This window comes from Peromyscus maniculatus, chromosome 16 (genome assembly GCF_049852395.1).
Source record: "Peromyscus maniculatus bairdii isolate BWxNUB_F1_BW_parent chromosome 16, HU_Pman_BW_mat_3.1, whole genome shotgun sequence".
Lineage (NCBI taxonomy): Eukaryota > Metazoa > Chordata > Mammalia > Rodentia > Cricetidae > Peromyscus > Peromyscus maniculatus.
The window spans coordinates 35,190,876-35,312,771 of NC_134867.1; the positions used below are offsets into that span (position 1 = coordinate 35,190,876).

Sequence of the window (121,896 nt, forward strand, 5' to 3'; positions counted from 1 at the left end):
TCATATGGACATGGCTCTGTTCAGTTCTAAATCCTCAGAATGGGAGATGCTGAAGTGTCAAGGAAATAGAAACACCTTCACACTGTCATAGAGAGAACAAGTGACAAATGCTGAAGAGGATGAGGAGAAAAGGGACTTCCTCTGCAATGCTGGTAGCAATGCAAAGTGGTCCAACTATTATGAAAATCAGTATGGAGGATCCTCAAAAAATTGCATGTATATATGTAAAATTATATGTGAGTGTCTCTGTGTGTGTCTACTTCCGAAGGACTCCAAATCAACGTATCACAGAGATAACTGCACATAGGTGTTCACTGCAACGTCGTTCACAACAGTTAAATTATGGAATCAACCCGAGTTCCTAGCAACAGAAGCTAAAGAAAATGTGCCCCCCTCCTCCTCTTCAGCCGTAAAGAGTAGGTCATGTTGTTGGAAGCCAAATGGAAGCATCTGGAAATGACCAAATGGATCAGACCAGGAAGACCAATGCTATGTTTCTTCTCATTTCTGGTTCTTGGTAGATTTTGTGTAGCTATATAAAATTATATATGTGTATGTGACTTGAAAGTTGAATGGAGCTGCCTCGGGGAACAAAGGGGGCCAGTGGGGGAGGGGTGAGAAAGGATGCTGTGAGAGTGACCGAGGGAACATACTCAACAGATTACATATCCTTGCATGGAAATAGCTTTTATTGCTAAGTCCAAAGCAGGGCCCCAAATGGCAGTGCTACTGACAATGTCCCAAATGTCGCCTTGGTCTTAGCTCAGGCTGGACCCTGACAGAGTAAACAGAAGGACTGCTATCAGGTAAACAAAAGCCTAAACTCAGATTCCTTATAAATGCTTCTCATGAAGCAGGTTTCTGTTTGTCAGGAAAAGCCATTTCTTCCCTTATTTGCCCCCAGTGGTCAATCGCCTCAGGTAAAGGGCTCTAGTTCCTGATTAACATAAATGGTTGGCAACAGATCAAAACCCCTGTGCTAAATCCCAGGCTGCTCTGGCCTGCACCTTCCTCCCACTGCTACCTGTCCCTGTAAAACCGACAAGGTTTTTCCCACCACCCTTTGCTCTTCACCTCCCCCTCCCACCCTGAGACAGCCCAGCAGTTTGATTCCCAAATAAACTTTCTTTCTACCCAGGGAGTGGTCTAGCTTGGCGATTTCACAGTACCTTTGCTGACACTCTTTTAGAAGGACTAGGAGGTGTGGCCTTGTTGGAGGAAGTGTGTCACTGGGGGTGGGCTTTGTGGTTTCAAATGCTCAGGCCAGGCCCAGTGCCTCTCCCTTCCTGCTCCCTCAAATCTAGACGTAGAACTCTCAGCTCCTCCAACACCATGTCTGCCTATGGGCTGCCATGCTTCCTGCCATGCTGATAATGGGTTAGACCTCTGAAACTGTAAGCCAGCTCCAATTAAATGCTTTCTTTATAAGAGTTGCTCTGGCCGTGTTGTCTCTTCCCAGCAATAGAGCAGTGACTCAGACACTTGCCAAGGATGATCTTGAATTTCTGATCCTCCTGCTTTCATTTCCAGACCATCCAAAATGCTAGTTTTGCAGGCATATGTCACTATGCCTGCTTTTATGTGGTACTGGGGATTGAACCCTTCGCTTTGTACATACCAGACAAGCAGTCTACTGAGCTACAACTTCAGATCCCAGATTGGATTCCAACTGATAGCATACTGAATTGTCCTATTTGTTTATGGTTTTTAAAATAAGATGCTCTTGTAGGGAAAAGGGGCTGGCTAAAGAGACCCATCCTGACCCTGGAGCCCAGAACTAGGGAAAGATGGCTCAGATCAGGACAGAAAGAAACACAGTTTGGTGCAGTCAGATCAGAGCCATCTCTGCCTCTGGCCAACTGACTTGTGAAACCAACCAATCACAGAGCAGGATAGTAGAACCCTGGGCCCCCGGGGTTGACTCCGCCCCCTAGACTTCCTATGTAAACTGCCTTGCCTAGTCAGAAAGGAAGGCTGTTCTCTTCACCCTGGTAGAGGCAGCTACTCTCCTAGACTCCTCCTTTCCAAATAAATCTCTTTCTCAAAAGAGTTTTGGGTGAAGACCTTCATTCACTGGTGCACAGAAGAACCTTGCTGGGACATCCCATAGTGGACCGAGCAAGGGGGAGCTAAACAGAAGAACCTTACTAAGACATCCCATAGTGGACTGAGCAAGGGGGAGCTAAACAGAAGAACCTTGCTGGGACGTCCCATTAGTGGACTGAGAAAAAGAGAGCTGGTAACACTGAGCCAGAGATTTCGGCTCTCCAGGAGAGGAGCAGGATTGCTGTGCCCTGCGGGGAGACCATCCCCCATCACACCAGGTATAGCCTGACTTTCCCAAAGAGTCAGGATACCCTGCTAAAGCAGTTCCAGGCCTGACTCTCCTGAGAAATCAGAAAAATTTCCCTTCCAGAGTTGGGCTGTTTCTTTGCAGTTCCAGCCATCAGAGCTGTGCTAAACAGTTCCAGGTGTCCGGGACACCTTCTGGGCAGAGCTGTTGTTCTGAGCAGCTCGAGGTGTCCGGGATACCTCGCCCTCCAGGGCTGAACTGTCTCCTTGCAGTTCAGCCATCAGAGCTGTCCTAAGCAGCTCAAGGTGTTGCCTAACTCCTCAGGTAGTCAGGACACCAAACCCACAGAGTTGCAAAACTCACCTTTTGCAACCAGTTTACTAACATTTTTTGGTGCAATTTATTAACAGCTCTGGTGTTTTTTGTTTTTTGTTTTTTGTTTTTGTCTATATTACTGTGTTCATGTTATATGCTACCAAGTCTTCTATCTACTCAAAAGTACATGGTTAGAAGGATAAACTCTTTTGGCATTGTTGACCCACAAAACTGTGAAATGTAATATAATGGATGGAAAGGCCTAAGGCATGTTACTGCTACTTCCTGTACCTTTTGAGCTTGTAGAGAAGGCTGGGCTTGACTGTTAGAGTGACCACACATGGCTTCTCTTACAGTGGAGCCTCAGGGTCATCACACTTCTTCCCCAGCTGCTCAGGCCATTAAGAGAACACATTCCTGCAAACACATGTCCTGTGAGGCCATCATTACCTAACCTCACAAGGTCTCCTAGACTTTAACATTGGCCAAAGTGTCACAGGACTCAACCAAATTCAAGGGATAAGACATAAACTCAGCCTTTCTACACCAGCAACACTGATGACTATGAGATTACGTTTGAAGATTGTCTTCGTCAGTGTTCTTTTGCTGTGAACAGGCACCATAACCAAGGCAACTCTTTTTTTTTTTTTTTTTTTTTTTTTTCGAGACAGGGTTTCTCTGTGTCGTTTTGGTGCCTGTCCTGGATCTCACTCTGTAGACCAGGCTGGTCTCGAACTCACAGAGATCCGCCTAGCTCTGCCTCCCGAGTGCTGGGATTAAAGGCGTGCACCACCACCACCACCACCACCACCACCACCACCACCACCACCTGGCAAATAGGAAATTTTTTTTTTTAAGATTTATTTATTATGTATACCGAAGAGGGCACCAGATCTCATTACAGATGGTTGTGAGCCACCACGTGGGTGCTGGGAATTGAACTCAGGACCTCTGGAAGAGCAGTCGGTGCTCTTAACCTCTGAGCCATCCTCTCTAGCCCCCCCCCCCAGGCAACTCTTAAAAAGAAAAGTTTTTTTTTTTTTTTCAGAGGCTTAGTCCTTTATCATCACAGCACATAGGCGGACATGATGCTGGAGGAGCTGAGAGTTCTGCATCTTGATCGGCAGGCAGCAGGAACAGAAAAAAAAACACTGGATCTGGCTTGAGCATTTGAAACCCCAAAGTCTACTCTCGGTGATACACTTCCTCCAACAAGGTCACTGTCAAGTAGTACCTAATCCCTGTCAAGTAGTGCCACTCCCTAATAACTAAGCATTCAAACATATGAGCCCGTGGGGGCCATTCCTATTCAAACCACCACAAAGATTATTACATATGTCTTGAGACACTGAATTTAATTAAAAAGAATTTTTTTTTTTGAGTTTGATGTGCCTTCTTTTGTGTTGGAGTGAGATGGAGATGAGATATGCTGAAGAGTAGAGTCTTGCTTGGTTCCAGTGAAATGCACTGAAAACGCTGCAGTGTTTGCCGTGGGGAAAGGCGAGATAATACCATAAAATGGCAGCATCTAAAATTTGGCCGCTTTTCTGCTTACTCAGCCAGGTCCTGTAGCACGGGTCTCCGGAGAGAGTTTTCATGATTGGCCAATGATCCTATGAAGCCGCCAGCTTGTCCTATCTTTTACATTTCCTTCCAAGAACTGTGTTCTCCCGCTATGTTAGAATTCCTTGTGCAGGTCTCAAAAATAGCCTACCGTCGTTAAGGAGACCCCAGAGGCAAACTATACTCACGATTTACAGTGATGATGTCTATTCTCAAATGCCCTCCAAATATAGCACCTGCTTGCTTGGAAAGAACAAGGCGGGTTTCTGGCTTTCAAGAGTGTGAAGGAAGCCGGGCGGTGGTGGCGCATGCCTTTAATCCCAGCACTCGGGAGGCAGAGGCAGGTGGATCTCTGTGAGTTCGAGGCCAGCCTGGTCTCCAAAGCGAGTTCCAGGAAAGGTGCAAAGCTACACAGAGAAACCCTGTCTCAAAAAACCAAAACCAAAAAAAAAAAAAAAAGAGTGTGAAGGGTTTGCTGAACAGAGAAAAGGTCAATCAAGCTGGCTGTGCCTTGTGGCCACATGCAGGGGTTTGGTGGAGCCATAGAGGAGGGTGCTTACCACGAGCATTCCTTTATTGTTTACAAGCAAGTGTTGCTGGTAGGAGAGCCTCTAGCTTCCCCCACTCTCCAGTTTCCAGACTCTAAAAATTAACAGAAATGTGAAGTGGGAAGGGACAGAGGCATGGCAACCAGGATTCATTCAAATGAGTAAGTGGCATCCTTTTAGCACGAAGGAAATCTAGGTGTTCCTGTCTGAGAAACATCAAATTCATCGGTATCTTCTAACTTCTGGACTTTCATTACTGTCCAGTTCAATTGTCCAGTCACCTAAGATATCTTCAAAGGACAGTGGGGGGGGGGGAGGTAGGGGGGACTGGGTAGATAGCTCAATTGGTAAAGTGTTTGGCTACACAAGTTTGAGGATCTGAGCTCAATCACTAGCACTTGCTTAAAAAGCTGGGCCTGGTGGTCAAGCCTGGCACTTGCTGGCTAGAGAATCTAGCCTGATTTGTTGGCCCTAGATCCCAAATGAGAGAGCCTGTCTCAAAAATAAATAAGTAAATAAATAAACACAATTTAAATTACTTAAGTTAAAAAGTGTATTTGTTAGGTCCAAAACTCCAAAAGGCAGTGCATATGTCCAGGAATGAGTGAAGACTCAGCTCAGGGTGGATGATAGGAGAATTTCTGGTGGCTAGACAAAAGGGAACAGTCAGCTTTCCTCAGGATCCTGTGAAACAGGTTTCTGTCTTTCAAAATTATTCATTCTCATTCTCTTCCCTTGACTCTGGCAAAGGGGACATGTGGCTCTCCATTGACATCTGCCTGTGGGTACAGATGAAAGCCCACAGGCAGGTCTCTGTCATTCTTAATTGATACAGGGGCTATTTGGTTTATACTTCTTGCTCAAATTGATCCTGCTCAGATCTCTCTGATGGCATTGGTGGCATGGATGGTGGGGCCCACCTTGTGCCAGGCCCTAGCTTTCACAGTGTAGAGGCTGCAGCTGCTTGGCCAACCCATTCAGAGCTAGAAAGTCTTTCACCTTAAAAACATTCTGGCTTTAAAGTAACTTTGGGTACCAAAGATGGACCTGCCACTTGCTGAAGACACAGATTTTAAAACTTTGAAGTTTAAATTCCCTTGGTCTCTTAAATGAAGAAGGCTTCTAAAGTGAGACACTAAATTGGTTTCACATGTAAAAACCAGGCTTTGCTGTTCCTTCCTTGCCTCCCACCAAGGAAGGCAAACTCAGACAGGTTTCCTTGCCGACAGGCTCCCAGATGACGAAGCAAGCTCACTAAACTGCTTACAACGATAAAGCAAACTCAAATTACTATGATGTTATTTTAAAAATTTGCTTTTATAATTCCTTTATTTATAAAAACAAATAAACATGCTTTTTGATGACTGCTCTCAGTAACCAAGCACCAGTGTCTAATGGGAAATGATTGGATGTTTCCAAAAGAAAGGAAAAGAAAGTGGTTCCAGTGTATGTAAGTTGCAAAGGTCTAAGGAAGTGACTTAAGGTATGTGAAAAAAAATGAGACAGATAATACATGAGGTTAAGACTTCAAAGGTTCCAAGTTTTAACATATTAATCAACAGAATTCTGATAAGTTATTAGTCTAGCCTTGGTAAAGCACTGGCTACTAAGCCTGTTTTTTAGATTATCATAGTCACAGGCTAAAAATTTTAAATTCCTTTGGTTGTTTTCTAAATAGTGACTTAAAAGTACTCCTCATTGTGCTGAAAACATTGCTATCCAATCTATATCTGTTCAGTCCTCTAGAGAGAGGAAGGATTGTTTGCAGCTTCCTCCCAGAACCATCTTTTGGGTCCTCAAGATCCTACCCTTTCTTCTCTTTCCTGGCAGGGAATTTGTCTTACTACCGATGAACGTTCATACTTCGACCATGTTATCAGCTTTCCAGGCTTTACTTTTGCTGTGGCTCAAAGGTATGACTCTACTCCAGTTGCTTACAGACACTGATTCACTGATTTCTCTACCCTGAGAACCCCAGTGCAGATTATAGACAGTGGTCACATCAATGTATCTAAAACTTTTATCTCTTTTGTCAGCTTTAAAGAGTCACACGAGCTTTAGGAAGTTGTGACTTGGATCCTTCAAATGGTCTCCTTCATCAAATAGTCAAATGGACTTCTTCCTCCCTGACTGTTGGATGTGTGTTCTTTATGTCTTCTGGACCGTCCAGTCAAGAAGACATACCTGGAGTAGCGAGTAAAGATTTCCCCTAAACTCCTTAACTTTACCTTCTGTTCCTAGTCTATATCTGTCCCAGTAGATTTCCACTTAGCTGACAAACACCATCCAGTAATCAAGCTGCAGCCTACAACTGCTCTATGATGAGCTCATCTCTCTAACCTCATGTGACCCTGCAAAACCAGCGAGCCCTGGACTTGCCAAAAACTGATTGGAACCAGTCCCCGATGTGAATTAGTCTGACCAGTGTGACTGCTCCCTGCAGTTTCTTTCAGGCAAAATTACTTAAATTCTCATCTCAGAAAAGAAAAAAGAAAGAAAGAAAGAAAGAAAGAAAGAAAGAAAGAAAGGAAGGAAGGAAGGAAGGAAGGAAGGAAGGAAGGAAGGAAGGAAGGAAGGAAGGAAGGAAGGAAGGAAGGAAGGAAGGACGAAAAAATGTGAAACAAAACCCAAAGTGGGTAGCTCCAGAATGATGTCCAAGGTTGACCTTGACCTTCCTTTCCTACAAGTCATTTCCCACGTTCCAGTCTGAATGGAGCCAAGTCACCCCCTCACACACCTCAGGGACAGGACACAGATATGAGGGAACCTTTTGCCTTGTAATTCACTATCACAACAGCTGTTTAGAGGCCCCAGAATCCACAGGGATGCCTTTGTGCCCACAGCTTTACAAACTGGCCATGGGAATTTAGGCAAACAACCTTAGCTGAAAAGATTAAATTTGGAAAATGAGGATGGCTTGATGCCTAAAATTCTTTTTAAAAAAAAAAATAGTAACTAGGATTCCAATTTCTAAGATTCCCATACTGATGTGGCCTGCTTCGAACCCCTGAGTATGACTGAGTCTGATTTGGCTCAGTTTGTCACATGGGTTCTACTCAGGGAACATGGCAAACTTATTTTTACCATGCCTCATGGGCTAATGTCTCTATTCGTTAGGATGCTGCTGGGTTCTCTGTTGCTGCTGGCTGTGGTTCCCTCTGGCCGCATTTCTGATTTTGTTGGAAGTAGACTTAGCATCCTCCCATTTTGACGGTTCCTTTTATGTAGGGAGAGTGAATTAGATAACTGTCTAGGTTTTCTCTCCTGCACAGCATTCTTGCGATGGAGTGACATCTGCTTCTGTTGTCATAGTGGGTGGAATACACCGCTCTGATTGGTTGACAGTTTGGGTTGATCGTGTAACATTGTGTGGTCATCGGACTATCAACATACATGTTTTAAAAAAAAGTCTTTAGCTTTAAAGAGCACAAAAAGAGCACACCGCAGGTGTCTGGAACCCCTTCATAAAGGACTGGGGAAGAAAATGTGTGTAAAGAAAATGAATCATAGCAGAAATAGATTTACTTAGCAAAGCCAATTCTAAATCAGCAAAACCTCCGAAACATACAGACCTGTGAAGATAGAAAAAAAAAATGTTTACTGCAAGCTGTTCAAATCTTGAATTTGTAACATAACAACAGTAGACTCCTTCAGACAGTGAAGCTAGACGTTGGATACCACTTTCGTGTGTGTACAGATGCACACATGTACACAACCCACACATACTAATAATAAAATAAAAATTGAAATTTAAAAAAACGACCAAGCAGTACATTCTAGAAGACAGAAAGTACGTCAGAGGAACTTTCTGGAATCACACAGATGTCACGGCAGAATACTGGTAGCAGTGAGTGTGTTGCAAGAAAGAAAGAGACTCAGAAAAGAACAGGACAGTTTGCAACACAAAGGAAATGGAGAGAGCTCAGACCGGACAGTCCTGAACAGGGAAGCTGCTCCTTGCTCAATCACAGCTGTGGCCATGTAGAAGAAGGAAAACAGCCACCTCAAAGCTTAGATTTACAGCATCAAGACCTATAGCACCACATAAAAGAAAAAAAAAAAAAACATGAAAAGCTATGGCTGTCAGGACTGCTCAGTGGGGAAACGTACCCACCATTAAGCCTGATGACGTGAGTTTGATTTCAGAGATCCACAGGATGGAAAGAGATAAGCGGCTCCCATTAGTTGTCCCCTGACCTCTACATATTCGCCACGGCAAGCATATGTATACAGGCACATGTGAATGCACACATACACACTCACATACACACACACACACACACACACACACACACACACACACACACACACAGTGTATTTTCTCATTTTTGCCTTTGTTCTTAAGGCTATCGCAATTGCTTGGGGTCTTTTTTTTTTTTTTTTTTGCTATACACATGCTAAAACCTGTTTATCAGTGTCTAGAAGAAGCAACAGCACTTTAGGATTATAATCAACAATTTATCAATATTCAGCACCAATTCGTCTCTCTATTTAAGGCTTCAATTTTTTCATCAGAAATTCTCTCCTTTTTGAGTACAAAAAGACTATTTTCTTTTTTGTAAAATTACTTCTAGGTATTTTCTGGTTTTAAACTGTTGTAGTGGAGTATTTTAAGTTCATTGTATATATACGGAAATGTCATTTACATTTTATATTGATTTATATTTGGTGACTTTGCTAAATTCATTTACTGGTACCAGAAGTACGCAGATTGATTTGAATGTCTTCTGTACACAACCAAATCATCCACAAATGATAGTAGTCATATTTGTATCTTCCCAATATTTTTTAAATATATGGCCTTACTATATTTTCTATGAGTTATGAATGGAAATCCTTGCCTTCCGCTTGATCTTATTTTACAGTATATTAGCTGCAGATATCTTTTGGTAGACGTGTTTTATCAGCTCGGGAAAGCTTCATTCTTGACCTAACCTTTAGAGGGTTTTTGTTTTCACTGCTGAAGTGTTGGGTTTTTTCACTCCCATTTCGATGATTATCCTTGTCTCCTCTTTATTATTGTGGTAAATTACAGGCTTCGATGTTCCCCTGGAGATGTCACCAAATTGATCAATTTTCTAAAGTTAAGCCAATTTTGATTTTTCTGGGGCAAATGCCATTAGGTTATGGTAGAATATTTCTTTTATGAATCACTGCATTCTAAAAATATCTGTTTATGAGAGGTAAGAGCCTAATATTGTTTTCAAATAACATCTTCCCCAGGCTTGGGGAATGGTTTTGTGCTGATTTTATAATTCAAAAGCTTCACGGCATATTCTCCTTCCCTTTGATCTCTGTAAGAGTTTATTTGGAATTGAGGATATTTTTTTCCTTAAACATTGGGCAACTTCTCCGGGGGACCCTCTCAGCTTGGATTATTTTTACTATGGGGGGGGGGGTTGGCAGCTGAACCTCCACTGTTTTAAACAATGTACAACTCCTTAGATGCTTTTTTTGAGTCTTTCAATTTTGGAGAGCTGCTTTTTTCAAGAATGTCTTCCTTTTATCTAAATTTTCAGTAACATTGGCATGAACTTGTGCACAAAACATTACACATCGTCACATTAACATCCGTGTACTATATCCTAGTGTTTGCTGTGGGTAATTCATGTGTTCACATTCTCACATGGGTAATTCATGTGTTCACATTCTCATGTGGATAATTTGTGGTTTTGTTCAATTTTTTTTGATCAAACTTTTTAAAACACAAAGTCCTTGTTGACTTTTTTGCTGTTCTTGATTTTATAGATTTCCTCTATTGATTTTATTTTTCTTCATTTTTTAAAATTTCTTTGAGTTTGTCTTTTTCTAGATTCTGAATATTAACATTTGCATAAGTAGCTTTTTTCCAGTATATATATATAATATATATATAATATATAATATTTATAACTACAAACTTTCTTTTAAGTCTTATTTTAGTTGAAGCTCATAATTTTAAATGGTGTACTTTAATTTCTATTCAATCAAAGATGTTTTCTAAGTTTTGTTTTTATTTTGCTTTTCACATGTGTTATTTGTTTTTTATTAATGTACATTAGAATGTCTTTATTAGTGCATATATAAAACGATGGGTTTCATTCTGACATTCTCTTTCGTGCATATGAAGTACTCCAATTACACTTACCTCCCCCTTTGCTCTGTCTTGCTCCCTACATCCATTCTTCTTCCCCAGCAGTGTCCCTCCTGCTTTGGTGCCCTTTCATACATCTAGATTCCACATATGAGAGATAATGTGATTGTTTTCTTTCTGAGACCAGCTTGTTTATCCTGATGTGATGACCTGCACTTCTGTCCATTTTCCTGCCTTGGGTCAATGTGTGACTAACCAGATTGGGGACCAGTTGATGTCTTTTAAAATATAATGTTTGAATAAGATAAAATGTACATTCTTTAACTCAACTCAGCCATTCTCCACCGCTCAAATCCATCCTAGAAGGTTCTATTGTTATAGCTGAAGGTTTATCACCTAAAAACACCTTTCCTTTCTATTTAGTCTAATAGAAGAGATTAGCTCTTGAGTTACAATGCTAGAAAACCATGTACTCCAACTGTCTTATGTATCTTATCCTCTACTTCCTGGTAAATCTGCTAACATGGATCTGTTTTGAGCACACGGGACAAATTTCTAAATAGCTGTAGTTGGCTGTTATTTCTTTGGCTGCCCGTGTTGATTTCCTGCATTATACGGTAGGGGTACTAGGTCTAGAATGGCTCAAATCGCCTTATACACATTGATAGCTACTTATGATAGCTGTCATCTGGGAGCTTAGCTGGGGTTGCTGACTGGCCACCTTGGTTTCCTTCTCAGTGGACTTCTCCACGTATTCTCTGAGTTTCCTTCCTGTATGGTAGCTGGGGTTCAAGTAGGAGCATTACAATTTAGTCCTAGAATTTCACACCAGCAGAATTCTAGTGACCAAAGTTAGCTCAGCTCTTACTCTGGTTTTGAAATCTGTTAAATATTATAGAAAGCAGAGCAAAAAGCACATGGTAACTTATTATATCACATTCTCAATTCCTCTGTCATTTCAATTTATCAGAGAGTAAGAAGTTAAAAAGAAGCAGACCACAGAGTCCAGTCAGCTTTAAGGAAAGAGCAAACACACTCCACCCTTAAATAGGGTGAGCTCTAAGAGATAGTGTGGGCTGGCCTGGGGGGAGCACACCTGTAATCCTGGTGCTTCGGAGTGGGAAGAAGGAAGATCAGGAGTTCAGCGTTATTGTTGGATGCATAGAGAGTTCAAGGCCTTCTGGTGCTACGTTGAGACTTCAAAACAACAACAACAAAAATCATATGTGATGACAGTTTTTCACCTGTTCAGTGGGCTTTCAAAGTCTGCTTTGCACATTGTAACTCTAACATGATTTGGTGTGTGTGTGTGTGTGTGTGTGTGTGTGTGTGTGTGTGTGTGTGTGTGTTCAGCATATCTGTCAGTCTGCCTGTCTACTACTTGATCAGAGTCTATTGACACTTCTGATCTTGGGGAATTTTCTTCATGAACTTGAAAAATCATCCTGCTTCACATTCGAAGCAATTTTGATCAGTTTCATCAGAGCTTATGCAAATCACATTTTTGGAAAAACGGTTACAAACAGGTTGCATCAGGACCACAGAGCAGTCACTGACTTGACCACTGTGTCATGCTGGCCCAGAGACAGAACTGTCCACAGAGTGAAAACCGTAAATGACCTCCAGTGAACAGTGTTTTGTTCCAAATAGCCAGGTCTCCAGATAACACACTGTACATGAACTGCTTAATCATCTGGGTTGACTCTGTGAGGGAGCTAACATGTTACCGAGTATTTAAGGCGTGGCTGTGGTTATCTGTGCCTTGTTTATTAACATCCCAGAACTCCTTTACAGCTGCAATTTCCCTTTGCCTTACCCTCCCATCCAGTAGTAATTTGAAATGAAGTTCCAAATCCATTTTCTGGTCTTTTGACTTTGCTTCATTCACACTCCAGCATGGGAATATGGAATTTATGAGGACAGCCCAAGGAGCCTGGGCTTATTTGGCATGGCAATTCTGTTTCACGGCTTAAGGAATCACCAAACTCATTGATGAAATCTATGTTTTATTTCTTTCATGCTATCTGTATCTGTTTTGGTGTAAGAAATTTTCAAAAATGAATTGGAGGTGTGAGAAAAAAAATGAATTGAAAATACTTCCCTCTTTTTAGGCTCAGCGATCATCTCAATAGCCCAGGAATCACTGGGCCTTTGAAGGTCAAACAGAAGCCACCTGTGTGTAAAAGCACCTGGGCATGGCAAAATTGTTAGGAGTGGAGATTGGGTAGTTTCCTTAAATGTTTCTTCAGTGATAACTGTCCCATTCAACTTTTCTACTGGAGTTGATTTTTTAAAAATTCCTGTTTCCCAGAAAATCAACAATTTCCCCTCGTTTGGTAAAGTACTAGCCACTCTGAGTGATTCCTCTACAGTGTAATGAATAATTTAATGATGCTTAAAGTAGGTCAGATGTGAAGGACAGGGAGGCTAAAATGAACACACTTTAATGTCACTTGGGCACACAGAACCTGCCCTGACTACTGGACAAATTGTTTTAAAGCGATTTGGAGCTTTCTGACTTCTAGGGAAAATACTTACACAGAAGGTCTTAAAAGTCAAGTTTGTGAAAAGGCGCAAAACTACACAGAGAAACCCTGTCTCGAAAAACCAAAAAAAAAAAAAAAAGTCAAGTTTGTGAAGTATCTTGTTACACAGTGATCCCAGCACTCTGCGCTTCTGCTTTGTGAAATGCAATCTCCTTTGGTCTGAAACAGAGGCTGATTCCTGATGGGCAGAAAGATGGCTTTTGTCCCTGGGGAAGCCACTAGTCTGCAATTGTGTTTACAATTTAGGGAGAATAAGTGGGGTTGAATTTAGGTACCTAGAGTTCCGTCTCAGGCCTCCAGTGTTTTCTTGGTTTCAAATTCCTCTGGGATCGTAACATCTGTCTGAATATGGACTCAGACAAAATAAAACTTTTCTGGTATTTCATGTAAGACAGATAATGATTCATTTGCGGGTATGGCTCTCTGTTTCACTGATCCACACTGCTTACATCATTACCACAAGCTATAATCCCCTGGTCCCATCTTTTCTACTGGAGTTGACCGCGGCGGTCTTGAGTTTATTGATATTATTCTTTGTCACTCTGTCAATGAGTTTCTCGGGGGACAACCCGCTTCCTGGGCAGCCCCAGTTTTGCCCTCTCTGGGCCTCGTGATCTCTGACCAAAAGCAGAAAAACTAGGATTCATAGAGAACAGCCTGTCAGACACCAGCATTCTCCACATGGCTGTTCATGTTAAGATTGTTCATGCTTAGATTGCCTTAATAAAGAACCAGAGATGGGGTGGAGGGTGGGAGGGGTCAGGGGATGCTTACATAGCACATATATGTTCCACTCAGTACTCTGCCGAGGCTGGTTGCTTCTTCCTGCCGTGACAGACTTTGAACTCCTGACTCTTCTGGAAGCAGCGTAGCTTAGCTCCATACCCTTCCCCACTTCCCAGCAATGGCCTCCGTCACGTCACACACCTTGCTGTGATACATGGCTACATCATTCCTGCTCAGGTCTTACTCAGACACTGTTGCATTCCTCACACTGGACTTGAGGTCAGCCTTCCGGGGTTTTCTAAGATGAGGCTTGTAGACACAGGCACGGAAACCACACATCCTGCTTGATGTGTCCGGACCTGCAGTATGTTTCTTCGGTTGGACCAGCACACCCTCTTCCTTGTTATCAGAAGTGGCTCCAAGTGGTCTTCATCTTCCTTTTATGGGAGCACACCTCAGCATCTGCAAGGAATTCTGTGTGTTCTGTTCTAAGGGACACAAAGAGGCATGGCGCCATGAGCTTGTAGTGAGGAAAGGTTGACAAGTTTCTGTAGAGCATCGAGCTCCCCTTAGGCAGTAAGGGTCGGAGCTCTTTCTGGTTAGAATTTCTTGTCTGTAAAGATTTATTCTGGGCTTTTTACTGATCCTGAAGCAGACATAAAAGGGGAAAGTATCCCAGTGCCATTTTTAAGATAGATCAAATGTTAGGCCACCAAAAGTCTCAACAAGAGTCCTCAAAATTTGAAATCATATAATAGATGTCTTTTCAAATGACAATAGAGAAACATTCAAGATTAATAAGAAATGGAACTTCAGAAATTGTACAATTAGGGCCAGCAAGATGGTTCATTAGGTAAACCTGAACTCAATCCCTGGATCACAGATAGTGGGAGGGGAGAACTGACTACTATAAGTTGACCTCTGACCTCCATACACTCAAAATGCACAATAAATAAATAACAAACAAACGTAATTTAAAAATTTTTACAAACAAAGTTGCACGATTACATGTAAATTAAACAACATGCACATAAAAAGTCAAGTGGGTCAATGAAAAAAAAAAGAAAAAAAATTTAAAGTGTCCTGAAACAAATAAAAAAAAATTGAATCATATAAAACTTTGGCATATAACAAATCAGTGCTTAGAAGGTAGTTTATAGCAATAATAGATTACAAATTTCAAATAACCTAATAATGTAATGCAAAGAGATACAAAATCATCTACACATCACACTTTCAGTTGGGAGAAGAAAGTATAAATATCAAAGCAGAAATAAGTGAAGTTGAAACTTAAAAGACTTATAAAAGATCAATGAAATAATAACTTGTTCTTTGGAAAATAAAGTAAACAGATTTCTTCCTAGACCAAGAAAAGTAGAAGACCCAAGCAAAGAATACCAGAGGTGAAAACAGAGTCATTACAGTGGATCCCACAGAAACATTAAGGATCATTTGGGATCATTAAGAGCAACTATTTTCCAATGAATTGGAAACCCTAGAATGAATGGATAGATTTCTGAGCACATATAACCTATCAAAACTTGAACTATTAAGAAAATAGAAAACCTCTGCTGGCCAATAATGAGTAAATAGGTTATAACAGAGTTAAGTTTCTCCCAAAAAGAAAAACCGAGGGCAAGGTGGTGCCGCTGCTGGATTTTAACCAACTTTCAAAGAATACCAATCCCCCTATTCCCAAACTACCATTCAAAAATTAAAGAAAAGACTTCTTCCACATTTATCCTATAAGGCCCGCATTATCCAAATAATCAAAGCTGGTAATGACATAACAAAAAGAGGAGGAGGTGGGGGAGATTGCTACCTCATGTTCCCTATTAAAATGGATTAAAACAGACAAACTTCTCAATAAGAAACAATCTAATCCAATATCAAATCAAAAACTTAGCAATATGCCCCAGTCAACTGAGATTTATCCTATGAGTGCAAGGATGGGTCAAACTATGTAAATCAATAAATGTGATATATTACGTGAGCAGAGTGAAGGACAAAAGTTATGATCATCTCAACAGATGCAGAAGGTGTAGCATGAATCTTAAAAAGTTCTTATTAATAAGAACAAACACAGACCAGGTATTGGAGTGAATTCTAGAAGATCAGAGAGACAGAACAAGCCACAGCTACCTCACCTCTCCAGTTCCTCAGCTGGTCCTGTTTCCTCAGACTGAAAGCCTCTGAGTTCTCATCCAGAATGAATCTCAGCTGAACTGCTGCTTGAAAGCCTGAAAGCTTAACCAGCCAAATGCTTAACCAGTCAAATGCTTCTAGTTTCTGGTCCTCACACCTTATATATCTTTCTGCCTTCTACCCTCACTCCCTGGAATTAAAGACGTGAGTCACCATGCTTGGCTATATCCTTAAACACATGGATTTCTGCCTCTGGAATGCTAGGATTAAAGGCATGTGCTACCACTGCCTATCCTCTATGTTTAAATTGTGGGTGTTCTGTCTCTGACCCCAGATAAGTTTATTAGGGTGCACAATATTTCTGGGAACACAATACCACCACAAGAAAGTATTCAATAGAAGTCAACTCATTCCATGATGAAAACTCTCAATAAAGTAGCTACAGAAGTAATATACTTCAACATGATAAAGGAGGCATATTAAAAGTACAACCACCATTATAATGAATAAGGAACTCTGAAAGCATTTTCTTTAAAATTTGGAACTGATGTAGTCTTCCACAGTTATTGAAGAGAATCCTGGACTCCTAGTCATAGCAATTCAGAAAAATAAATAAATAAATAAATAAGTTAATAAGTTAATAAGTAAACCAAACAAACAAATATCAGTTGACTGTAAGGCACAGGCTTCTAATTCAGGATTCAAGAGGCAAGACCATCCAAGGTTTAAGATCAAGTCTGTTTTACATAGTAAGTGTCAGGCCATCCATCTCTACTTAGTGAGAACTTGTCCAAAATAAAAAAACAAATGAACAAACAATAAATACCACCTAGATCTGAAGGAGGGAAGTCAAATTGTTCTTGTTTACAAATGAATGATTTGTACTTAGAAAAGCTTAGACTCCAATGGACAACCGTTAGATTTGATAATGAATTCACTAAACTGTTAGAACATAAGCCTATATACAAGAAAGTATTGCTGGTCCTCTCCTCTTGCTAGCAGCACAGAGACCCCAGGATGCCTGCAGTTACTGTCAAGACATAGAGCAGCAGGTGTTCATTCAAGCTCTGGCAGCCTTCCTCAAAAATCCAGAGAGCTGCCGGGCGGTGGTGGCGCACGCCTTTAATCCCAGCACTCGGGAGGCAGAGCCAGGCGGATCTCTGCGAGTTCGAGGCCAGCCTGGGCTACCAAGTGAGTCCCAGGAAAGGCGCAAAGCTACACAGAGAAACCCTGTCTTGGAAAACCAAAAAAAAAAAAAAAAAAAAAAAAAAAAAAAAAAATCCAGAGAGCTGAAAGTCTCTGAACAGGTGAACACAGTCAGGCTGGTCAAGCATAAAGACCTTGCTCTTTAGGATGAAAACTGGGTCCCCACAGAAGCTGTTCCCACAGCTCAGCACCTGTACTTCCTAGATTGTGCTAAGGTTGGCTCTATGACCAAGACCTATGAAGGATGTCAGAGAAATAGTCTCAGACTCAGTAGCTTTAGTAGAGGTTCCAAGAATGTTGCCCACCCTCTCCTCCAAGCTCTCTAGGGGCAAAAGTTGGAAAAAATGGTCCATATTGGGGCTGCAAGTTGATACCTCAGGGGTAAGGAAATCTAGATAGAATCATTAGTTGGTAACTACCAACAAGAAGCATTAGAACAAAGAATGTTCTTTAATAAATAAATTATCTCATCTACAAAACACATAAATAAGCATTTCACTTCTGTACCAACAATAGACTTGTTGAAAAAGAAATTTAAAAACACAGCTACAAATTTCATTCATGACAGCTAAGAACTGTTGTGTGATATTTTGATTGTGTTCTGACAAATAAAGCTTGCTTGGAGTCAGAGGGTGGAGCTACCCACTAGCTGACCAAAATTAACCATAGAGGTTTGGAGGAGGACTGTAAACAGATAGGAGACAGGAAGTAGTAAGGCAAGGCTGAGAGAGGATCTCGGCTCATTTTGAAGGAAGGAACGGAAGAGATAGGAAGTCACTAGTGGCTGCTCTCCTGCTTCTGTGATCTTTCAGGTTCTTACCCCAATATCTGACCCTGATTTTATTATTGATAAAGAATAATTAGTTAAGGCTTCACCTGAAGAAGGGAAGAATCAGTGGAGTCACCAGGAGACACAGAAGGAGCAAGACATGCTGGAGGACAGGTAAGACATGAGCCACATGGCAGTACATAGATTCATAGAAATTGGTTAATTTAAGGTGTAAGAGCTAGTTAGTAATAAGCCTGAGCTATCAGCTGAGCATTTATAATTAATAAGACTCTCTTGTAGTTATTTTGGAAGTGGCTACCAGGACAGGAATACTTGCCTACAAAATACACTTATGACTAAACTTAATCAAGTAAGTTCAAGACCTCTACAAAGAAAATCATAAAGCTGTGATGAAAATAATTTTAGTGGACAAGCACACAATGAGAAGACAGCCAATGTCCATAGAGTGGCAGAAGTCATATAACCAATAACACCGAAGCAATCTATAGATTGAATGTAGAAAATAAAGTTATAAAATTCAAATGAAAGTCTCTCTCTTATACCACATTCAACATACCCACTGTGCCAGATCTAGCATCTCCTTTTCCAGAGTCTAGTCCAGCGTGAATAGATGAAACCAGAAAAGATCATATTGAGTGAGATTATCCAGATCCATAAAGACAAACATCATATACGCTTTCTCATCAAAGGTTCCTAGCTCCAGATCTTCATATATATATGTATAGTTCTCACCTCTCATCAAGGAAACTTCTCTTTACCACAGATAGAGATCATTACAGAAAACCACAACTGATCAAAATTGCAGAATTGTAGAGCCCAGTTCCAAAGGATATGTCTACAACACAATTCCTGCGCCTAAGGCTCAGGAAACATGATGGAAGAGGGAGCAGAAATATTGTAAGATCAGGGAGTTTGCAATGAGTTTGTGTCTCCTAGTAATGTCAGAAGCTACACCCATAAAATCTCATCAACATGACTGTCTAAATACAAGCTGAACAAAGATAACATGCAAGAGAGAGCTGAGGAGAGGCCACAAAGCTTCAACTCTATACAAAGAACTACAGGCAGCTAAAGAATTCTGAGAGTGGCAGAAAAAGTTTCCTCCAGGGAAGGAACAAACAAATTGTTCATCCAATTCCAAATAATCAGCCCTGAAACATACATACAAGTAACACTTTACAGACTGAAGAGGCTATATTTAGGAAAACATATGTATGTACATACATCAGGCATGTTACAACAATTAATGAAGGAAGAGGAGATTGATTTGAAAGAGATCAAGGAGGGTATATGGATGGGCTTGAAGGGAGGAAAAGGAAGGGAGAAAAGATGTAATTACCGTTTAATCTCAAAAGCAAAAGAAGCAGTAAAAATTCAAATGAAATAAAAAATCTTTGATTTTTAAATTAATGGAAAAAGAATAAAGCAAGAGGCATAATAGTTTATTTTAAAACATACTGCAAAGCTATAACAAACATCACAGCATGATACTAAAAGCCAACAAATAGAGAAATAGAACATAATAGAGACCCAGAAATAAACCTACAGACTTAGAATCAATTGATTTTTGATAAAGGCATCAAAAATATGTATTGGAGAAAGGACAGGTCTCCAATAGATAGTGTTTAGAAAACTGAATTATTAATAAGCAGAAGAATAAGAGTAGACACTGTGTCTCTTGTCATTTAGGTAGATTTAAAAACAGAATAAAATCCACATGTCAAAGAGGTGTCTGAACTCTCAGATTTATTTCAGCACTAGTCACGGTGGCCAGAATCATCCTAGGTGCTCACAGGGGGCTGAATGGGTGAAAAAAGACATGGTATGTATTTTCCAAGCAGTATTCAGTCATAAAAATGAAGGAAATTTTGTCACTGTCATCACTTGAAGCAACATGAATGGAAGGAATAGAGGAAATTATGTTAAGTAAAATAAGCTAGGCAACGAAAGACAAACACTATGTATCTGTATTTATAAGTGGAAACTAAAAAATAAAAATAAAAATAAATTTAAAAAAAACCCTTGATCTCATAAGGAAAGGAATGGGATAGTAGCCAGTAGAAGATGGGAGGGGTGAAGGGAAAGGAATAGAGATTGGTTGGATAGTGGGTACCCAAACACAGATTAGGCATAAGCCCTTGGGACCTGAGCATATGGATGCTTGAAAAATTATTCAGTATTTCTAGTTAATAAGATGATTAAAAGTTTCTCATTACAATGAAATGTATGAAGAGCTGGAAGTGTTTAGAATCTTGATTTGATTGTTGCATACTATGTGTATGTGTCAATTAATATGCTGTAAACCACATGCACATATAATTCATATGCTTCAATTTGAAATTTAAAAAGTATGCTGTCAGGAAAGATAGAAGCTAGAGCTAAAGATTCAGTGGCCATCATAAAAGTTTCTTTTCATATTTATTTATTTTTACTGTTTTTAATTTTATATGTAAGGATGTTTTGCCAGTATGCATATATGTGTACCACATGTAAGCAGTTTCCATGGAGTCCAGAAGTGAGCATTGGGGACCCTGAAATTGGAGATACATATGGTTGTGAGCTGCCACATGGGTGCTTGGAACCAAACTTCAGCCCTGTGTAAGAGCAGCAAGTGCTTTTAACCACTGAGCCATCTCTCCAGTCCCTTTATTTTTATTTAAGTGCATGTATGTGCATGTGTGTGAGGTGTACATATGGATATCCCCAGAAGTCAGAAGAAGATGTTAGATCCCATGGAGCTTGAGTTTTAGGCAGTTGTGAGGTCTCCTATGGGTGCTGAGTTCTGAACTTGTGTCCTCTGGAAGAGTAGGAAGTGCTGCTGAGCCATTTCTCCAGCTCTAATATTTCAAGTTTTAAGATTGTATAAGATCACTAGAGAGTGCAGATATAATAGAGTCCCCATGGCCATGGTGTCATTCAATCACCATTTGTTTATGTGTCTGCAGTGAAGAAATGAAGTGGATACATGTAAAAGTGCTTTGTAATTGTTGTTTTTTCATAGAATCACAAGTATGGTTGGTAAAATATTTCCTTCAGTGTTGAAAAACGTTGAAGATCTGAGCCTGTAGCTGAAGTTTTCTCCAGTCCTGCCTGGCCCACAGTCAGGACAAATCTTTGTCACCTGCCAGTCCCACAGCCACTCAGACCCAACCAAGTAAACACACAGAGACTTATATTGCTTACAAACTGTATGGCCGTGGCAGGCTTCTTGTTATCTAGTTGTTCTATCTTAAATTAAGCCATTTCTATAAATCTATACCTTGCCACATGGCTCCTGGCTCACCAGTATCTTACATATTGGTACTCATGGCAGCAGCTGGCCGAGTCTCCTGGCTCAGCCTTCCGGTTCCCAGAATTCTCTTCTCTGCTTGCCCCACCTATACTTCCTGCCTGGCTACTGGCCAATCAGCATTTTCTTTGTACAGAGCGATATCCACAGCATGAGCTGATTCATAAAATGAAACAAAATACAAGGGAAGAAGTTGTAAATTTCCAGATCTCACACTGCTGGGGTATTGCTGTCTGTTCACTCCCATGCATCTCATAGGGTCCATCTGACCCAACAGCCACACTCTTCCTCAGCAATAAAGGTTGAACAGGGGTCAGGCATCGGGTATTCTGGTCAAGGAAAAAGGGCTGCCAGCGCTCCTGAACTGCAGAAAGTTCACAGACTGTGGGAGGGAAGTTCGTGCTACTGAAGGTCCTCATAGTCTGAAAGGGATTGTAACCAACCCTGGAATAAGACTAACATCATAGGTGGCACAGACAAAACAATAAACTGGATGGTTTGTGATGTAAGAAAAGAACCAAGACCCATAGGTGGCACAGGAGTAACCTGGGTCCTGTTTGGTGTCCTTGATATGTGGTATTAACTAACACAGAAAACCATGCTCCTGCTGCGGGAGCTAAATAAACACCCTTGTGCTATTCTTGATTCTTGCACTGTTGTGGAATATTATTTTAAGATGCATTACATTTGTTCATGCTGTGGAACATTTGTTTAATGACGCAAAGATGTGCTGCATTCTTTTAACTCTGTGAAGCTGTGTTACTGTGCCTGCCTAAAACACCCAATTGGTCTAATAAAGAGCTGAACAGCCAATAGCCAGGCAGGAGAAAGGATAGGCAGGGCTGGCAGACAGAGAGCACAAATAGGAGAAAAAGAAGATTAAGGAGCAAGAAAGAGGAAGAGAGGAAAGACTCCAGGGTCCAGTCACCCAGCTACACAGCAAGCAATGGAGTCAGAAGTAAAGAAATGTGTACAGAAATAGAGAAAGATAAAAGTCCAGAAGCAAAACATAGACAGGATAATTTAAGTTAAGAAAAGCTGACAAGAAACAAGCCAAGCTAAGACAGGGCATTCATAAAAAAGAATGAGCATCTGTGTATTTATTTGGGAGCTGGGTGGCAGCCCTCCCCCAAAGAGTAAGAGCCAAATGAGAAAAAAAAAAAGAGAGAGAGAAAACTACATTGCACTCAACGGGTGCATCACAAGTATGATGTCCAGTGGGCTGTCCTTGACCTTTTTTGTTTGTTTTATGAGTCAGAGTTTCTCTGTGTAGCCCTGGCTGACCTAGAACTCACTCTGTAGAACAAGCTGGCCTCGAACTCACGGAGATCTACCTGCCTATCCCTCCTGAGTGGTGGGATTAAAGGCGTGTGCCATCATCACTTGGCAGTCCTTGCATTTTAAAGGCATTAGGGGGAGTGTTGCAACTAAGTTTAAACCAATTCCAATATTAGTAACAGGCTGTGACTTCAGAACACATTCATAAACCATCAAATTAGGTTAAATTCAAAGTGGAAAAAGCTGCATGTAATTTTCCAGTAACTCAGATACTCACATATAATAAATAACAAAGGACAAAAAGTAAAAGAAAGTGCTTCCAAAATAAAATAGATGATAAATGCTAGGGAGTAGCTAAGTCAAAATAAATGGCTGTAACATCTGGCCATGACCCTATCAGACTCCTATTGTCCCTAGACTCTGATTGCTCATGCCTGCCTTTCATTTAGCTGGCTTTGTACATTTGAGTATTCAGAATCATATTCATGAAGCCATGTGTGCTTATGAATTCTTACCATGTGTTCCTTCTTAGCACGTGTTCTGTTGTAGGTATAATTATGTGACAGATGAGGAGAATAAGGGTCAAAGAAGCCAGATACTATTCCAGTGTTAACTCTTAGCCTACAACAACAAGAACTTTATATGTAGTAGCTTAGCCTAGCTATTTAGTCCCAAATGTATACAACGTTAGCTTGAATGTGCATTCATCAAGTATTTATTGAGGGGGTAACTAAGTCCTCCTCAGTTCTACTGTAGAGCCACAACATACAGACCCATATTTAAATCCTAGGCCAGTCCAACACGTTGCCATCATCCCGAGATGATGGTTATTAGGACCTGTGTACAAAAGGAGAGGAACAGGATATTTCTCCAAATACTCTCTAATATGCTGTCATTGGCTTTGTGCATAATAACCCTGGATATTGTCACCATGACAACACACTGTCCTTAGTCCTATTCAGACCATTAGGCATATGTTATAAATAGAATATTCAGTCTCGTTCTATCCAATTGTGTCTTTACTTTTATTATAATAAGAGAAATAATAAATGGCATATTAGCTTTTTGCTTCAAAAGTCATGAATTTCATGAAGTTCTTATTTAATAAGTAACATAGCTACAAGAGGCATACATAATTATTCATACTTTTCTTTAACAATTTCAAACATCTATATAATGTGTTTTGATTGCATTTACTATTCATTACCTTCTTTGATCCCCCACCCCTGCCTCCTGCTAAACCCTTTCTCAACAAGTCCCCTACTACTTTCATTAATTTCTTTTGGTGTCCCACTGAGTTTGATCGCAATTCCTTGCATGATTGTGAGTGGAAGTTTATTTAGTGGAACAGAGGTAACTCGCCAGTGGCTATCCTACAGAAGACAATGCCTCCCAGCATCCATTAACCGGCAATAGCTCTTCTGGGAGAGGTATGGCCTCATAAGCCCCTTCCTGTCCCATGGTGGAATGCTGCTGGCCTCAGTCTTTGGCAGGTCTCCTGCAGGGAACCGTGGCTTCTGTGAATCCACATACACAGTTGCTACTTCATGTCCTGATATTTCGCAGCACCCCTCCCCATGTTCTGGCTCTTACATTCTTTCTGTCCCCTCTTATACAATGTTCCTGAGTCTTGGAGGGAGATTATTCCACATTTAAAACTTTTCTTGGTCCCTTAATGAATAGTAAATAACCCATTATCAATTTAGAGAAAAATTATGTGTCAACACCACAAAGATATGCATAAATGCCTTCTAGTCCCAGGAGACTGATAACACACAGGCCTGTGTTCCTATGGATGGAGTGTGAATCTGTAAACTTAAAATTAGAGATCGTGTGGTCACGTAGCATCACCGTCTTTCCCTGTAATGCTCACACAGGCAATTATCCTCATCTCTTTACGTCTGTGGTTTGTTTCAGATCTCACTCAGAGAATCTCAGCCTGTCACAGCAGTGGAGAGTTTGTAATGTATCAAGTGACAAGCTGGCCAAATTAGGTGGGAAGAGCACAGTCTTAGAGTTTCTATTGCTGTGAAGAGACACCGTGACCACAGCAGCTCTTAGCAAGAAAAAACATTTAATTGGGGCTGGCTTACAGTTTCAGAGGTTCAGTCCATTATCATCATGGCGGAGAGCATGATGTGGCATGCAGGCAGACATGGTGTTGGCTACATCTTGATACGCAGGCAACAGGAAGTGAACTGTGACACTGGGAGTAGCTTGAACACAGGAAACCTCAAAGCCCACCTCCACAGCGATGAACTTCCTCCAACATGGCCACACCTACTCCAACAAAGCCACACCTCCTAGTAGTAACATTCCCTTTTGGGACCATTTTCTTTCAAAACACAAGCACATTAATTCTAACCAGCAGATTGTCTTTCTGTCAATTTCAAAAATGAATTTGATAAGGAAGCGTCTTTTTTTATTTAATGAGATGTGCTCCAGGAGAGTGTTTGTGAGATTTGTTTTTAATTTTCACTATGTGTGTGGATGTGTGTCTGTGTTGGGTTTGTGCACATGAGGATACAAGGTGTCAGATACCCTGGAACTGGAGTACTTGTGAATCACCCAATGTGGATGCTGGGAACTAAACTTGTGGTCCTCTGCAAAAACAGTGTGTCTGCTTAACTTTGAGCCATCTCTCCAGACCCTCGGAAACTTTAAGAGCACAAAGAAAATCTGTATTATAAAAAAAAAAAAAAGAAAAAGAAAATCTGTATTATTTAATTATATCTTCTATTTAGTATTGATTATCATCTTTCTGATTTTTCTAGGAACATCAATGGTGAGAGCTGGGTAGAAGTGGAGAATAACAATTATTCTTGATAAATTGGCATGTGTTAGGCATGATTATCTGCCTATTTGCTCATTAATTCTTGCAATAGTCCACTGAGGAATGCATCACCACCCAACCCATCTTGACGGTGAGGAACCCGGAGTTGAAAAAGACCCAGTCACGTGTCACGGGGTGAAGAGGTGAAACAAGAAGTTCTGCACTTTACTGATACTCGTCTTTGTTGATTTAAAAGCCCATTTTTTATTCAATTTCAAGATCCAGACCATTTCCAGAAAAAGGTTTATAGGTAAATATTAAACAAAGACATTTTGAATCCTTTGTTGGATGTCTTGGATTATTTGCTTGTATCTTGGCATGAGTAAAACCTGCTTCCTTTCATTCCATAGAACCAAAATGCCTGGGCCAGCCTCTGCATGGGAGCCAGAGGTCATTGCTATGTCTCGGTTCAGGTTCCCTGGGTCCGCGCTCTGCACATCCCACAGTGCGTGCTAATGGCTCCAGGTGGCAGTGATGCAATCAATGGGCTTTGCTTAATGAGCCCGTTAGCAGTCAGCGCTGCTGTGGTGGATGCAGAAACAAGTCTCAATTTGGGATTAAATCAAGATGCTCACTGTACATGAAGGCAATGGAAAGAATCAAGAATATCACTCTAAAAGGCACCTTTAATACTCCCTTAGAGACTCCCCACCGTAGAAAGCTCATTAAAATGCTCTATTCTCAACTTTCCATGACTATGGAACACCTCTTAATGCCAAAATCCAAGTAAAACAACCCCAAATCTAACCTGACAGCTAATGGAAAGAAACAGGTCTCACTCAGAATTCTGTACGTAGGGAAAGAAGAAAAAAAATCAGTTAAAGATTTAAAAAATTAAAAAGCAGAGGTCTTCAGGATTTCAAAGTGAATGGTGAACTGCCAGAGTCCTGCCCACTGGAGAGTGACTAGGATGACCATTGGGAAGGTCAGCGCTTGGCTGGAGGGAAGGCCAAGTATTCTGACCTGTGATGATGCTGGGAGGGGCAGAGAGCAGGCTGTGCAGCATCAGTCTTATGTTCCAGGGGTGATTAAAATTGATGCTCACTCCAACACATAGCTATACAGCCTAAACCAGGATGTCTCAACCATGGCCCAATGATACTTTGGCCAAATAACTTTTGGGGTGTGTGTTCCTGTTTGTATGTATGTGTGTGTGTGTGTGTGTGTGTGTGTGTGTGTGTGTGTATATGTATATGTATGTGTGTATGTGTACATATGTATGTATATGTACATATGTATATATGTTAGCACATGAATATGGAGGTCAGGGATCAACCTTGGGTATCATTCCTAACAAACACCATCCACCTTGGGTTTTGAGACAGGATCTCTTACTGAGCCTAGAATTTGCCCACTTGGCTAGCCTGGCTGCCCCTGAGCACCAGGGTGAATCTTCTCACCTCCCAGGCACTGGGACTTTTCTACATGGATCCAAAAGATCTAACTTGAGTCCTCACACTTTCAAGGCAAGCAGTTTACCAACTGAGCTCTCTCCCAGTGTCTTTGGGTTTCCTCCACTAGATACCGGTGGCATGTTCCTTTCTGTAGCCATGACACTCCAAAATTCCCCTTGGACGCTGTCAAATATCCCCTCCATGTCAGAAATCACCCTCAGTGGAAAAACTACTGAGTCTAGTACCTTAGCTGACCCTGCTTAGGAGACCCTGCTTTACAATGGCATTCCAGTCATGTCTCTTCCCCTCCTTCAGATAGATTGAATTTTAGTCCGTTCACTTACTGGTTGTGCAGCCTTTATCAAACAACAAAATAACAATATTAAGTCTCTCATTGATTATTTGTTCACTAATTCAACCAAAATGTATGGAAGGAGCTAGGGAATACACAAGGTCTGGAGGGGCACAGTACTGAGCAAGAATAACGCCAAAATCATGCTGACCACTCTGCTTTCACAGAACTTACAGTCTGGGGTAGCTTGGATGAAAATGGCCCCAATAGGCTCATATTGGAATACTTAGTCCCTGTTTGGCAGAACTGTTTGGGAAGGATAAGGACCTTATGGGAGAAGGTGTGTCACTTGGGCTGGGCTTTGGGGTTTCAAAAGCCCAAAGCCCACCCCAGTTTCCAGGTAGCTTTTATCTGCCTCCTCTTTGCAGGTGTACATTCTCGGTTACTGCTCCGGTTTCATGCCCACCTATCTGCTGCATTGCGCCCCCAGTCATAACAGGGAACTCATTCAGGGAACTCGTCCTCTGAAACTGTAAGCAAGCCCCCCAATTAAATGTTTTCCTTCATAAGTTGCATTGATCATGGTGTCTCATCCCAGTAAGAGAAAATTAAGGCACAGCTTAACAGTGAGAAGGATCAAATAATTGTTCACCTACGTGTACAATAGCTAGTCAGGTGAGCTCTGTAAAAGTAGAGGGTATTTCTAGTTGGAGAAAAAAGCAAAACAAGCAGCATTCTGAAGCATGCACATGGCTTTACCACAGACAATGAGCACCTACCTCCCCTTTGAGATGGTAGTTTTATATGATAGAAGGTAAGGATGTAATTTCATATTTTCCCCATAGTTATCATTCCCCTTTAATCCTACTGATTATCGCCACCTCACTCATATAATCAGCAATAAGATATATGGAGATCTGCATCTAGACTACCTCTTCTTCTATTTGTCTTATTTCTTGTCACTTTGGCTTAATTATAGTTTTATAGTAAGTCTTGATATCCGGTTATGTATGTCTTCATCTAATCCAGTACTCTGTAGGTTTTTCTTATGACTCCCTTGCAAAAATGCATTTGAACCACATCTCTTTTGTTGTTGTTAGATACTTTTTGTTTAATATAATTTTTTCATACACTATATTCTGATCATGGCTTCCTCTCTCTCAGTTCCTCCTTACTCTGTAGTGCTTGGCTGTTTCTTTTCTTTTTTTTTTTTTTCTGAGACAGGGTTTCTCTGTGTAGCTTTGTGCCTTTCCTGGAGCTCACTTGGTAGCCCAGGCTGGCCTCGAACTCACAGAGATCCGCCTGGCTCTGCCTCCTAAGTGCTGGGATTAAAGGCGTGCGACACCACCGCCCGGGGGCTGTTTCTTTAATGTATGTTTTAAGGTAGATTTTCAGTTTCTACCATACACAACTGGCGTTCTTACTAAAATTAACTTCAGGATTAACCAAGAGGAGCTATATTTTAATAACCCAAATGTGAACATGTACATCTTTCTGCTCTCTGTTGCTAGCATATATATATATATATATATATATATATATATATATATATATATAAACTTGAGTTTTGTATAGGATTATTAGCTAACTCAATGAACTCTTGTCTACTAAGATCTCATGAGTTGCTAGTAGATTTCCTCAGGGTTACTATGTAAACAAACATAAATGTCTATAGAACGGGGAAAAGATCACATCTCCGTCCTTTTTGTGATAGTGTAACAACATGCCGCAGGCTGTGTAATTTATGAGGAACAGAAACTTATCGCCTGTGGTTGAGGAGGCTCAGAAGTTCCAGTTCATCTGGTGTGACTCTTCCGATCACCCCCTCCTATGCTGGGAGTGGGGGAAGCAATGGATATTAATATGTGTCTTCACAGGGCAGAAGAGTGGAACATAGGTCACTCCCCTAAAGAGGGTGAAGTTAGAATATTCATTTCCCCCAATGCCGTACATACTTTTCTCAATGCAGGGACAAAAATTCCTGACAAAAACACAGCAAGAAACATGTATTGTGGCCCGCAGTTTGAGGGGTTGTAGTCCATCACGGTGAGGCATCAGGGATGGGAGATGGATGGTCACATTGCATATACACAGTCAGACAGAAGAGAAGGATGAGTGCCTAGCTCTCTTTATCCTCTTCCCTTTTTATTTAGTGTAGGGTACCATCTTATAGTACAGTACTGCCCACACTCAGGGTGAGCCTTCCCTCCTCAGTAAAACCTCTCATAATGACCACCTGAGACATGCCTCCAGGTTTGTGTCATCGTCGATTCTAAATACACTAAGCTGACTCTGACTATTAACCATCAAAACCCACCATTGTCTTGCAGACCACAGCAGATGGCCTTCATCCTTCTACCACAGATGTTGCCTCCCATCCCACTACCCTCTCCTCGCAGCTGCCTGATGAAACTGCTAAGCATCACTTCACTGCTTGTCCTGAGCAGGTGACAGCTCTCTCCTCCCACACACGGTTACCAGCTTTTGACTGACTGCTGTTCTATTTTGTATTGATTCTTGACTCCCAGTCCACACCTTCATGAAATGTCCCTTTAGTTCACTGTCCTCAAACCATTAATGTGTGCTTTTACTTTGTCTGGAAACCTGACCAAGGCAGAAGTATATAAATAATCAATGCCATCCTACTGTAATCTGGATATGGCCATCCTACTGTAATCTGGATATGGCTGGGCATAGCTTTAAATTAAGAATTTTGTGCTCAATGGAACATCTAGTCACTGCTGTAAGTGATTGAAATGATTGGGCTAATAATTACCATCTCTGATGGTATCAGAACTGTTCGTTCTGCTCTGATTTTGGATTGCTTACAGGGTCCAAGTACACGCTAAGTATGCAGCATGCACAATGATTGGGGGTGTGATAAAGGTTCTGTAATATTTATTTTGTTTAAAAGGAAAAAATGAAAGGGTCAGGAAAGAGTTTATGAAGTAGAGATTTTTTTTCTGCTACCGCAATAATACCCAAGCCTGCTGTGCTCCGCAAACCCAATATTACTTCCAATCTGTTATATTGTGATGGAAATTACACCACAGAAGCCAGATCTGGACCGCAAAGATACGGGAAATTATTTAAGGCACTGAAAGGAGCCCCTATCCAGTGTACTGTTGGTCTGGGTTGTGTCAGCAACCTCTCTCATCAGAAGCGCCTTCCCCGAGCTTTGTGAAGCCTCATGGGCTGGGCTAGGGATGCAGCTTAACAGTTGCCTATTTACCCGGCATGCACAAGGCCTGGGCTGGATCCCAGAGAGTATCATGGCGTCGTTTCGAGAGAGGGTATCATGGCGTCGTCCTGAGAGAGGGAGGGTATCATGGCGTCGTCCCGAGAGAGGGTAAGTAGGAATTGGAGACCTGCTCATCAGCCCCTTGAGGAAGCAATGATAATCATTCATTCTATGATGCTCCTGCTTCCGGTACCTCATGGAAGAAGAAGAATTCCCTGTAGATTTTCAAGTCCAAAGTACCAGACACTGGTTTATTAGCTCTGTTTCGGGAGCTAAAGCTCTCTGAGGAAAGAAACTAGATGAAGATAATGACCACAAAATGGTCCCTTACTGTCTAAAATTCTGCTTTTAATTGACAAAAATAGAGCAATATAGAACCCAGTTCAGAGAAATAATAGCATATTATTGAATGTGGTCATTTGCAGACCATAGTTTCACAACTATGGCATTTCAAACTATTGCAAGGCACATAGTTTCAAATGGACAGAAAATAGTTTCACAACAGTCAAATTCATAGATTAAAAACAGTCATAATAGCCAGTTTCAAATAGACCTTCAATGTGGGGTCACTCTATTAGACCACTGCATGGTCCTCCTTCCTGACCAGCATTGTTAGCTGTATAGATGGAACCTCTAATGAGCACATCAAAATCAATCAAACAGGAAAAAAAGGTAGATAGTCTCTGGGTGGCTTATTAAAAATTACTTCAAGGGCCCGAGGAGATGGCTCAGCAGTTAATAAGCACTGGCTGCTCTTCCAGAGGACCCGAGTTCAATTCCCAACACCTTCATGGAGGCTCACAACTGTCTGTACCTTCTGTTCCAAGGGATCCAGCGCCCTCTTCTGACCTCTAAAGACACCGGCATGCAAGTGGTGCACAGACAAACACCTACACACAGGCACATACACACAACAACAAGACAACTCCGCCTAAAACAACAGATTACAGCTTAACACTGCACCCTCTGTAGAGGTGTACAACAGATTATAGTATAACATTGCACCCTCAGCAGAGCCGAAATGAACAGGAACAGGAAACGAGTATGTCTCTGAAAGACAGTCTTATGAATGGTCAGAGCACCCACTGTGCATCAGGCACCGTATTTAACCACTCCACATGCTGCTGCCATAGTGCAGCTCACAAGGGTTGGTAAAATAAGTGCAGGGAGTGGGGTGGTTAAGAAAGACACCAAGAGGAACTGACAGAGTGAAAAGAACTAAATAGTAAGCAGGATGGAAGCAGGTATTTAAAAAGCCAATTAAAGAGAAAGTAAAGTGATGGAGAGAAGCTAAAAAAAGAGAAAAAAGACTGAAAAAAACAGAGACAATATTTAATACTTTATAATATTATTTGATCTGTGTAAAGTACAAACATTGTCTCGTCAAATAGGAATAGTGATCCTTCTTTAGAGGTGGGAAACTCGGGCTTCAAGTTTGGGAATTTAGACTCAAGTCCACCTAGTCTACAATCCACAGAGTAATGAAGGAAAAGGGTAAAAATCGTGGTTATTGGGCTGATAAGACAGCTCGTCTGTGAGAGGCGTTAGGTGCTAAGTCTGGTGACCTGAGTTCAATCCCCAGGAACCACATGGTGGAAGGAGAGGACTGACTCCTACAACCTGTTGTCTGACATCACATGCTGTGGCATGCACACACATATCACACACACACACACCATACACACACACATACTATACACACACCATACACACACATACTATACACACACCATACACATACACACCATACATACACACACCATACATACACACACCATACACACACACACACACACACACGCACGCGCGCGCGCACACACACACACACACACACACACCCTATATACACACACAGCGCACACACACATCACATCATACACATTAAACAACACACAACACACATACCATATACACATTCACACCCAACACTCACATCAAATTAAAAAACATAATTCTGTGTTATCTTTGAGAAGTTGTTCATTCATTACCCAATGAAAGACTTGACCACAGTAATGGGATTTAATGCTGCGGCCACGTTTTCTTCTTAGACTTTATCTACAGTTTATGAATCTTTTTCTTTACACAAATGCAAATCTTTATATTTTGAGTGCTTAAACTAGGCAAATTTGAAATGATGCCATGGAGGTTTCCGTACATTTGTTCTTATACCTAACATTTTTGCTGATTTCTTTTGCCTCAAAGTTCCTATATATATATATATATATATATATATATATATATATATATATATCGGTAGGATGAAGTGTTAGGATGGACCTTCCAAGAGGCAGCATGTATTACCCACAATTCCCGTCCAGATTTAAACTGAGCCACCAGGAAAATGAATAACCTTTTTAAGGACGTGCTGCACCATGGGTAAAGTTTACTTAATTTATTTTGACAACTGCCTCTAATTGCTTAATAGCACACATTACATGGGTAATAAAAAGCTTAATAACTTGAGGCCCTATTCAGATGAAGTGATAGGCGTGTATTTGCCAGGCATTTCTGGATTGCCGTGTGTGTGTGTGTGTGTGTGTGTGTGTGTGTGTGTGTGTGTGTGTAATGACCTCTGGCATGCACAGGCATCTGTGCAAACATGAAAAATCCCATATGAAATAAATTCAATGGATTTCAATAAACTAATAAAAATCACATACATACATTCTACCAGTTGTTTCTCTAGAGCATTGTGACTGATACAGGGGGTTGTCTGTGAAGATAAGGACCGGATTGGGGTGATTGATGCTGCTATAAACCAATGTGCCCCAAAGTCATCAGCACACCCCCAGAAGCTGAAGAGAAGCACTGAAGAGTCTCCACAATCTTTGAAGAAAGCATCTCTGCCAATGCATTTCAAAGTCCTGTATGTGTTGGGGGTTTATTCAAAGACAGCGGGGTTTTCAGACGTGAGGAAGTTATATGAGGAATTTGTGAAAGATTCTCCAGCAAGAAAATATTCCCAGTTCTCAGCTGTGAAACAAACAATGACTAAAATGTATTTGGGGCTAATCTTAATTTGTGCATTGGTCTTTCTGTGGGGGTGTCTTATTATATGTTAATCTAGCGCCCTCTTGTGCAATAGGTTTTAATAACAAAGTTAGAAAAGTTACGTTACTATGTTTCCACGTCCAGTTACAAGAGGAACATAAATCATTAGATAATGTTGTTTTATCTTTTTTTTTTAATTTTCAACATTTTCATAATGAAAATACAAAAGTGAGATAAGATCAACGTTTACCAAGTCACCTTCCATGAATTGAGAACAAAAGGCACTTTTCAGAGTCAAGACATTTCTCTTTTTAAAAGTTATTTATTTTTTGATATTATAATACAATGACATCAGTTTTCCCTTCCCGTTCTCCTCTCTGACCCCTCTCATGTGCCTGGCCTCACCCTTCAAGGAATCTTGTCTTTGCGACAGGCAGAGACCATTATAGAAAAAACCACAACTAATCAAAAGGCAGAATTGTGGAGCCAAGTCCCGAGGAATGCATCAAGACATTTCCTAAGAAAATCAAACTCTCTCTCAAGAGAAAAGGGGAGGAGATTTTTTTTTTAGTGGTACAATAGAATTAGTTCTGGTGGATTCTTGGAATTTCAAAGCAAAATGAAAACATGTTGCTCCGGCGAGAGGCACAAAAGATTGGCAAATGTCTGTCCTGTGTTCAGTCATTGGGTGGGGCTAGCCCCGGCTACATCGAATTGTTTGTGCTTCCCACTTCCTAGGGCATAGTGTCTAACCAGTGTACCAGTTTCAGGAAATGTGATAAGCAATAGAAGAAGTGCCAGGTCCATAATCGAAGACAGGGTGGACTCCTGTGTGCAGAACCCTCCTCTGGGTAGTGACTGAGGACTGGGAAGTTCATGAACCCCGGGACTTCTCCATATGGAACACCTTTAATTTCCTCTCCCATACCACCATGGGTTGCATACGTTGATGTCCTGACCCTAATGGAGTGTGATCCTCCATTTCATTTTGTTTTGAGACAAGGTCATACTATCTAACCCAAGCTACCTCAAACTCTTTGTCATCCTGCCTTAGCTTCCTAGAATTGTAGCCAATGGCCACCACAGCCAGCAGAGTGTGGCCTTCTGTGGAGACGGTGTGTATGGGTGTAGTTAAGTTAAAATGAGGTCATGTAGATGGGCTTCAATCCAATGGAGTTTATAAAAAGGGGAACTCTGACCCGAGTGTGGCCGAGCATGCCTGTAATCCCAGTACTCGTGGGTGGAGGTAGAAAGACCGAGAGTTCAAGATCATCCTTCAAGGTCAGCCTGTGTGTTGTGGGGTATTCACCAGAGAAGACTGCTCAGACATGGGTTTTAAGGCAATAGAAAGTTTTTATCAGCTGGCCAGTGACTACAAGGGTATTCAGGATCCCAGTGTATCCCTGAGCCTTCCACAAGATGAACTTCTAAGCACAAGAAAACATGTTCTGGGTTGACATACTTCAGTTGGCAAGAGCAGTTAGCCAGAAACAGAACTACAGAAGCCAAAAAGAACAAGGTCAGTATGGTCAGAGACTTTTCCATACTATGGACTTTGATGGATGAGGCCTTTGTTTATGTTTTGGCAGGTGGTGCTGTTTACATGCTGCGTTCTACAGCCTGAATGGTACTTCCATCATGGAGTTAGTTGTGCTAAGGTCTGGGTTCCTGTTACACCTGCCCCCCCCCCCCACACACACACAAAAGAACTGGGAAATGTGATTGCTTTTCTTGGTTGTCAACTTGACTACCTCTGGAATTAACTAAAGCCTACGTGACTGGGCAGCCCTGTGAGAGATTTTCCTTGACTGGATCATTTGAGGGCAGAAGATCCACCTTAAATCTGGGCCACACCTTCTGCTGACAGCCTGTATAAAGGTCGTGGAAGAAGGACGCTTTTGCTCTTTGCCTGCTGGCCTTTGCTCTCACTGGCAAGTTCATTTCTCCACTGGTGTTAGCGCCTACTTCTTTGGAATTCTGACGTATACTGAAGAACAGCTGAGCCATCCAGCCACGTGGACTAAATAACGACTGAATTCATGAACTTCCCATTGGGACACAGCTATTGTTAGCCTGGCTGAACCATAGCCTGTAAGCCTCTCTAATAAATCACATACATACACTCTTTCTCTCCCCCTCTCTCTCTCTTTCAGCTGTTTCTCTAGAGAACCCTGGCTAACACAGAGGCAGCTATGAAGATGAAGGCAGGATAGGTGTGATTGATGCGTCTATCAACTCAGGTGCCCCAAAGTCCCCAGCAACGCTCCCAGAAGCTGGAGAGAGGCACTGAATGATCTCCAGCACCTTCCAAAGGCAACATCTCTGCAGCACTTGGCTCTTGAACTCAAGCCTGCAGGACTGTGAGGGGGTGCCTCCCTGCTGTTCCAGGTCTTCAGTGTGTGGCACTGAGGGGGAAATGGAAGTAATGAAGTGATGTTATGAAGTGTTCACCAATAACATCCCTTAGAAAATATTAAGTTACACAAAAGTAGACTTTAGCTAAAGGAGCATTGTCTCTGTCCAGGCAATTTAGAGAAGTCAGCCCTGGCTGACAGCCACTGATTAAACCTGCAGCCTCTTATCAGGGAGAGCATAGGTCTACCAGGAGGGCAGGGTGACCCTGGCTAATGGCTGCCCTGGGAAAAGCAGCCGCGGTTTGTCTCAGAGATAACTATGGCAGTATTTTTACATCGTAAATCTCCCCATTTGTCCAAACAACCAAGCCGTGGAATTACTGTCTCTGTAAAAACACCTTTGACTGCTCCAAGTGTAACTTGGGGCTGTGAAGCTACCTATGTTGACAGGGATTTCTGTCCCAGGTGGGTTCCCTTCCGTGCATCAGCCTGAGCCTGTGGTACGCTATTGTGAAAGAGTTTTTCCTCCATTAATCTCTGAGTGCTTGGAGTGATTCACTGAGAAGGCGCAGTAACAGCACTTAGTTAAACAAATACACCACTTTGCCATTTGTGGTCTAGTGTTGCCTCACTGCTAGCTGGAACAGCCAACCCGGAGCTAGAGTTAGGGTGAGCAATGAAAAGTCCCCATAGATACAGACGCGGGAATACTGGGGTATCTTCAAGAATGACAGAGACTTTCTTGGCTCTTGGTGCGCTTTGCTTGGGGGACTAGGGTCCTAGAAAACTTGACAGTGTTGAAAGCCACCCCAAGCTTGTGGGTTCTTAGCTCTTGAATTTTAAAAGTGAAATTCGCGGAGCAAGCAGAGAGTGAACAGAACAGAGAATGAACTCCCCCCCCCACACACACACACACAAAGCAGGTGGCGGGGAATAGGATACCACTGAGCAGCGAGCCTGGGGGCTTCTTAAAGGATTTATGGTAGAAATTGGGCAGAGGCCTGGGAAAGGAGATGAGCTGGTCTGTCCAGTTGGCCCAACCACGAGGTGTCCAAGTGCCTTGCTCAGTTTCAGTCACGTCGTCACACGCAGCCTCTGGGCAGAGGTGCTCATTTCGTTTAGGACATGACAGAGAAACTGGAACCCAAACAATGCACTGACATTCCTGGCCTCCAGCAAGGATGTTCTCAGTCGGAACTGTTGCTCTGGGATCCCTGCCCTGCCTGACCAGTTCCTATCTCAGTTTCTCATCAGCACAAAAGCTTTCCAACATGATGCAAAGACTACAATGTTCTGTTATTTAAAAACAAAACAAACAAACAAAAAAACTCCCCGGGAAAATATTTTTTCTAATTGCCTACTAGATTTCTAAAATTGACACATGCAATACATTGTTTTGAAGGACCCTCTAGCCACTAATACATTTCACTTTTAACGTTTCGTTTATTTCTTTTTAAAATGAAAATGGTTTTCCTAGGTATATAGGTAAAGCAATATTTTCCTCAAATTTTAAGGGGTTAGTATTGTATAATAATCAGTCCATTTAAAACATTCTCTCAGTATCTTCCAAATCTTATGTATTTGACTTGTTCAGAAGATGATCTATTTTGAGACTATACATTGCATCTGTTCATTGAGACTCTGACTCCGCTGGCACCAACCTGGAGATGCTGAGAGAAGCCACTGGGGTGGGACAACATGTTTTTCCCTTCATCGCCACCAGAAACCAGTCTCTGGCATTACTGTGACCCCAAATGGATGCCCAGTTCCCCATAGTTACTTATCCACGTGTCACCATGAGTTCATTGGTGGTCTATAATTTAGGCAAGCATGAAGTGTTGGTAAGATGGTGCTGACCAGGGGCCAAGCCTTATCAGCTAGGCCCCTTGGGTTGCCCTGAGGTACAGCCTTTCTCAAAATCAGATTGAAGGTTTATCTTTTCTCCTTACTCCAAGGCTAGGTGTTAGTTCAGTAATTACTTCAAATAACGAACAGTGAGGTCTTCCCCCACTCCTACAACATCCCTTCTCATGACTATCATTGTGAGCTCAGGAGTTCTTAGCACACATTCTATGAATTTCAGAAGCTAGGGAAATAGGCCAGTTGGTAAAGTGCTTGGCACACAAGCACAAGTCACTGTATTCCATTCCCCATACCCCTGTGGGAAAAAATGAAAAGGCTAGTTGTAGTTCTGGGGAGACGAAAATTAGAGAGTCTCTGAGGCTTGATGGTCAGCCAGCCAGCCTAGCCTAATCCAGGATACATTAGCTCCAAACCAGTGATAGACAAGTCAGATGACTCCCGAGCAATGACCTCTGACCTCCACTTGCACGCATACATGTACACACATGCATACACACAAACTTGCACAAACCCATACAAAATAAATTCAATGGGTTTCAAGAAACTACAGCCACAGGATATGAGTATTTGTTCAAATTGTCTCCAATGGGAGACTCGTTGAACTGGCTCCTTCTTAAACCCTTTCTATATACTTCCATTAATATTTAGAAGTTTCCTTTTGGTGCACAAGCTCTAGATGTTTTTCACAAGGAATGCTACAAAAGTCTGAAATCCAAAAGCTAAGGGAAGTAATTGTTAATGTAGTGACGTTATATCTTAGATGTTTTGATGCACAGAATTATAAAAATACATGTGTGCCATAAAAATGTGAGTTCCAGATCTATATAACATCCAATTCAGATTTACTGTTACAGTATTGTTTTTAAGACAGAGTGTCATTATACAGCCTTGGATGGCTGGGAGCTCACTATACAGACCAGGTTGGCCTTGAACTCACAGAGATCCTCTTGCCTCTGCCTCTTGAGTGCTAGGACTAAAGGTGTGTAGCACCACATCTGATGTTTTTAATTTCTTAATTTTATACATTTATCATTGACTCCTTGAATATTTGCCTAAAATATAAAGAAAACTCATTTTTTAAAAAAAAGCTATCAAGGCCTAGGGCAATGGCACATTAGTGAAAGAGCTCACTGTGCATCCCTGGAAGCTACATAAAAGACAGATGTAATAACACACCTGTCTGTCATGCCCGTGCTTCTGCACAGGCATGAGAGTCAGGGAGAGAACATTTTCCAGAGGCTTGTGGGTCAGGTCGCCCCAGCAGTGGACAACAAGAGACCCAGTCTCCCAAACAAAGTGGAAGGCAGGAATAACATTCCAGGTCGTCCTCTTACTATGTAGCCACATTGTTCCAGGATTCACACAGAAGTCACACACACACACACATACACACACACACACACACACACACACTCACACAGGTTTGAGTACACATGCACGTCCACATACACACACACAGGCATGAACACGATAAATTTTTTTTGCCTTAGAATTCATGTCATTGACAATACATACTAAAGAGCTTTGATTTTAAAGTTACTTGAAGTTCCCCTAACAATTTATTATTATAACCAGGTCCGTTTGCTTAGCTTGGCTTTCGTTTTAGCAACCGAGATTTTAATTAAATGGTGCTGGTTAGTGGGCAATGACGTAGCAACAGAACTCAGATGGAAAGACTGTCTTCTACTTCTCACTCCTCTATCTCAGGGCACCCTGACAAAGAGACCCATGTCTGACACTTCCTTTCTTCTCTACCCCGCTAATGCTCCTTTCTGTACATATTTTCCCTTCTTCCCGCCACAAAGAATGGCATCTCATCTATTTATTTGCCATTTATCTACTGCTGTTTTCCCTTGCGCGCATCCTGGCCACCTCTCCTTGACGGTTTACCATCTCATGGATGACGGCAAGCAGCTCTGCACTAACTTGCCTCACACAACCGCTTCTTGTTCCTCTCGCTGTGTTTAGGGAGCACAGGATTCAGAAAGACAGAATCCAGAAAACTGGATTCTCATGCTGCCCCCTGCAACGGTGGCACACAGCAGTCCCTCAGTCCCCATAAGAGGTGGGTTCCTCGACCTCCACATGTATGAAATCTACTGATGCTCAAGTCTTTCATATCAAATGGCATGGTATTTACAGATGAGTTGGACACGTTATCATGTATGCTTTAAATCACCTCTTGATGACTTGAAGTACCTAACACAATGCCATGTCAGTGGTGGGTACACTGTGTTGTCTGGGCAACAACAGCAACAACAAAGGTTTGTGGATGGGTGGTCAGGACAGATGTCAATTTTGCCTAAAGATTTTTCCTCTACAGCAGGCTGCATCTGGAGATGCAGAACCCGAAGATATGCAAGGTGAGAGCAGCATTTATTTCTTTGGTTCATCCAAACGCTATCAGCCGGAAGTGAGTACTTGGGCCAGAAGGCTCTGCCTGATTCTGCTTTTTGTTGGTGGTGGCAGCGGGGTGTTTGTCTCTTGATGTGATCGGGTCTACTTCCTGGCAACAAAGTAAACAGTAGCATCTGGTCCTCTGCGGCAGTGATTGCAGAGAGAGCCTCCTACTCAAACTCCAGGAGTGACATTTGGGTCCCTGAACTTGATTTTCCAGTCCACCTACTATTTCTCTGAGCTTCCTGTGGTCTCTCTAGTAACTTTTTTTTCCTGCTTGACTATTCATAGAACTCTGACCTAAATACTCTGTATGATAAAGTAATGGCTCAACAATACTAAAACTGGAGAGGGGGAAGGGAATGGAGTACCCGTCCTTACTTCCTTGGTAATAAATTAACTTTGACCCACACTCGGTCTTTTCTAGACATTTCTTTTGTCCTCATTCCTCTGCTTTAAGAACAATACAATAACAACAACAAGACAAAACTCCCAAACACCAAGGGTTTGAATTCCACGTCTCACTTCTGTGCATGAGGATGGCAGCTGTAGATAAAAGAGGAGCTTTGGATTTCTGCCTGAGTGTGTGTGCAATGATCAGGTCCCATGTGCCTCCCCTGTTGAGCAGTAGAGATGACCTTGCACGGTACTGCTCTCAGGCGAAGTGTGCAGAAGAAGAGTTGTGTTCTTGAGTTAGTGTTCCTAGGATAGTCATAAATCTTCAGTAACTGACATTCAGTCTTTAAAACAAGACTTTGGGGGCCCTAAGCTAGATGATTGAGGGTACCAAGAAATTTACTTGGCTAATTGCATACTTAAAAGTCTGAAGCAAAGCTAGGAGACCTCCCAGACTCATCATTTATCCTCAGCTAAGATGCTGTGAAGACTGGAAGGGTGCTACAAGAAGGGGGTGGGTTTTCCTCTCACTTCCAAAGGAGACAGAGCTGGTGTGCTGGTGGACTGGCTGTCTTCAGACGTGTGGAAGGACAGAGGAGAACTTTGTACACCTGAATGCCCAAGGCCAGAACAGAAACAACCATCAAGAAACTGAAGAAAAATGGTAGCTGCTGATCCACCATGTCTGTCATGGTTTACTCGGCTCCTTCCTGGATAAACAGACCTTTGCGATGTTTTCCTTCTTTTGTCACGGTTACCATCATTATTATGAAAAGTTAGGACCAAGCCTTCGCCAGTGCTGAAATTAAGTGCTTGCCTAATTACGCTTCTGGAAAGACCAGTCACTAACTCTTCAGATAGCATCAATGCAAAGCAGTGTTTTGGACAAATTCAGATGTCTTGGGAGGGGTGGAGCCTGAAATGAAGTAGAATTTGGATCCTGGAGACCAAGAACTCCATACCCTACTAGTGACTCCAATAGTCTCTGGTGCTGAGGAGTTCTGGCTAGCCTGGATACATTCAAGAAGAGAGAACAATAAAAAGGCCCATGAGGCTTGTGGTATAGAGAGATCAGACATTGCTGAACTCCAGGTTCAGCTCTGGGTAAAGCCCATTATAACCTCAACAAGGATAAACACCAGGGTTTTAATTTTCTCTACCCACTTTGTTCCTTTCCTATATTATATGGGTGATCTAGGATGCTTGCTAATGGTTCCACTCTCTATCCACTGACTCTTCCCCTGGGGCTAGGACTCTCCAAATATGGGGTCCTCTGGTTAGCACCTTGAGCCTCAACTCTGAGTCTTCATTTCTCAATTCTTCTCATTAGTTTGTAGATATTAAACCACTTTTTGGAATCAACATACATGTTTATAAATAAATAACAATGGCTGGGAACTTGTACTCGTCATGAGGGATTGTAGGTCTCATGAGATGGGGAATCCACCACCTATGACTCACTTTATATTACATATGACATCAATGGATACTCTTTAAATGTTAACTGTCTGACGCCTATGCCTCTCAGTTCTCATACTCTGTTCTCAGCGTCACAGGTGGAAAAGTCAAATAGCACTAGATGTTCCAAATCTGTTTGTTTTGCTTTCCCAAGAGAATCACCTTGCACTTCCCTGGGCCGTTTCACTGGGTGGTTCAGCAAATCATAAGCTGATCCAACAGCGTTTTCTGGCAAGGGACATTCTAGAGCTGAAGTTAATAACCGTTAGGACAAATCGGGGTCTCTGATTTCATCTGTTAGGTCAAAGATTCGAGAATGCCTGTTCACGTCCTCTTGTCTTTCTCCCACACTTCATTTCACGACAGACTTTGCATTGATTGATGAAGTGGTAAGGCGTATACAACATTCATATAAAATAACATGCATTTGATGCCAGGCAGGAACTCTGTGTGAACGTGTCTTATGGTCTGATCTTAGGAGAGGGCATTCTATTAACTGACGTTCCTTGACGTAATCCTATCCTGGTCTATTGGAGAAAACAGAAATTGTTGAACATGCCATGACTAGGATTTTTGATATGTTCCCTTCTGTTTTCCCTGAAGTACTTACATTCTGACACAATTGGAAATACAAATGCAGTAAGAGCCGCATGAGAAGTAGGTGAGCTCTCTATGCATTATTCACAGCCTCCATCACCCGGGAAGAGCTGGCCTAGTTTCTCTCTTCCACAGGGACAGTCTGCACAGCTCGTGTTCTGTTTGACTCTTAGCAGCTATGGCAGGTAGTATTTTTCAGCCAAACCCACACAACCGTAATTTAGTGAGGAAGTAGAAGACTCTTGGGAACTGATTCGTCAGAAATGAACCATCTGTTTGGGAAGCCTGACATCCAGAGAGGACTCTCTAAGGAGCCTGTGATGTGATTCAAATCAGGAAAAGGTGCAGGGCACACTTCCTTGTCTCATGCTTGCTTATCTTTTAGTCAAGTTGGAAATGGTACCTTTTCGCACAAAAGAGCTTTGAATGAGGATGGGCCATGACAGTGCTGGCCCAGTCCAGTGATTCTCAATTTCCATCCATGCCAAAACCATTGGGAAGTTTTGGAAATCACATCATCAAGTCTTTTTGGGTAAAGAAGATTCATTGGGTAGGGGAGATGAAGGTCCAAGGAATCTGCCTTTTAAACCAGCACATCAGGCAATTTGCGACGGGTGGTCCACAAGCCCGATTGTGAGATACACTGGTGGGCTACGTTCACAGTGTTCCATTCAGTGAGCATCACCAAGTGAGTGCCCAGGAGAAAATGACACCACCAGCAAAGACTAGAATGAGATACAGAGAGGGGAGATGAGGAACAAAAACAGGATGGAAGGAGAGAATGGAGGTTACAGCTCTTTGCTGTTTTCTTTGGTATTGTTGTGAGTAAGCACCTTTAAACTAAGATCCTTCACTGGATCCTAAACAGAACATAAAATTTAGAAGATGATGTCTCTAAACCAAATTTTATATGAATGTGATGTAACTGATATAGAAAATAAAAGAAAATCCCTCGATGTTTGTAAACGTCCCAATTCTGTCTTACCTATAATTGTACTGCTTATTATATCCCATTTCATGTATATATCTAACAGTAGTATAGTTAAAGGTATTAGTTTATATGAGTTTCATATTATACAATATAAACATAAAATATAATAAAAATGTATGAGTTTTATATTATATATAGTTCCATGTTATAAAAATAAAGTGTAATTTAAAATGATAATTGTTCTACATTCTTGAGGTATGATACATTTAGAGAAAAGATTTTTGCTCCTGGAAGTTGAATCTTTGAATCTTGAAACAGGATTTAGAGTGGAAGGAAGGAAATACGTAACAAGACGTGTTTCCTTGGGGAACAACCCAGAAAAACATTTCTAACTGATCACTACCATGCACCATGATGTTGCATCTTATTAATATTTACTGTATGATTTGTCAAAATTAGGTAACTTTCAACTTTCAACCAAGCACTGTGTACCTGTCCTGGGTGAGCCACAGAGGTTCAAAGATAAGAAAGTGAGCTCTCCAGCCAGGGGACACTGGCAGATATCCTCTCCTTTTCAAACGGCAATCAGTTCTGTTCAAACTAAAACAAGCCCAGAAGCCCTCCTCAAACTGTGGGCCTTCATTTGAAAAGAGGCTCTGAGATGACAAGGCTGGTGTCTGTTGAAGCTCATTCATCATCAGTATCATCACCACCACCATCATCACCACCACCACCACCACCACCACCACCACCACCACCACCACCATCATCTGTTTTGGGGACAGGGTCTCATGTATCCCAGGCTGGTCTCAAACTCACTGTGTAGCTGAGAATGACCTTGAGTCAGAGGTGTGTACCACTACCCTTGAACCATTTATTATTTTTGGCAAAAATGAAGTCTTGGAGTGCTGGTATACGCCTGTCAATCCAGCACTTTGGAAGTAGATGCAGAAGAATGAGGAGTTCAAAGCCAAAGCTAGCCTCAACCACGTGGTGAGTTTGAGGCCAGCCTAGGCTACATGAGATCCTATCTCAGAAAACACAGACCAAACCAAAACACAAAATGAAATGTTCTCTGTGAGTGATTGTCATTACTGAATTTTTTTATTTTATTTTTTTTTTTTTTTTGGTTTTTTGAGACAGGGTTTCTCTGTGTAGCTTTGCGCCTTTCCTGGAGCTCACTTGGTAGCCCAGGCTGGCCTCGAACTCACAAAGATCCGCCTGGCTCTGCCTCCTGAGTGCTGGGATTAAAGGCGTGCGCCACCACGCCCGGCGGGGAATTTTTTTTTTTGAGAGGGGATTGACAGCAAAAAAAAGTGTTCTCTCCACTTCATTTATTTAGTGTAGATGAAACCAGGAGGAAAATGGCAATCCAATTCCACATAGGTGACCTTTCTTAGTCATAGGTTCTGCTTAGGAAGCTGATGAAGGTGAAGGAGAGTCCTTTGGGGGCACCTGCCAGTGAATTGGAGGTTTCAGGAGCTCCTGGCCCACCAACTGCATCAGTGGCCATCAGAAATTTAACCTTGTTCTAGAAGTTTGTTCTTGTCAAATGCAGATGTGGCAATATTTACTCAACAAATATTTTTAGAGCACCTACCCTGCCCAAAAGCTCTGTGCTAGAACACACTTGCGTGTTTCAGTCAACCCTCCGGGCAATTCTGATGCATGCATGGGTTGAACAACACACTGGCTTTAAAAAAAAAAAAGTGCCACACTCAGCCTCTGTCCCCAGCAGTTCTAATTTATTTCATCAGATTTGGAAGTTCAAAGATGAGTTGCACTGCAAACTTTTTTTGGAAGTTCTTATAGGTAGGCATAGTAGGGATTCCGTGGTTTGAAGACAGGTGGTATATGGTGTGTGGTGTATGATTTTGGATAAACATTTCCAGTCTTACAAAGGGGAAATTCTTTTATTCACACTTACATTTCTACAGCTCCCAACATGCATGATGCCCTAGAATAGTGACTTTAAAGCATGTGCTGTACAGATGGCAACTTCACCTCAATCACTAGGGTACTTTGGAAATAGGTTCCAGGCCCTTTCCTCCAATTAATTTACTGAAGGACTTTCAAATTTGTTTTGTTGTTGTTGTTAATTTCTCCTTTCTAGTTGTGGAATTTTTAGTGGAAAACATTAAAACATGATCTCTGAATGCTTCTTATGAAACTAGAGGATAGAAAAATCCATTTTTGGGGTGGCGTCTTCTAACTTCCAATTGCTGCCCTGAGTGGAGATAGATCAATTTTTGTTACTAATCAGCCACTCTGCTAACAATTTCTTTGAGACACACTTATTTCACAATTAGTAGAGAAATCTTTGCTCTGAGGGGTCTCTGGGCTTTGAATTCACAGGAGAACCAGTTTTTGCAAGTCACCGCCTTCTGGAATATCTACCTGCATGGCTTTGTACATGGCTACATGGCCTCTAAGCTCTACCCTGCCTTGCCTTGTACAAACACACACATGCACACACACACACACACACACACACACAAACACACACACACACACACACAAACACACACACACACACACACACACACTTCAAGATAACAGTCATCATTTTATTGAGCATTCATCATAGATGGGTAACTGGATGATACATATTAAGCAGTATATCCTTCATGAGAATCAAGTTATTGTTATTCCCCTCATTTTATAGGTAACAGTCCCAAGTTACATATCTCACATGCAAATTATGACCTTTTACTACATTATAAAGCCCTCCACCCTATGATGGTCCTCAGAGTCCTGAGATTAATATTCCACTCCTGCGGATTGCTATAGGTGAAGAGTCATGGGGCAGAACTTGGGACTCTTGCAAGTGAGCAAAATCTTCCTTTCTCTCTCTCTCTGGCTCCTGTGAGGGCCACCTCTCTTTTAAGCTGGCAGTGTACTGTCATGGAACACCAGCTGTAGAGCGGATTGATGCATGCATGTATGATGTATTACTGGATTCAAGTGACATAACGCTAGCTTAAGGGTTCTATGCTTCGCCTGGCAAGTTGAAGAAAAGTTCACCGTTAATCAGACTTATAAAGAAACGACTCGTCATGGTCTGATGAATGGGATATGTCTTCACAGTATAGCTACGAGGTAGTTTTGCTTCCTAATGATTTAGGAATTGGAAATTTATCTCCTGAATGGTAATTTGTAAACGTTCAACTCTATCATGTTTAACTAGATAGGAAAAATATAGAGGGTAATTAAGTGACCAATTTCTGGGATAAGAAAATTATCAAGCAAAAAATGATAATGTAATTTGGATGCAGGAACTTCCTTCTTTCTTCCCCTTCCTCCTCCCTTCTCTCTCCCTTCTCCCTTCCCTACTCTCTTGAAATAAGGTCTCACTGCGGGGGCCCTGGCTGGCCTCAAATTTGCTATGTAGACCAGGCTGGCCTCAAACTCAGAGAGAGCCTCCTGCCTCTGCCTCCCAAGTACTGGGATGAAAGACGTGAGCCACCACACCTGCCTGTGATCCTTATAACTTACACCTCAAACCTGGCTGGGAAATGCCAAATGCTTGGAAAGGAGTGTTAGGAGTGCTACTTTTCATCCACAAATAAATATCTACTTCTTACCTCAAAGTGTCTTTTCAGAAAATCAGAACTTTAATCCACTCAGTATTGCATAAACTACTGAACATTTTTTGATTGAAATTGCAAATATTTGGGCGGGAAGAGGGAGGAGGGGGATCCGTGGTTGGAATGTAAAATGAATAGAAAATTTCTTAATAATAAAAAAGGAGATAAAAAGAAATTGCAAATATTTAGCCATCTTTTTCTCTAAGAATTCTCTCAGAAGACAGCCCTATAAGCTTAAGACCACAATATGAATCCACTATTATTACAAATTAATGGTGGTGTTGACTTACTTTTCTCTAGTCAACAGAAATTATTACATCTTGAGTTTGCACACAATTGTTTGAAAACATAAAAAACAGAACCTCTTCTCCAAATACAAGCCTTCCCTACTAATTATCTGTCATAGTTTGCCAGCCAAATTCATGGACATTACATAATAAACAATACTCAGAATTTTGCCTCCAACCACCTTCTCGGCAAAATGTTTGAAGCTCTTGAGGTTCCGTGCTCAGAGGCTAGATCTCAGTGAAATGTTAAGCAGTGGATCCTCTTAAATCTAGAAAAGGAAAGGTGACTAAGTCCACCCACTTGGAAAACCATCTCTCTGTCTTTCACAGTAGTTACAGCTTTATGGGGTTGGTTCATATGGTGTTAGCTGCTTTTCCCAAATCTCCTTCTCCCCTGGAAAGTTTGCCCTTTTCAGCAGATGCAAGGTGATTAGTTTATGGTATCTCGAGATAAAAAGTATCCTTTAAACACCTAAAATTTATGATTTATCTTTTGAATGCTTTTAGGCTAAGAAGAATTTGAGGCTAATTTTGGGCAAATGTAAATATAATAAATAAAACCAGAACCAGTTTAAAACTCAAAGTAAAATGCACACACATGTGCACACATATAAATATATACATATAACACCCTTTACATGCACAAACACCTACACACACACACACACACACACACACACACACACACACACCAATCCAACAAGTATACAAGCAGTGTTGTCTATTGTCTAATTAGATACAGGTGAAAATTAACACAAACTTTGAGTTTCCTGAAAAATATGGCCAAAAGAACAGTTGATTCAATAGCATTCATTGTTCAAAAAAGAAAATGTGAAGAGTCTGCACTCCTGACTGACATCACTCAGTGGACTCCAGCCGGAGCACAGATGATGGGTATGAATGACCTCAGTGATAGTCTCAGAGGATGGAGATATAATTTGCACACAGCTGCTTTTTGAATCCTTCCGAACAAGTCAATTTCATGATATTGAAAAGTAACCCAGGGATATTAGTCTCCATTGTACCAAGAATCCAAGGGTGTAAGTTTTTAGATTTTCCCACAAACCATGACTGCATTAAACAATAAAAAGATAGAATCATTGTTGATTATCCATTTAACAATAGATGCAGAAATGGACTGGTTTTTTTTTATGAGAGGAGATTCCAGATGAATACCATAAAATCAGTCAAGCAGTGGGTTTGACATTTTTTACTTAGCCAATCAAAACACCTGTCCCCGCCTCATCTCTGGGATTTTTCCAGGAGAAGTCAGGAAGAGAAAAGAACTGGTTCTCCAAGAAACACGACATCCCCACCTCCATCCCACGTTGCAGAGCCCTATTCTCCTGGTCTCCATGTCCCAGAGGAGTTTCTAGTTTTTTGTTGTTGTTTTCTTGAAAAAAAAATTCTTTTCGTTTCCCATTTCCGGGCCCAAACTCTTTGTCTTGACTCAAATCCTTATTTCAACTACAAACCCCCTAAACCTACGCTTCCCTCCAGGGTTTTAGAAAATGAACACCAGAAAGGTTTTAAAACATGTCCAGTTCTCTGAGCAGCTACATCCCTCTGATTCTCACTGTGTGAGGAAATAAAAAGAGAAAAATACAGTACCTCAAAAGGTGGCTTTCCCTCACCTGTGCTTAATTTTTCAGAGACTTTCTGGTTTGTTCTATCAATCTTTTTGTTCTATCAAAAAAAGGTGAAAATGGTGAACCTGAGTCCGGATGCTCCACGCTGTTCCAGGGTGATCTTTTCAGATGCTTGCTAAAGTGATCCTGCACAGCATAGGTTATTTTAAGCATCCCTTGGTCTTTCCCATTCTCCACAGCAGAACATTGCTATCTGTCATCCTGCTAATGCACAGGGCTACTTGAATTTGTAGTTTATGATACTAATTGTAAAATGACTTAATGCTGATTAAGTGTGAGTTGCTTAATGTTGATTTATGTGTATCACAATCAGCCATTAAATCATGAGCATTACTTGAGATGTTAGAATTATATCAGAGTCTGACTGAAGGCAATGTTTTTACACTCCTATTTTCCAACAAGCTTTTTCCTGAACAACACTGAGAGACTGAAACTCTTAACTAACAAAGACTAGATGATAATTATAGTAAGTTTTTATATAAAAAAAATCACACTTATGATAGGATATGAGTAACTAAAATAAAAGTGATGGCCAGTAAGTTACTTCGAAAATTCTAAGCAGACTAAATACACTGATCTAATAATAAATACTTATTAAATGTATTTCTCATTTAGCACATTTTTTCTGTGTTTATTAACAACCGAACAATTGGCAGTGAAAAAAATGTTGCTATTAGAAATTTAGAAGTTGTGGGGAAAGTGATCTACATTGGGCACGACTAGCATCCTTTTGGGTTAGAAGCTGTCAGGATGACCAACGAGCCATCCTGGCCCATAGCCAAGACAGGAATGTGAATAAAGTTGTACATCAAGCTGACGGATAATAGACACTGAGACTTAACACTTCCTCTAGGAACAGGGGCATGCTCACCATACACAAGGGCCTTCCTGGAGAGATGTTAATCTTTAGTTAGTTTGATTTGCTCGATGCCCCTTTCTTACCTGCTTCTAGTAGGTAGAAACAAAAATAGACAAGCAAGAAATGACAAGACTCAGGCAGAACATCTGTCCAGTGTCACCCACCATTCTTCTATAAACCCTGAATAAAACTCACCCATGCAGCAAGCTGGAGTTGATGGAGTCATTCTCTGGGCTGCTGGGCCACGCTCATCTATAAGAAGGGCCTTCTTTGACATCTCTCTGGGAAAACCTCACTTCTGAAATAATCGACACCTGAACAGGGACTTGATCTTAGGACCCATGTGCATTGCCTGCTTGCTCCCCAGATCAGAGGCCACGCCCCAACCTCAGCATCTCAGGACATACTTGGAGCACCCTAGGTCAGAAGCCGTACCTATAGACGAACATGTAGCCCATGTATACCACTGTTTGGAATAGATTAACATAGATGGTTAAACTTAGACATTTATATGATTGTGCCCCACTGTGCCTACACAGGCAGAATGAAGCAAGCATCACTTTATGCAGGTATGTGTAGTGGCTACCCCCGAAACCTACAATGGAGTGTTACAGGTACGGGGTAATGCATAGGCAAACAGAATATTTATTTTTCATACTGGGTCTGCTGTCTCCCCACATGGCAGATTGATCATAGGGAGTTCATTGTGCCCCTGCCTTCTACATGGCTGGACTAGAAGATGCACTCTTGGCTGCCTTGTCAGCCAGCTGAATTTTTCCACACTACCAGCCAAATCCCCATTATCTCTCATCACCTAAGAACCATTTCCAAGAAACCCGTCCTGGGAGGAATGCACATTTATTTTATTCTGTTCCCAAGTGAGAACCCTAGATACCCTAACACAAATAGAAGCCCTGGTCAGTTTTATTGACAACTCTCTAAGCCAGACACATATAAGTATATTTCTATTGAGCCAAAAGACCATACAGGGTTTTTTTTAAAGGTAGTGCTGTAAGATCAAATGGCTCGAGATCTGCCCACACTGTGCCGGTGGATATTTAACACTCAGCACTGCTTACTGTGCTTCTATAGCCAACAAGACAAACACAATGAATGCTAAACCATTTAGATGCATGTGGTCCACCCACGCCAGTCACTACACCACAACCAGTGCCAAACTTTTCAAGTCTAACCTTTGGGCCACGTTAGAAATAAGTGGCTGTTGCTGCAGTCTAGACTGTTGTGACTCAGCAGCTCATGCTTGACTGTCAACACACAAAAATAGCTGTAAATTCTTCACGTAAGACCCTATAAAGTCCTCATATAGTACCTCTTGGAAGGCAAAAAAAAAAAAATCTGCACACGCAAACTCCAATGATGATAAGAGCTCCGTGACAGGGTGGCATGGAGGAAATTGGCCTTTCGGGTTTGACACGTCTGTCACCATTTAGATGCCAAAGCCATCATCATAAACCAACAAGAGACTATGGCCCATAGGCAAGGCCAGAACATAAACCAAACTGTACCTGTGTAAGTGATAAGCTCTGGATACGGAGCTTATTAACATCTCTTCCTCCTAAAGGGGCGGAGGAGATTAGAAACCTACCTCTCCCTGCTGTCTACTGCTGCGTAGCAAACAAACACGCAGAAACCATCAAGGGATGGTGGGTCTTTGGTGGGGTGGTGTCACACTGATGTTACACTGCTCTGTAAGGAACCCACTTAAAATTCACTCTGGGCAGCCTGAATCTGCTGGGGTCCTTCTGGGAGCTGTTGGCACCCTCCCATTTAGAAGATATTTTTTATGTCTCCCCAAGAATCTGCATTTACACAGCAAACATCTAGCTAGCATGATGCTTATGAAGATTATTTAGCCCAGTTAGGGTGATGCAAGATATACTACTGCAGCATCATTTTGCTTATATTTGGTATGATGGAGTCTACTGTTTTCTAAGTCTGTGCCCATCAGCTGCCACTTTATGTGAAGAACATAAAGCAGCATTTTCTTGAATGAGTTCATGGTTCCGATATCTCATTCAGACCATCCTTTATCTAAGTTAGTGTCAATTAGTGACATTTCTCTTAGTAAACTTTCTCCAGTTATGAGAGGGCCCTTCCTCCTAACTGAAGAGAGACACTGGGCTCACAGGAACAGGGGAATGCAGTTAAAGTCAACGACTACCTCTGATTGAGACACAGGTGCAGTTTGTCAGGGTGCACAGACACCTCTTCCCACAGTTTATACTTATTTTTGTTTGTTTTGTTTTTTGTTTTTCGAGACAGGGTTTCTCTGTGTAGCTTTGCGCCTTTCCTGGATCTCACTTGGTAGCCAAGGCTGGCCTCGAACTCACAGAGATCCACTTGGCTCTGCCTCTCGAGTGCTGGGATTAAAGGCGTGCGCCACCACTGCCCGGCTAGTTTATACTTATTTTAAGGAATGCAATAAGTTGAAGACTTCGGTGAGTTCAATTTTATAGGCAAAATTAAGAAAAAATGGAAGTTTGTCAACATGGTATCATATATACAATGCACATATTTAACATATACATTTAGATGAGTTTGAGCGTATGCTTGGATCTGTGACGTCACCACAATCAGGAGATTTAAAGAAGGTTCGGGATATAGCTCAGTGGTAGAGCACCTGCTTGGCATGCACAGGAACCCGGGCTGGATCCCCAGCACCATGCATACGCAAGTTTATAAAGGTAGTAAACATATCTATCACCCTTACAGAGAGAAGAATATTTTTAACTGCTGCTGTCAAGCCCACACAAAAACAAAGGAAAAAAATGTTTGCAACACATTCAAGCAACAAAGTGTGTATACCTTTAATGTGAAAGGAGGTTTTATTTAATTATTACTATTATTTTCCTGTGTGTATGTATGTGTTCATATGTGTGAAAGAGTGGTTATAACTATTATTTTCCTGTGTGTGGGTGTGTGCTCACATGTGTGAAAAAGTGGGCACATACCACTTCGTGAGTTAGAAAGTCAAAAGACATCCTTGGGTAGCAATCCTCACTTTCCACCTTATTTAAGACAGTGCCTCTCTTGGTCAATGCTGGATAAGCCAGACGAGCTGGCTCAAAAGGTCTGGAAGTTCTTTTGTCTGGTTTACCATTTCCTAGAGGGAGGGGTACTCTGAGATCACTACTGTGCACTACTGCCTTTGGCTTTCATTTGAGTTCTAGGAATGTAAACACCATGGAGGCATCACAAATGCTTTACCCACAGAGCCCCTCCAGGAGATTTTAAATAGTTAATTTAAAATGCAGGGCAACAAAAGGAGAAAAAATGCTAGATGAAAATTTTGAAAAAAGAAATGCACATGTCAAATAAATTATTAATAATAAACGTCAGACTTCTGATGACCAGGAAAGGAGTTAAAGTAAGGAGAAGCAAAATTCTCTGATGTTGGCTGTAAGATCAGTGTGAATTCACAGATTTAATATATTTGCAGATGAACAGATACAGAAATAGGAACAGGATGTGTGTGTGTGTGTGTGTGTGTGTGTGTGTGTGTGTGTGTGTGTGTGTGTATGCATGGGAGTATACATACATATATTTCTTAGCCTTGTCTGCTGAAAGAGACCAGAAATAGTGATTTCCTGGATATTCTGGCACACAGATTTGTCTTCTGCACATCCTTTTCAAATGAAAGAGAGGAGTCAGCCTTCCTTGGACAAATGGATGCTTGGGCAAACATCTGGAGGAGGGATACAGTAGATAAATCTGGACTACCTCATAGTACTGGAAAGCAAGGCATTACCAAATATACGCAAATCATGTAAAAAGGGAGTCAGCTTAAAATATTGGCGAGGGGCCTGGGGAGATTGTTCAGCCATTAAGAGCCAACACTGCTCTTGCGACCCAGGTTCAGTTCCCGGCACCCACCTCACAACGAATACCACCCCTGTAACTCCAGCTTCAGCGGGGAAGTGACATCTCCAGCCTTTGAGGGCAATTGTATTCACATGCACTTCCCCCTCTCCCAACACACCGAACACACACACAATTAAAAAACCAGGAACACTTTAAAAATTGATAAAATCTGGGACAATAGGAAAACCCAAAGAGATGGGCGTGATTATTACTCATGCGGTAAAGCAAGCACGCACAAGCCCATCGTGAGATCAATCACTGAAGAGGTAAACAAACGGAAGGAAAACCAGAGCTCTTCCCAGCGGAGAATTCCAAGCAATCTATGTAAAAACACGACCGAGGCAGACAACCAGCATTCGGCAAACACAATAATAATCGTTAGAGTTGAGAATTGTCAACAGATGCTGAGCCCGGGGAGGTCAAAAAGGGATGAGAACCTGGGTAATCACACACATTAAATCATCGGTCTGCCATGTATTAATCACCAAGATAAATATAGGAAATGCGAAGCAGAGAAACTTCTCACGTCCTACTTTAACCAAGCGATCGAGGCTGAACTTGACAGCAGCCGGCCTAATCAACACCTCACACTCAACGCGCTATAACTGAGGTCGCCATGTTGCTTTTCCCATGTCCTTTAAAACATGGCAAAAGCGACATTTAATGGAAGGAAATATCAGGGGCACCTTTGTTGGGAGATTCTTCAAAAGTCTGAAATACATATAAGACAGAAAACACAAAACAAGGCAAAGCCAAAAAATAGTATGGGCAAACTGTGCCGGATGAAAAGGGACTAAAGGAATATGACAGTTTGGGACAAAGTGAGTTAAGGACGTTGAAGATATGTCAAAGGTCATAGAGGCAAGCCCTAAGTATACAGCTTACTGTATAGTGCTGTTTTACATGCTGTTACGTCTAAAGAAACAAAAGAAGGCTAGGGGAATGGCTTCAGTGGATAAGATGCTTGCTGGGAAAGCAAGAGGGACTGAGTTCAAATCCCTGGCACCCACATAAAAGCTGAGCACGGCCATGAGTGCTTGTAACACCAGCATTGTGTGTGGTTTTTTTTTGGGGGGGGGTAGGAAAGGTGGATCCCAGGAGCTCACCTGCCATCTAGCCTACCTGGGACACATAGCACCCTGTGCAGTGAGAGACTCTGTCCCTCCAGTCCCTACTCAAACGTGCAAGGCACCAAGTACGCCTGTCATCTCTGGGAACAACCTGAGGCAACTTCATGTCCTGTACACTCATAGTCTAGTGCTTTGGGTCGCCTTTCTTCATCATCCTGTTGCAGACTTCTACTGAGGATCTGCAGCTGAAACCTCCCACGTGAGGAAAGCATTGCATCCTAACACCAAGCTTGGGTTTCAGGGTCGTGCTGGGCATGACAACCTGTCATGTTTGCAGATCTCTGTCACCTGGTCCCAAGTGGCTCTCCCTGGGATAGCTTGGCTCACAGAGATACCCAGGAAGTTGATCTTTCATGTCTTGTTTCTTGCAGCCTCCACCCTGCTGTGAACTTTACTCCACATCTGGGTGAGTCCGGAAAGAAGGGGAAGAGGAGTCTGCCATCACACAGTTATGAAATCACCATGAGTCAGATGGCCAGAGTGAGCCTTCTCAAGCCACTCACTCTGCTCTGGCTGCTGCTGGGCCTCAGAGGATTAGGAGAGTTCCTACCAGAGACACGACGAGATTTGAACATTTCCACAAGCTCACTGTTTCAGGGGCGACCTATCCTTGCTCTGTTGAGTCTCAGGAGTCCACACACCAGGTAGAACACTTCCCTGAAATCACCCCATTGGTGTATTTTTCCAGCTCACGGGGCTTTATGTTTAAAAGGTCTCCTCTGTCAGCTGGTTGATAAAAACACAATGAAGATACAGGCCACAGCGTGGAGCTTCAAAGAGAAGCATGGAGACTGTAAGGAATGTTCCCTTTTGAGTCACTCGAATCACAAAACTCTCAGAGCTGTTCTCTTTATTATTTGAAAATGCATTCTGACTGAGGTCCTTATGAGATGATAAGGTGTAAAGACAGAAACAGGCAGAGGGAGTGCCAGGGAAGGTAGAGGGTTAGAACTGTGCACCTATAAGTCAAAAAGCACTAAAGATTGCCAGAAAAAAAAAATAAACCAGACACTGGGAATAGGCAAGAGACCTCTACTAGTAGACAGGAAGCATGCCTCTGCCTTCAAATATCAACAATTTTTGAATACCCATTTGTGGTACAGAGCAGGTGGGTGGACACGAGGTCTGTGTTCTTAGGAAGCGAGCTTTTAAAGCCCAGTGTACATTTTCTACACTAACAAAAGACTCGGCCTGGGGAAAGAGGGCTCTGACAGGGGGACATAGGCAGATGACCCTGTCTTCTTCTTTACAGTGGTTCTCCACCTTCTTGATGCTGCCACCCTGCCATCCTTGTGATGTGGTGACCCCCAACCATCAAATTATTTTTGTTGCTACTTCACAACTGTGATTTTTCTACTGCTGTGAATCATAATGTAAGTACTCGTGTTTTCCAATGGTCTTCGGTGACCCCTGTAAAAGGGTCATTCTACTCCAAAGGGGTCGTGACCCACATGTTGAGAACCACTGCTTGAGATGTTCTGAGAACACAGCTTTGGGGATTGAAAAGGTAGTCCTTTGTGGAGGCTAGAGGATCTTAAACAAAGGTGTTTGCTGCCAAGCCTGACAACCGAAGTTGAATCTGAGTCCGAGTCCCAGAACCCATGTGGTGAGACAGAACCTTCACAGGGGTACCTGGTGTGTGTTTACCAACACACACACACACACACACACACACACACACACACACGCACGCACGCACGCACGCACGCAAATAGTAAATGAATCTAAAAAAGTTTAAAGTTAAACAAACAAAAAAAAGTCCAGTTTGTGTTTATGACAGGAAGAAAGCCATTGCATGTCCGCATGGGGTCACCAAGAGCAAGACCTGTCAGGGTCATCTCATCTTGGGAAGGGAAGTCAGAGGACAACAGGTAGCTGACAAGGCACAGCAAGACGATATGGTTTAGGAAACGAGTCATTTCCAGACTTTCGTGTGCTGCTGTGTGGACACTCTGTATTAGTCAACAAGCTCGTCTAGAGACGCATGACTGAGTCAGGAGCTGTGCCATTTTGTGTTGAAGTTTCCTGTGCAGTGACGCGGCTCTTAGTTAAGTGAGTACTTCCCAGTCCGCTGAATCCTCAATAACCTAGAAAAGGCAAGCAATGCCAACTTTATGTTTGATGGGCTACGTGATTCCATCTATAATTGGACCTGTGCACTGAGTTCTGGACGGTCTACTTAAGGAGAACACAGGGAGGCCAGGGAATGTTTGAAAAGGAGTGATCATGATGATAAATCGTGTAGTACGTGAAACTGGTGATGTTTAGGGAGATACCCTAAATGATAAAGACCCAAGAAAAACAGGATAGCCAAGAAATCATGAGTTTTACTTTATCAGGGAGTTAGTGTTGGTAATGGGTCAGGTGATTCAAAAGGTTCCCTCAACCTCTCAATCTGCCAAGACTTTCAAGAAAAGCCCTGGTGAGGAGGTCTGACAGCAAATCTCCATGAATTAATGTATAAAGTTAGCAAAAACATACTCACCAACTCCTTCTATAAAAACCAGATATAAGCAATCGTGAGATCAACCAATTCTGAAAAGGAAAAGCACGTATTCCTTTTGTCCAACTATAATATCCACCATGAAACCATGCTGACAAGGCGTTATGGATTGGTGTAGCCACGGATGAGCAACCCAGAGGTACAGAGGAAACTGGATGGAACAGTGTCTACTTTTCAGCCAACCTGCACAGATCTTGTCTGCTGGACCTGGGATCTGAGGACCTAAAAGAATGGGGCAGACTACAGTCTAATGCTGTAGACAACCTCACTTCAATTTCAATGTCCTTTTACACACAAATGAATCAAAGAAAGCAGTGATCTAAGGAAGGCTGTTTGAGTTGAGAAAAATATGTAAATAAACATCAGCACATAATACTAAGTGTTAACAGAGCAGCCCTTTCCCAGAACATTCTCAGGACAGACCAATTGGAACACAATTGCTTGAGACATACTATAGATTATATTTGACAAAGCATGAAAACAAGGAAGGAAAGCCACATCCAGACTCAGGGCACACTGACCAGATTGGTTTCTATAGCTATATTCTGACACTCAACAAGAATAAACATGTCTTATAAACTGAAAGTAAACGTTTAACGCAGGAGGCAAGAAATCATGTCCAGAACAATCCAGGGAACAAAATGCATGGGAGGTAAAGGACCTCTGCCTTCCCCCCCCACCCCCCCGGAGCCTTTCTCCCAGTTCCCCAAGGCCTCGTGTACCATAAATCAATTCTTTTGACCGTGTTCTGACAGAGCAGCACATCATTTATGACGGGGAACTTGACATAAGATGGACATAGTTCAGTGGTAACATGGGGAGACTGTCTACTGGATGCTGTTGAGAAAACTGGTAGGGTTAAGGGGAAATGTAGTTGGAAGATTTAAACAATCTAAAAAAAATGGAGGTGGATAAAAAAAGAAGTCAATGCAAACACTAAGGGTCAAACTTCACGTCTTTCTGATAGGCACACAATCCATCCCTGAACAGTTTTTTTCTCCTTTTCTTTTAACTTTGGGGAGGGTTCTAAATTGGCCATGCTGGCTTTGATTTAGCTCTACAGTCCAAGCAGGCTCTCAACCTGTGATCCCCCTGCTTCATCCTCCTAAATAGCTGAGATTACAGGCCATCACCAAGAGGCCTAAAGAAAGATAAAATTTGAATAAAATAGAAGAAAATGTAGAGGTAGACACTTGTGATCCGGAGAGCAGGTCAAACTTGAACTCCCAAAGCTTATTGGGTAAAATGAGCAGGTGCCTGTTTATAAATTATTTGAACGACAGCATACACAGAGCTATCCCGGTTCTGGACAGATTAGGAAAAGTGGCTTTTAATCTCAGCACTCTGGAGGAGTGAGTCCTGTGAGTCCCAGGGCCAGAGCTGTCACACAGAGAAACCTTGTCTTGACAAAAAAAAAAAAAAAAAAAAAAAAAAAAAAATGACGTCAACATCATTATCGGCTATATAAAGAACACATCTGGGTGTGGTGCTAACACCAGGACTCAAGAGTCTGAGGCAGAAGAACCAAGAGTTCAAGGTAAGCTTGGTGTGTACACGGAGATTCTGTCTCAAACAAATCGATTTTAGAAATCTGTAAGTATATATTTAGAGCCGGGCGGCGGTGGCGCACGCCTTTAATCCCAGCACTCAGGAGGCAGAGGCAGGCGGATCTCTGTGAGTTCAAGGCCAGCCTGGTCTACAAAGTGAGTTCCAGGAAAGGCGCAAAGCTACACAGAGGAACCATGTCTTGAAAAATCAAAAAAAAAGTATATATTTAGATTATAGTAGCAAAACTTAGTAAACACAGAAAATATATTTGGGAAGGAGGCGTCAAGATGGCTCTGAGAGACTTTGGCATCTTGATTTATTCATTCAGTAAGTATAATACATTTATGCAATCAATAAAGTCAGTATTTATCTCATACTGGACTATTCTAAGTATTGAAGGTGAAGAATCTCTGCCTTGAGGTATTAAAATTCTCTTGGGTGTTTTTATCTTCATAAAGATAAAAATAATTCTGATATGTGGGTTTTCTTTTTAAAATCATGTAATTCTATAGCTGGTTGTACTTCTTCTGGATTCATACTTTTTAAGATATTTATTTAGCCGTGGGGGTGGGTTATGCATGTACTACATCACTGATGTGGAGGTCAGAGGTCAGATGGCAGGAGTTGATGCTCTCTTTCCACCATATGGGATCTGAGGGTCAAACTCGGGTCACCAGCTGCCTCTCTCATCTGACCTAGATCCGTATTTTTACACATTGACGAACAACGTCTCAGGGGGCCCCCGCTGACGCTGCTGGTGCTTACGTTAGAAGCCCAGCACCTCGGTGGATCCAGAACGCCCAACGTTGGATTTCTATTCTTCTGCAACCTGCAGGAGAACGGCAACCTCCCCCAGTGCAGCTTCTTCCTCAGCAAAGCGGCACTAAGAATGATATTCAGCCTCAAGCTGGTTTAAAGATGAATTGAAACACCATTATCTAGAACAGCACTTGGCCTATGGCAAAAACTCAAGTTAGCTGCTTTCCTTCCTCTAGTTTGGTTGTATCATGATTGCAAAAATGAGATTTTTTCCCCTTAACCCTGTATTTCAAAACTGGAACTGCTTTGGGTCATCTGTGAAATAGCGGGTGTCTTCCTGTAAACAACCCCGAAGAAAGGAAGCCACATGCTTTCCCAGACAGTGTAACCTGGTGCACGTGAAATGTGTCTCACGGATCAGCTGTTTTCCCCAGCACTTGAAGCCTTGACTCAGGATGCTCAATGGAAGGGTGATAAGAGACCCCATTACTGTTCTAGGCTCACCTTGCCATTCCTCCGTGGCCTTAAATCCTGGAAAAGGTGAGTGCCCTGCCCTCAGGTTGCACACACAGGCTAGGAACCTAGTACTTCACATGCAGTTATGAAACCACACGTAATTGTCAATTGTCTAAGGAAAGATTAATGTCATCCAGCTGGCTTTTTCGAAAGGGTGTGAACTGGAAGGATGAATAATGCTCACTTAACTAGAGACCTGAGAGGCTCCGCAGGAACGGGGTGATTCTACCGAAGGGGGAGTTTCTGTTGACTCTGTCATTCTTCCACTCAGTGGGCGGGGCCAGGTTGCTGGATAAACAGACCCAGCCAATTATAAGGGGGGAAAAAAAAGATGTGCCCTCTGTCTTTTAGAGTGACAGCTGGTGGCAAGCAGCTGGACAGCACCGCTGCAGCAGAAGGAATCCCCGGAGAGCATGAGCTCCAAGCCGAAGCCCATAGGAATTATCGGAGCGCCTTTCTCCAAGGGGCAGGTGAGTGTGAGTCTGGCTTTGAGTGACTGGAACTTGTCGGGAAATGTTTTAATTTAACACTTGCCAGGCATTGCCATCTGGCTGTTAGTTTCCCAGCACCATCTGGTCTCCTGGTGTGGGCACTTGTCTTCTGACCACTGTGTGGCATGGCATACCTGGGGACTTAAAACCCACTTCCTCTTCTGGCCCCTGCCGAAGTCTATTTCATTTAAACCTGAGTCATGCCAATGTTTTGAGCAAATTCATCTGGGTGGAGATCACCTGAACCTGCTCTGTAGCTTCCTCCACGATTGCTGTGGTTCTCGATGTTTTCTGAATATGGAGTGAGAGATTGTCAGAGATCACAGTGGTCTGGCTGTGTAATTCATGCCTAGAAAAAGGTAATGGGTGGGCGGCAGCCTCCAGGACTTGTTTTAATTTGGATAACTTAAATAGCAGAGCTCTTGCAAGTTGGTGAAGAATTCATGTTATTTTGAGCTTGAATGATCTTATGGCTCTTAGTTCATAAGCTAGGGCAACCCTTTACATCTCTCTTTGAGGAAAGAACAAGTACACAATCCTTCAAGTTGGCACCCCTGGCAGGATGAATGGATCCATAAGTCTCCAGTGGCTTAGACCACCTAAGTGTGAACCACACATGTCAGCAATGCCTAAATGAGCTTTGCTCCCCTGTCCCCCACACCCCCTCCTTTCCCCACTTGGATACACTCCTTCTGCTAATTGTAATGAGATAACAGAATGCCTTAGACTCCAACATGGTCTGTGTTTAAAAAGGGGGGGGGGGAGGTCCACGTCCAAAAAGAGAGTCAGTGGAGTAACGTCTTTGTTTTTAAATGGGGTCCTCCTGGCTTTTAGAACCTAGACAACCTGTAGCCTTTTAAATTGTAAAGCCTCAAGGTACACTCTGGCCTTTCTTTTCTTTCTTTCTTTCTTTCTTTTTTTTTTTTTTTAAATCAATACAAATTGTGAGAGGCCAGAGGTTGGAGGCCCAGATTGTATTTGGTATCAGTAAACAGCACTCCACTGTCCCTGGAAACCCCGCCGAAGAGCTCTCCCAGAACACCCAAACATGGGAGTATTTGTTGACACATGTTCCCTTTAAAGGGCACAACATGGGGCCGGGCGGTGGTGGCGCACGCCTTTAATCCCAGCACTCGGGAGGCAGAGGCAACTCTGTGAGTTCGAGGCCAGCCTGGGCTACCAAGTGAGTTCCAGGAAAGGCGCAAAGCTATATAGAGAAACCCTGTCTCGAAAAACCAAAAAAAAAAAAAAAAAAAAAGGGCACAACATGGATCCCGGAAAATGGCTCAGGGGTTGAGAGTACTTGCTACTCTTCAGGAAGACCAGAGTTCAGTTCCCAGCACCCACATCAGGTGGCTCACGGTTACCTGTAACTCAGGCTCCAGGGTAGCCAATCAATACCCTCTTCTGGCCCCTGTGAGAACTACTGCCCCCCCCCACCGCACCCCGACACACACCCATAGACAAATAATGAAGAAACCCTTTAAAAGCCTCATAGTAGGCTCATCTGTTCTTTTCTTCTTAAGGATTTTACTTTTCTTTTTAATTGTGTATGTATTAGTTCACCTCTGTAAGAGCGGTATGCATTCTTAATCACTGGGCCATCTCTCCAGTCCTACATTTACTTTTGGAATGGTTTATAAAATAGACTTGAAAATGACAAAGAAATAAAAGGGAAGGAGGGGGACAAACAGAAGAGGAAGGAAGAGAGGGAAGAAGGAAGGGAGGGAGGGAGGGAGGAAAACACACCTTGGCCTCTGGGCTTAGACAGAGAGCTGACCATCACGGTCAAGGCCCTTCTAGAAGACAATATGTTAAGACACCATCTGCTGCACAGTCCGATTCTCAGTAACTCTCCTCTGTCAGAGATTCTCCTTAATCATGAGTGTGAGTCTGCAGCTCATTGTCTCGAGATTGTAAGGACAGAGACAGATTTTCCTGTAGTTAGCCATATATCAGAGGGCGAAGCTGCCAGCACATATGTGCCGTTGGCCTGCCGAGATGCGGCAGAAGTTTGACACACTGGCAAAAAGGGGGTTAGAAGGAAGATGGCTAGAAGTCTGAGCCTGAGAAAGAGCCTCATTATGTGCCTCACCTCATTCCAAGACAGTGAATAAAGAATGAGGTAGGTAGGTATTGTTCTCATCGGATGACTGAGTTAATTAAGGTTTGCAGTGGTTCTCAACCTTCCTAATGATGTGACCTTTTAATGCAGTTCCTCCTGTTGTGGTGATCTCCCCCCCCAACCACAAAATTATTTCATTGCTACTTCATAATCTTAATTTTGCCAGAGTTATGAGTTGTAATGTAAATATCTGATATGCGACCCCAAAGAGGTCCACCGGTTGACAACCCCTGGCTTAGAGCGATCTGCTAGTTTACTTGTAGTCATGGAATCTTCAGTGTGTGCTTCCAGACAGGACTGTTTGCTTCCAAAGCTTGTGTCCTGGTCTACACTGATGCTGATTTCAAAGGCTCAGCTCTATAGCAAATCTTTGTCTTGTGGCCAGTTCGGGGCTGGGTGAGACACTTTGGACAGTCAGGGTTGCTGACAAAGCAATTTTCAAAGTGGGCAAAGAAGCCAAGCAATGAGCATACAGTAATCATGACAAGTCGTTTTAATCAAATAAATAAAATGGAATGCCAGGAAATGTCACTGTGAGAGGCTAGGGATGTGGTTGGCAGAGGGCATGCAAGCTCACGAGACCAAAGCCCTGGGTTAGACCCCCCAACGCCACATAAACTGAGTATAGTGATACACCCTTGTAATCCCCAAACCCAGAAGGTAGAGGCATGAGGTGTTGAAGTTCAAGGTTATCCTTAGCTATGTAGTGAGTTTGAGGCTAGCCTGGGCTATATGAAAACAAGTATTAACAAGACAAAACAAACCCCATTCCTACGGATTCCTACCATTCCTACGGACAGACCCACTGACAATCATAACAAATGCAGTGCCCACTGAGAGCTCTCTACAGGGTTTGTTCTGATGCCTGAAAAAGAGAAGGGAAAAGACGGGGAGTCGTATTAAGTTGTAGTTTGGGTACGACCTATATGTCAGTCCTCTACTGCAACACAAAGAAACCTCCCCCCCCCCCCCCCCCCGCCCCGATAGAAAACATCTAGGTTGAAATCTGACAAGAAGAGCCAAGGACATGAAACTATAAGACAATAGGACCCAAGATGAGTCTAGTTAGGAACAATCGGCCAGGGCTGGGAAGATAGCCAGCCTTGCTATATAAGCATGAGAACTTGAGTTTGTCTTCAAAACAACAACAAAACACCTGGATATGGTGGTATATATCTATAATCCCAGGGCTGGGGAGGTAGAGAATTGGAACTTTGGCTCCCTAGCTAGCCAGTCCAGCCTACTCGTGTATTCTAGGCTAGTGAGAGACAACACCCCGCTGGACAGAGTCTGCTCAATGGAAATTTTTTTTTTCTAAGATGGGGTTTCACTATGTAGCTAGCACATGGAGCTAACTCTCTCTCTCTCTTTCTTTATGTACACATGCATACACACACATATGTGTGCATATAAACACACACACACACACACAAACTATGGAGCTAAAACAGCGTGGCCTAGATCACACCTGTCTCATTCTCCCAAGTTGTGAGATTAAAGACACGCACCATTTATACCTGGTAGAATGGCATCTTGAGTTTGTCTTCCAGTCTGCACACACACAAACATGCATGGTGCATGTGTGCATTCATGTGTGCATGTACACACACATGCACACACATGTACATAAAGAATACTGCACTATGCAACCCCCAAACGGAGAAGATTTTAAATATTCTTATTACAGAGAAATGATAAAAGTTTAAGGTACTGGATATGTTAACCTAAAGTTGATATTACCAATGTCTACATGGATACAGACCTCATGTTAAACCTTACAAATATATACACATAGTATAACTCAGTTAAGGAATGAGATATAAAGGAGCAGAGCCATGTTAGGAAGAGTACTCAGCGTCCCTGGTGGCCAGCCGTAGAAATTTGACACCAGGATTTGTCTTGCACCTGGGGAAGATCATCTGTCATTTGACCAGAGAGGAAGTATTTGCTTAGTTTAGGGTTACAGTTTCAATCCTTAGGATAAACACATGTGACTTTTGACACCAATCTCCTGGCCAAGATCACTTTTTGTGTGTCTTTAAATTAAAAAAAAAAATGTATCTTAAAGCATTTGAAACAAAGATACAGAAAGGAGTTATTTCTTTAGACTTTCATCAGCCACGAGGCTGGGGAGGAATTTTTCCAAAGAGAAAGATGGTTAGCTTCCTGGATGTTAACTCAGCAAGGTAAGATTTCTCATGTCAGGTTTAAACAGGTCAGAATTTGAAATTCCTATGCTGGCCTTTGTGGTTTCAGGTCTTGGGTGGCAATTTTTGCCTGGTTTCTGCCCCAAGAGTCCTAAATTAACCTTCACTTATCAGTTGTGGGTACTTTATTGTCTTTATTATTGCTATTATAAGTACTGCTGTTATTCATTCAGGTACAGGTCTTGAATATTGACTTGCATGTAGGTCTTTTCGGGCCATACTCTTCCCCTGCTGATGCCTTTGCCCTAGATTTCCCCCAGGTAGCAAAGTTTCTCCATCACCCTGTCACCTTTCCTGACCATCTACCAGTGTTGCAAGACTGAGCCCAAAGATCACCTGTTGTAGCCAGCACCCATGGCACACCCTGTTCCAGACTCAATTAGAAGCATCCTGTTTTTGTATCAGTACTGAAAGAAGCACCCGTGTGCTAAAGCTGCGTCTGAATGTCCAAACTTAGTGGTTTTATGTGCTGGCAAGAGGAAAGCATGCTTTGGAATCCCAGGACCAACTTATGAAGCTAGTTCTGCCACTGGTCTGTTTGCTAATTACCAGGGTGACAATGACTTTGTGGTGCTAGTCTCTTTTTTTTTGGTCTGGGTGCAACTCACCCCACATTATTGTGAAGAGTAAGTGAGAAAGTGTAAGATCCACGGGGGCTCAAAACCTGCTGGTTGATGATTCAATCGATGAAATAAAGGGGAAGTTTTTCTCGTGGGCATTGGAGAGTCACAGTCATGACGAAAGCGCTGTACTTTTTGCATTGTTCTTCAGCCTCGAGGAGGGGTCGAAAAAGGCCCTGCGGCATTGAGGAACGCTGGCCTGGTGGAGAAGCTTAAAGAGACAGGTAATTTTAAAGTTGAAAGATGATCAGGTAATGTCTTCATCACCCCGAAGGAAGGACAGGCTTCTAAGAAGGGAGGGTGTGTCCGCGGTGGTACTTACATTACTGAAACGAGGTAGGTTTCAAATCTTTAGAACCATGTCCTACGAAAGAAGCAGGGCCTGGGAAGGATGCCCAGTAGACATTGCTGGTGGAATATTCTCATTTCCTTACTTGGTTTGATCTTTCTGGCCACACTATTGTACAAAAGAATGTATGATACAAGAAAGATCGTTTGGGTGGGTGATAGAGGATTGGGGGGGGGGAATTGAAAATGAAAAAAAAAAAGCTGCAAGAAATACACCTTACTATTGCAAGAGGATCCCTACCTTGTGAGAGCAAAACGAAAGAGTGATAATAACAGAAGCAATAACAGCGTCTAGTGTTCACGTGTGTGGGCATACATATGGCGAAGTGCTGGTGAGGGGCAGTGACTGGAACCTGTATTTCCAGTGAAAAAAAGAAAACGATACAAGCCATCTAGAAAGCAGTTTGATGGTTTTGTCAGCGTACAAGACCGGAGCTTGAATGAGTAACAGCAGGGCAATAATAAAAAAATGAAACGATAAAGTACTGTAACTGGGTAGTGGATAAAATAAAGTGGTATATCCAGGGAATGAGACGGCATTCAGCTAAAGAAAGGCTCAGACCGCTACACAGACGAGGCCAGGGATGGGTCCCAGCAACAGCATGTTACGTGAGAGAGGCTGGACATGAGTGACCACGTGACCCCGTTGGGGGTGAGAGGCTCCAGGAAGACAGAAAGAAAAAGAAAGTCATCAGTGATCGTTGGGAGTTGGGGCAGGCACGGCCTACGGAGGAACGGAAGTGTTAGCATGATGGTGGCCACAGGATTGTAGGTATTTCCCATGCTTGATGGCCTATACACTTAGGATGATTGAGTTGTAGTGGTTAGGCATTTCATAAAGCTGGAAATGAACGTGAGGATGTGAATGGAGACAGGGCATGAGGGAGCATAGAGAGAGGGAGGGAGGGAGAGAGGGAGGGAGGGAGGGAAGGAAGGAGGGAAGGAGGGAGGTCACTCATTGGAGAACAGAAGGCCCAAATAGGTTGCCTTGTCCTTAGTTAAGTAGAATAAACTGACCATATATTATATCAGGTGAAATTCCTCGAATCTGTTGCTAAGTTTTAGATTTAGATACATACAGAGATGTAATAATACTTCAGCAACGGCTAGTTCAGAACACTGACCAGATTCCACACCACAGTGCACAGGGTGCTCTCCAGCTTAGAAACTCAGGTCAGGGCTTTTATGACTGAAAGCACAGCCAGGTCATTAGGAACATTGGATTCCCTGCCTTTTTTCTTTTCTTTTCTTTTTTTTTTTTTTTTAAATGTGAAAAAGTGTAACAACGAAGTCTGCACTTCCTGAACTCTCTGGTCTGGGAGGTTTGGGGCTAAACCCACACACCATTTACATTTTCAGGACACAAGGCAGGTGAGGTAGGGGAAGAAGCTGGCTGGGGGTTTCAGTGGGTGACAGCGTGGGTAGGAACACCAGGATCCTTGAAGCAGGGTCAGAAACTTAGAAAACGCTACTGTAAATCACTACCATATGTTAACTACTTCTGACGTACCTTATCTGGGACATATTTAAAAACTAAACGTACTTAGCACAGAAAGCTAAACATCATTTAACACACATGTATACACACACATGCATGTGGGGGAGGAGCGGGCTGGGGAATGGGGCACAGAACAAGATGATGTTCCCTGTTGGATCAAGACCACAAAGGGATGGATCGTTGTCGTTCTCCCAGCATCCGGTCCCCATGGATTGACCCAGGACACAGGGAGGCCCTGGTACACAGTGAGATGGAGGGCTGGCTTGCAATCTGTTTCTGTTCAGTAACACCAGACTTTTAATTGCAGAGTGTGATGTGAAAGACTATGGGGACCTGGCCTTTGGTGATGTCCCTAATGACAGCCCCTTTCAAATTGTGAAGAACCCAAGATCTGTGGGAACCGCCAACGAGCAGCTGGCTGGTGTGGTGGCAGATGCCCAGAAGAATGGAAGAGTCAGTGTGGTGTTGGGTGGAGACCACAGGTCTTGTGAACTAACTGGCTATATTCCTGGGGCTTGGGCACAGGTGGCATGAGGGGACCCGAGACAGGGGAAAATACAGACAAGAAAGCACTGGAGGATAGTTTGTATTTTTTGCCTTTAGGGACATTGTATAGGCTCGTTTATTACGGAAATATAGGCCGGGCTCTATTTGAAGTCTTAAAATAGCTTTATCCATTACAACAGGAAATAGGCCAACTGTGGATTTCAGCATAGCCTGAAATTTTATAGTGATTAGCCACTGAGGAAAGTCATAGTTTATTCGACTTGATTATTGATGACATACACAATTCATTTAGGTGAACAATTTAGACATACATGCTTTCCATTATAAAAGTACTATAAAAGTTTTGAAAGGACACATACGAATTTGTGATCAGTTTAACAATTATTTTTGTGTCACTTCTCATGTTCTGCTCTAAATCAACAGTCTAGATTTCTTAATGATTCTACTTAGTATGCACAAAAGTATGTTTTTTGTTTCCTGAGTAGTTTTTCATCTTGGAATGACACCACTCTGACTGTGAGTGTGTGTGTGTATCTTTCTTAGTGATGTTACCAAGGTAACTAGCCGGTGACAGCTACCCCTTCTCTGTTGTTACAGTGGTTTAACCAGCACACCTTATGGTCTATGCAGAAGCTAAATAGACTTAAAGAATATTCCAATAGGCACAGTATGAGAGCTAACAATATGATGCATGTGATGGCATTGTAAACTTGATGTTCACACAAACTTTCTCCCCTCCCCCAAGCATGGCAATTGGAAGCATCTCTGGCCACGCCAGGGTCCACCCTGACCTATGTGTCATTTGGGTGGATGCTCACACCGATATCAACACTCCGCTGACAACCAACTCTGGGAATTTGCATGGACAACCCGTGTCCTTCCTCCTGAAGGAACTAAAGGGAAAGGTAAGAGGCTCCTTGGCTGATATGGAAGAACTCTGTAGTAGTTGGGGAGGAAGACGCAAACAGGAGAGTCTCCCTGCCTTTTATTCTTGGTCTTCTCTGTAGTAAATAAGCAGAAGGTGAGTTGATAAAGGTAGTAAGGCTCTTACTGGACACTTTGCAGACTGATTCCATCGGGGGCTGTCCCTCGGTATCCATGAGGGATTGGCCCCATGACCTCAAAAGATAACGAAACTATGGGTGATCAAGTCTCGCAAACAATATGACACAGTATTTAAACATACAACCTGTGTGTCCTCCCACATACTTTAGATCAGCTCCAGATGACTTATAATGCCAAACACAATATAAATGCTATGAAAAGAGTTCCAATTGTACTGTCTAGGGGGAAAGCTTGTATACGTTCAAACCAGTACAGGCTTAACTGTATCTTCAATCTGTGGCTGGTGGAAACATGGATGGAGAGGGTTGACTGCTTTCTCTTTGGATTCTTTCTCTTTTGGGGAAGGAGGGGGGTAGTGAGGCCGAGTTTCTCTGTGTAACAATCTTGGCTGTCCCAGAACTTGCTTGTAGACCAGACTGGTCTTGAACTCAGAGATCTACCTGCCTCTGTCTCCCCAGAGTTGGGATTAAAGGTGTGCGCCACCACACTTGGCCCCTTTGGATTCTTAAATTACCCTTTTGAGTAGATGGACAGACCAACCCTTTCTACAGAGGTCTGTAGAGATTCAGAGGGTAAGCAACTTGCCCAGAGTCATGCCAAGTTATTTCGAGGCAAGGGCAAGCAGGTTTCCTGGCTCCTACCTCTTCAAACTACGTCACAGGTTCTTCCTTTTACCAAGTAACCCCTCCATATCAGAGCCTAGACAAAAGAGTGCCGTTGCCATGCAGATTACAACAATTTTTTTTCAATAGAGTATTGCTAGGTGGTTGAGGCTGGCCTGGAACTTTCTGCCTGCCTCCTGAGTGCTAAGACAGGAGTGTGCCAGCATGGCTTCCAATGGCTGCTGATCTTGAGAAGCACTTATCTGAACAAGAGGAAGAATCCCTCCCATTCCCGAGAAACTTCTTTAAAGTTCTGGATTAAGTCCTTTTGAGAAAGGGAAGTAAAGATGGAAGCTATTAAAGTCATGGAGGCACACGTTTCTCAGTATTAGACTTCTGGGGATTAGTGCTAGAATCTGAGCATTGCAGAAATGGAGCACAGAGCATGAAACTACCAACAAGAGCCCGGGGTAGGGTTAGGCCACAGGGCAAAGCTGTTGAGGTCAAAGCCATCCAGAGTATACAAGGGGAGGCAGGTATCCTTCCGAATCTCACACTGTTTTAAAATCACTCCTAAATTTATACTGTTCGATGTACATAATCAAGTGTGCTCAACATGAAATGCAGATCAGTTCTAAATGGAAACACTGTCGTTTTTAGTTCCCTGATGTACCAGGATTCTCCTGGGTGACTCCCTGTATATCTGCCAAGGATATCGTGTACATCGGCCTGCGAGATGTAGACCCTGGGGAACAGTAAGTTTATCCCACGTTTTTTTTTTTTTTTTTTAGATGCTAGGTATGCTGTACTGGTCAATCTGTAAAAGAAGGTTATTTTAAACTGTCACTATGTATACATGTACGTGTAAACACAACTCCATAAGCACACGCATTTATATTCATTTATACACATAGGTATTATTCAGGCACTTGATAATGATTTACTCTTAAAACACAACTGTGTGCATATCTAACACAGTTCACAGGGCTTATTTTATGTATCTTATTATAGTAATCTTTCCACCAAAGGCAACATAAGAAAAATCAGCCTTATTAACTGTAAATTAACTTAAATCTGTTCTTTTATAGCTATATTCTAAAAACTCTGGGAATTAAGTATTTCTCAATGACTGAAGTGGATAAACTGGGAATTGGCAAGGTGATGGAGGAGACATTCAGCTATCTTCTGGGAAGGTATGATGCTTTCGTGTGCATGTGTGTAACCAAGGTTTCCTACCGACATTCTTATCAACAAAGGTTGTTTAGGTAAAACCATGGGATTTCCATAGGCCATTTTTATAAAGTAGGATAAGCCCTATATTTGATTACTGATTGCTAAACCACCACTTTAATGGAAGGCCTTTCTTATCTCTTAAAAGAAAGAAAAGGCCCATTCACCTGAGTTTTGATGTTGATGGACTGGACCCAGCGTTCACACCGTCTACTGGCACACCTGTCGTGGGAGGCCTGTCCTATAGAGAGGGTATCTACATCACAGAAGAAATTCACAAGACAGGTAGGTAAAAAAGGCAATAAAGAAACAGCTCTACACTTGGCTAATGTGTAAGTGGGCCTCTCTGATTTTTTCTTTTTTGTTCTTTGAGACAAGGTTTCTGTGTATAGTTTTGGTGCCTGTCCTGGATCTCGCACTGTAGACCAGGCTGGCCTTGAACTCAGAGATCCGCCTAGCTCTGCCTCCCGGGTGCTGGGATTAAAGGCATGCACCACTGCTACCCGGCCCTCTCTAATTTAAAAGCAAGCCCGTTGGTTCTCCCAGAGCACCCATCATGAGATGTAATACATTAACGTTTTCTGTTGGTTATCATTTCTGCTAGATAAATTTTGGAATCAGTTGTCACAGATTTTAAAACGTCGGTTACTTTTATCAACGATATCAATACCATTTTTTTTTTTTTTTTTTTTTGCTGTAGGACTCCTCTCAGGCCTAGATATCATGGAAGTAAACCCAACTCTGGGGAAGTCACCAGAAGACGTGACTCGTACAGTGAACACGGCAGTAGCATTGACCTTGTCTTGCTTTGGGACTGCTCGGGAGGGTAATCATAAACCAGGGATTGACTACCTTAGCCCACCGAAGTAAATGTGGACGCACCACATGAAAATCAGCTGATCCATGATAGCAAATAGAATAGACCTAAGCAACAGTTCTCCTAAGAGTTCATTCTTTTGGGAATTTTTTTCTCCCAGTAAGTATTCCACCACTTCCTTTATGCTATGAAACTCAGGGTGTGGAAATTCAAACAACTATGAAATTAGGACATATGTATTCCTAATTTTAGCAGAAGTTATCTTTAAATAGCAGTATAAATTGATTTCCAATTAAAAAAAATGCTCCATCATTTAAAATGCACATCCCCGTGAGTGCCAACTCACTAGAGTGGGCCTTATGATAACTGGAGACAAAGGTGTCCAAAGGGAGGGAGCCGTGTCCACGTTGTTCAAAAGATGTGATTTTTGTAATAAACTCATTATAAAATTCTGTTGTCTACATCTTTTCAAATACATGCACCATATACTTATCATGTGTGTACCATACCACATATGTACATATCATACACACATCCTTCTTAGAATCACTGTAAAGATTCCTACAAGGCATAGAAACAATCATCCCTAAAACAATGTAAAATTTTGAAGCCATTAAAAGTTGGTTTGTCTTACCTGTAAAATGGATAATCACAGGCTTAGACAATCTCTAAGTTCACTGATAGTAGATGACCATTTCTTTTTCTAAGCAAACATAACGTTGATATTTTAAGCATGACTGTTGTGCAGGTATCCATAAAGAAGGGATTCACAAATATCTATGCAGGAACCAGAGAAACCACTGTTTTTTTTGTTTTTCCCAGAGCTACTCATACATCTTAGGAGTCCACTTAATGTCCCCTAGGCTTTGAGAAGCCCAGCCTCCCATCACTGCCGTGGCAGCAAGTTGATTAGCTAAAACTCTTAAGCATTCTAAAAACTCACCTGAAATAAGCTGAGGGAAGAGGAAAGACGAATGAAAATAAAGTGTAATTGTCATAACAAGGGCTGCTGTGTGCGTGTGCCCTCGCCTAAACTTAACACATAAACCCAAAGTTTCTGTCTTCTATTAATGTCTCTAACTGATTACTTTAAAATGCCATTCAGAGAAAAAGTCCTATTTCTGTTTTTTAAGCTAGAGAGGGAAAATTGAATTTTTAACAAATTGATTAGTATGTGTATGCCCTTGAGAAAGTGGTAAGACCACATTTCATTCTGTTTAATATCAAATATATAAGAATTATATATAATATATAATAAATATATCAAATACATATAATATAAATTCCAGGGTCAAATATTCCCACCTCAAAGCACAGTGAACTAGTCACTGAAGCACAAAGAACATACTGAGACTATGTGAAGAATAACACTTGGTGACATAGAAACAATTGTAGCTTTCTGTCCAGGAACTCAAATTCAACGCCATCTGTTTTGGCTCAGTACCGATTTCCACAGAGTAAGCGTGACTGACAAAGCACCCAGATTCTGTACAGCTGCTTGCTGTACAGGGAACACACCAGGACAACTCTGTCCTATGTGCCTTTATAGCCCTGCATAACCTTCATCAGCATCACTGTAGTTTGACAGCTTTCCTGAGAAAAACAGAATTTCTACTTTTGTATTATTTGGAAAGATTAGTCTAGTTCCAACAAGGTATAAGAAGTAAAGCAATATAACAAAAGTTTGTTAGAAATCTAAGACTTCTTACATCTCATAATAATAATAATAATAATAATAATAATAATTTGATTAGTATTATACTGAAATCCAGTTAGTTACAGATTACAATGGAGATACAAGACCTTTTTTTTCCCATTGAGACTATTAGTCAAATAAAAATATGTAAGAAATTAAAAAAAAAATAACATTTGGAATCATTCCTACTATAAAATTTCTGAAGAAGAATATTTATTAGCCTAGAAACATTAATGATACCATTATATGTTTTAAGATAGTCACACATGGCAAATAAAGATTTAGTGATTGTAAGGGCATGAACTACAAAAATAAAGGTCTAAGAGGAACATACTTCATAGTAAGGATATGACATGTAGCCAACTAAATTTATCATCCTAATTTTTTACAAAGAGTAACTCCAGATTCCCAGGGGATGATGTTAACATCTGTAGTGCAGACACAAAGGGCAGCCTGAGTCTCCAAGCAGCGGGTGCTCATATTAGGTCATTAAAGATATCATGTAATTGATTCGACTTTACTGGCTTTCAAGGTTTTCAAAATGCCATTTCCCTTTAAATTAGCACCTCAAAAATCAAACAAACCTCAAAGAACTAAAATGTGCACTACACTGACAATTTGGGAAGTTATAAAAATTCAGAAAATTTAAAGAATCTTATCATTTGCCAGGTAAGTATGAATCTGGAAAGGCACACAATGTATTTCAAAAAGATCAGGGAATCAAACATTTGAGCATGGCTTTATTTAAATTTATACATCTCATGTTATTTTTTTAACAAGGTTTCTAACTCATTTTATACAGAAAGTTCAGTGCAAAGGCAAAACCCCCCTCATCTACTTTGGTAGAAACTTTACATCTTTTATTTGGAAATATTTGCAAACTTAAAATTTACAGTTAAATTTTACAGCCAGTTAAAAAAGAGTATGAAAACTCATTTGTTCCTGTAAACATAGGCCTTTTCATTAATAAAAAGGCTCTAAAGATGTAACAGAGGACATATAAAAGGGTTTGTAATGACCATTTGACATGTGTTATGTCTTTAAGATAACGTGTATGAAATGTGAAGATGTCCCTTACAATAATTTAAAAAATGGCTGAAGCAAGAAATCTGAGAGTGCCTGGTAAAAGCCACTTAATTATAGAAACCCCCCTGTTCCTAGGGACTCAAATACACTTATGAATACGAACAACACGTAGCTTACTTAATCTCTTAGAGATGAAATACAGACTGGGAGAAGGAACTCCGAGGGTGCTGAGAGATCCAGTATTTGAATCAGAATAAACCAATCTGAACATGCGGCGCTTCTGTCCTGTCAGCACAGTGCACTGTGTTCAGATTTAGAAGACGTGAGTCCACTTTCGCAGGCAGATGCATTCTTCTTCACCACAGCATCTCGGCTTTCACTGAGTTACTGGTAGAGATGTTGGCACCTGATTGGACTGGGGCGCTGGGGACCCGCTGTTCAGGGCTTGGGGAGGCACCGCTGGCTCCATCTTGCTAATGTGTGTGATGAATCGGAGACGAAGCTTTAAAGCTGGCTTTAAATTACAGATAATCTTCTCTACCTAAGAAACGAGAATACAATTGAAAAACAAACAAACAAATAGCTTCACATATACAGAAGTGACTTCCAGTTTTCAACAGTACATTACATACAGAGGGGGCTGGCGGACAGGAAGAAAAAGGAAGTGTTAGCGCCCAAGGCCAAGTTCTTAGCACAAAGGAGATTTACCTCAGAAGGACCGAGGACATGGAGTAAGAGACAAAGACAGGAGACAGAGGGTGAGGGGACAAGGGGAAAAGGGAAGAGAGCAAGGGAAAGGGGGTAGGGGTATTTGTCCCACAGGGACAAAGGACGGCCTCTGGATAGAGAGGAGACAGACAGGGCACACAGGAAAATGGCAGTTTATAAAGATAAAGGGGAAACCCTGTGTTAGGATGTGGTGTTTAATTTTACCTGGGCATGTTAATCAGGTGAGCCAAAGGGGGCTTCTGAATGCTGGACTTTAACACTTCGACAGCTGGACCTTGGTAGTCAGCCTCAGGGGGAGGGGGAAGTGGCCAAATAAGGGAAAAGACCTTGGCGGCTAGCTTTAGCAATGTAATCTAATGGTTTTTATCAAGACAGAGGTAATGGGGGAGAAGGGCAAGGCCTGCCAGAGCCATGCTTACCACCCGTGAGCTGGCCAGAGCCCCTTCAGGAAGTTTTACAAAAACAGATACAATTTTTTCTTACACAAGCAAGCATATGTAGTCTCCTAGCCACACACAACGTATAGGTACATGAGGTGTGTATATGCCTATCTGTCTATGCATGCACTTCAAGAACTTACCATCCATGTACCCGCCAAGTAGTTCTAATGGGAACTAGAACTGTTCCCATTAGAAGCTGTACACATCGAACAACTTGGTTATCCTTCCCAAATGTTAAGCTAGCAGAATCAGGAAGAATACTTAGATTTTAAAGTTTTTTGGATAACTAACATTTGTAACATTTATCTCCAAGTTATTTTCTTGATTTTATACTTGGATTCATCACACACATTAGATGGAAGCACCAGAGCCTCCACGGTATCAGATACACTCCCAAAGTATTTTAAGAAGACAAATGTGCCAGTCTCCTTGCTTCTCGGCTTTACTGTTCTTTGATCCTAGGAGGAAGGATCAGGTTACCAGTAATGTTTCTTTTGGCTTTATTCCCTTGTCAAAGTTTAAGCCCAAATATAAAGAATACATTTTGGTTTTAAAAAGCACTAATCAGTTCTCCCACTTTTTTGTGTCCTAACAGAAGCAGACACTAAAAGAAATTCCTTCCTTCCTTCCTCCCTTCCTCCTTCCGAGGGAGATTATGAACTCCAGCAATGCCCCGAAGGCATAAAGTAGCCCATGCCGTCCTGGTCTCAGCTCCAAGCAGCGAGGACTGTAGATCGGCATGCACACGCTGACACAGCAATTACCTTCCTCTCTGACAGCTATGCTCAGGAACACACATGCAAGCGTGGAAATGCTGCACCGAAACCCACTTCTCTGCACTGTTCACAGAGCTAATTAGAAGAAAAACCAATAGCTCTAAACATGATAACTGCCCTGCAGGAAAGGGAGGGGAACAGCAGTCAAGTATTGAGAAGAAAGGGGTGTACGTCACCTATCTGCCACACTGCCACCCCCAAAACTGCTCAGATGGTTTCTTACACATGGGAAACACATGCATGACCAAGGAGGTCTTTCCCACTTTCAGCCACCTCTAATAGGAAGTGCCTCTGCATATGAGTTTGTGTGTATCCCTTCCAATTCCATATCCATATCATTATCCATAGACCTTATGCTGTGCCATGTGATACTGAACAAATCTAACACTCCAGACAGAAACCTTCCAAATGGTGGCGAACACTTCCCTGGGACTTCATTTATTCAGGTTAAGAATCCTCTTTTTCTTCAGAAACTCTCCATACACCAATCTCTTGACCAGCCTGGCTTGACTTCTAGCTGGGCCACTGTGTGTTCAATGTTCCACAGTCCACCTTAATCAGTGGGGGGAGGGAGCGTCCTTCACTAAGAACACATGCCCTCTGGGGTCTTCCTGGCCACACCACACTGCTTTCCCCATGTGAGATGACCACTGAATGAGACTACCCACTGATGCCTTAGGGCTCTTTCAGATGTTTTGTTTCAAACATCACAATGAAAAGCCAAAGAGATCATTTTTTTATTGCTGTATCTAGAATAATGTTATCTTCTGGCCTTAAGAGGTATCTCACATAAATAAACTCAAACTAAAATACTCACTCAAACAAAAATGTTTATCACTATGTATTCAAGTCTGATAGGTCAAACATTATTAAAAAGTAAAAAAAAAAAATTAACTTACTTGCTCTTTTACACTGTCACCAGTAAACATATACTTCATATGATACAGGAAGTCACAGATGGGGTCCATGTAATTTAAGTGTGTGCTGCACTGGTCTACATTCAACAGCATGTCATAAAATGCCACACCAATCTATACAAAAAATAATGTCATGTTATTTAAATGACTAAAATGATGAAATGATTCAACAGAGCCCAGTCGGTCTCCCACACTGGTACACAGGACAGCACATGTATGGAGAACAGTCCGGGGTCATGCATCTCTACGCACCCAAGAGCTACAGAAAGCCTGCATTCAGGGCGGAATCCCAGTGCTACAGAGTGGCCCACCAAGAAGCCCTCTTTACAGTTTAGTATCTCTTAGAAGTACGAAATAGGATCTCCTTTCTAGATAGTATCTCTGGAACAGATGCACCCCAGGGATGCTTAGGCTTCTAGTGTACCTCCTAGTTCCATTTGCCAGCTAATTAAAAAAGATTTGTCTATTTGATGTGTATCTGTGGGCACCATGTGCATACCTGGTACTCAAGATGCCAGAGAAGGGAGTCTGATACCCTGAAGCTGGAATTACAGGTGGTTGTGAGCTGCCGTGTAGGTTTGGGGGATCCATCTCTCCAGCCCCTGTGATAGCTAGAGATTTTAAAAATTCTCTTCTTGCTCATTTTCTTAGAAATGCTTGACTTCATCCAGTCTCATGACTTTAAATAATGACACTGTAAATTCTCAAATGCATTTCTGTGTCCTTAACTTGAACTCTGACTTCCCCTTGATGACAGCTAACTGCCCCTGCCATCTCCAGTTCAATGCACTCAATACCAAACTTCTACAGGTACATTAAATCCTCCGACCCTATGAAACTGATGGCACTCCTCAAGCCTGACCGCCACTGTGAAAAACACTGGTCCAGAAACACATCTTTCAGACTTACACTAAGCCAGATAAACTTTACCTCGATCATGCACCGGGTTCTCTCCTGCTGGAATCTTTGTAAAAATGGCCCTACAAGATGATACACATACAGCAACTGGAATTCAGTCTTCACTACAGGGAGAAGCACTTCAGTGAGAAACCTGAAGGGGGAAGATAAAAATAAAAACCTCTTACGAAGTTAAGTCAACTGAATTCTTTGAATTATGCTAATATACTAGTTATAAAAGAATTTAAGAAGACTGAAAAGCATATCTTTATCATTTTTCTTAAAAGTTTCATTTAATTTTGGTAACAATATCATTGCTTTTTGTGTACATGTAGGTGGGTGTGGTACGTGTATGTCTGTAGGTACACATGCCTGAGTGTGCAGAGACCAGAGGACATCAGGTCTCTGCTCAGTCACGCCCCTTATTCCTGTAGATGGGTCTGTCACTGAAGCTGGAGCTGGGCTGGCAGGCTTATGTGGAGCCTCGTCTGGTTTTGTATTTGTGCTCTGGGGATTTGAACTCAGGTCTTCATGTGTGTACAGCACACACTCTTACAGTCTGAGCCATCTCCCTATCGTGGTAATAATAATACTTCCAATTAATCTTGCATATCTCATTGGCTCTTATTTTCAATTGATTGATCACTGAAAGAAATTACTTTAGATAGGAAGGTAATCCTTAAAGTGCAGGCATTAAATGACAGGTGAATTATCTAAAAGGTAAAGAGAATTTAGGAAAATGCCATTCTCATGAAGTTTAGATCTAAGTGATAGCATTTTATAATCAACAAAAAGACTGAAAACAGACTGAGGCCAGTTTTTCGGTTCCAAAGGCAATGTTTGTGTTACACTCTGGGGAAGGCATAGATCTGAATAAGCCTCTTGAAAGCACCGTGGAAAATGAGAGAGCAGATGTTCCTACTGACACACAGAAGAAATGAAAACAAACGATCCTGAACTACAGGAGGAGGCTTTCTGATGACCCAGGGCCTCCACCGTCGGAGACACCTTTAACCTGCAGCTCTCACGAATGAGAAGGCCCTCCACCTGTACAGCAGGCTTAGGAAAGCAAAGCTGCCACGTTTCCTGAGGAACGAACGGCCCTCTTACTTTGGGATGAGAGAGAGCTGCCCAATGCTGGAATGGTGCCACACGGCGTGAGCGAGCGCTAACGTGTAGCTGCAGCTCATCTCGGAGTAAGACTGATGACAGGCGGTGAAGTCGAAGAGGCGGAACGGATAGCCGACCCATTCCGTCTCTGTCGTCAGGCTAGGGCTGCTGATGACACTCACGATCCGGTCATGAAGGACAATCCAGTATGGTTCCTTTAAAAGCAGAGGCAAGTCTGGTTAAAAAAAAAGAAAGAAAGAAAGAAAAAAAGAGCACGTATCCAGTATTTGACCTCAAAGTTTATATGCTACTAAGCTTTCACATCCACTAAAGCTTTCCATTTCTCTGGCTTGTGTCTGTGAATGGATATTGTGAAGCAGAGCTGAGTGGCTTTGCACTGATCAGCCTGACCTGGGAACAAGGCTGACTTGCACCTTTCCAGTGTATTATTTAGTGTCTGCTATTTACTATGCAGTAAACTGACTTTACCAGTATTTACTATACAGACAAGTCTGGTACTCACGTAAAGAACAGAAATAAACACCTGTATTTATATTCTGAAAGCATGTAAACAAAACACGAATCCACAGAGCTACCCCAAAGTAGAGAGCATGGTGCTAAGCAACACTATTCAAAGCTCGAGAGACGACGATGAGGGGGTCGGAGAAGGGAGACTTCACATGTGCTGGAGAAGCTAGCAGATGGTGGGCGAGGGGGACCTGTGGCACAATGTCTTACTCACTTACACACTAGACCTAAATATTTCTCAGTGAGCACAGTGCGCAGGAGGAACGGCTGGATACAACACGTTAGTTGGCCTCAAACAGGTCAGAGTATGAGGCAGAAATAAAGGCTGGACAGGTGGGTTGGTACTGGCAGAGACTGCTAAGTCTAGTAGATACATTCAGAACTGAAGTAGAACGGCAAAAGAATAGTAATAGTGATTGTAACTGTGTCTATGTGTTGAGACAGGGTCTCAGGTAGCCCAGGCTAGCCTCAAACTGATGCTGTAGCTGAGGACGACTTGGAAACTTCAATTGCCCTGCCTCTACCTCCCCAGTGCTGGACTATGGGTGTGTGCCACCACACCAAGTTCCTGTGCTGCTGGTTCTCAAACCCAGGGCTTCACGCATGTTGGGCAGGCACTGTGCCAGCTGAGCTACAGAGGTATGAGACTGAAGAATAAACCGGTTCACAGACTCGCGTGACAGCCCAGTGTAGGCTCACCCTGTATACATGTTTGTCTGGATGACAACCGTGACAACAGTGAGTTCCACTGTATCACGAGGTATGAACCACAGCCAGGAACTTACTGGGAGGGCAGTGATGATCAAACCAATTGCGTTCATCCATGCTGTAATGTTCTCTCTCGGCACCAAGGGCTGACTGCAAGCAGACAGAAAAAAATGCAAATTATTAAAACATTCTGTGATGACTGCCCAAGGACCTTGTTTCGAAAACAAATGTGATTAAGAAGATTCATAACTGATCAACTCCAAACAACAATGGCCATTTAATTGAAAAATGAATACATACAAAATAAGGTGTGTGTGTGTGTGTGTGTGTGTCCTTTAACAACAGTTGTGTTTAACGAAAGACTATTTGAACTCACTTATACTTTCCCCCAGTCATTATTCCTTACTCTTTGCTGATCTTTGAAGACTTTCTTTTTGTAGGGGCTGGGGGTGCAGCTGGGGATTTAACCCACACCAAGCTCTATCCCCCGCCCCTGGTGATCTGTAGAGACATACTAGTGACAAGTCACCATCAGTCCTAAATGAATTCTCAAGCAGGTGATGAGAGGCCTCAGTGTGAACAAACCTTCATCTTCTAAATCTGACCAGCATTCATTCTCTTACATGTACACCACGAAGAGGAGACTGGGAACCAAAAGATGAGTATTATGCACAGTGCTCAGTTTGGAGCACAGGCCTGTCTAACAGTAACGGCCTCAACAATCAATTGACTCTTCCTACATGAAAGAGGACACAGACCTTTTCAGGACGACATTTAGAAGGGCATTCCCAACATCTTTGCCTGGGACTGCCAAGGCCATGAGTTCCACACAAGTGACATGCAGAGCATGGGCAGCAGGGTTGGGGAACTCATTGAATCTCCAGTCACAGTTGGGGAAGGGCCCAGGAGACTTGCCAGCCATGGGTGCAAACGATTAAGGCAAAAACAATTTGACTATTCTGAGATTAATGACACATTTATATAATGTTCACAAATTTCACAATGCTTCAAATGTAAGCATCTCATTTGATTAACAACTTATCTGATTAGGAGCTGTCAAGAAGTGATTTAACTGCAATTAATACATAAAAGGATAAACACAAATTAAACACAAGATAAGTGCTATGGCATGACTGAAGTCCATTGAGCAATACCCACAACACAAGGGGTCACTCTTACAAGTGCCTCTTAGAACAGACTCTACGCCAGCAGGAGACAGGGTCAGGGGTCCCCAGGCATCCTCAGCCCATTTCTTTTATAGCTATAGGACAATTTCACACAAACATTATTTTAAATTATGTAATCCTTCTATCTTAGGGAATATATTCCCTTGTTTATGAAAACAACACTGGTATGGTATGCAGACATGTTATGTGGATTTGCTGATAACTGTACACATGAAGTCAAACTGAAGAAATAAAAACACCAATGCAACAGCTATGCAGCTCAAAGTTTAACTACTGTCTATTAGCAGCAGTATGCTTTGAAAGTACTCAAGGATTTAATATTTATTTCATTCATTAATTGAGGTATGGTCTTGCTATGTAGCCCAGGCTGGCCTTGATCTTTTAGAAATCTTCCCTCCTCTGCCTCCCAAGTGCCAGGATTAGGGGTATGTACCACTACACGTGGGTCTACAGGATTCACTTAGAGCAACATGACGAATGCTCTCCAGGAGCAAACAGACACCTGTGATGTGGAACAATCTTTTTGTACAATATGAATATATATTGCTCTCACTGTTTAATAAAGGGCTGACGTGCTGACAGCCAGGCAGGATTTTGGGGGAAGAAGAATGCTAGAAAGAAAAAGGGTGGAATCTCCAGAGTTGTGAGCCTGATCCAAAGAAGAAACATGGGAAGTTCATAAATGAGGTAAATGAGCCTTGGGGCAGCACAGAGATTAATAGAAATGGGTGAATTTAAGTTGTAAGAGCTGGCTGGAAACAAGCCTAAGCTATCGGCTGAGCATTCATAAGTAATAATAAGTTGCTGTGTAGTTATTTGGGAGTGACTGCTGGGACACAGAAAAACTCTGCCTACACACCTGCACTGTAAGACATAGTATACTAATATACAAGTAGGATTTCCTACTTTGAAACACATGTCTATAAAGTCTGTTCTTAAGTTTGAGTAGCAACAGAGAAAATTCCCCCCATCTAGTATGATGATACAATTTAAGATTTCAAAATCTTTACAGATATAACATAATCTTAGCATTTGGGAGGCAGATCTGTGAGTCCAAGGCCAGTCTGGTGCACACAGCAAGTTCCAGGCCAGCCATGACTAATTAGACTTTGTCTCAAAACAAATAAACACACACACACACACACACACACACACACACACACACACACACACACACCCCAGAGGAAGTGAAGGTGGGTGCAGTGGTGTCCATTCAGTCTTAGTTTCTGGGGGAGCTGAGGCAGGAAGATTGCTCAAGGCATGGAGTTTGAGATCAGCCTGAGCAACACAGAGGCTTTGTTTCAAAGGGGAAAAAAAAATCAAAAATGAGGTTTTGAAATACATAAAAACAGTTCTCACAAGCTAAAACACTGCAATTTCTAGAGAGTCAGGAAGAAATATGACAGAAGAAAGGATATTGTCTACCAGCCGGCCAATCAGCTTGCAATAGTAGGAGTCCTCTGGAACCCAAGGGTTGTCCTCACGTGCATTCATAGCATGCTTCAAGTAAGTGTCACTGAGACACCAGCCCTGTGGCCGGTTATCTTTGAGGGAGCCAATGATTGCATGGACAAGTTTTCGTTTGAGATGGTCACGGTTTCTCAGGCACATTTCATAATAGTGCAAAGTATTATACAGATAAGTCACTGGTCGGTCTGCCAAGAAGGAAACAGGTCACCATGTTTATCAGGTTATTGACAAGTGTAAAAAGTGAACCGGGTGCTCTCAACACTACATACAAACAACTAAGAAGATTATGACATCGCTTCACATGCTGGACAACTGCATACAATGAGTACTTTAATCCCAAATCAGTCAAAACATTCCTAATAATATACAGTATTTAAGAATGGTCATTATTCTGAGTGAACAATTTCACCTCTGTAAATTTATTGTGTAAAAATGACAGAAAGCAAAAATGTCATCTACAGTCCTGTTCCCATTGCAAAAGGTTAGAAACGGTTAAGACAGTCTAAACAAAGGACTGGGAAATGATCACAGCAAGAGGCAGGTCGTTATGTACTGACACTAAGAGTCAACCTTGCCTAGGCTACAGAGTGAGTTCCAGGACAGAGTCCACAGCCACATGGAGAAACTCTGTCTCAAAAAACCGGAAAAAAAAAAAAAAAAAAAAAAAGAAAGAGTCAACCTTAATGCAGAAAATGGGAGAAAGAATCTGGCACAGAATACTGCACTGCATTTGTAATCAAACAGCAAAGAAGGCAACGAGCAAGAAACCAGAACGGCATCTCAGGAAGGGAACCTAAGCATCTGCAACACTGCTTGCTCAGAGACTGCAGGCAGCTCTGGAGACACAGGGGAACTTTTACTGTACACATTATACACCATATCCCATATCCAGAGAGCACTGTTCTTCAGACATTCCTCCTTGAACCTGACACTTTCTCTGCATAGTGATTCCGTAGATCAAGGACTAACAACTACCACTGGAAACCTTTTCTCACAGTGGCTACCCAAGCCTTTCACCCTGGTGTCATAGCCTGCCTCATGCTCCAGTTTCCAGTCTTAAGGCCAGAGTTTCAATGGTCTCCTAAGCAAGCACCAGCCAAGTGAGCCACGTTCCCGGCTCTTTTGTTTTCAGTCTGTGGCTTCCCGAGAGGTTAATACACACCAGCTCTTTGAGGTAGTCTTGAAAGGGCATCTTCCTGAGATGCGCTGTGCACCACACCTGACCTCACCTTTCTAAAATACTGGTTCCCAGGCTCCCATCTCACTCAGTGACTCCCAATGACCACCATCTCTAGGTTATAAAACCCAAACTGCCATTTAAAGTGACCATGCACTCAGGTATATTTCCTTTTCCAGCCTTATTTTGAAGCTCTTAGGTAAACATTCTTAACTCAGTCCAATGAAGCAATTTTCCTTCAAATATGCCCTTTTTCCCTACCACCAAGGGGATCCCCCCCCCCAAAAAAAAACCCCTTCTGACTCATATATTTTTTCATCCTCCCACTCAAACAAATCATTGACAATCAGAAGTTCAAACTGGAACTCAGAAGCCTGCCAAAATACATTTTGCTTATAGTAAAATCACCCTGCTCTGAATTTCATTTTTGCGCTGTGTATCTTATGATTATCTTTATGACATCATTTCACAGCACTTCTCTTTGAACACTTTAAAACCTGCAGAACCACTGTTACCACATGGCAGTGCCCAGCCTAGCTGTTCATGAAGGGATCAGATGGAATTAAAACATAAACAAACTCACCATGGAATTTATATAAGCCCCCTAGGTGATCCAGGAGGGTCTCCAGAGATTTGGATACTGGAAGTAACTCTAAAAATCTGTGGATTACTATGTCAAACACTGGAAGGAACCGGAGACACACATTTCCAAAGTAGATGGGCAGATAGGGGGACTGGATTGGTACAGGAGGATCAACCTGTTCTGCCAGGCCTTCGAAATACAGCTTCTCTGGATATTTCTGTGGGTGAGGAAACAGACATTTAGAGTATCTTGGAAAAGCTTGCTTAAATAGCTACATAAAAACTGAAAACACTAATCTTTTTGTTTTTCAAGACAGATTTCTCTGTGTAGCCCTCGCTGTCCTGGATCTGGCTCTGTAAACCAGGCTGGCCTCGAACTCAGAGATCTACCTGCCTCTGACTCTCGAGTGCTGGGATTAAAGGCGTGTGCCACCACCACTTGGCTATAAATATTAATTAAAAAAAAAATACAGCAGTCTTTGATTTTTTTGGTGCTGGGAACTGGTATATGCTAAGCATATGCTCCCCAAATCAGTGATACCCCAGCTTCCCCAGGAGAAACACTATATTAATTTTACTATAGCTTTCTCCATTTTATATGTAACCGTGTCTGTGAAAAGTGCAGTTACAATTTATTCCTATTTATTAGCATAACTTTACAGCTAATTTGCTTCCATACTGACCATAAAGGAAACAACAGAACCACAAGGAAATCTGCCTAATCGAGGAGCCGACACCTCCACAGCTGCTTTGCAGAGCCCAGACCAACAGTGAGAGCCGGTACCTTATGGTAGTTCATATGCTTGGTGTGCCAGTCATTCTGGAGCCAGTGCTCTGGGGAGTTTTCCTTCACGAAATCACTCACTCGGTTTCTGAAGTCATTTGGTTTGAGCAGCAGCAACTGAATTATGAAATAACAAACCTGGGCTTCATTTCCTTCATGACTACGCATGGCCTTTGGAAATAAACAGAAAAATTAAGTGAAATTGTCCTATCTGTCCAAAAGCATGGTCCTGCCACTTGGGAGGCTCAATTTCAAGACAGCAAAATCTCAATATTATTAGAATTTTCTTAAGTGTCTAGTCTACCCCAAACCAATTTTTTCAGTATTCCTAAAGGTTATTTGTCCCTTGCCGGCCTATTTATGGTTCACTCTGCCTTTTGCTGGGAATGCTCACCTTAAAGTAGATCTTTCCTTGATAATGTGCTATCACTGAGGTAGTGTGATGATGCCCACTGTTCTCTGACAATATTTTCCCTCCATCATATCTTTCCTTTGATTGATAAACTTACCTCAGTCTCCCTACTACACTACAACTACCTGTGTGTTTATCCCCACAGAAGAGGTCAATGCTAATGAACTAAGCCACTGCAGATATTACTATGATGCTCTGGTTGGCCTTGAGCTCTCGATGTAGACTAACCTGGCCTTGACCTTGTGACAATCCCCTGCATCTGCTGGTATTAAAGGCATGTGCCAATGTACCCAGTCACTACTGTATTTTTAAAGGGGTGTAATTTTCCAGTCTAATTTAGTCTTTCCTTAAAATTTTGCCCAAAGGGCTGGAGAGATGGCTCAGAGGTTAGGAACACTGGCTGCTCTTCCAGAGGATGTAGGTTCAATATCCAGCACCCACATGACACCTTAGAACTTTTGGTAACTCAAGGTCCAGGGGATCTGATACCCTCTTCAGGGCTCCATGGGCATTGCACACATGTGGTGCCCAGGCACAAATGTAGGCAAAACACTCAGACAAATAAAAAATAAAAATAAACCTTAAAAGAAAAACAACAACTTTGCTTGGAACACACTAACAGGCAGTAACAAAAGGGGCACTGGAGGACACTGGGTATAAATGGGAACAGTCAGAATTCCGGCTACCGAAGGGAATGGTTACATTAGGAGCATGCTACAAAGAAACGCAATGGCTTTTGACTATTCCCCGACCCCAGTGGGGCCTCTGAGAATCAACCATTTGTATTTCAAAGCATCACAAGGCCAGAAAAATCTATTTTATTTACTTTTGTACCTTTGTGAATATAATACTAAAGATTGAATATATACTGAGCGAAGAATTCAGAAATTTCTTTTTCTTTAAGGAAGCCAGAATGCAGCATAAAGCCATTAAATTCTTTGCAGCCAAATTGAGGAAATCAGCACGAGGTCTCAAACTCACACAGTTTGATCAAAGGATGATAAGAAGGCTTAGGAACTTATTTATTCTTACCAGGCAGAGAATCAATCTGTCCAACGTGACAATGTTATACTTCCATACCATGTCATTAAGAATTTCAATGCACTTATTGAGTTGCTGGCCTCCTGCTGATGTAGAGAACTCATACACCAAGAAATCTGCAAATGTTCTCACGTGGGCTACCAAGGCCCTGGCCCCAATTCTCTCTAATACTCTACAAGACAAAGAGTGAGAATTAAACTCTCTTCTAATATGGCTAACACTGTTTGTAAACAGACTGGAAACAGACCGAGGCTGCCAGCTTACCTGTAGCCAATCTGACTTATGTGATCTGTTTCCAGGAGCATCTTCCAGAGCAGACAAAGGAACAGAGGAGGGAAGCCTTGCACAGAGAACTGGGTAATAATTTCATTTTCATCAGTCATTGACTTCCACTTCCTGTACTCTTCTTCCACATTTTTTTTCAGATTAAAGCGACTTTCCTGGGGTACATTATTTTGCTTGAAGAATGCCTAAAAGGAAGAACAGAAGTTATATTGTAAAAGGAACAGTGGATGTATAGGGGTGAGAAACCTGTTCTGCATTTGGTTCTGGCATTACAAAACTATAGCCTCGAGTAAGTCAGCAATGAAGGCCTGAATGTCTACACTAGGAAACGGACAGGCTGGCCTGCTAGCACCTCAGTTTCTTGTTCTGTACTTCCTCAACAGAAACTCCAAGCAAGCTTGAAATCAAAGTCTCTTCGATTATATTTTGCTAATCTTTGAGAGAAGAGAGAGAGGGAAGAAAAAGAAATGTGTCTACTTCTCGGGTTACCCATTTTAGGGTCTCTATAAGGGAAATCAATTACAAGAGACCAGTGGTTCTGATTATGGTCCCCAGACCAGCAGTCTCAGCCAGTCCTCAGGCCTTATCCCAGATCCACTCAACCAGACACTCTAAGGCTGGAAAAGCTTGCCAGAGCAACCTGACAGGTGAGAACCACCACTGGAGCTTCAGGAGGAGTCATGGAAAAATCACTGTCCACATTTTCTCTGAGAAGCACACGATGCATGAGGTTTGCCTTTCTCTTTATTATAAAGCCACAGCTATAATTTTGTTACATGGGTTGAATATCTACATACTTTATGAAGTTTCATTAAAGTATATTTTTCTCCATTTTAGTGATAGGAAAGAATTTTTCAGGTCATGTGTTAACTTTGTGAGATTCTAAAACTGCTCAATTTTTAAAATGAAACTATAATAATTACTTTTTCAGAAACACATTTAATCTTCAGTAGGATGAGAAGCAACTCAGGAGATTTTGAGTAAAAGCAAGTGTTTTCAAAAAGGAAATAAAAGCCAATTTCCTTTAGCGGTCACCGAGACTAAACTCCCGGGAACGCCACTGTGACTGGAACAAAGAGTCATGTGTATTTACTGTGTAACTCAGAACCAAATTACCTGCAGAGGGGCTGGGAAACAGCTAAGAGTGTGTGAAGCCCAATTGTGAGGAGTAAAATTCATGATGGTCTGAAGGATATCTTTACACCAAGTTCCCTGTATTGAGTCCGATCCTGTAAAAAAGTCTAAACAAACAGATGTGAGTCAGATCTCCAGGACCACAAATGCAAACGGCACAGAAAGAAAAAGCAACAGCGTACACTGAGGGATTCAGTGCGCAGTCATTACTACTCACCTGTGCTTTAACTCGGGACCAGGTAAACTTCCTGCCACTGAAAGTCACCAGGAGGGACTTAGACTTTTTAGTAAAAAATATGAACAACTAGTGAAGGGACAACAAAGGACTTTTGATTCTTTCCTACTTTTAATATGGTCTTTACTGGTCTCAGAGAATAGAACTGAGAAAGTAGATGTCTGGTTTTGGCGACTGGAAACAACTGTCTCTGAATGTCACAAGTATAAATGTCTACATTTGAGATGTTTACAAATGTAGCTGAAATGGATGCATGTGGTCTCCCTTTCTTTCCTTTTTAAACCAATAGCTCTCCAAGTGTGGTCTGCTGATCAGCAGTCGTCAGTGTCCACCTGTCCGTCATCCTTCCTTCCTTGAAATAGAGTCTAGGTGGACCTCAACTTTGCAATTCTCCAAATGCTAGGATTACAGGCTTGTGCTGCTGAACCTGGCCCTGCTGTCCTTTCAAGGATTTGATGTATTTGAAGCTACTGAAGTAAGAACACCAAGACATCCCCGGCATTTTCTCAGGTGTGGTGGTGAAATGTCTGGCTCCCTGCACAAGTCAAAGGCGGCACAGACTGCACTATTCTACACCAGCCGATTTCATCAAGGACAAAAGGTGCCTGTCTCGGCTAAGATTACTGTTGATGTGCTCTAAGTTAAAAATATTAACGTTCTCAGAAAAGACTCTTCGAAAGCATTCCCAAGGGCAGGGGTCTGCAGGGAAGGTGCTCACATAACCGAGTCCTGAGGTACAATAAATGGTTTTTTTTTAGTGGAATTTCAACTTGAAGTAAAAAAGCATCTGACGAAAGCCCGTAATTACAGAGAGATAAACATTTAGCAGGTACTTTCTTGAAAATTAACAGTCAGCCTGTTGCTTTAAGTGAAAAGAGTGATGGGATCTTTTAGGAATGATAAAGTTGATGTTCAGGTGAAAATTAGATACTGGAAAAATTCATCTCCACCATGAGTGTGATTGTTTTTGAAGATGTAAAGATTTTCTTATGAAATGTATAGTGATACCAACAAATACAGTTTTATGAAACTATAATGAGATGTGGTGACATTTGCCAGAACTACTTAAATCAGGGAATATTTTCCAAATGACCAACTCATAAAGGTATACCGCACACATACATTAAAAATGCATTCTATGTAAAAGATAGGTCAGTGGATCATGGTGTACTGAAGTAGAAATTCCACTGACAGGGCTGGGATTTCACACTACGCCTCATCGTTAGGAAACTTTCCAACTCCAGACAAGTGGCCCACACGATTATCTGGAAAGCCTACTGAGATGCCCCTTCCCCCAATCTCACGCTGGCCAGAGGCCGTGCTTTCTTAATTCACTTTAACCAAAGCAGCCTCACCACTGCAGGAGACAAGTAAATCCTACCAGCAGCAGACTGAAGAAGACCCCTCTTCCTTTACACCAGGTACTGAAGGGCAATGAAAAACCAAAACAAGAGCACTGCTTCTCGTTTAAGTTTTGTTTAAAAAATACTTTTTTTCATAAATGTTACTTATATTAATGTCACATGTTGCATTATTTTTAAATGAATTATAATTTTTAAAAATCTCTCCATTTTTAATTACTAATAGACCTTATATATAGATAGAAATCCATAAAAAGAAAATCTTTGAGCATTTCAAATTATTTTTAAAGCAGTTATGAAACAAAAAAACCGTTCGTTAGAATGGCGGCGCCATGAGCTTCCTTCATTAGGAACTGATCTCACGGAGCCAGCAGGCCTGGCACCTCCTGAGTGCCCACTCCCACGGGGCTCGCATGGTCTCTACCTGTGACATGGGTTGCTCTGGCTAAGGTCAGGATCAAGGCGCGATTCAGCTCTTCTGATTCTGCGGACAGCACCGTTTTGGGGTCACTGAGGAAACGCGTGAACTGCGGCTGGACCTCCGAGCTCCCCAGCGCTGTGATGAGCCTCAGGGCAGTGCTCTCGACACTGAGCAGGAAAGCACAGTTTAGATTTATGCCCTTAGAGCCAACTGCAGAATTATTAAAACGTAAAATCACAAAGCTCACACATTTCCTTCCTTTGACAGAAAAAAAAACCTCCCCCTTTGATGGTAAATTTTACAATGAGAAGCTGCTGACCTCTTTACACATTCGACAAAAGATAGCTTATACTAGATGAAAACCCTCCAAGACAAATTAAAATGACACTTTAACCGTGACTTAAAGCACATTTAAATCCAATTTCTATTAAAAACTTGCATTCCACTCCTGTGCTAGAACGATAGTGTCTTAGGAACAGAATTTCAATTTTATGGCAAATAAGAAAAAAAGAAGGTGAAGGATCAAGTCTCCCACTTCAAACCACAGGCACACTAAGTCCAAGGAAGGGCAGTCTGCAGCACTCACCACAGATGGAGTTGGTTCTGGTTGGTCTGGGCAACGGCAGCCAGTGTGTGGAGATGGCTGAGGAGCTGAACTCTGTAGTGAGGCTGGATGTGGTGCATGCGGTAGCTGAACATCTCCAGAAGTGTGTGCAGAATGCCCCAGGCGTGGGACTTGAAGACAGTAGGCAAGAGCTGACCTAGAGGGACAAGAATTCCAGGCACCCGTTACGGAAAGAGACATACCTGGATATAGTTGAAGACTGTCACACTCAGGATGTATGCAGAGACATGACTATAAAAACAAATACACACAAGTACACACGTAGTTCTACTCATAGGGGTTAATATCCAGAGCCTAAATACACACTGAATTTATCTTTCCCTTCTGGACTTCGACAAGTCTCCTGCCTCAACCTCCTCAGCTGAGGCTACAGGCAGACACCACTGCAACTAGTGCACCTCAAACAGAGCCCCAGCTTCTGTAGCCCAGGCTGTCCTAGAACTCACTCACTGTGTAGACCAGGCAGACCCTGAACCAAGAGATCCGCCTGCCTCTGCCTCCCAAGTGCTAAGATTAAAGGTGTGTGCCACCACTGCCTGGCCAGATTCAATTTTTAATATTAAAAAAACCAAACCAAAAAAAAACAAACAAACAAACAAACAAAAAAAAAAAAACCGTCAGGTGCGGCGGCACATCCCTGCAATCCCAGCATTTGGGGGGTAGAGGCATAGATCAGGAGTTCAGAGCCAGGCTCACCTACATGAAAAGTGAGAGGCCAGCCTGGACTGGCCTATGTAGGAGACACTGTCTCAAAAAGCCAAAAACTAGACCAAACAACAAAGCTAACATCCTTCCTTGTTCATTCTTTCTTCCATCCAAAGAAAGCTGGATTCCCTTCTGAGGAAAAAAGAGTTACTATGGTCAAAATGCATACTATTGCCAGGCAGTGGTGGCACACGCCTTTAATCTCAGCACTCAGGAGGCAGAGCCAGGCGGATCTCTGTGAGTTCGAGGCCAGCCTGGTCTACCGGGCGAGATCCAGGACAGGCACCAAAAACACACAGAGAAACCCTGTCTCAAAAAAACAAAACAAAACAAGAACCCCAAAACACCCACACACACAAAAAAAAACCATACTGTCTGTGAAATGAATCACAGTGTTTCCAGTAAGAAAGTACATCTTACTTAGAATTGCCAAATACTCACACTGTCTTCTGCAGTGTATGAAACTCTCCTTCCGCACTGCCAGACTCGGCACTCAGCTCAGCCCAACACTGTGGCCTCCAGGAATGCACTGCGCAGAAGAGGACCCCATTCTGCTCAGTGCATCCCAGCTAGCGTGCTACCATTGCCTGTCATCTACTTGAGAACAAGCTGCTGTCCTGACAGACGCTAAGGAGCTCGCCAGTTGCCTACTTTACTCCCTGTCTGCCCCCTGCCTCAGCAGGTTGGCCTCAAGCCAATGACTTGCTTACTGCTGCATCCTCAGCTCGTGGAAGAGTACCCCTTGAATGAATGAATGTGTTCATCATTAGAAAGAGCAGTGAGTTTGTCTTACTGATAAATCCTTTGATGCCCAAAGACTCTATTTCCATATAGACCAGTAAACGACTGTAAGTTTCCACCAGAGCTGGAGCTAATGCGACACTGGATTTTGCGTGAGCAAGTTTTATCACTCTGGTTGCAATGCTGTGAATAAGGCTGAGGAGGAAAAAAAGAACAAAATGAGAAATTGTGTCTATATAAACACAGGAGGTATTCTACTCAGTGGCAACTTACTAATAATCTGAAATGAAATGGTTCTAATGGACTCGGCTCACTTAATATGCTTAAGCTGTGTAGGACACTTGGTAATGATGGCCTGAACTACTGAAAATGAACTGTGATTTCTATGGTGCTTTAGGGTTGGGGTGCAGTTGATTCAATCACACAGGGACCCTTCTGCTCAGGAAAGAGTAACTGTCCGTACAAGACCTAAGAGCCTGCTTCAGGGCTTTTAGCCTGTTTCTCCTCTCAAATAGGTAACTAAGCATCATGAGAAATAAGGAAACATTTATCACAAAACTATTTAAAAATTATTGCTAAGACCTAAGTGCTCGGTTCTAGCAGGGCTTTGTTCAAACTTGTCACATAAGGAAGTAAAGTAACATACGGTCTGTCACAATGTTTACCATTTGAGAGACAAAAGCAAGGCTTTTGTAGAGCTGACATACAGACATGCTTTCTTTGGCCTACACAGTGTTGTCTTAGGTTTACAACAATACTTAAAAATTGAGGGAACGGAAATTCCTGGATTGTCTAGTTTTCCTTAATAATAACAATAATAATAATAATAAATCCCTGAAACCCTAGATTAGACAGCGCTCTGCTACCCACGTCAGCTAGACTGCCAGCTCAAATGAACCCCACAGTTGTCTTGCTCGACCCCACACACCCCGCTTCTGTGCGTACTGACACCGGCTTCTCAGCAGGCTGGGCCAGGCTTCCCTACAGTCCCAGCCTGGTGACTCTGGGTACCTGAGTTCTAGTGCCAACAGAAGCTTTTCTGCCTCTGTTCTGTCTTTGTTTCCAAGGAACAACCACAATTCTACAAGTGTCCCTGTGTATAACTTAATAAGGTAAAAACCTAACATCTTAAATTCCAGGACTCAGCAACTCTCCGTTCCGAAAACTGTTTAAGAAAAAATGAAAGCAAATGACCTACAGATGGCACAATTGTTATAAAGGCAACATCCATCAACATCTCCTTGATACGAAGACACTACCAAAACCTCAATATTGGCCCAGCAACACAGAGTGGCTGCTTATAGCCTCATAAGAAACTTGGTTGTAGCAATTCAATGTTTTGGGGAAAAATCATGTGAAAAGGTGTTTATTGTAGGAAAAACAAGACAGACGGCACATTTTTTTTTGAGAACAACACATAGCTCATCTCTTATGAAAAGGATAAGGTCATTATCTGCTCCATGCTCCTCTCTATAGTCTCTAATTTCTGTAGCTAACAACACTCATTTTTGTGAAGAAATTACTTCTGAAATGCATTGACAAGACATATATGTACATATACATCTACAATTACAAAAAAAGTTAATACCAGATTTTTATCAACTCTCAGATATGGAACCAATTAAATAAAACGAACACACCTCATCTTGGCATGAACTGTCAGCGAATCCAGGAGGTTCATTGGTAAGGGGGTTATAGATGCTGAAGCCAGGCAGCTTGTTCCAGGGAGAGGTACTCTCATAATTCCATTTCCATAGATAGTTTCTACTAGTGCTCCCATAGGTAGTGTAAAACACTCTGAATTTGTGGAGTATGCATTACATAACAGAGCAATCTTATAGTCATTCATCTGTAAACTTTTATTTCTCAGACTTTGCTGTAGGAACCTAAAATACCACATTTATTAAATAGAAAAAACACAAATAACATCCATGAAGTTAATCTGCATTTTAAAATTTTCAAACGTATGCAGTTACTAATCCTATCTTTATTCTTACAGACACTACAGTTTCTAGTGAGATACAGAGTGATTCTGCAGATTAAAGTTTGGGTAATACTGCAGATGAAACTTCATCCTACACTAACAATTAATGGATACTTGTCAAGACACTATGCATAATGTACTATATTAGGCTAAGTTTCAGAGGATGAAGAAATAACTCACAAATTAAAATAGAATTATTATCTGCTTCAATATAACATACACCTTTATTACTGGTTTCACTATGAAAAGACTGATCATGGGTATTTCATAAAATAAAAGGCAAATGAGGCATGGGTCTGAGCACGGTACAGGCTCCTATGAAATACTGAAATCAGTACTGGTCTCCAAGCCATTATTAGTGAAAAAAAGGAAATTAAGTCCAAGTAACAAACGACTTACTCATGGTGAAGCTTCAGGGAATGGGGTATTGGGATCTGGAGCTTGGAGTTGTCGTTTTGAGCTTTCCTATTAAGATGAATCCAAATGCAAGTCATTGCAAAGGCATGCGTTGACTGGGGCTTGTTAATATCAGGAACTGGAATACACTGGAAAACAGCAATTAGCTTCCATATGAAAGAGAACTAAGTGGTCACATATATCTTAGAAGTCCTTTACAGTGTGACTCTTCAAAGCTCCCACCTAGCTTGGCCCTGATAGCTCTTGACTAGTCAACATTACAAGGAGACCTTACAGCACAAGATTTTTAAAAAGATGGTCTAGTTGGCATGTTTCTACTAGTCAACAAAAAATAAAAGATGCTTAGCCAAGCTTTCCCTATCACAGAACTACTACACAAAAATCGTTTAAAGTTTAATTTTGAAATATTAAACAAATACACAAATCATAACAAATTGAGGTAAATATATCAAAAAAAATTTGCAAATGTTTTAATTTTTAACACACATAAAAACACACAACTGTACATATTAATGTGGCATCACATAATGTACACATTGTACAGTCAGGTTAAACACACTCCTCCAACACTGATTACTTCTTTATGGAAAAACTTGGACTCCATCACTCAATCTCTTAATCTCCGCACAGAATATTTTCCAAGATATAAAAAGGATGAGCATAGTCACAAAATCCAGAAATCCCAGCACTCACGTGGATGAGCAGGCAGAGCAAGCTGTACGGAGACACTAGCTCACAATGAGACAAACACACACACAGTGTCAACGACCATCAAAAAGATGGCTCCATCAGTAGACACCTGCTACCAGACCTGCCGACCTGAGCCAATCCCGGGATCCACACAGTGGAAGGAGAAAACTGATCCCAACAGACTGTCCCAAACTTCCACCTGTGAATTGTGGCACACAGTGTGCCCCTATCCCCTGACCAAGACAAAAATGTAATCTTCTTGAAGATTAAAAAAGGGGGTGAGGAGAGAAGAGATGGTTCAGAGACTAGGTGTTCACTGCTCACGAAGAGGACCTGTTAAGTTGGGTTCCCAGCACCCATACTAGCAGCTCAAAACCACCTAGATTCAGCTCCGGGGGATCTGATGTGAACAAAGAAGTCTTTCTCAGGACTTCTGCAGTTACCTGCATTCTTATGTACACAACTCCCCTAGCCCCCAGAAACACATAATTAAAAAAATAAAATAAAATCTTGAAAACAATGAAACACTAGGCAAACATGAGAATCCTGAAGTTGAGAACTGCCTGGAGAACACAGCAAGATCCAGGTTATATAGTGAGACTCTACCTCAAAAAAACAAACAAACCAAAAAACAAAGAAAACAAAAATATGCTGGATATTGAAAACAATATAGATAGCTGGAATCTGCTTTAAAATTAAAATCACCCAGCATTAACAACAACAACAAAAATGATAAAGAGGCAGAACGAGACAGTAGCTTCACCAGAGAGGTACATGAATGTTACTGCTCTGTTTATTCTACTTTATGTCTAAAATGTTTCTATTAAGTGCTTCTAGAAAATGACAACCATCAAAATAAATCATGCCTTCCTCAAGCACTTTAACAGAAACTAGGTTAGGGAACCCTGAGACCTAGCCGACAAACAAAAACTAGGTACTAACACACACTTATTATCCGACCACTGAGTGATGTGTACAGATTAAAAGAACATTATGGCATTTTAAAACAATACAATTACTAAGAATGTGTAGGAAGAATTTTCTACACTAGATATCAATTGTTATTTAGGATAGATGTTAGAAATAACCTTGTTAAGTTTCTTTATTTTACATACAAGTAAAGAAATGTTAAGAGACTGCCCAGACCACCAATCAGAGTGAGCCCCAGCCTGGGAAATAAAGTCTCTTGTGATTTGGTCCTCTTCTACAAAATGCACATAAATCGGATAAGCTTAACCTCTCTGTTAAGTACTCGGTCAAACTTACTTCCTTTTCTGGATACAGCAGGTCAAAGAGCTTCATGACAGGAAGAAAATCAGCAAGTGCGTTTTTCTGAATACTTCCAGAGATGAACTGGAGCAGAACCCACATCAGATGGTCTCTGCCTTTAATCAGTCCTCGCCCTGCTAACTGTAAAAAAAAAAAAAAAAACAAAAAAAAACACCAAACGTTCAAGTACAAATGTTCACACAGCTACTGAAGACGTGGGTGTAGAAAGCTGTGGGTTGTTTTTAACAGAGCACCTTGGCGTCACAATCTAGATCTCACGTGACCCCCAAAGGCACATGTGCTCTGAAGGCTGGCTGGCAGCTGCTGTGGAGTGCTGAGGGGCCGGGCTATGGGAAGAAGCTGTGTCACTGGGGGCACAGCACTGAAGGGCTGTTTGGACAGTGGCCCCTCTCTCTCTGCTTCCTGGCTGTTCTGAGGTAAATGCATGTCTTCAGTCACATGTTCCCGCACCATGAGGCACTGTGTTGCCACTGCTCAAAAGCATCCTAGCTAAACTACCACGGAAAGAAACCTCAAAAACTGCGAGGTCAAACAAGCCTTTCCTCCCTCTCAGTTCCTTATCAAGTCCAGTCACACTCACTGATGTGCAAAGGTGTCCAACCTGGTTTCTGTTCTCAGAAAGTCAGCATCTTAACTTTGTGCTTAGTAATCACTTAGTCTCATTTCAGCCTGCTAAATTACATGTGTTTCTTCCTGCACCTTTAAACCACACACTAAAAAAAAAAAAAAAAATCAGTTTTAGGACATAATTAAGTTGATCATGTATACATGAGAATAAAAATTAATATTATGTAATTTTTATTAAAAAAAAAAAAACCCTTATCAAAACACAAATACTGGGCTGGAGAGATGGCTGAGAGGTTAAGAACACTGGTTGCTCTTCCAGAGATCCTGAGTTCAATTCCCAGCAACCACATGGTGGCTCACAACCATCTATAATGAGATCTAGTGCCCTCTTCTGGTGTGCAGACAGAACACTGTATACATAATAAAATTTAAAAAAAAAAAGAAATAATTAAAAAAAAAAAACACAAATACTTTTTACCAAAATTACTTTTTTTTTTTTTTTTTTGGTTTTTTTTTTTTTTTTTGGTTTTTTTTTCAAGACAGGGTTTCTCTGTGTAGCTTTGCGCCTTTCCTGGAGCTCACTTGGTAGACCAGGCTGGCCTCGAACTCACAGAGATCCACCTGCCTCTGCCTCCCGAGTGCTGGGATTAAAGGCGTGCGCCACCACCGCCCGGCCCCAAAATTACTTTTAACTTACAATCCCTCAAGAGCTAGTTAAAACAAGTCTCCTCATTTACAGTAGATTCTAGTAGAAACTTCTGGTGTGTAAAGGGGTATAGCAGCTCAAAGAATTTGAACTTGTTAGAATTCTCTATCTCTAGCGAATAACCACACTGCCCTGGTGCACACCTCCGTCATTCAGCCAGCGCCCAGAGCATGAGGGTGAAGGGTCCTCAGATACGCTGTTCCGATGCGTATGCCCCCCACTCCCAGTACCTAACAGACAGGTAAAGACTCAAGACCCTCTTCCTGTGCCCCTGGACCTTCCACTGCTGCACACTTCCTCAGCCCCGCCAACAATGGACCCTGGCGGGTAAGAGGCCGCTGGACCCCCCACCCATGTGCACACTCCTGCTATGAGGCCCTGACAGACAAGAGATCCCGACCTCCTGTTTCCAGAGAAAAACTGTGGTACTCAGGGTACTCACTGCAACCAGGAAAGGTAGAAGTCTCTGGACCTCCTGTGCTGTTTGTGTGCATCTTAGGTGCTGTCTGTCTGTCTGTCTGTCTGTGTGCTATGCTGTCTGTCTGCTGTGTGCTATGCTGTGTGTGTGCTATGCTGTCTGTCTGTGTGCCATGCTGTCTGTCTGTCTGCTGTGTGCTATGCTGTCTGTCTGTCTGCTGTGTGTTATGCTGTCTGTCTGTCTGTCTGCTATGTGCTATGCTGTCTGTCTGTCTATATGCTGTGTGCTATGCTGTCTGTCTGTCTGTCTGCTGTGTGCTATGCTGTCTGTCTGTATGCTATGTGCTATGCTGTCTGTCTGTCTGTCTGCTGTGTGCTATGCTGTCTGTCTGTATGTCTGTCTGCTGTGTGCTAGGCTTTACCTTCCTTTCTCCTGAGTACACCTTGGCTGACAAAGACAGAAATGAACCCCCCCCCCACACACACACACCAATTCTACTGCTGCATGATCTTCCAGACCAGGGAAGCTAGAGGACGTGATCCACCTACACCTGACACACACACAGTGTTCCACGCATACCCCAGCATGTAAAGTTAGGGGTCCTGGAATCCCCAGCTTCACTGCACACTGCCACACCTTATGAAACCCAGCTCTGAAGATGAGAGGATACACACAAACACACACCGCACTGACTCTGGCTTACCACAAGCTGGAGGGCAATACAAGAGGGTGGGGTGGAGAAGAAACAGAACGTACTATATGCATATATAAAATCAAAGGAGAAATTTAATCAGTGTGTGCATGTGCGTGTGTATAAAAGAATCCACGCTGTAGTGATGTTATGGGTGTACTGCGTCTTCATTTGCACTCAGTGCCCCTAAAATCTTACAGCGACAACCACTTCCCATGTGTCTCCCCGTCCTGAACTCACTGCCCTGTCCTTCTGCTCGTGACCGGGTGGAAAGTAGGGAGCAAGCGGTGAGTGCTAGCTGCCTGTTAAAGCCTCAGGTCCCTGCCAGTGCCCCGCTCTACACTCCTCAGCCCATCTTGTCTAGGCTCTGGCTCTTCCTTCACATTGGTGCAGACCTTCACCCCCCCCCCCCTGCACTGGTTCCCTCCCTGTTTTGGTCCTGCCTCTCTCTGTACTCTAAACTTACTCCGCATTGCCATCAGCAGTCCTTTCTCCAACACGATGCTGCCACGTCACTCTTCACTGCTGCCAAAGAAAACCTAAGCTCCGTGCCCACAGGAAGCTGCCTGTGCCTGTCTGCCTCCCTGCTCTCCTCCTATCATCCGAACATAGTTTCTTTCCAGTTTTCATGTAACTGCCTCTTTCCAAAAACTAATAGTACGGGTAGGAACGTACTTTGTATGTTTTTCTCTTGGGAAACTCTATTCATCTTTGAAGTATTAGCTTAAACATCTCTCTGATGAGTCGGGCAGTGGTGGCACACGCCTTTAATCCCAGCACTCGGAAAGCAGAGGCAGGTGGATCTCTGTGAGTTCAAGGCCAGCCTGGTCTACAGAGTGAGTTCCAGGAAAGGCGCAAAGCTACACAGAGAAACCCTGTCTCAAAAAACCAAATCTCTGATAAAGCTAGTTCTGAGATCTTCATTTAGGGACTTTCACTTACTCTGTAGGGAAACATGCTTTCATGGTATACTGGCTGGTTTTTTTGTTTGTTTGGTTTTTTGTTTTGTTTTGTTTTGTTTTTTGTCAATTTGACACAAGCCAGAGTCATCTGGAAAGAGAGACTTTCAACTGACAAAATGCCTCTATCATTTGATAAAATGCCTGTAGTTAACTCTGGGATGATTGATAGATATGGAGGCAGCACCCTGGGCAAATGGTCCTCAGTTGTGGAAGAAAACAGGCTGAGAAAGCCACGGGAAGCAAACCTGCAAGTTGTATACATCCATGGCCTCTGCATCAGTTTCTAGCTCCAGTTTCCTGACTTGAGTTCCCCGCTTTGTGGTAGACTATAAACTGTAAGATGAAATAAACCCTTTCCTTCCCAAGTTGCTTTTGGTCACGGTGTTTATCACAGCAACAGGCACTTAATTAGGACACATGGTAACAACTACTACAATAAAGTTGCTCATATATATAATATATATTATATATATTCCCCTCTATCATAGGACTCCTTGGTGGTACTGCAGTGTCTTTTCATTTTGTATTACGTGGTCCTGGCATTGTGACTATGTAGAATGAATGACAAATTCATTCAGTTTTTATAATTAGAAAGAAAATTGAAAAGTTAAAAACCATCAAGGGTCTAAACAGAAACCAGGCATAGAAAAGCATGCCTTTATCAAAGCACTTGGAAGCCAGAGGCAGGTGGGTTTCAGAGCAATCTAGTCTATACAGTGAGTTCCAGACCAGTCAGGCAACATGTGAAACCCCCCACCTTTAAAAAAAAGGGGGTGGGGGAGCAAGCTAAACAAAACCAAAATGAGGGCCCCGACTTCTGTGCCCTCTGAACCCAGGACACTGGCAGTGCTCAAAGCAGTCTAAGCCATGCCCATCAGCAGCAGGCAGCGTGGCTCTCAGCAAAGTGCGCTTTGGTACATACCTTCTGATGGAGAGAAAGGACCATGTGTGGGAAACTGGCAAACTGGAAAAGCACAAAGAAAATGAGCTGACTGGAGAGATGCTGCCACAGGAGCTGGCTTGTTCCCCCATCGTCAAACTTCTCCTCGGTCTCAGACCTCTCCATGGCATACACCACCAGGTCCACCAACTGGTCCTCCAGCACAGGGCAGCGCTGCTTGTGCTGTAGGGCAGAGATTGAACACAGTATTCCAAAAGCCTCCTGGTTAGTTCTGACATCACCAGTTAATGGGCATTAATTGTGACAAGAGGCTGAGAAGCATGGGATGGAGTTGAAGTTAAGGCTAGATCTAGTCTATTAAAGCTGCATCATGTCATGTTACCACAGGATGAGTTTCAGGAAAAACATTTCCATGTCTCCCGCTTCCAATTAATTTTAATTTTGACTACAGAATTGTTTCAATTTGACAAAAGGCAATCAAAGTACAGTTACTACTTTGTTAAGACAATAGGTGAAAATGGACATGAGAGGGAGATACCATTATTTTAGGAGATACCTAAATTTCCAGAGACTAAATATTTAGAAAAAGCAAATGAAGCAATATGTAAACCTGTGGGTTTTAAGTGGCAGCTCCATGTCCACAGTTCCATCACTTACAAACGTAAACCAGCTATCAGAATGTCTGGTCTTCAATGTGTAGCAATAATCCTGATTTCAAAATGGAAACTTCTTCTATAACCAAAAAGAAACTGATCTCTGAGTTAACCTCTGCTCTTCCCTTCTTAGAAGGTCAAACATAATGCAGCTTTAATTTTCAATTAGATCATTTTAAAATCTAAAACAAGAAAAAGAGTTGATTTAAACACTAACAATGAAAATGCAACTTCCCTTTCTAGAGGCAAAAAGATTTGTGCTTTTAAAAGTGATTTAAAATGTACTTTTACCAGAATTAAGTCATATTTTAAAAGCAACTTCATTTTTTTCTTTTTAAATGCTGTATTATGTAGTAGCAGGCAGTTGGAAGCCTTTCTAATGAACACAATTACTAAAATGTAGATGATTTTCCCTATACTTTAGATTTAATTATCGATGTCTTTTGCCATGAAAAAGGGATATGATTTCTTGAATTCATAGAAAAATGCAAAATGGGGACAAATTTGGAGAAACAGAACAATCCACTGCACCCTCTTTGCATGCTTTGCCAGCTCCACATGGTAAAGCTCCACCACAGCTGCACTTTCTCGATGCATGCAGATAAAGCAGACATCTACCCAGAACAGTAAGCGTCAATGGTCGGTTCGTATTACGTTTTTCCAGAAACACAAGGCCATGGTCACAGTTCCACCACGTTACAGGTTTACAGAGAGCAATCGAAACACCACCAGTGGGGACTCCAGTACTCCTCCTCCAAATGTACTTATCAGTATGAAGCAGAGCAGAGTGCAACAGACAACACTACAGACTAGTTCTCAAGTCAGCATGCAACTACTGTGTACAGGGCTTGAAATTCACTAGTTCTGCCAACCACCGACAACCTAGGAGATGTGCCAGACAACACAAGTTTAGAACGAGGTCATTCGAAGTAGACAAGAGTCAGAAAAATTTGGGAAAAGAAGGAAAGCCAGGATTTCCAGTAGGAATTTTTTTTTTACTAGTGATGAGAATTTGCTTCTGCTTTGGAGACTAGCCAATTTTTCAACTATTCCTCCATCTGTGGAGGTCTTCCATCAGTCTACTTCAGGAAAAAGGAACAAACTAAATGAAACTACCGTTCAGCACCTGAGCCATTTTGGGGCTCCCCTTTCTTGTATGAGCTATTTGTTTTTTTAAAGAGTGGATGTTTACCTACAAGTTTTCGGCCATGTTGTGATGTCACATGGTTAGTGGTTTAAAGAGGAATGCCAAAAATTCTAGAATTAGGACAAACTAAAGGCGACTGGAAATTCTGTTAAAGCTGGTATCCTTCAGCCTATGCCATGCCTGTTCACACCCCAGCTTTTCAGTAAGAATAGAATACACCAGGGGTCGCTCTGCTACCTTAGACCTTGGCATCTGACGGTAGCAAACTATGTATTCGATTAATTTTTTGGATAAAGTCAGGTACTTTCCTTAAAACCAAACATAAAGGTGGATTAAGCACATGGCTTTATTGACCAGTTTGGCAGTAACAAAGGAAGAAAGGCCTGAGATATAAAATGACCTGTCCTTCTACTTTTCAGTAACTTTTGTGACAGGCTAGTACTCAGGAGGCAGAGCAGACCGGCTGACACCAGGGCAGGGCTACGTGGATGTTGTAAAGGCAGCCCATTGTATCAGAGGGTTCCAGGTCAGCCTAAGGTACCTCAGCTATCTATCTATCTATCTATCTATCTATCTATCTATCTATCTATCTATCTATCTATCTATCTATCTATCATCTATCCATCCATCCATCCATCCATCCATCCATCCATCCATCCATCCATCCATCCATCCACCCACCCACCCACCCACCCACCCATCCATCCAGGCTTTAGTTTTCTGCTTTTTTTTTTTTTTTGTGTGTGTGTGTGTGTGTGTGTGTGTGTGTGTGTGTGTGTGTTTTAAAGCCAAGTTTTGCTATACAGCTCTAGCTGACCTGGTACTTACTATAAAGCCCAGGCTGAACTCAAACCTGAGTCAATCTTCCTGCCTCAGCCTCCTGAGCACTGGGATTAGAGGTGTGACACCACAATTGGTTTGCTTTAGTTTTCAATTACTATAAAATAGGTACCTTCAAACCAAAAGTCTTCATCATACTTCAGATTGTCTCATAAAGTGGACTAAGTGAACACTTCAAAGCTTTAACAATTTAATTTATAAATCACTAGACTGGCATAAATGTTGAGCTTTTAGTTTATAGTGTATCTATATGCATATTTATTTTAAACCTGTTTTTAACAATGAGAACATCCAAATTTGGTATTTTAAAATTAATTTTCTACATAATAGTTCAAACTGTACTAGACCCCATTTTAACCCTCAACCCTAGCCTGCCCTGCTTCCTTCCCACCTCTAGGAAAACTGGTAAATGGTACTGCTTTTCATCATTCACTCATACTCACTACTGAGAGGCAGGTGACACTTTTTATATAACAGCTCCCCTTTGCATTAAAAATTTCAGAAACTTGCCGGGCGGTGGTGGCGCACGCCTTTAATCCCAGCACTCGGGAGGCAGAGCCAGGCGGATCTCTGTGAGTTCGAGGCCAGCCTGGGCTACCAAGTGAGCTCCAGGAAAGGCGCAAAGCTACACAGAGAAACCCTGTCTCAAAAAACCAAAAAAAAAAAAAAAAAAAAAAAAAAAAAAAAAATTTCAGAAACTTTACTTCTAAGGGCTCAAGTTAATAGAAATTTATATCAATTTTAATAGTGTCTATTCAGAGCAAGTTGGGAGGAGTAAATCTCTCTTGTCTATTAATCCCCTACTTTAACCAAGGAGGCTGCCAATCAGAACCAGATCCCTATGTTAGTAAATAGCTTCCAGAGGCATTTCAGAGAGATGGTAGCCAGAGCCTATACACAGCATACAAAAGCTTAAGAAGTGTAAGTGATTTGTGATGCTTTTAATTGTAAGAAATAAGATAGAAACTCTGCTGTAAACACAGAACACAACATTTCTTTTTCCACTGTGTTTGACCTCAACATTCTACCTTGCTGTGGCTGTGGAACTGGGCTATTTATGACCTGTCTGTGACCAATTTTAGGATTAACCATAGCCCAATTCCTACTGGAAAATGCAATATGGACAGGCCCTAAAGTCTTCAAGCTTTAATTGTTGCACTGTTAGAGAAAGAACAAGAAAGTACAGCACAGGGTATATAGTTCTGTAATGATAAAAGATGCAGTTAGATGATTTGATCCTTTTTATTCATGTGGATTTAGCCTGCATGTTCTTTTATACCCTACTTTCCATATGTAAAATAATATACCAAGGCGGCCCTTCGGCATATTATCTTGCATCTGTAAACCCTCTCACTACAGAGCTGCCTATGACAACAATTACTGATGATTCGTGAATTTTTGACAATGTTTACACTTCGGTGGGACCAAAACTAATAATGTTCTGTCAGCATTTCCATTATAAACTTTATTTTTTATGGATTTAAGTCTTAGTCATAAACTTTTTATAGGTTGAAACTTTTAATTAAAATGATCAGATTGTAAATACTCTTCTTGGAATTATTTTGTCAATTTCTATTTGGAGGCTAGCTGCCTCCTTTCCCCAAAGGAGGTAGGGAAGCCACAGATAGCTGAAGATATCTGGGGGATGTATTTGCAGCTCGAATGACATTTAGTCACCGTATTATAAAAAAATTGAGTCAAGTATGACTTAACTTTCACTGAAAAATTAGTTTTAAGACAAAGTGTGAAGCACTCTTGCAAAGTTAGCTAATACTTACCTCTAGCGCAGGTGAAAGTGGATTGGAGTTAATGACTTGGTATTTAAAATGTTAATGTGACAGATTACAGGAGGTGACTGTCAGGTACTTTAGTGGTCAAGGAGTTTCAGTTTCACATGTATAAAGGCTCTTCCAAACAAGGAAACTTGGTAAATTTTTAGAAGAAAAAACCAACTGAAAGTAATAAAGAAGGAACTACTACTGGCATGAGTTTGGCATGCAGTTTCAACACTGAGCAAGTTTTATGGCCAAGCCGTATGTCCGTAAAAATAGGGCTTTATCAATGGAAGCACTGGTACAACCTTCACTATGGTATTGCAAACAGCAACGCTACTTTACTGAGCCTAGACAAGAGCGTCTTTTGAAAATCAAAAAGTGGCTCTATTTTAATTATGCTGGGCTCAAAAATTGTTAACAAAAATAATTGGAAGCACTATTTTGCTTAAAATCTCAAAGGTACAAAGTCCTGGAGCAGACTTGGGACTGCATAAAAGTTTGGCATGTCAAATGTAGCCATCGTGGTGTTCTCCTGCCACAGGTGGGCTTCAACCGAGGAGCCCACTCTAAGAGAAGGACAAAGAAGGGTGTTTGTCAAGAGGTGTGGGGCCACCTAAGAGTGTGACATTTCTTAGTCAATCCCCAGATTTCCAAAAAAGCCTTCCTTGTTTAAAGCTCACCACTCCAACTTTTAAAAGAAATGTATCTCTATTAAAATGTTTTTTTTTCTTTCCTTTTTAAAATTGTTTTGGTTTTAAGGCAAATCAACACAAGTATGTTTGTTGTTGTTATTTGTTTTTCTTAAGTCTGGAAAGATACGAGGCTACCACCAATCTTTCCAACTCGGAAAATTCCATCAGGCTAGCTTTAGCCCTCAAATGAAAACAGTAAAACGGAGTGGGGGGGAAAGTCCCATCAAAAAGTGACAGGTTTTACTGAGTGCCAAGTGTTGTCTCTTTCTTAAAAAACAAGAAACCAAAAAAATATATATTAAAAAAAAAAACCACCAAAAACAAAAACAAAAACCATCCACCAAAAAGAACTGTCACATCCCAAGAAGGTTTTTCAGTGGCCTTGGTCTCAGCATGGTCCCGCCAATTTCAAGCCCTGACCATACACGTATCGTCTAAATGAATCAGTGGCTACAAAGCGGCCAGCGTATCGTTAGTCACAATACAACAGTAAGGTTGTGAACATACCTGAGCAATGTTCAAGGTCTAGAGCATTGGAGGATGGGCAGGACAAGACAGGACAGAACAAAAATAAAGGAAGAAAAAAAGAAAAGACAAAACAGTGACTATGAGGCCAGCCTCAAGAAACCCAGAGTCAGCACAAACCCGCCCACATGTCAAACCACCAAAACCGAACAAACACACATCAAAAAAAGAAAAAAAAAAAAAAGAAAGAAAGAAAGAAAGAAAAAGAAAAAGTCAGCAAGGCGGCCACTCTGAAGATATCAAGGGTTATAAAAAGACACCCCAACAACAACAACAAAAAAAGGTAAAAAAAAAAAAAAAAAAAATGGTTAAGTCATGTGTAGGTTTCTCTGGCAAAAGGTAACTTGAAACTGGCCTTATAGAAAAAAAGCAATGCAAAACAAACCAACTTTAAAAATACCTCCCTTCAAATTTAAACATTCTTAATGCAATATATAAATGATAGAAGAAAACATTGTTGAATAAACTATATACTAAAAAGATCATCAAAGAATTCTTAACTGTTTTGCTCAGTTAACTACAGCAAAGAAAATAGAAAAGAACAGTGCAGATCTACAGGTGAGATTGGCTTCTGGCATAGTACAGTACCTGCTTATTTAAACCTAGCATATTGCAGACCATATCCCTGGAATAAGGCTGCTCCAATACATATCTCAACAAAGCAGTCTGTGGTTCAAACAGATCCTTTAAAGGGAAATAAAAAAGAAATTACTGCTTCAAGATTAACAAATGTGAATTCAAATGATTTGGAATTAAAAGTAAAACCTTCTAAGGCACTTGTTACCTTTCCAGCACACGAAATCTGGTGGGGGGAAATTATATTTAGTTATGTGTTCCCACTTATTTGAAAACCAGGGTGAAAGCCTTGTGTGAGGTCTTTTAAGGGTTAAAAGTCAAGACAACACTAGAATCAGATCTTTTCATTTCCCCCTTTTCCTGTAAACAAAACATTTACAGTTTTCTGTTTTATTAGAGTCTCTACTTAAAACGTCAATTTCATATTGTCATCAATTTCATATTGTCAATTTAGATAGGCTTTGTCCTTGGTGATATTTCTTAGACATAATGAAGCATCACTAAGATTTTTGCTTCCTTTCTATGCAAAACTGACAATTTTGCAGAAGTTTCTATGTATCTAGGCATACAATTTTTTTTTTAACTAAATCCAGGCTATACAATTACTAGTACAAAGGTACACCCAAAAATAGAACCTTTTCCTGAGTTTGCAGCTCTTTTTCTAACCACCTGGCAGCTTGAGTATTTCTAATATAAGCTGCTGGGTCCTGTGTCTCTAGCAAGATTGTCAAAGTAACCTTAGCACTTAAACACAGCTTTGGGAAAGGAGTAGGGTGATGCCTGTGTCACTTTGGTGAACCTGCACTTAAATATACTAGCTCTAATACAGCAGTGCTTGCTAGACATATATAAGAAGACTCTGTTTTCCAGCACACACATCATCTTTACTTCCGGGTGTCACTCTGACAGTCACTGCAAAGTTTACTTCAAATACTATTTGCATAACGGTTACTTGATTGTATTTTCATAGATCTCTTAGATGGAATACTGAAATGAATGGAGGGCAATTTATGAGCTGATTTTTAAGATCTGCTTTTATAAACTGCACTAGTGGAACTGTGAGGTACAACTGAAGAGCCATCATCGCCTATTTAATAAGTATTTTTTCCTTTGCAGTGGTCCCCGTCCTCAGCTCACTCCAGCTCCACACGGCTTGCCGCTCCGTTCTTCACTAGTGCTTTACCTGCGAGAGCGACAGGAGACATCCACACCCCTCAAGTAGTCACTGTGAAGGATTCCTTGTGAGGCTGGAGGACGGCCTGGCTGGTAAGAGCAGTGGCTGCTCTTCCAGAGGACCAGGGTTTGATGCCCAGCACCCAAAGTGCAGCTCACAACCACCTGTAACTCCAGTTCTGATGCCAACTTATGACCTCCACAGGCACTGCATTCATGTGTCATATGGACAGATATGCACACTCATATACATAAAATAAAAATCTCAAAAATTAAAAAAAAAAAAAAAAAAAAAAAAAAAAGAATTCCCTGGGCCATTTTAAAATAGAAAAACCAGTCAGTTTTACACAGAAAATTCCATAGTAAGGGTTGGTTTGTAGACACAGGTCATTTTTGTTTGCTTGGTTTTTGCTTTGTTTTTCTGAGATAGGGAATCACTCTGGTCTGGAACTTACTATGAAGCCCAGCATGGCCAGACCTCGTAGTGTCCTCCTGCCTCATCCTTACAAGTTCTGGGGTCACTGGCTTGAGCCACAACAACTAGCTTTGTGGATACAGTTCTAAGGACAACTAGACTTCGGAGCCAGGGCAATCTGCAAGACTGCTCATTAATGCAGCAAGGGGGACCGCTCTTTCTTAACAGGAAAACCCCAGTGATTCCAAAAACACACCTGCTTTGCTTTGGTATTAAACTTGGAAACATGACTTCAGACAGCCATATTTGTCGTAAAAATTGCTGTAAGGAAAGAATCTTCTGCTTAGAAATCTAACCAAAGACAATGGATGCAGTTCCCAAACAATCTCTTCAAGTCAACCACTACTGCCAAATTTGAAAAGGTAGATGCCAAAAGACCAATAGTAGTGTGTGCAGGTCCTGAGTTCAGACACTGAGTCTTTTATTTCTTTAAACGTAGAGCCTTGGACAGGAGCCCTACTTAAGGAGAGTTTTCTATATCTAAGTACCACTAAGGCAGATCCACAAACCACAGAGTATATCCGGGTAGTAGAATGACATAATAGCCACAGCCAGATGTGGCACTACACAGCTGCCACCTCAGCACTGGCAGGCAAAGGCAAGGGGGCCATCGCAAGCTCAAGGCCAGACTACTGCACAGAGTTCCAGGCCAGCCAAGGCTACATAGCAAGACCTTAGCAAAACCGAAACCAAAGACAACACCAAAACACACACTGTAAAATACAGTAAGCCATAAGCTATCTTTCTTTAAGATTGACTTTTTTTTTTTTTTTTAAAGATTTATTTATTTATCATGTATACAGAAGAGGGGGCCATTACAGATGGTTGTGAGGCACCATGTGGTTGCTGGGAATTGAACTCAGGACCTCTGGAAGAACAGTCGGTGCTCTTAACCTCTGAGCCATCTCTCCAGCCCAAAATAGGGCAAGGTTTTTTTTTTTTTTTTTGGTTTTTCGAGACAGGGTTTCTCTGTGTAGCTTTGCGCCATTCCTGGAACTCACTTGGTAGCCCAGGCTGGCCTCGAACTCACAAAGATCCAAGATTGACTTTTCCAGACTGTTACGAGGCATCTGGCATCGAACACTTGACAATACGGGATGGCGACTCTTAAGTGGCCAAAAGTGACACTGGATTTAATTAATACATACCTTATCATACGGCAAAAGGCCTTTCAGAGGAAAGCGAAGAGTTGCAGGGTCCAGTTTCCAGGAGTTACAGATGGCTCCTGAGTTGTTGACGACAGGCAGAAGACTGCAACGGCCTGCACGCATTACAAGAATATTCCTATGTAAACCTCACCGAGGCAATGCCAGCTTCTTCACACCTCCTTAGTACTTCATGACTATGCATGCTGAAGCAGGCACCGGTTTACATGCTCTTAACAGTGCTGTCACAGACTCAAGTGTGAGAACTTTCACTACCTGTATTCCTTTCAGATGGCTGAACAATCAATTTGTACAAGGCTTCCAAATTCACAACTGTTGCATTTTGTTTAAGAGTCTAAGGCAGAGATCAGCCAAGTGCAGAGCCAAATGGAGCTGGCCATCTGCTCTAGCAAAGCTGTAATGGTGCACAGTCACCTCTGCAGTCCGGCAGCAGACTGACTATACACAACACAAAGCTTCCGATGCTTATGAGATGGAACTACGGACACAGCCTGAGATCTCTTCTCTAGGGTTAACGCTCAACAACAGTGTCACGTAGATACCACAGATACTCCAAGCTCAAACTATCTGAAGTAAACTCAACATCATCTTTCTTAAGATCTGTTTCACTTCTATAATTCATTTAATGATATTAATATTCAACCAGTTACAAAAACTAGAGCTCAGAATTTTCAGTCTAGAATTTATGTAGTTTATTTTTATATTCCCAGTGACTAACACTGCACTGACTTGTAAGAAATGCTCAATATCTGATTATTAAAAAAAAAAAAAAAGAAAAGAAAAGTCTATGGTGGTATTTTATTTGTACTGAAATGTGATTTTAATTGTATGTTAATAAATAAAGTTGCCCGGGGGTCAGAGCTATTAGAGCCATAGCAAGAGCGTGGCGGTGGTGGCGCCACACGCCTTTATTCCCAGAACTTGGTAGACAGAGCTAGGTAAGTCTCTGTGTGTTCAGAGATACAGCCAGCATTGGAGACACACACCTTTAAGACCTGGAGGGCTGTACATACAGGCAGAGACGAGGCAGTCATGTGTTTGGGTTTACAACCAATGAGAAGGCAGAACAGAAAGACTATATAAAAACAAACACACAGGAAGTAGGTCTCTTTCGGAGAGGTAGGACCACTGCAGGAGGAAGGGTAAGGTTTTAGCTCTGAGCTCTGACCTCTTGGCTTTCTCCTTTACATTGGTTCTGTGTTTCTTATTTTATAAGATGGTTGGTTACATCTACAAAAGTCTGTATTCCCAGACAGTTATGTGGCTACCATAATTTCTAGAAATAATTAGGCAATATTTGGGCATTGCAAAGATGATAGATAAAATATCCAACCAAGAGCTAAGGTGTGAATCACAATGGATTGGAAGAGTCTGGTATTCCCAATATTATTTATGGCCACAGCAGAATAAGCTTACTGACATTTCCAGTTGTCAAGAGTTTAAGAAGCATTTCCAGGGGTTAGAGATACAGCTCAGGTAGTGACTGGTCAGCAGGAATGAAACCCTGGGTTCCATCCCCACAACCACATAAACTGTGTAGCAGCATGTCTGTAATCCTAGCATTGAGGTGGAAACAGGAGAATCAGATGTTCAAGGTCACCCTTGCCCACATAGTTTGAGGCCAGTGTGGGTTACACAGACCTTGTCTTAAAATTCCAAACATAAAATACAGTAAAAGTTATGTCAAGTTCATTAAAATACACAAAATAGAAAGCATTCCTAGTTATGAGGTAACACAACTTCTAGAATGGTCTTATGTGAAAGTTATACCATTCTATGATTTCTGTCTTTGTCTTATCCAAAGCACCTGAAAATAAATACTATTATCAGTTCCCTCGAGTGTTACAAAGTGGCAAGCCACCCATGGGAGGCATCTATCAGCTTTGTCCAGCAGACTCACAGTCACTAAAGATCAGGTATTATTAGTATACTAAGCGTACTTTAAATTGTAATCTTACCACAAATGGAGTTTATCCTTGCTGTGGGCCTGAAGGTGTCCACAAAGTCTGATACCAAGTTTCCTAGTATCTAAAAGAAAACAAATAAGTGTAAAAATAATATGATTACCCAGCATAGAGTGATTATCTATTGAAATTGAGGTAACATAAAGAATAAAGAATTAGTACAAGCCTGGCACAGAACAATTACTCAAAGACTAGTTTGCTTTTTCTTCCAGATACTTGTCACTCGGTGTGTCCCCAAGGTAAGCCAAGCCACTACATCCCTACCTAGTCAATGAAGCTGTGTATGTTTGAAGCACATACACTGTCTCAATGGGTTAACAGAGCTATGAAACAAACATATTATGTTCAAAAACACATTTATTTGGCCAGTGATATGGCTCAACAAGTCAAGATGCTCAACATCAAGGCTGATGGCATCCGTAAGATCCCTGGGACACACAGGTAAGAGAAAAATGACTTGTGTAGGTTAGCCACGTGCAGGGTGTACACAGTCCATACACACCCAAGTAAGTCTTAAGTGTATAAAAACATGTACTATCTGAGGCTAGAGTAAGCATCTGAAGCTGTGCATACGGCACGATTCCTCCTTTGGAACCCCCACTCTGGGGGTTGTCCTTTCTTTCCCTATGTTCGCTCTGAGACATAAACCATGATCTTGTCAAAGGGGCAGTGGGGTGAGGCAGCTCAGCGGGTGAGGTGACTTGCTGTGTACACCTGACGACCTAAGTCTGAATAGTGGACCCACTGACAGAGGAGGAAACCACTCCCAGAGCTGTCCTGACCCCACACTCAGAGTGCAGCATGTGCGCAGACGTACAATTATACCAGCTAATCTTACGTCAACTTAACATGGGCTAGAGTCATCTGAGAGGAGGGAACCCCAATTGAGACAATGCCTCCATAAGATTAGGCTGTGGCGGGGCCATCCCTGGGCTGGTGGTCCTGGGTTCTAAAAGAAAGCAAGCCATGGGCAAGCAACAGAAAGCAGCTCCCCTCCATGGCCTCTGTATCAGCTCCTGCTCCAGGTTCCTGCCCTGTTTCAGTTCCTGTCCTGACTTCCTTCAGTGATGAGCAGCAATGCTGAAGTGTAAGCCTAATAAACCCTTTCCTCCCAAGTTGCTTTCATCATGGTTTTTCATCACACCAATAGTAACCCTAAGACACTAATACATACACACACACACACACACACACACACACACACACAGTATATAAATACACACACACATGAGTACATATATACATACAAATAATACAATTAATATAGATTTGATAAAATTTTGGTAAAAATTTAAAGTTTTAGAAAATGCAAAATTTACCCAGTGTGGAAGTTTTCCCTCAGGATATAGCTTCCTGATCTCCGTGACTGCAAAATAGGCTGGCAACAGGCAGGCATTTCGTTCCAAGATATACGCTATAACCTGAAAGACATAAAAGGTGACATTATTCTTGACTAGCCTCACACGGAAGACCTTTAAATACGACACGAGCAACAACAAAAAGCCTTTAAAAGTTAGCACACAGGACTGGGCAGACAGCTCGGCTGGTAAAGCCTTCCATCTGCGTGCACCTGCAGGATGCTGATGAAGACACTCCTGCTAACTGGATCTGCGTGCACCTGCAGATGCTGATGAAGACCCTTCTGTTAACTGGATCTGTGTGCACCTGCAGGATGCTGATGAAGACACACTCCTGCTAACTGGATCTGTGTGCACCTGCAGGATGCTGATGAAGACACACAACTGCTAACTGGATCTGTGTACATCTGCAGATGCTGATAAAGACATACTTCTGCTAACTGGACAGGAGGAACAAACTCAAGAGGTCTGTTAGACAGCCTGATTTCAGTTAGTCAGATGTTAGTCAAGTACACCTATAACATACTTGAAATAGCTAAGTAGATTGGAAATGCTTGATCAGGAAAAAAGAATGTAAGGGAAAGCACGTCTAAAATTCTAACCCTTGGGAAGTGGAGACACGAGAATCAGGAGTTCAAGCCTATCTTCACCTCAGCTGCAAATTAGTTCAGAGCTAGTCCAGGTTATATGATGCCCTACCTCACAAAATAAGACAAAAGACTGGGAGGTGAGGTCTGCTAAACTGTTTGACTTAACCATTCCATAGGTATATGTGTATACGCATGTACACGTATACACACACACACACACACACACACACACTCAATTTAAAAAGCAGAAGTATTATTTCAAAATTTAATATTAACAGAGGAATTCCCTTAAAGCACGTATAAAAATGAAGGGTAATTCACAATAAAATGGATTGTTGGTAGTAATACCTTAACAATGCTTTAAATAGTCACAGATTTAAGGCAGTAACAGAAGATAATCCTTACAGTATTATGAGTAGTTTAAAAAGATACAAGTGGCCACTGTCTGTCTTATACTGGCTTAAAATACCTTAGCATCCGTACTTCTATCATATCTAGTTATCAGAAATGGACATCTTAAATTCTCCTTTAGAAATGCAGTAGCGATGAAACAACAGCGTCTTCAAACACAAAGCTGACGCGGGCTAAGCTGCAGCTCAGTGTGGCGGAGCACCTGATCCCAAGCAGAGCTGGCTTTACTTCCGTACAAGGAAGGAGGGTTCTATGACCGCTGCACTCCTTGTGAGTGTGTGCGTGCGCGTGAGCAGCTGTCCCTGCCTATGCCTGTGCATGCAGAGGCCAGAGAGGAGCATCAGGTGTCTCCCTGCTCTTTTCTGCTGGAATTGCTGACCAGCGAGCTCTGGGGATCCGCCCACCTCTGTCCCACAACAACGGGGCTACAGGCCTGGGGGACGGGGCACGTGGCTGGCTTCTCTACCTAGGCACCGGGTATCTGAACTCTATTTCCCATGAGCTGTCTCCCCAGCTCCAGCCAGGGTTGGAAAGCACACATCTAAGCAAACCTAGACAGGGGAGGCTATGCCAACCGATTTCAGGCCTGTTGACATTGCCCTTACCTCTCGTGCTGCCAGAAGCTGCTGGACCACAGCAGAGCTTACTGTATTCGGAATTGTCAGGATTTTCTCCAAGATCACTTTTAGGAGGTCTCGAACACCCTAATGCGTAGACAGAAGACATGGGTTCAAACAAACAGTAAGTACAAAGTGCTCCATGTGAGATAAACAACCAAGTTTCAGGAGTGTGTTCAAGGTCACACTTTAAAATTCCCCAAATCAGAGGCAGCACATTCCTAACACTGACCTGAGAAGGACAGAATAATGCTCCATAATAGGACAGAATTCCGCAGAACATCTTGTAATGAAAAATGAAAATCACTACAATAAAAATGGAACTTCCTATACTCTGCCAATCTTTTCTGGCCCTCGACATACCCAAAGGGTTCCTACTGTTAAAAGGTTACAAAAAAGCACAGCTTTGCTATGTACAGAGATGCACATGAATAACACTCTGGAAACCCGGGTAACAATACTCAGTTTGAGTAAAGAGAAAAGAATCGGAGAAGTCATCTGTGGTTAATTTTAGGGTAACTTAGGGTAAGCTCTAATTGAACAGTGACTATCTACTTGGCCGTTACTGGATCATTTGAGACTGAAGAACACGTAGACATGAAGCACAAGGCCATGTCCCGGCAGTTCCTTGGCAAAGGACAGTGACAAAAGCCGGTGAAGTTGAACGGCTGCTGCAGCTGTGGAGCCCCTGAGCTGGACGGTGAAATACAACCAGAGACCACGCTCCTGCTCCTGCTCCTGCTCAGGAACAGAATCCTGAAGACACTCGGTAAGGAAGGACACAGTTCTAAAGGGATCAGGGTAGCATTCTCGGTCCACAAACCCCTGCTCTGTGTTCTTCTTCTCACGAAGCAATAAAAGACGTCTGGCATCAAACATGGATTCTGCCTTGTGACTTCCCATTACGTCATAAAAACATACTATTACTGTGTATGCTTTAAAATGTTGGGAGGAAATAAACTCTAAACTGAGTAATCTTAAATCCCTTCAGCACAGATGCACAAAAGTCAAGTTATAAATACTCTCCACTTTGTTTCTCTCACATGAAATAAGATATACATCCTGTAAAAAATAATCATGTCTTAAAGCATCACTCTTTACCACGAGGAAATAATACCTTGTAATCCACTCCTCCAATAATTTTCCGAACCAGCTTAAACGTTAAGGCCCAAAGCTGTGTTCTCTCCCATTCAAGAGTGTCCGAGTTTATCAAAGATTCACAAACCATCCTAGGGAAAAAAAGAACATTTCAGTTACAAGAGAGAACCCTAAAAATTCTCTAATGGCTATGGTCTGTGATGCTAGGTATTGTACGTGCATGCCAAGCATGCTTTCTAAAACTACTCTGTTAAAGTGTTCCAGGTATGTATGTAACACTTCCCAGTTGTCACTTAGAAAAAAGCTCAAACAGTAAGTAGAACTAAACGATATTCACAATGCTATATTTTCACTAGGGAAAAAAAAAAACCAAAAAACTGTAAAAAGCTTTTGGTTAAATATTTATCATCTACCAGGTGGTGGCAAACTGTATTTTTTTCAAGGTGACCACATTACATTTTCATTTCCATATGTTTCTATGAAATATGACACTGATACACACCTCTGGGAGAACAAGAGGGATGGTCTGTGTTGTTTGGGCATGTTTAAAGGGACAGCAAGGATGCCAGGTTACTTCTTGACTGAATTCTTTTGCAAACTTTTGAACTCTGCCAACCTATGAGAAAGCCCAGCTCACAACAGATGATACCTGTAGTCCCTGAGTGATAGCTTCAATACAGGTCCCAGGAGATGAATGAGTGTGGAAAGCTTTTTTAAGGACTTTGGCCCTCACTACACTGGGCTGTAATTATGAAGCACTATGAAAATTAAACAAAAATGGCTGGAGAGATGATTCAGCAGTTCAGAGCTCACACTGCTCTTGCAGAAGCCCTGAGTCCAGTTCCTAGAGCCCATGCCAGGTGGCTCCTATCAACTGTTAACTCTAGCTCCAAGGGATCCAATAACCTCTTCGGCCTCTTCAGGGATACCTATGTATATATGTGGCAACTACTAACACAAGATGCAGATACATAAAAAACAAAATCAATTTAAAACCAACAATACCTGCGTAGCTTTGCGCCTTTCCTGGAAATCACTTGGTAGCCCAGGTGAGCCTTGAACTCACAGAGATCCGCCTGGCTCTGCCTCCCGGCACGTGCCTCTTACTTAAGCTGACATATTTATGAGCTCCACACCCCCTTTCCATCCTTTATCTCTCTACAACAACGTCAAATCAATTCTGCCTCTCTGCAATGAAAGGTCTTTGTATTACGCATCCCAACCCAAACATACCTGGGTGGAAGGAGACCGGTCTCAACCGCCATTGCTAAGCAGTCATAGAGGAAAGAAATTCTTTTGGGGCTGTGTTGGCCATGAATAAATTTAACAATCCACTGGATGCATTGTTCATGAGAATCCTAAAAATTAGAAAATGATTTTATTTTAGGCCTGAAGTTACATCTTCTAACTAACACAAATGGCTAATATACCTGGGAATGTGTCAGTACTGTAAATGAAATATTTCACTGTGAACATCAGCAAATTAAAATAATCCCTAAAAGAGCAAGATTCAAGTCAGATTCAACCATGGGCACGGTAGTAAATGCCTGTAAACCTAGTACTTGAGGGGATGAGGCATATATGAACTCATCCTGAGTTGCATATCAAGTTCTGTGTCAGCCTAAGCTGTATCTAGCAAGACCTTATCCCCAAATGAATGAATGAATGAATGAACAAATACATTTTAGTGTTTGTTATATTAATTTTTTTTTTTTTTTTTTTTTTTTTTTTTTTTTTTTTTTTTGGTTTTTCGAGACAGGGTTTCTCTGTGTAGCTTTGCGCCTTTCCTGGGACTCACTTGGTAGCCCAGGCTGGCCTCGAACTCACAGAGATCCGCCTGCCTCTGCCTCCCGAGTGCTGGGATTAAAGGCGTGCGCCACCACCGCCCGGCTTGTTATATTAATTTTTAAATCTTTCAATTAAATAGATTAAACTCCTACTGTGAGACCTCCAAAAGTAGTAAAGAATATATTAACAAATTCATGGCCAATGGAAAACTCACTTAAGTTACTGTAAGCAGTATTTTTACAGGGTGATATGAATAGTCTATTTGCTGGAGGAAAAAAACCTAACGTGGGTGGGTACCTCAGTCTCATCAAAATTTAATGAATCCAATCCCCCTGAATGCAAATCAGAGCCCACCATGATTCCAATGACAAATCGAATGTCTAGGTTTTGGTAATTTAAACCTGACACTAAAAGTCATACTCATACAAAGACTGCCTTCCAGGACACCCCAGAAGAATCTCTATGCCTTGCTCTTCTACACCATCATTGACCCTCCTGGGATCTAGAACTGCTGGTTTTATTTTTGGCTTTTTCTCTTAGTTTATAAACTTCTTGAAGGGTCACACCTTAACTACCTAAATGCTTAGGGAGTCACTTTAAAAGCTGCCTGGTGAGCTGCCCACCAGGCAAAGGTGTTTGCTGCTTTGCTGCTAAGGCTAGGCTCTTGAGTTCAATCCCCAGTACCCACGTGGTGGATAGAGAGAGAACTCACTCTTGTAAGTTGTCCTCTGTCCTCTACACAAGTTCTGTGACACATACACAAAAAAAAAAAAAGTGCAACAAAAATTTAAAAATTTGCTAAATATCAAAAGAAAAAGTAAAGTTTTATCAAAATTTCTCAGTGCTTGATACACAAGGGTAAGAAATCATTAGCATTCTATTGTATACCTCTAAGGAATAAATACTCTCATGTGTTGGTTTTGGGAGTGTAAACTAGACAACACTTATAAGAAAATCATTAGGTAATTTCCATAATATTATAAATATCGCTGGGGGTGACTATGCATGCTTATATCCCAGTACTTAGGAGGTAGGGACAGGAGGGTCACTAGTTCAAGGCCAATCTGGGCAACATATCTAGTTCCAGGTCCAAGCAAGTCTGGATTATATAGAGAATATATCATATGTGTTGTACACCCCACCTCCGTTACTAAGGAAAAAAAGTCTATCTTTTGACTTAGCAATATTATGTCCAGTAACTGATCCTATGTCTGATCAAAAATATTCACTAAAACATTGTTTAAGGTAGAAAAGTTAAGAGAAACATCTAGCCAAGCCTGGTGGTCCATGCCTATGACCCCAGGAAGCAGAGGAAGGGGGGCAATTGAAAGTTCAAGGCTAGCCTCAGCTATATAGCAAGACTCTATCTGGGAAGAAAAAAAAAACAGAAAAATGTGCAAGTATGTAGCTAATTAATAAAGTCGGAAGAGCCAAATAACAATATATTACACTGCTATAGGACATAAGGAAGGAAAAGAAACTCTTAAAACCGCCTGACATTACCTTCCGAACTGACTGTGAAGGGAGAGAAAAGTGAGGAGCTAAGTATTGAACACTACAAACGGTATGTGGTGATTCAACAAAAATAAAAATATACTTCTGAGGCCGGGGATGCAGTTCGGCAATGAGTGTGTGCCTCACGTGGGACACAGTTCGGAAGGTGAGTGTGCGCCTATGTGTGTGAAGAAGTCCTGTGTTCAAGCCCCAGCCCTGTTAAAAGAGAAAAGCACAACGTGATGGCAGACGACTTCGTAATCCCAGAACTCAGGAGACAAAGGCGAGGTGACACGGAGAGACCCAGTCTTGTAGATAAACAGTTCAGGGAACACCAACCGGGACTCTGGCTTCAGACAGGAAGGTGGGTGGCTAGGCTAGGAAAGGAAGACTAGAGCTGGCCTTTGGAGCTGCTCTCCTGCCTTATGTATTTCTGATTCACACTGAAGTACTACCTTTTGAAAATTAAAAAAAAAAAAAAAAAAAAAGCACATATTGTCTTTAGGACCCACACTTGGGGGGCAAATATTATCACTGGCTCACAGGCAAAGGGAGCTCAGTAGCTCATTTCCCTACTACAGTGCATCCTGAGAAGATAATGTACTGTTCTAACAGGGATTCTATGACAGTACCTTTATGAGGGTATATACTCATAAACACTGGGTCATTTTTTGAATAGTGACATTTTTCTTTTACAAGAAATGTTTAACATTATCCACTTCCACGTGGAAACAAAATATAGCCAAATAGGATAAAATGACCTCCTATAATCTAACATGGAAGAAAATTTTAAAAACATCTCCTGCTGCGATCTTATTACACTGAACTTTCAACGCAGGTTCTCCAGTAAAGACAGGAATGTAAAATGATGGCAATTTTATTTTTCCCTCTCCTAAACGACCGTAAGAAAAAGATCAGTGCAGCCGGGCAGTGGTGGCGCACGCCTGTAATCCCAGCACTCGGGAGGCAGAGGCAGGTGGATCTCTGTGAGTTCGAGGCCAGCCTGGGATAGAGAGTGAGTTCCAGGAAAGGCGCCAAAGAGAAACCCTGTCTCGAAAAACCAAAAAAAAAAAAAAAGAAAAAGATCAGTGCAGATATAAAAAGTAAAAAGAAGGAAGCAAAAGTTATCAACCGGATGTTACACATGAAATGTCTCACCTGAGAAAGCCCATTCCAAAACTGTCGAAAGGCTGCCAAACAGCTGATTAATTTTGTTTTTTCATCCTCGGGGGTATCCATAAACATGCTGAAAAACAAACAAACAAAAAAAATCACTTGCTACTAGTTTTAAAAGGATACACAGACAGCAGATCTTGTAACTCCCCCCAAAGCAACATAAGTAAAATCTTACAAAGATAAATCTCCCAAAACCCCCAGAAAACCCTGCCTGCCACATACTCACCCTGGAAAAGCCTCTTCTATAATTTCTGTTTTCTGCAAACAAGCAAAAAAAAAAAAGAAAGAAAAAGAAAAATTAGTAAAGGATCTGAATAGTAAAGAGGGGGTGGGAGGTATCCCCTGGAGAAATATTCTAGGGCAATATGGGACAAGTCCCTTTTATCGGGAACGCGCGGGAACTAGCAAAGCTTTCTTTGAATCTGACAGCCGCCGAACTGGGGACCGCCAACCCCAGCACAGATTCCAATGTCAAAACAAAGGGGGCGGGAAAGGGGCCCGCTCCGGCCCAGAGCCGGGGCCCGCCGTCTTCTCCTCCCCGCTCCCTCCGCCGCCGGGGCTACGGACAGCTGCACTCACCACCACCTCCTCGAAAATGCTCTGCAGTTGCGTCTCCATCGGTACCATCGAGCCCCGGGCTCCCGGGGTGCCCGGCAAGGCGCGGGTGAGCCCCTAGCTCCGGGAAGAACGGAGCCAAGGGGTGGAACCACAGGAAGGAAGCCCTGCTCTCTCTGCCGCTTCCTGCAGAGGTCCGCCAGGGAACAGAGCCCGCCCGGAAGTTCGGAAGGGCCCGGTGCGTTCTCACTACAACCACCCCCACCCCCATGCCAGATATCTGTAGCCCTGGCCGATGGTTCCGCGCGCTGAGGTGGCCGGCAAGCTGAGAAGCGCTGCTGCACCTTGATACTGGAGTCCTCGCCTTCGACCGCAGCAGGTCACCACCGCCTGGCTGGAGCCGGAGCTGCGTCAGGTCTGGAGTTCACTTACAGCCCAACCAAGTGGGTGTCTGTCAAGGA

General features: G+C 42.0%; 2 protein-coding genes and 2 long non-coding RNA genes across 6 annotated transcripts; 3 read left to right on the forward strand and 1 right to left on the reverse strand.

The window, feature by feature from the left end:
* The first annotated feature begins 1,949 nt into the window (after positions 1-1,949).
* LOC121823111 (uncharacterized) lies at positions 1,950-29,948 on the forward strand. Of its 2 annotated transcripts, none has more exons than XR_013045219.1 (3): positions 1,950-2,324; positions 25,547-25,855; positions 29,622-29,948. It is a non-coding gene; the product is annotated as an uncharacterized LOC121823111 (long non-coding RNA). The 2 variants fall into 2 exon arrangements; XR_013045218.1 differs by lacking the exon at positions 1,950-2,324 and adding an exon at positions 17,946-18,358.
* Positions 29,949-32,790: 2,842 nt separating this feature from the next.
* On the forward strand, positions 32,791-37,493 carry LOC121823172 (uncharacterized). The gene is made up of 2 exons (XR_013045026.1): positions 32,791-33,398; positions 35,113-37,493. It is a non-coding gene; the product is annotated as an uncharacterized LOC121823172 (long non-coding RNA).
* A 23,091-nt stretch (positions 37,494-60,584) lies between these two features.
* Arg1 (arginase 1) lies at positions 60,585-72,201 on the forward strand. The gene is made up of 8 exons (XM_006986699.3): positions 60,585-60,709; positions 65,834-65,906; positions 67,836-68,010; positions 68,781-68,940; positions 70,363-70,457; positions 70,791-70,895; positions 71,081-71,217; positions 71,633-72,201. Exons 1-8 carry the CDS (start codon positions 60,653-60,655, stop codon positions 71,800-71,802), a joined length of 972 nt encoding a protein of 323 aa, XP_006986761.1. The 5' UTR covers positions 60,585-60,652; the 3' UTR covers positions 71,803-72,201.
* Positions 72,202-74,157: 1,956 nt separating this feature from the next.
* On the reverse strand, positions 74,158-121,635 carry Med23 (mediator complex subunit 23). Of its 2 annotated transcripts, XM_006986697.4 has the most exons (30): positions 121,460-121,635; positions 121,107-121,138; positions 120,863-120,950; positions 117,656-117,780; positions 116,442-116,553; positions 115,313-115,411; positions 113,668-113,769; positions 112,343-112,412; positions 110,367-110,479; positions 107,583-107,678; positions 106,977-106,994; positions 101,384-101,584; positions 97,094-97,237; positions 95,120-95,265; positions 94,377-94,622; positions 92,789-92,931; positions 91,252-91,426; positions 90,669-90,832; positions 88,631-88,755; positions 87,494-87,699; positions 87,221-87,401; positions 85,777-85,947; positions 84,994-85,210; positions 83,182-83,418; positions 81,335-81,500; positions 80,654-80,726; positions 79,341-79,555; positions 78,264-78,384; positions 77,316-77,447; positions 74,158-75,012 (listed from the first exon to the last, which is right to left on the reverse strand). In XM_006986697.4, exons 1-30 carry the CDS (start codon positions 121,505-121,507, stop codon positions 74,848-74,850), a joined length of 4,131 nt encoding a protein of 1,376 aa, XP_006986759.1. In that variant the 5' UTR covers positions 121,508-121,635; the 3' UTR covers positions 74,158-74,847. The 2 variants fall into 2 exon arrangements, with proteins under 2 accessions (XP_006986759.1, XP_006986760.1); XM_006986698.4 differs by lacking the exon at positions 106,977-106,994.
* Between the last annotated feature and the right edge of the window lie 261 nt (positions 121,636-121,896).

What these genes read in the sequence shown, in the direction of transcription:
- Arg1 (XM_006986699.3), top strand. Translation starts at nt 60,653, where the DNA reads ATGAGCTCCAAGCCGAAGCCCATAGGAATTATCGGAGCGCCTTTCTCC. An exon ending in CGCCTTTCTCCAAGGGGCAG is followed by an intron (nt 60,710 to 65,833) that starts GTGAGTGTGAGT and finishes ATTGTTCTTCAG; the next exon opens with CCTCGAGGAGGGGTCGAAAA. An exon ending in GTGTTGGGTGGAGACCACAG is followed by an intron (nt 68,011 to 68,780) that starts GTCTTGTGAACT and finishes CCCTCCCCCAAG; the next exon opens with CATGGCAATTGGAAGCATCT.
- Med23 (XM_006986697.4), bottom strand. Translation starts at nt 121,507, where the DNA reads ATGGTACCGATGGAGACGCAACTGCAGAGCATTTTCGAGGAGGTGGTG. An exon ending in ATAAGTCAGATTGGCTACAG is followed by an intron (nt 87,402 to 87,493) that starts GTAAGCTGGCAG and finishes TTTGTCTTGTAG; the next exon opens with AGTATTAGAGAGAATTGGGG. An exon ending in CTAAATGTCGTCCTGAAAAG is followed by an intron (nt 80,727 to 81,334) that starts GTCTGTGTCCTC and finishes GTCTGCTTGCAG; the next exon opens with TCAGCCCTTGGTGCCGAGAG.